The following is a 123,219-nucleotide window of genomic DNA, read 5'->3' on the forward strand; positions in this document are numbered from 1 at the left end:
CATAGCCTATTGGAGGGATGGCTCGTTTCGCACGAGATGAGATGCTATGACCTCTTGTTGTTATCTACGCTACACGAGCTCTGGGTGCTGTGCGCAGCCTGATATACATCCACAAGGTGCCGGCTTTCACGTGCAGCTACTGTAGCTTGTTGCTTGCGCTCGAACCGTCCAAGATGTTCGATGGCGTTGCATGGGCTATGCTGCGTCGACGTTCTTTGCCATGCTTCGCTCCGCTGGCTCGCAGGTTGTGCTGCTGCTAATGCTCCTGCCCAACAGCCCACATGCTGAAATCGATCATCCACAATTCGCCTTGATCGCGGTGGATCGCGTGGGACAGCTGTCCGCCTCGCCCAACAGCTCCCATTTTCTGGCAGGTTTGGATTCATGGGAAGACCTGATCCTTGCTGTGCAATGGGTTTTGTTCATACCATGCCGTAGTAGTGATGGACAACGACCTGAATGGAAGTGCAGGAGGAGGAAGGCAGTGGTCCAGTGAGACTAGTGGACACTGTATCTAAGCAGGCAAAAGTCACTTGATAGGTGTGGCTGGGCTGCGCTGTTGTTTTGCTCACGATGCAGATGTTACATGTGGCTTGGAAGGTCTAGGCGGATTGCCACAGGGTTATCATAGTTGGTAGCATCCGAAGCAGTGCGGCTTAGCAGCCCGGCAAAATTGTGCGCTAAGTGCATATGCCAAGCGTTGCTTTGTTCTTGCTGCTAAGCGACTGGCATACTTTGGCTGCTGATGCAATGAGAAGCTTTCGGGCATGGAATATCAGTCCAACCTCGGGCATCTGCATTCCAGCATCCCAAATGCGGAATACGTGGAACGATAGCCTACAGGTCATTCAATGTCGATACGCAACTTATGGCTGGAGCTATCTTGTAATATGGTCCACCCATTAGAGAAGGAGGCTGAGTCCGATGTTGCCGTGATAGACCTGGTGGCAATCACGCTCTCCACTGTTTGACAACAACGTTGGCGTGCCTCATCCCCTCGTACTGATTGGCCTTGGGGCTTGAAGTCCATCACTGACATACTTCCGCCATAGTGAGTGATCTGCAGTTTTCTGTCACCAATGCGGTGCATATACTGAATTCCTTCCGTCGGACTTGCAACCAGTACTTAAGCGCCGGTCAGTTACTATCGTATCGGAGGTCCCGCTGTGGAAAACGAAAATGATCTTTTAAGGTCGCTGCATTGGAGGAGTGTGCAGCAGTCTTCTGACCTGAACCATACACGCAAATATATGCGCTCCATCCTGCTGGCTACTTTACAAAGCAGACTATTTCTTCGGGTCATCCCTAAAGCCATGGGCAGGGGTGCACGGATAGGTGCCATGCGAACTGTGCGAGCAAGTTCTTGCTTGGACCTTGCTTGCTCGTACTCGTCCTTTACAGCCCCTTGTCATTTCAGTCATGGACTTGGTAGCCGTCTTGCATGCATGCGGGACAAGTTAGCAATGTCTTGGACTCGTACAGTTGAGCTGCGTTGCTCTCAAATTGGCGACCCGTAGGTGGTGGGTTGGCGGGCTGTTTGGCTCTTACCCCGCGCACAAGTAGGTGACCAGATGACTGTCATTTTCATATATCACTTTCGTTCTTGGCCTTGCAGGGAAGATCCAGCGCCACGAAGGACGGTGTGAAGCGCGTATTGCAATCAGTGGGAAGTGCGTAGCAAAGTTCTTTGTACGGCACATCAGGACGCAAAGGCCATTCGATATGCTCGTGGCGCTCAGCGGCAAGCGCCTCCCATTCTTACAGGGACCTTTTAAGACTGTAGCAGCTTAATGATCCCACGTCAATGTGAGGAGCTTGCTCTCGATAGAGTACCTACGAGTTCTCGCTTTCGCTGTGCACTTGCCCAGGGCCCAAGTATACATTTCGTCAGCGATTTCGAGTGAGCGGCAAGCAATCTCAATGATGTGCTTACTCTCTAGGCTTGTTAAAAGCATGCGTCGAACATAAACGCGCAGAAAGGCATCCAGCTGGATACTCGTGATAAGTTGGCCTTTCCGCACTTCGAAAGCCCAGGGAAGAGTGTGATGCTCAATAGCGATTCAATTGGGCTGAGTGACAATACCAGAGCGACTGTCATCCAGGCGAGTGTACATGGACCACCCCGTTTCACGATGTTAGATAAGTTTCATCAGGACCCTCTATTTGGCCTGCTCGACATTGAGAGGCGAGTCATTGGTTAGAAGTGAATAGCTGAGGCGTGGAACTGATAGAAACGTGAGCATTGAGGTTCAATTGGCATTCATTTTGCGAGTGCTGGACGTCTAAAGTCCTGCCAAATTGTCAATGCTCTCATCTCTAGCGGAGGCATCATCACGAGGTTTGAAGTATCTAGTCACAGTCGAAAGTCGAGTTTGTTGCGAAACCACCCACATATTTGCACATAGCTCGTCCAAGTGGAAAATGTGAAGAAAGGAACCCAAGTCCTTTTTGTATTCGGCAATTGAAACCACTTCTTACCAGGCTGTTGATGAGCGTGAGGAGCGAATGTTTCTCGATACGCTAAGCAAAACCATAGATAACGAGGCCCTTGGGGTCCTCAGACGTTTCAAACCACGTCGTTTCTTTGGCTTGGCTTAACGTCGGGGCAAATCTCCGGCAGAACCCTGGACCAATATGGTATTGACCATAGCCATTTTGGACTCGAGGTGAAGGTGGTGTACAAGGGGAAGACCATTGTCTGTGAAGGAATGAGCTCTATCATCAGTTTCTTTCGAGAAGCTACTATGTAGTACAGAATTGCACAAGATTAGAGCACCGTGTAAATACCGAAGCATTAATACCCAAGGGTAGCAGGAGTAGGTGAAACAATAAGAAGAAAATGCAAGAGGAGTCGCACGCGAGCAACGGAACCGAATTACCGCCTGACATTGCAAAAGGCCATCGGAGTCGCATGTGGCCATTTAATTCCTTCAATATACATAGTGCGCGACCCATAGAGAAGAGGTGAGGCCTGCAGTGCCGTTTATGCGCCACTTGGTCAATGTGTCTTTTTGTACTATGCACTTTACTCCTTCTACTCTTGCGTCTTAATATTTCAGTATTCATACAGTCCTTGAATCGCACACAAGAGCATATGTATTCTAGTGCGTATTAATGATTCAGTATTCATACATTACTTGAATCACACGCAAGGCTGCTCGACGGAACTGCCGCATTGAAGATTATCAGTCAAACGTCTTCAAATGTCCACCCCAAATCTAGGGTGCTTCGGGAGCTCAGCCCACTAACTCGAACACTAGCTCACAAAACCTTTGCGCTCCGTATCGTATGCACACTCATTCACTTGACAATAATTTCACCTGTATCGACGTTGCTTCCAAAATGCTCTTCATAGTGAATGAGTCATGAAATGCTGCCCGTCACACCAAGCACATCCTACTGTGACCACCGTACATGGTCCTCTTGCATAGTCAATATTGATATCCATTCTATCTGTTTTGGCTTCTAAACCTTTTGGAGGCTTCCGTGTTTGCAAGTTTAGACAACTTTGTGTGACTGTGAAGAGAGCTAAGATGTGAGATGAAGAGTCCGTCAAATATCTAAAGTACTTGCAACAGGTACTTTGTTTAGATATGTACACGTCTCGTTCCCATTAAGAAGCCAATGTTGAAGTATTGAAAGGCGAACAAATTTGGCAGGTGTTTACTTTCAGCTTATCCTGGGTAAGTGTGCACTACTACATTTCAAGAGGCTATTCCTTATCCATTAGAATACTAATAGACATGTTTTATTTGTGCCTAGGGTTGGTCCACGGTACTGGCGATCTGCACTCGCGGTGAAGGGTATGGATTTTACCTTCAAAGAGAGAGCCGGTTTCGCGGTTCTCTCAAAACACTTCCAAAACCTGGCGAAGTGGTCATCAAGGCAAAGTCTTATGAGTCCGTTAATTACAACTAAGTACTTGCGATCTCGCTTCAGGATATTCAACGAAGGACAAATATGGAAGACTGAAGAGAACTTTGTGCGGGCCAGGCCGTGTGATAAGATCCGCTCAAGTCGATTGTAGAACAGAACGCTTGTAAACACTTTCACGTCTGGAATAAGTGTATATCTCGTACATGGACGTCCCTGAAGTTTACCTTGTCTAGGCGAAGAGGATTGCATATCTACAGCGAACCAAAAGAAGCATGAACCTTCTCAAGCTGCAAATGGTAGCACACGCCACTTGCTGTGATTCCAGATGCGATGTGTCGTAGCGACGCGAAGCCCGCCGTGAGAGAAGCAGAGATAACGGGAACCATGCAAATCGGCAGGACGCTAGGGATTTACATTCGCAACTTGCAAATGCACGACACCCACAAGTGCAGGTGAATCTACAAGGCGGGCCTTCCTAGTTCCAGCTAAGATGACCTGAGGCCTCGCCACTTATCAGGTCAGGTAGGGTCGCGACGCTTTGCAAAGGGACAAGCAAATGGGATTTGATCGTCGTTGTCATAGCTCCCGAAGGCTTCCATCTCTAGTGGTAGACACTGGTGAAGGGCCGCTGGGGTTTGGGGTGAATGTTTCCATGCGACGCAACGCCTTCGATACGGTGCGTGGCATTCAAGTTCCTGGATATCAGAAATGGGACAGTGAGCGAGACATCGATAAGAAGCAACGTCACAACTCACTTGGTGCAGGTGATCTGGAAGACGCTGGAGCCACCTTCACGTGCGATGATTACAGAGCTAGCAAGGAAGAACACTGTAAGGGCGACAAAAATGGTCAGCATAGCGTAGTAAACACTTGGCACAAACTTAAACGCACGCCAGGTCCTGTACCAATGGTCGCCATACTTCGACTTGACGTTAGCTTCATTGCTCTTCCAGTTTTGAAGCCAGCGCTCAATGGTCGCAGAGTAGTGCACGCCGAGGACGTCGCACGAGCGGACCTCGAAGCCTGCAGCTTCGAGCTTGTTGATTACCCAACCAAGACTGCAGCTGGCTATGAAGTGCAAAAGAGGGATTGTCAGTCACATTGTATTGTGAGCAGCGGCATATGACAGACGCACCATCCGCTCCAGGGAAGACCTTTCGAGGCCAAAAAGGGATAATACAAGGTCAGTTAGACGAATACCTTAGTATGACTAGACACCTTTATTAGGTTTGCGGGAAGCCTTACATATTTGTTCACTGAAGTAAGACATTAGGAGTAAATGATCAGCTGTCTAGTTTAACCTAGGCAGGTTAGAGGACAATGACTTACTGAACAGACCCCAGATCAGATCCCAATATCTGCAAGCGTTGAAACGTCAATGGTCAAGCACGAGTAGCAGAGCCGCTCAATACCGCACTCACTGCCAGTTTGGACGGAGACCAGCAACTTGGAAGACGAATGTTCCGTCGTCATCCAAGAGATTGTAGACATCGCCTAGGAACTTGCTGTAGTGACGAATACCGACGTGCTCAGCCATTTCAAGAGAGACAATCTTGTTGTAGTGGCCAGGCTGGACAGGAATGTTTCTGTAATCAAGGCAAAGGATGCGCGCCTTGTCGGAACTGATGCCATTGTTCTTGATCCTGTCATTTCCAAAGGCCGTTTGGTTCTTGGCAAGTGTTACGCCTGTGACATCGCAGCCGAAGTTCTTTGCAGCGAAGGCTGTGAGCGTTCCCCAGCCACAGCCAATGTCCAAGACTCGGTCTGTGGGTTGAAGGGCGAGCTTCGAGCAGACAAGCGCCAGCTTGTTGTCCTGCAGTTCTTCAAGGGACTCGCGCTTGTTGGCATCGGAGATGACTCCAGAGGTGTAAATCATCTGGGGACCGAGGAACCAGCTGTAAAAGTCGTTGCCGCCTAGAAGAGATGAAGTACCTGATGTCAACAAGCTATGGCGTACGGCTCACCGCTGCTCAAAAATACGTACGGTCGTAATGGTCACGGACTTGCTCCTCGTCTTGTTTTGCGGTGTGCATCAAGACATCCGGAATGAGCTTGAAAATGACGTATTTGAAGAGCTCGAGAGTGAAACGCATTTCGGCCCAGTCCCATCGGTACTCCAGAACGTCGAGCATGTCACCTTTGATGTCGATCTTGCCTTCAAAGTATGCATCGTGGAAAACTTGCATAGGGATCTTCTTGCTGCCGAAGTACTGCTGCTTGAGCTTAGGGTCCTTGATGGTAATATAATCCTCGATGGGCCCTGCCAAAGAAAAAATTTCAGGGAGTTGAGTAGGTGATCACTGACACCAGACTCACTTCCAGGAAGCTCGACCTTATTGTTCTTGCGAGGTCCGTAGATACTCATAACGGTCCAGTAACCACAAGCGACAGGAACACCCGTGATAGCGGCCAGAATGAAATAAAGCCACCATGGCACCCAAGAAGGATTGATGAACGGAATGAGGCGCAGGAGAATAGCGGGCGTGACGAAGATGAGGAGTGCTAGGTGAAGGTTTGAGAATGTGCCGTTTCCCTCTGCCGGAAGCGGTGCGTTGGCAATAGCAGGCTACCCACACCATTTCAGAACGAGGAAAAGTTTTCCATCGTTCAGCCATCCGTCATTGATCCCAATCATGCACGGCGTCCGTGGATGGTTGCAGCTTGGCAAGAAGTGGAACTCACGTAAGAAGTCAGGCGGACCTTTCCACCTGGAGCCATTTTGGCGCCGACAGCGGCTCCATTGGGCTCGATCTCGCTCATGGCTACGACGTGCTCCGAACGATGCAGTGAGCAGGAGGTATCGTTTCCGCTGTGCAAGCTCGGTGTAGCAGGAGGGAGGAGCGAGCTTGATGTATTATATCACAAAGAGCGTGCGAAGATTCGCAATCACCACTCGTACAGGTATTAAGTAGTAAATGGCCTGAGGGGGGAGGGGCACAACTTTTTAGCGCGTCCACTCTCTTCACTCCCCTCTACTTGGTCTACATGAATCGTTTTCTTCCCGCGGCTCTAGTTCGCGCGTTCCGCAGCCATATCTCATCTCAATAATGCAAGTGTTGTTATTGGTCCTAAGAAAGTGTTCAAACGCCCCGTAGCTCTGGTACGAGCAACGTGAACCAGTTGGCATCACAAGAAACCATATGAATAAAAATCCATGGACGGATTCATTGCGCGTCTATCATGGATCATTCAAAAGGAAATCGGAAGAAGGCAACCTCCAAAGTCCGACCTCGTCGAGGCGTGGCTGCCCAACGACGTGTGCGGATTACTCGTAGGAGTATTACAAAGGCATGTGGAGCTGAAAGCAAGGAAACGGCTGAGAAATAAGGAATCATTTAGCCTGAGATTACGTTGTGTGGGCGCTTCTGTTAAGTTAACAGGCTTCAGTCTCAGTCGGCCACTATCTAGTTCTTGAAGTACCGGCTCACGCATCAAAGATGGGACGTTCTGAACCGTTGAGCGCGCTTGCACGTTGACTACCGCCGACAGTGTAGCCTGACCAAGAAGCAACAAGTTGTAACATTCAATGCACAGTCATTTCCACCGTCAAGTTCAGTTGATACGGATCTTGAAGTCACCTTCTGAAGAGGGGGCTCCCGGTACATATGCCTGCTGCGGTACGCCTGATTCATCGATTTGCTCGGCCTGCCCGCGATGCAGGTCCGTTCATATTCAGCATCGACCTTGGCGTTCTGGGACTCGGTATACACTGCTCACCGCTTCGATGACCTCGTACATAGCACTCGCTGCTTCTGGCGGAGGGACCTTACCAGCGAGCAAGTCCCTCGCCGGGATGGCTTGGCCGTAGAACTCGCGGTTCGCATCTTTTCTTTCCACAAGGACGACACCTTCGAGACTGATTCCAGCGAAGAGGCCTTTGAGATGAGTCGACAGGCGTGTCAGCTTATCAACCTTGCTGCGTGCCCGCTGAAGTGTCAGCTTAATTCTCACCTTTGCTCCTGCTATAGGAAAACATGGGAGCAGGATGCGCGACTGCTGCTTGCACCGCGCCACCCGTGCCGATTGGGCCAGCGGTAGCGGACAATGACCCTCCAAGTGTCAAGTTTCCTGCCATACCGAAAGAGCGGACAGCATCTTCGCTGTTCATAACAACGACGAAATCAGAAATGTCGGCGCCAATCTACGAGAATGTGAGAAATGGACAAGTAAGTCGCGATAGGGACTTAAAGACGATTGACAGGACCCTGGCCTCACTTGGAAGCCAAAACCCACGCCACCAGTGGCGATACACGATGGCGCTGACCATGTTCCGTCTGGCAGTCTTGCGGTAACGACTCCGCTGCCTGCTTTCCCGGACCAGATGAAACCCTGTAGCGTGCGGGGGGGGAGCTGGTCAATCGTCTGGTAACATGCAGCGATCAATTGCACTCACAGCTTTGATCACGCTGAACACAGCAAGCCCTAGAATGACATCGAGACATCACAGGTTAGCAATGTGTGTAGATTGATCTGCTGAACGAAATTTCCTCAGCCGTGTGACACGCACCTTTTGCCTGTTGCAACACCGCTTTGGGAATGGCGTTGAGGGCAGAGTCAGGGTGCTCCGGGTCGGCTGAAGACATAGCGTTTCGCTCGGATCAGCGGAAGGCCCAGGCTTCAATTAGAAGTAACAAGCTCACCGAGGAAGCTTTGGAGGATTTTGGATGCCTTGTCGCATTCCTTTGGAAGCCTGGTTGAAGCACAGTGGGTTGACTGACATTTAGCACATCGCGGGATGCAATGGTACCTCATGTTCGTGTTCTGAAATCGGCATCGCCCGACTCACGAGAATCCAGCTTGAGCCAATTTGGCCTGCTCACTCAGCTGACGCGAGGTTTGCTGCGCGAATGCAGTGGCCTGCACGCCAGCCTTATGCGCGGCGTCTTTGAATTTGTTGAGATAATTCGACATGACGCCGAGGTGTGTTCGTTTTCGCTCGCTGCAGTGCTTGACTTGGGTGCTCGAATGAGGGCTCCTTGGAAGGCGCTGTAGATCACTACAACTCGCTCCTGACCTTTGCACACCTTCGAGAAAGAGCAAGCAAAGCAGGAAACGGCAGCCGTGACTGTGAAGGCGTGGTCCTGTCTGCCAACATTTATCAATCCACAGACTTTCCTGGTGGTTTGGAGTTTTGCATAAGTGTGCACCCAGGTGGAGACTGGAGACAATGATCGATGAATTGATTGGGTGGACGAACGGACGCTGAGCGCCGCGAGACTGTCTCCCTGTCTCGCGCATCGTGTGCCATATACATATACTATATGCGCACGGCCCAACAGGACCCATTCACCATCAAATCGGTGCAACTGAACGCCGTGAATATGGGGCCAAATGATGCACCTGGTGAAGATCAGGAACTCGTAATATGTATATATAATACGCATCGCAATACGCATGCATTTTGCAAGTTGTTATCCGATGGAAAGCGCTTTTGCCTAGACGGAATTGCCCGATAGCATTCTTCTGGAAAGTGGGAAACCCAGTCCTCAGCGTTCGCTCTCCGCGAACCGCGCCCGCGCAGCGTCTCGGCGCGGCCGGCGCACGCCAAGCTCAAGCTGGGGAACAGCTCCCTGTACGCGACTGCAGACATGAGGCCAACACGAAGGAAAGACGGCCAAAGGCCAAGTGTCGGCTTGCTCTTGCAACAGTTCGAAAGGCCGCTATTCCACGTCGGTATTGTCACTGCGAGTATCGTTCTACTTTTGGTTACAGTGGTCAGCTACGCGCGCTTGCCCCAACGTCTCGGCCTGCGTCAAGAATGTCGCATGAGCTATATGTGGCCCACGTACGCCGACTACACAGATCGATTAGCATCACCGTCGGGCCTCTCTTCGAAGTATCGCCTGCTTCTGTATCGCGAAGGATATTTGGAGCCCAAACCGGATGCCTTTCCTCCTAACGGCAAGCCTGCCCTGTTCATCCCAGGCAACGCCGGGAGTTATGGCCAAATTCGAAGCGTTGCAAGCAGCTCCGCAAAGCAATATTGGGCGCACGACTATGGCCAACAGTCGGATCCATCCGAGGTTCAAATACGGCCAGAGTGGTTCGAGCGCCAAGGTGGCATCGATTGGTGGACAGTAGACTTCAATGAGGAATTCTCAGCTTTCCATGGTGCAACTTTGGCTGAACAGGCGACATTTGTCAACGAAGCTATCATCTTTCTACAGAACACTTATCATCTCTCCAACAACAGCGAGGTTCCAATTCTCGCTCATTCTATGGGCGGTATCGTCGCACGTCTTGCAATCAAAATCCCGAACTTCCATGCGGGAACGATCAGGACGATCGTCACTCTGTCAGCTCCACATGCGTACCCGCCTCTATCTTTTGATGCTGGCGTAATGTCAGTGTATTCCACGATCAACAAGAAACCTTCAGAGAAGACAAGAACAGGGGAGGAAGTCTTGCTTGTCAGCATCGCGGGCGGGAACCTGGACACTCAGGTGGCGTCTGAGTCGTCCTTGCTAGATCTAAGCGATGTCTGGCCCAGAGAAGCGCAGGTATCGGCACTGACCACATCGATCCCAGGTCTATGGTGTAGCGTTGATCACCTTGCCATCATGTGGTGCGATCAATTGCGCTCACTGATTGCACGTGGCTTCCTTTTGAGCGGTCTTCCAGCATATTCTGCTGGAACTGTACAGCAACGGCGAGCAACCTGGCAGCATGCATTGAGGCTTGAAGACCGGCTTGCTTTCACCGACCGAGATGCCACTCCAGCTGCAATCAAAGCTGTGCATCACGACGGTGCTTCAACGTCAACGATAACTCGGACCATCGATCTCTCCGACGCTATGTCTGCTGGCATTGATTTGCTCACGAATGCCCATGCAGCCCCTGCTATACGACTCTGTCAGCCGTCAGATACCCCCTGCACAGAGCTATCAGACGGCACGTGGACTCTCTTCCCACCCTCGCCACATCCACCGACAGAACGCTTCCCCAGTGCCGATGGGTCGTACGAGAAAACTGGTCTGCTCCATGTCCGCGTTCTCCCCGAGACAATACGATCGCACAATGCCTCTAGACTAGAGATCGATCTGCCACTAGACCCTCCTGCATGGCTTCTCCATGGAATCGTTTCTTTGCCGGTGACAGTAGCAGGAAAGCCTGGCCTGCTTTCGACACTTGCAGTTCCCGCACCCAAGACCGCAGAGGTGCAAACCAACTCGTTATCCTCTCAAGACGTGATCCTCCCCGACTTCAAATCCAGCATCATATCCTATCGACTCAGATTTGTCGTGAATGCATGCCAGGCGGGCGGCACCTTCGACTCTCTGGTCCGCATACAAAGTCTCGCAGCAAGGGATCAAGTCTGGGTGCCATCCATGTCGAGTCAGCAGAAGCGCATAACCATCAATTTAATCGGGCGATCGCCATGGATCCCCTCGCCTAGCCAAGTCTCCACCGGCTGGCATATCTCGACTTGGAGCGAACCTCATTGTCCGCAGCCATGGAAGGCAATCGAAGTACAGATCGACTGGGTGGCATCTCTCGCCCAACTGGTAATACGCTATCGCTCGTCCATATTTGTAGTTCCATTTGTCAGTCTGGCGTTCGCTTACTTGGCCGGGGACCATTTTTCACCTTCCGGTAAGCTACTTAGCCGTGAGTACCCCCAATCCAATTTATTCCTGAGCTGACACTGTACAACGCTTATATGTCCTCAGACGCTTTGCTTGCATCTGCATTACGTGCAATTTTGCCATCTGCTTTCTTCACGGCAGCTTCGCTGATCGTGATTGAAGCCTTTAAGCGGTTCTCCGGTCGAAACATGCCGGACAACCTGGGGGCTTCCCTTGATGGTCTAACAACATTTGAAGCATTCTCAGTTATCATCTGGATTGCATCGATCGGGTCAGCATTTGCCTTCTTGGGATCGCTGACTGCCTTGACTCTACGCCGAGTTCTGGCATTGTGCTTGCGGCCGCATGCAAGCAAATATGGCTTGAAACAGCCAAAAAAAGGAACTTTGACGCGAGCGCTCGACATTAACCATGTCCTGCCTTCCATCATTGTTTTGTTTCTCGTTTTCACCATTCTCCCGCATCAGGCCGTCCTCTTGGCTCTTTTCCTGGTTCATCTTTGGACAGCTGCACTGGCTGAGGCAAGGGTACGGCAGCCCGGTAACCAGGCTTCAGCAACGATCCGTCACTGGCGACAATCGCATTTACTTTTGATGGCCTTGTTCTGGTGCCTGCCAATTAAGGCTCCTGTGCTCTTCGTCTGGGTGCGCAATATGCTCAACGGATGGATTGTCTTTCATGGGCTTGAGGGGAGCCCTTCAATCAGCACAGACGATCACGATCCTTTGGGCATGTTACCTCTGCTATGGTTGGTCCAGCTCTTGGCTAGCATGCACCCTCTCCTACCCCCTATGCAAGGCTCTTTTGCGCGCCGTGGCTTGGTGATTTCCCTACTAGCTGCGAGCTTCTTAGCTACACTATTGGGCCTTGCGAGACCCCTCGTGCTCTACAACAACGTCGTTTTTGCCGCCCAGGCCGCCCTTGGCCTGCAGGCCGTCTTTTGGGTACGGACCGAGCCACAAATCAACGACGAACGTGATAGTTTGGACCTAGCGCCGCTGCTTAGTGACCACGTCGTGAGCGTTGAAGATGGACAGCATGGTCCGACGACCACATTCGCAACGTCATCAATACCTCAACAGTTGCTACGACACTTGGGAGAGCAACGCGGTGACCAAGACGACGCCATCTCCAAGCATCTTGATGTTGTTGACGAGTATCTCGGCCGAAGAGCGCTGGCAAGCAAATACCTGGCTTCAGGGTTCCTCGACCTTAGTAAGGCGAAAAGTCAAGGAGGGTTGTTTGGCTCAAGAATCGGAAATGACGGGTGGGACGGTCGTCTCAGAGCGCAAACAATTTGCCAGATTCACTGCAATGGTGCACTGCTGTTGAGGGAGGTAGACGATGACCGGGATAACCTAGAGGAAGATGAAACTTCTGACGGTGACCACAGCGAGCATGCGAGGAAACGTCCGCCAAAGGTTCGACCCAGTCCTTTGTACCAGTTTGGCGGGTTGCCATCACCAGCGCTGCGTCGCGCCCAACACGCATTTCAAGATGCGCTGGAGGCCTTTTTGGGACCCGAAGGCGTTGTCAATGCGGCCCAAAAGTTGTACCAGGCAGATGAGATACTTCAGCGACCACTGTAAGAATGTATTGAACCTTCATTCATGCCTTCCTCCATCGTTTAATTGATCATCGGGAGCGAAGAGTGCAAAGCCTTCTGTAGACTGTGCTTCAATATCTCTTGGGTCCCTGTCCTGCATCGGCGGCCTGCCATGCGAGTCCGAGCCGCCAGGGCCCCGAACATCGGCAGTAATCCTCTGTAGGTTCTCTAATTTTTCCGCATCGACAGTATAGCTGAAGCCATCGGATTCCCTGGAGCCAAGAAAGCGTTTCCGTCAGTCGAGAGCCCACTTGTACCAAAATCTAGCGGATGCACTCACGGTTCTCCCAGCGGTATCCACCAAAGCAGTGGCCGGCGGCCCATGATTTGCTTCCAATTTTCGGAAGGACCAATATCGTACACATTCACTTTTCCTGCTTGTTTCAAAGCCCGCCGCTCCTCTTTCGTCAGGACTTCGTCGCTCTTCCAGCCCGGCAACTGCTCATCCTGCCACTCCCTCGTCAAGGAGGGACGGTTTACCTGACCCCTGTCCGTGCTACGTCGGACAAGGTTTCGCAGTCTATTCTCTAGGCGAGGCCGGCTGGATGTGATTGTGTCGCTTGCATGTATTCGGATTCTTCCGGAACCTTCCATGCTCTCGATAGTGGTGCGGTTCTTGCAGATCAGATATGCGTGGTAGGCCGTGAAAGGGATGACAGCGACGCCGAAGATGAAGCCGATGAACAACACCGCAGCCCAGACGATCGGGGAAGTCTCGAATCCATCCAGCTCAATGTTGACAAATTGGACGAGTGCACGCGCCATCTCTTGAAAGGCGTACACACACAATAACGACGTGTAGAAGAGAAAGAGGAAGAATGCTTTGTGGTTGCGAAGCCCAACGCAGGATGATGCCAGCCAGGGGCAGTGGTGGTCCATTCGGAGTACACAGATGCCACATGTGCTGCAATGGTGTGCACGATCGGGTTTTGGCCCATTGCATTTTGCACACCATCTTGCATCACCCGAAGACTTGACCATCAGGCCTGAGGCTTTTACGCGTCCATGAGCAAGTACTGAGCTGCCACTGACGAGGTCGTCAAGCTGCTGGCGACCGGTTCGTGCGGGTAGCTGCGGCTGCCCTGGTAAGAGTCTGGATATCCCTACCGGCCCAGAGTTGGGTAGGAGAGGAGCGGACACATCGCGGTCGTCGCAACCATCGGGCTCTTCCCATGCCTTGACTTGGACATGGTCGACAGGCTCGGAGCCTGCTGCTGCTTCAGGCCGATTTCTACTAGCGTTGGGGGCCATGTTTGTATTCTGTCCTGATACTGCTAGCCCTTCCACATCGCGGCGTTCAAAGCTCGACCCAGCGTGTCGCTGGCTGCCCAGCGGGGTTCCTGGATTTTTGAAGACCGCAGCAAGGAACGACCAAAATGTCATGCCTGACAGGCCCTGCGTGATGATGAGTTCCAAGAGCCCTTTGAGCCACGCGCCCACGTGCACCATGTTATAAGAGATGGCTAGCGAGAACGTCATTGTTCCCCATGTAAAGAGGATGAGGGCGCAGACCTTAATGTAGAAAGTTGGGGGGGGGAGTTCAGCTGTCGAAAGCTATTATTCGCTTGCAATTCCCAAAGACACTGCTTACAATCGAGAAAGGAAGCCACTTGACAACTCCCCACCCGATGCGGGCTGCTGTGCTTTGATTGCGAGGCATCTTGATTGATTAGAGCGACCGCGCAAGCGTGCCGGATGGGATATGTGTGAACTGGTGAAGAACGAGGGAGGAGGGCGATGAAGCGCCTAGGCGCTTAGAGGTCAACGCCTCTACACGAAGGACCTCATGAGTCTTCCAAGGTTGGACGCTGCACTGCTCTGCCGTTCAGATGCGATGCGTCGCTTGACATGACCTAGCAAGAAGTGCGCCTGATCGCCGACATTGCCCTGACTTTGAGTGTATACAGTGTGTAGCCTGTTCGACTCGCCAGCTTGGATGCGATCGAGTCCGCATCGCTGGTGGCGTGTGATGCTGGGCGGCTTCCGCCTCCCGGGAACCGAGTTCCATGTTTGCGTCCAGATTCTGACATGCGCCCTCTCATATTGGCTCATTTTCACCAATTCTCATTACCAGTCGAAATGGCTTCACCGTCTTCAAATGATATCATCACCCTTTCTTGGGCTGTGCATATTTGGCGTTCAGTGTGACCCTGTTTAGCATTGTGTGTAGCCGATAGAATGGCACTACGGCAAGCGAAGCGACGGAAGATCGCTTTCGAAGGGGAGATTGCTTCTGATGCCGAGACCTCCGCCCTTGCGTTGACCTCAGCGTCGGCTGTAAAGTCTTCGCGATCCAACTTCAGCCCGACAGACTACCTTATACAACATGGCTGGCAAGGGGCAGGGGTGCCGCTCGATGGAAAAAATGGAAAAGGACTCAAGAAGCCACTTGCCTTACCCCAAAAACGGGATGTCAAGGGCCTTGGCAAGAATCGGGATAGAGCAGTGGAATGGTGGGATTGCCTCTTCGAAGTGCGTGTCCTATGCATCGAACCGACGCCGTAAAATGGAAATGAAGGGCATTTTTGCTGAACGAGTTTGTTTATTTTCTTTTCAGGCAAGTGCCAAGACATTGGCTATCGGCCCTACAACTACACCATCGACAGCCCCTTCCAGTGGCATTGCAACGGCTACAATCATCTCTTCAGAAAAGAGCTTATCGCTGCATGCGACAGCCAAGCGCGAAGTTGCTCGACGCCAGCTTATGAGTGGCTTTATTAGAGGAGAAGTCATTGGCGGCTCAGATATTTCAAAAAAGGGCAAGGAAGCGTCGAGTGAGCCAAAGGGCTCAGCATCAATGGCGTTTGAGGTTGTACCGCGCAGCGGTGCGACCGACAAACAGTCCTCATCTGCAAAGGCTGCGAAGAAAGCCGCAAGAGAGCAGCGAAAGGCAGAAAAGGCAGCAAGGAAGTTGGCGCGAGAAGAGAAGCGGCAGCGAAAAGAGTCACGAAGACTTCGGAAGGCCGCAAAGCACGAGGCAGCAGCTGCAACTGTAGCAGATCCCACTACTCTGTGTGGCGTCGATGGCGAAGCACTACCACATTCGCCAACGATATCTCCAACCAACGGCTTCCCAGATTCAGAGAGTTTGAAGGATAAGAAAAAAAAGAACAAGAAACGCGTTGCAAAGGGCGATGGACCTGAAGGCAGTCCTGCCGATGTTGGAAGACGCTCCCTCCTGCCAGATAGTACGCCAAGGAGCAAGAAGACCCGACGAAAGACGGGAGAGGGCCAGGACTGAGGCGAACAATGGAATTGCATGTTGCGCGATGGCTCTTCAACTTAACGCATGTGTATACGGTAGCAGTCGAACAAAGTTAGCACACTGATGTCGCAATCCATTCTCTATCTCATGGACACGGTTGGTTATTGGTTTGCTTGCTTTGCTGCCCTTGCAATGTCGCTGCGGCGTGCCGAGTGCTGAAGAAATGCAAAGTTTGGATTCGCTTCGGCCCACTCCACGACCGTTTCTTCATGTGCCATGTATCGTAGATGGTGTTTTTTTCGGCTGCCTCTGGCCTGTCACGGCAATCATTGTGCATAATCCTAGGCTGGTGTAACAGTCAAAGTACCAATCCCGTTGAAGGAAGCTTGTATAAGTGTATCCACGCTTAACTACAGTCTACTCGAAGCCACCTGAACATCTCGCCCCGCTTTCGGCGCTTCATTTGCAGGTGATGGCGCACTGGCTCGTGGAAGTGTGTCAGCAGTACGGCCAAGTGTGTATGAGCATGTCACATTAACGTAAGCTCGTCAGAGCACCCGCCTGTCGGAGGAATGGAGTACTTGGGTAGATAAAAGTACTGAACTATATGACTAGTTCAACGAAGCGAGTGCGACGACGACGCGTCCATCGTCAAGCTCATGTGTCAAGCTGAGGCATTCAGCGCCAAGGCGAGATGCTGGCGGAGCGCTGAAATTGATCGAATCAAGGCAATGGCACTCTTCCTTCAGACATCATAGGACCAAAATCATTTTGACGTCCCTGTTTGTTTTTAGAGCCGTGCGGAACTCTCGGCACATGGCGAAAGCTGCACCACATGCGGATTGTGGAGACCCTGCAAAAAAAGGGGGGACAAGAATGGCACCAAGCCTGACGCCGCCACAACCGAAACAGAAGAGACACACTCTGGCTAAGTACACCAGTGTCGTGAGGCTGCTTCGCTTCATTTTGAATGCGTTTCTCGAGACACATGTTGACTTCACAGATCGATCGCCCGCTTTCTCGGCCGGCGTATAGCGGACTCTCAGACGAGAGAAGCGACCCGCAGATATCCATTATCTGCTGTGTTGTGTGCATCTGCACCTCTGGGGATTGTGGCCTATTGTGAGCAACCCACTGTCGCAACATTTCAAGAGCTCGGTTGGAGCCACAATGCCACGATCGCGTCAAGGAGAGCCACCAATCCGCCTTATCGGCGCGTAAAGTAGCAAACACCTCGCACATGAGCGACAGGGTGCAGGGTACAATCAATCTCTTTCCCTGCAATCAATGCTACTTGAATCAGATGCCATTGGGTGGGATGGACTGAAACATGACCCACGATTCAATATAAGACCTCTTCCATCAGCACTCTTGCTGGTTGCGAATGCCTTCCACCAACGGCACCCTGAAGATGTCCATGTCAGCAGCACAGCCATAGTTCACTTTCACGGTACATACATGACGGACATCTCTGTCCCGTGGCTGCATTCAATTTGCGGCTGGATTTGGGCAGCTTTGGTGCATGTTCGGACTGCCGCCTACGCAGAGAACGCACATCCGACGGCTCACACCAGCGTAACTTGCTGCTCCTGGTGTGCGCAAGACATCCTGATTCTCCGCTTTGTACTCGTATCGCAAAAAATATGCTTAATTGGTCTAAGTAGATCAGTGTAAGAGGCACGCTATGATACAGAAGGCCGCAATGGCGGTTTTGCATGAGGTAGTCCATCACATCTTTTATCGAACATGCTCATTACAGCCCGGAAGGCCGTTGCACAGTCGTGTCGTACCGCCGGATGAGCTTCGCTTGTTCTCCCTCGCCCTCTGTCTGACTGAACGCGAATCCTCTTGTTCGCCGCATGCGCTGCACAGCGCGAACTTTGCGGATTGCCTTTTGGAATTGATCCATGCGCTGCAAGCGAGAATCCAGAAGGAGAAATGTAAGAAATCTGTAGATAGTGTATTCGACTTTGACAGCACAGGCAGAGGGCTCACTGGTCGGTAGTCTTGCAGGTTGTGTTTCTGCACTTCTTGAATAATGTGGTATGATTTAGGCTGGTATGTGCGTTGCCAATATTTCCAGCAGAAGCTGCCATGTCAAGGGAAGGCATATGAGCGACAGCGCGTCTTCGATCATCATGGCTGGCCAGACACTTACTCTCGGAGCAGGCAAACGACCGGGACCAGGATCAAACAGAACCAGAAGAGCGAAAACCCATACAGGCGAGGTACGATGCCTTGACTGTAAGTGAAAGTGCCGAGTGACAATTAATATCGACGTGTAGAGTGCGGAGCTGCGCTTCTGGCACTGTACTCACTATTCGAGAGAGAGATGAATACGAGGAATGAGAGGGGCGATGATGGCGTAAAGGATGAGGAATACGAGGGTGAAGACAAAGGATCCAGGGATAGCCGCGACGGTGTACTTGGTCCACAGATCCGAGACAAGAGCAGCCTTGCCGAGGACGGTGACGAGTACGCTGCAAAAAAGGGTTGTCCCCCAGATCCACTGATAGCTGTTATAGCCGCCAGCCAACTGTGGGCTACCCCAAAAGGCGGTTGTGACGAAGATATAACACAGCAACGAGTGGTAGAAGGCGTTGAGCGTCCAGCCTGCGAATCGCCGCTTGCTGAAGAAGGTTTGTCGATAGAGTTGCGGATATCGATCGAGCATCCTGGCGCTTAGATATTGATCAAAGATGCCGATCACAAGTGGCGGCAGAACAGTGAATATCACATTGTAGAAGGACAGCGTCCACCCCTCGAACGGGACTTGGCCGGAGAAGCTCGACTGGAAGCTGAACCAGAATTGGGTCATGTACAGCACAATGTTCTGTTTCACAAACGCCGCACACGCACGCACCCAGCGATGCATCCGAGAAGCAGTCAGGCACCATCTCCAATACACACGTCACTTTTCCACTGCTTACCTTGTAGAAGGAGTACAGGATCATCTTGCTGAGGCGAGTATAGCTCCAAGTGCCATGCACGAGCAGTAGCTTACGCAGGTACCTGAACTGACTGATCGCCACGTCGGCTGAGCGCGCAGCTTGCAAACCTTCGACGCCGCTGATACCGACGCCAACATGCGCGGCTTGGATCATGCTCACGTCGTTGGCACCGTCGCCGATCGCGAGCAAGATGGAACGCTGGTGCTTCTTGACGAGCTTGACAACGAGCGCTTTCTGCAGCGGCGAAACGCGGCAGCAGACAACGGCCTTACACATGATGGCGAGCTCGAGGAACATCTTCGACAGGTCCTTCTCTAGCGCAAATTCCAGGCTCTTGCCATCGATGATCAACGCGAGCTCCTCGAATTCACCAGCGCTGCGCTGGCTCTTGACAGCGTGCAGGCGCTTGCTCAAGAAGTCGGCCGTGTCATGCGCATTGTCCTCATTGACAATGACGAGCGTCATCGACTCGGAGATCAGCTTGCACGACAAGCCAATGTTGATGGCTGTCTCTTGCCTGTCACCGGTCAACACCCAGATCTTGATGCCAGCATTTTGCAACGTGTGGATCGTCTCGGGCACGCCCTCTTGCAGCTTGTCCTCGATCGCAGTGGCACCGAGGAGGTACAAGTTCTGCTCGATCACCTCGGCCACTTGGTCTAATGCCTCTCCCCGACCCTGGATTTGCGCAGCGGCTTGGTCGTACATGCGCGACCATTGACGATACTCTTGCTCCGAAATCTCTCGCATTGCAACACAGAGAGTCCGTAGGCCCTCCGTCGCGTAGTCCTAAGGAAATGGGGTACATGCAATGTATGCCAACGTCAGCGTCGCTGAAGGGACGTAAGCGGTAGCAAACTCACCTCCAAATGGACGACAGTCGAGTCGGTGAAAGACTGCTTCTCCGAGAGCCTGGAGATAATAACCGTATCCGCGCCTTTGCAGTAGAGCTTGATTTTCCCATCGGGGCCTCGCACGACAGTAGACATGCGTTTGCGCGTGCTGTTGAACTCGCACACATTGAGGACCTCGTACTCCAGCTCCCTCCCTCGCACATTGACAAAGACCGAGCGGGGCTTCCGCGTGACGAACTGGTAGCCCATGCACTCTGCGCCGGCGACGAGCGCCGCCTCGTCCGGACTGGATGCCTGGAAGACGACCTTGTTGCCCTTGCGTTCGGGAATAACGGTGTGGCAGACGGCGAGTAGGGTGAGAAATTCGTCGATGATGCCACTGCTGCCATCATCCGGCAAGGTGCCGTCCATGATCGCCTTGAGCTCGTGCCACGTGCGCTGCCCGCCTATTTCGCGGCCGTCCGGGCCGACTTCGCCAGTGCCTTGCTTGCTCTCATCGATGACGTCCGTGTACGAGACACCGCCGATGCTGGCCTGTTTAAACTCCATCTCGTTGCGCGTCAACGTGCCGGTCTTGTCGCTGAAAATGTAGTCGATCTGCCCCAGCTCCTCGACTAGGCTTGACGTGCGACAGAGCGCAGGCGTGTCGGTTGGTGCGTAGTACATGTCGAGGTCTGAGTTGATCAGCATAGCCTGCTGGTACTTGATGATCTCCATCATGACAATCAGTGAGATTGGGATGAGGTTGTTGTACGCAATGACAAATGTCAGAGTATCCTCGATGAAAACGCGGCCCTTGGACTTGCTGTCGTTTTGCAGCAAGAGGTACTGCATCTCGTTGGCGAATGCCGTGTTGCGCACGATCGCGCCGATGGCCGATGCGAGCGAAAGCGCAAGGAGGAGGCAGAACAGGAGCAGGATAAGCGTGTTGACGTCCTTCTCGACGGCCGTGCGCTTGACCGGGGTGGCGGTGGCGTTGCGCATCAGCTTGGTCTCGTGCCCGGTGAAGACGACCAAGCCGTAGACCCAAGGAGTATTTCGCAGCTGCGCACCTCGCAGCAGCAGCTGCTCTGGGCTCAGCGGGACCTTGCGCATCGGCGTACCACTGAAGCCGGGAGTGGAGCTGAGCTGAATGTTTAGCGTCGCATCGAACGTGTAAAGGCTGTTATTCGGCTGTTCGGACGTCAAGTTGCCACGCAACGCCGCCGCGGAGGAAGGCGTGGTGAGACGGCTTGTATCCGGGGAGGCCTGCTTGATCTTGAGATTGGTCTCTCCATCCAGATTTGCCGTCTCGACATAGCACAGGCCTTCAGGTTCGGAGCTGCTCAACAGGACCATATCGGCTGGGAAGAACTCGTTGCTCTCGACACGCACAATGTCTCCCACTTGAATGTGTTGCCATTTGCGCAAGTCGAACCCACCTGTCCCGGGTTCGAGCACTTGCGCCAGACGCGAATTCAGCTCGGCATCCGAGTTGTGTCGTTTCATGTCCTCTTTCATCTCCTTAAAAGCGGTTGCGAGCAAGACGAGGGCCAACGGAATGATGGTCGTATACCGATTCGTAGGCGATACGCCGGGGATCTGCTGGATGCAGGCGGTGAAGAGGAAGAACACGTTGGCGTACTTGGAGAATTGTTCTAGGGTCGATTACCAGGAAAGCAAATGGGAACATCAGCGAGATGCGAGCACACACAAGCTTTGCAAGTGCGACCTCTGAGATGGGAACTCACCAATCAGAAACTTGGGAAGAAAGGTGATGATGTTGTACTTGCTCGTGCTGACATAGTTGTCGCTAAACTTCAGCAGATCGTTCGCCGTCTGGTCATTAACCTGAATGACACGTTCCCCTTCTTTGACCTTCAAGTTGGATTGCCTACCCATGGCCCTGTTAAAATCCTCTTGTATCGCGCGCAAGCTCCTGCTCACTCCGTCGAACCTGGAGGAAGCCTTGGTTTTGCGTGCTCGCAATGCGGCAATCCCCTCTTGCTCCTTCTTGCTGCGGCGTTCGACTCCTGTGCCGCTGTCCCTCCCTAGTCCAGGCGCAGCACCGCTTCCACGAGCTCCACCAGACGAGTTGCGCCCGTAGGGCAGGGATTTGTGGTTGTACTCTTCCGACGGGGTGAGTTCATCATCTGCCTCGATGGCCTTGAAGTTGCCGGTCGTAGACGCCTCGTACGCGTCACCAAAGGGCCCTCGGTCATCGTACGGCGCATCTGCGTAGTTGGAAGAGGACATTCCCCCACCAGAAAAAGGTAACCCGCTGTCGATGCTGCCGAGCATTCCGGCGCCTCCACTTTGATAAGGCGGCGTGGCGGCATGCAGCGTCGATGATTTCCCTCGACTGGAAGAAGACACTGCACCGCCATCTGGCACTCCGCCAAAGGACATGTCGTCGCCGCCACCAATGAGATCGATGTCGTCGGCGTCTAGCAGGACATGGCTTTGTGGTGGCCCAGTCCCACCCGATTGGTCAGCTGTGGCAGGGTAGGAGTAGTCCTGAGGGCCGTTGAAGCTCGCAAATGGATCCTGCAAAGCAACTGCCGCTCGCGAAGATTGCGCTGTTCCAGCGGTGGGCCGCGAGAGGATGTCGGCAAATGGATCCATGGAGGTCTGTCGGAAGTTTCGCGTATGTGAAAAGTGCCAAAGGTGGCAGTCTAATCACTTGATTGTTGCAGGCGTCCGCCTCGGCGCATCCACATCGGGACGAGCAGAGCCACACCTCGTTTGAGCTGCCAAATTCGAAGCCGTGCCCGAGGTGTCGAGGGTGCAGAGGGCCGTCTTGCAGCTTGGAGCATCGATCCTTCCTAGCACGATGATGCTGTGAGAGATGCGTATTGTGCAATAGAGGATGCTTGTTTGAGGGATGAGTTCACGCTCTTGACTGTTGAGAGTCAAACGAAACTGCGCTCCAGCGTCTGCAGTCCAGGGCCGTGAGGGGCGCAACCCTACTTTATCCTCAATTGACAATCAAGCTTTTTGGTAATCATAAACGTACGTATGATTTCATTTTGGAAGGCCTACATGCTCCATTTCGTTAAACAGCATTCAGCCAGGATTGGGCAGGTGCATTTACCGCTGGCAGCTCATAACAATACTGAGAAGGGAAGAGGCTGGAGTCCCGGGCACACCATGCCGCCCAAACAGTCGCCGCATAGCCGAAAGGCTAAAGAGCCAGCACAGGAGCACGAGCAGCAGCAGGCACCTGGGCTCAGCCCCGAAGTTGGCCCAGCCGCAGTCGCAGGGCTGGTGTCTTCTGCGGCTCCAAAGCAAAAGGAAGGTGAATACGGTGACAGAGATATGGGCGCTGCAGCCTCCAAAGGTGGCGTCGAGGAAGGCGCTCAGAAGACAGATGGGCAGAGGTCAGAAAAGGCGCCAGCCACCGGTGCTCCGACCAAAGCATCAGTGGATGATCATGATGAGGCGCCAGGCGACAGCGACCAAGAGGTAGATGCGCAGATCACCCGAGTGGAGGACGGTGTGAAAAATACTTCTTCGGAACCGATCTCAGAGAAAGACAAGCTGTCAGATTCAGAATCCATCCCTGCGTACGTCAAGCGGAACGAGCAAGCGGGTGAGAACGAAGCGCACAGAGAGCAAGCTACAGATTCAAAAGCAGGCGAGGCGCTCGAACCGGAAAATGCTCGACAGCAGGATGAAGCGTTACGACCAATGGAATGTGTGCAGGAAGAGACATGGCAAGAGCACAGGGAGGCCGAGACGGCTGGGGATGGTTTTGTACAGCCTCAAGGTGATAAGGAGCTTCTGAGTAAAGCCAGGGAGGAAGATGGCCGCAGACAAGAAAGGGAGCACGAGCATGACGACGACGCAGGGAGACGCAGAAGGGAGCGCAAGCGGCCCAGGTTGATCCTCTCTGCGTTGCCGCGCGACGAGCGAGATGCAGCAGCGGCGGATGCAGAGGGTGCAGGCGACGTGGGCCCATCCACTACCGCCGCGCACGAACACGGCGGTGCGCATGCACCGCCAGAGAAGAAGCGTCGTCGTGGCCCTGGCGGGGCGCTCGGAATGATGTCGCTATTGCAGTCGACGCTGTCGAAAGCGCGCACGGAGGCCGAGACGGCGTCGCGCGACAAGGGTGCCAAGCAGCGCGCGTCGCTCGAGGCGCGTCTGGCCACCAAGCTGGCACGCGAGAATGAACAGATGCGGTCCGCGTCCGAAGAGAAGAGCCAGCTTCGCGCGCTGTTCCGCGTCGCCGAGGACATCGCGGCGGGCGAGGCGGAGCACCGCAGCCTGCGCGCGCAGAAGCGACGGCTGGCGAGTTTTCTCGTGACTAAGAACCCAGCAGCGGCTGCGACAGATTCTTCAGGAAAAAGGGGTCCCGGTCCCCGCGCCGGTGGTGGCAGGAGTCAAAGAGGAGCCGATGTCCGAGCTGCAGGATGGGGAAGAGTAGGTGGTGGGATCACCTCCTCGCCACCGCGGCGCGCCACAGCCCACTGTCTGCCAAACGACATACCCAAGGGCGCAGGCTCTAGCATCAGTGCCGATGTGCCGAGCTCGCTGCCACCCGAGGCGATCACGCAGCCACAGTCTTACTCCTCCACAATCGCCTCGACTTCGTCGGCCCTGCCGCGCCCAGGGTCGATGGCGCACAACGAGCACCACTCGACATACCAGGTGTACTACCTGCCCAAGAAGTTGCTCGCGTGGCAGGAAGACGCGCTGGACGATCAGGAAGATGCGGTGGACGATGCAATCGAGGATGCGGACGACGCTTGGGCCGCGCGACGCAAGAAGCTCGAGGAGGAGCTCAAACAGCTGCTCGAAAAAGTCGGGCCATGGCCCAGCAAGGAGAAGAGCGACGGCGAGCGCCGTGGCGCGTGCGACGATAAGGACGGCATGGTCAAGGAGAACGAGCAGAGTGACAAGAATCAAGGCGACGGCGACGAAGACGAAATCAGCCGGGAGCGAAACCGAAACGATAACAACGATCAGAGGATGCGTGTTGCTCCTTCGTTTTCCTTGTCTCCTTAAGATCCAGAGGGAAGTCATTTGAGCATCGAGAGACAGGCAAACTTCGCTTTCACTCGCACATTGCGAGATGTACTGCAAGTTGCAATTTTTCATTTGCAATGCGATGTGATGCAGGCGGATCTGCCCACTCTCTATGATGATGTCGATGATGAAATGCCGATGATATTGGCTACAGAGCCTGCACTATGATTCGAGCATGCCTTTGACAAGCTCGTACGTTGTGACTGCGGAAGCGTTAGCGGGTGCCGGCCGATGAGGGTCAGCGCGTCAGTTAAGGCATGAGAGCAAGCAGATTGCGCGACACAGGTACGTACAAGTTGCAGCAGCAGCGGGAATGCTGAAACATGGTGCAGGAAAGAAGGTCAGAATGGAGCACAGCCTGGAAGTGGATGCAACACGGCAGAAGCACTCACGCTCTGAGCACTGAAATAGATCGACAGTAGCAGCACAATGCAAGGCGTCAGTTAAGGGGATGAACAATAGGCAAGCCATCCGGCGTGATCACCACCCCTCACGAGTCGGCATCAAGCCCCGGCCGAAAGCAGACGGCCCCTCGTCTCGCGCAATGGTGCGAAAGTAGTGCAGGATGTATGCGCGCGGCAACGGTGCGGTGGATTGCTGCACACGCGACTTGATGACGTCTGGCGCGCAAAGCGTGATGGCACAAAAGGGAAATGGAAACAGGCGGTTGTGTGAGCATTTCAGACGCATCTGCAAAATGAGCATGTGACCCCCAAAAGGAGGGTAGCAGCGGACACGTACCGAGCGGATAACATGCGAGCCAGTTTGCTATCCCGCCCATGCTGCCACTCGCCATGAGCGCCCAGATGGGGAGCGTTTGCTGCGTTTGCGAATATGAGGCTGATGGTGCGTACCCAGCAGGTTCGCGCTCGAGTAGCTGACGCTGCCAGAAAAGCTTGGACGCTGCGAAGGCGCCGTAGAAGCCCGCATAGGCGAGCTGCACGGTGCGGCGCGACGGGGGGAGGCGAAACGTCAGCTATGGTGGTGTCTACAGACGGGTCGAGGAGGGGAGTGAGACGCACGATCTCGCGAAAGAAGGTAATCTGGAAGCCACGCATCACCCCACATGCGAGCCCGTGTTGGTTCCATACTGTGCGAAAAGGCGTCATTGCAATCATTCAGCATTCGGACGTGCTCAGATGGAGCTCAGACGGAATACCCACGGTCTCTCGCGATGACGCTCAGTTTCTGCGTCGCGGCCGTGCCTTCTGCATTTGCAGCGCTGTGCGTATACTGTGTCTGCAGGCGTATCTTGAATAGTTCGACGGGGCTGGCGAGGATGGCGTTGGCGCCTCCTGCGATGGACCCCGCTGCAGCCGTCTGTGCGACGCTGAGCTGCGTGCTGGACGGTGAGATGAGACGCTTCGAAAGCGCAAAGGCTGTAAAAAGCAGGCTGTTCTGCGCGGATATCCCTAGCAACGGAGATGCCATGCCTGTGGGAAGATGATGCGACAAATTGAACATTGGTTAATACAACCACAGGCGTACATACATGGCGCTGGACGGACCTTTAAACAACCCTCTGACGCCTTCGAACCGTATTGTCTGGACCAACACGTCCCAGGTGCCTTTGAATGCACCGCGTGGAGCAGTTTGCATACGCACACGCACCGTGTCGAGCGGCTGTCCGACGATCACCTGCGCTGCACCCGCAGCGCTGCCTGCCAGCAGGTCGGTTAAAGGGAGGCGCAAGGGCGGCCATGTCGAGGGTGACGTCGACGATGACCGAGAGGGCGCAGACGAAGCAGTAAAGGATGGCATCGTCAATATAGTGGCAATAATGCGCTGCCATACGCTATGACAGCGAGCATACTCCAGCGTCCGCGCTAGCTGCTGTCTGTGTAGGCTGATCAAAGGCCATCCATGCTATACAGCTTCCTCACAAGCACCATTGTTCCACAGCCACGGAGACCTGGCGGAGAACCCGGAGGCGATGTCGTGTTCAGCTAGCATCTACACACTACTTAGCGCCAGCCAAGTAGGGTTGTGCTTAGCCTCCACCCCGCGACAAGGTCGCGTATCAACCCCCCCTTCTCCGGCAGCCGACCTTAAAAGAGTCTACGGCCGACCTCCTTTCCTTCATCTTGTCATACCTCGACAAGGCCGCAAAGAGAGACAGCGCTGTGAACGGGGAGTCTCTAGCCGACGCCGCCTTCCATCATTGGTAAATCTGCCATCTCTGTCGCAGGACGACGCATGGTCGTTACCACCCTCTGGGCGCGGCGTGGTGGGTAGTTAGCACCTCCCGCTACATACCTTGGAACGACCCAAGGCTCGACTCAATCCGACTGGTCGGCCCGAACACTTGCTGGCTCTCCTTGGACTGGGTGTAAATAGCTTGCTTCCTGCAGGGAAAGACAACCATGGCCCTTTTTAGAGGCACCAGGCGCTCTCTCGCCAAGGGCAGGGCCATAACCGGGACCACGACATTGACGCTACTCACTGTGTTTCTCCTCACCGCTCTCGCCCTGGTCCCGACCCCAACGGCGGCAGTGCGGCACCATGAATTCAAGACATGCTCCCAGTCCTCCTTCTGCCGACGACTTCGACGGCTGTCGAGCTACGTTGCCTCCTTCTCGTCCGAGAAACAGGGCAACGGCCGCGACTTCCCTTCGCCCTACTCGCTGTCGACGGCGTTGCCGCTATTGCCAGAGCATATGTCGTTCAACATGACTTCCTCCACGCTCAAAGCACGTATATTCAGCGCCCTGTACCCGGACGAAGCGGTGTTCGAGCTGCAGCTACGTGTGCACGCGGATGGCACGGCGCGTGTGCGCGTGGACGACGCACCTGGCATCGAGACGCACAACGGCTGGAAGCGGTACGACGAGGCGCCGCTCTGGACCTTTGAGAATGCACCTGAGCCGGCCGCTTTAGGCACGGTACAGATATCGCAGCCTCGTCCTGGCGTCACGGCGTTGCAGTGGCACGGGATCGCTAACGCAAGCGACAGGCAGGAGCCGCCTACGTTCATGGCCGAGGTGCAGCACGCGCCGTTCAAAGTCACGTTCCTGCGCGACGGCGCGCCGCAGATCGTGCTCAACGACCGCGCACTGCTGCACATGGAGCACTTCCGCCCCAAGCCCGATTCCCTCCCCAGCATTCAACCACCTTCCTCGAACGATGATGAAAAAGGCGAGCAAGGAGAAAGCGACGGCGAGGATGTCAAGCTCGTTATCCAGAACAGCAAGCGCGATGTGCTCCTTTCGCGCGGATACGCTGCAAGTGATGCGGAAAAGTGGAAGGGCTTCGAGGTCGAAGACGAGGGTGAATGGGAGGAGACCTTCTCCGGTCGACTGGACACGAAGCCAAAAGGACCCGAAGCGATCTCGCTGGACATTTCCTTTATTGGCTACTCCAATGTCTACGGCATCCCCGAGCATGCCTCTCCTCTTGCGCTGCGCTCGACGCACGGAAAGGCCGAGGAGGATTACAAGGACCCGTATCGGCTGTTCAACCTGGACGTCTTCGAGTACGAGCACGACAGCCCGATGAGCCTGTATGGCGCGATCCCCGTCATGCATGCGCAAAAGAAGGACGAGGCAGTCAGCGTCTTCTGGCTCAATGCCGCCGAGACATGGATCGACATTCAGCGTGATGTACCCTCCGCCTTCGCGCATGGATCAAAAGGTGCCGGCAAGGCCGGTAGCAGCGACACGCAGACACACTGGATGTCCGAATCCGGCGTGCTCGACCTCCTTGTGTACCTCGAGCCTGCGCCCTCGACAAACCTGGCGCTCTTCACCGCGCACACGGGCCGCACCGCCTTACCGCAGCTCTTTGCGCTCGGCTACCACCAGTGCCGCTGGAACTACCTCTCCACCGCTGACGTCCTCCAGGTCAACGAGCGCTTCGACAAGGAGGACATCCCGATGGACGTCATGTGGCTCGACATCGAGTACAGCAAGGATCACATGTACGGCGTTTGGAATCTGGCAACGTTCCCGACGCCAGAAAAGATGCTTGAAGGGCTTGATGCCGTCGGAAGAAAGGTGAGTCCCGCATAATTGTTTTGCGAGCGCTGTTTGCGCTGGAGGAACTGGACGCTGACTGTTGGCAACCGTTTGCTTCCTGCGTCGCAGCTCGTCATCATCATCGACCCGCACTTGAAGCGCACGAGAGACTATTTCCTCTACGCAGAAGCGCAAGACCACAGCGTCCTGGTACAAAACGGGCCCGTTGCTGCACCAGCTACGCGTGGAGGCGAGGGCGGAGGCACCGGCGAGTACGAGGGCTGGTGCTGGTCAGGCAGCGCTTCGTGGCTGGACATGTTCCACCCGTCCAGTTGGCAGTGGTACAAGGATGTGTATAAGCTGCCAGCCGGCGGTGCAGGCGGCATCCAAGCCAATGCGCGCAACCTGCACATTTGGAACGACATGAACGAGCCGAGCGTGTTCAATGGCCCGGAGATCACGTGCCCCAAGGATGTCGTGCACTACGGCGGCTGGGAGAATCGCGATTTGCACAACATCAACGGCGTGCTCTTCCACAACAACACTGCGCAGGCATTGGTCGAGCGCGAGCTTGCTACTGGCGGCGAACGGCGGCGTCCATTTGTGCTTTCGCGCAGCTTCTGGGCTGGCAGTCAGCGCTTCGGCGCCGTGTGGACCGGCGACAACCTGGGCGACTGGGAGCACCTTGCCATCAGTGTGCCGATGATGTTGTCCGTCAGCCTCGGCGGCATGTCCTTCGTCGGGTCCGACGTGGGCGGGTTCTTTGGCAACCCTTCGCCCGAGATGCTCGTGCGCTGGTACCAGTCGGGTATCTTCATGCCCTTCTTCCGCGCACATGCACACATCGACACGAAGCGCCGAGAACCGTACTTGCTCGACGAGCCGCTGCGCTCGCACGTACGAGATCTCATCAAGCTGCGCTACAAGCATCTCCCGGTGTGGTACACGGCGTTCAAGGAGAGCGCCGCGAGCGGCCTGCCGGTCATTCGCCCACAGTACCTCGTCTTCCCTGGCGACACGAAAGGCTTCGACGTGGACGACCAGTACTACATTGGTGACAGCGGCCTGCTCGTCAAGCCGCCCGTCGAGGAGAAGCAGGAGAACGTGCAGATCTACATTGCAGATGACCAGCCGTACTACCACTACTTCTCGCACGGCGTCTACTACCCTGGCGCCGGCGGCAAGTACATCACCGTCCCAGCGCCGCTGGACGGCACCGCCCCGCTCCTGCACCAAGGAGGCTCCATCTTGCCGATTCGCGAGCGCGAGCGGCGATCTGCAGAGCTGGGCTCGAAAGACCCCATCACGCTCATCGTCGCGCTCGGCAAGCCGGCGAGCAGCGCACAAGGTAAGGCCCAGAGCCAGAACGAGCGTGCTACCGGCGTATTGTACCTTGATGACGGCCAGACGTATGAACACGAGCGCGGGTCGTTCATCTGGCGCCGCTTCAGTTGGCGCACCGACGCGGCTCAGGGGACGCACGTGCTCGCTGCGACGGACGAATCTGTGCGGCGTGGGGCGTCGTCGGCGCCGCACGCGGCAAACGCGTTTGCGCAGGCGATCAAAGACGTGCGCGTGGAGCGCATCGTCGTGCTCGGCCTCGAGAAGGAGCCGCGGTCGATCCGGCTCGTGCGAGGCGGCGGCAGCAACGGCGACGGCGACGCTGCACAGAGGTCGATTCAGTGGAAGTGGTCGCGGGGCGCGACAGCAAGTAGCGGTAAGAAGCTCTCGTCGCTGCTGGGCGACAGCGAAAGCAAGGCGAGCGAGCTGGTCATTAAAGATCCCGGGGCACTCATCACGGAGGACTTTGTCATCGAGCTTCAATGAGCGTGGGTGCGTGGTCACAGACGAAGCATCTGTAGATGTTAATATGGTCGCGCACAGAGTGTCTCGCGCTCTTCGCGAACGAAAGAAGCCAAAAGTGAAACTCCATAAACCTTCAAAAGCATCGGATCGCATGCATCCATTTTTTTCTCGTAGTATTTTTTCGCTTACACGCGCAAGAACGAAAACGGAAGCAGGCGACCATGCCGCTCAGGTTCGCTTCTTCTTGCCGGACGTTTTTGCCTTGTCGATGCCGTCTTGTGAGCCTTTGCGCTTGGTGCCCTTGCCGGTCCTGGAACTATTCCCGGAAGCAGCGAGTTGCTGCTGCTGCGCGCGGCTCGCACCAGCGTGCTCCTGCCCCTGCTCGCTGCCATCAGCATCGGCGTCGGCATCAGCGTCGCTCTGCGACTCTTCGCCGGCGCGCTCGCCCTCCTCGACGCAGACGGGGCAGTGCCACTCGCCGTCTGGGACGCCGTCGAGCGGCGGGTGGAGGCACTGGAGGTGGTAAGGTCCATCGCACTTTTCGCACTCGAGCAGGTCGCCGCGCTGCGCCTGGGCGTCCTCGTCATTACGACCGCAGACCATGCAATCTTGCACGACGGTATCGACTTGTTCGGGGAAGCGCGGGAGGTTCGCATATGCGTCACCCTGGTTGCGCGCGAGGAAGAAGGTGGTGTTCTGCGCAGCAGCGACGTCGAGCAGTGCGATGCCGTCGAGCGGCTCGCAGCGCACCGGCTTGGTCGCGCTACGCGGCTTGTCGGCGCCGAGGCCAAGCTCACCGCTGGAGGCGTTCTGCCCCCAGCAGACGTTCATCGTCGCCTTGTGCGCGCCTTGCAGTTTGGGATCCTCGTCGGAGATGGCGAAGAGCGTGACGCCGCCGAGCGAGGCGCGCTGCACCTTGACGCCCATCATGTCCGGTAGATCTGCGCCGGCGCCGGGCGGCGTGCGCATTGTCAGCAACTGAGTAGGCGGAGCATCTCCCCGGGTGCGCGCGCACAGGGCGGCAGCACTCACACTTGTACGTCATGAACCCCTGGCCGAGCCCGCCGTCGCCAGAGGTCTTCCACTTGCCGGCGAGGTAGAAGGTGCGCTGGCCGTCGATGATGGCGGTGCACGTGGGGCCGGCGATGACATGCGCGGCCCTGAGCTTGACGAGGTCCCTGCGAGCGATGGAATGGTCAGCGCATGGGCATGCTACCTCTCGGAGGTCTGACTCGGGGAAACGATCAAGGGCGATTCTGCAGCTCTCACTTGGCAAACTGGTGAACAAGCGTAGGGACGAGCTGGTCGTGCTGGGTGCCGAGTCCGAGGCGGCCGTAGCCACCAAAGCCCCAGACGAACGGGTAGCCCTCCTCGGTGAGCGCAACAGCGTGCTGCAGGCCAGCGCTGATCTGAGTAACCCTGTGCTCGGCGAGGCCGCCGGCACTGACGAGGAGCGGGCGGGCGTGCAGGGCGTAGGCGGTGCGGTTGCCGGTGGCAATGTGCTCGCCGGTGCGGCCGTTGCCGAGCTGGCCCTTTTCGGCGCTGCCGAACGCGTAGACACACCCGGCGGCGGTCAGCGCGAGCGAAAATGTGGCGCCGGCAGCGACCTGCACGACAGGGTCGCGCGGGCGCATCCATGGTGCGTCGTCGATGAGCGTGAAGACGTCAAGAATGCTCCCACTGCTCCCGGTGCTTGCTCCGTGCCGGCGGTCGGGCAGGAAGGTGGTCTGGCCCGAGGCGCAGCTGCCGGCCGCATAGACGTGGCCGGCGCGCGTAACGAGCAGCGTGTGGTGGCGTCCGCAGGCGGCATCGATGATGGCGCCGCGCGGTCCAGTCGGGAGGGGTGGGCGGAAGTGGCGCGTGCGCGAGAGGCGCACTGGCGCAAAGACGGCGGGGCCACACTGCGCGGCTGCATGCGCTTTGCTGCTGCTGCTGCTATCTGCTGCGTGGGAAGCAGGTGCGACGGGCAGGCCGAGCTGGCCGTGCTCGTTGCGACCGAGGACGTAGGCGTGGCCCTTGGTGGAGAGGAAGACGGCGTGGCAGCTGGCATGCGAGGAGCGTATCTTGGCGATGCGCACGTTGGAGAGCGCGCGAAGAATGTGCGGCGTGGGTAAGTCGGCGGTGGGGATCTGCAGCGGGTTGCTGCTGTTCACGGAGGAGGAGGAGGATGGGGGCGGGCCGGCTGCAGAGGGAGCCTTGGTTGGCTGCTTGCGCCCAAGCATGGGCCAGTCGGTTCCGCCTGCGATGAGCACTGGCAGGAAGACAAAGGGGAGGTGGATGTGAGAGGTGTGTATGCGAGCAAGGGACAGCCCGCTAGCTGTCCCACTATCGGGGCCAGGCTAGAAGCGCGCTGCAGGTACATGCATGAGTGAATGAATCAAAAGTGACTCACCTCGCCCCCAAGTGGGCAGGCCATCATGGTCGACCCACTGCTGCTGGTCGCCGCTGCCGCTACTACTACTACTACTACTGCTGCTGCGGCGGCGGCGAGCTGTTTTGCGCGCGGTCTGCGCAGCGCTCTGACCGCCATTCATCTCTGCTGGCGCCGGGCTGTACACTCTTGCTGACGCGTATATATATACGTATGTAGTCTCTGACAATGCCGTTTGCCCGAGCGAGCGGACGCGTCTCTGCTCCAACTGTCCAAGGCGGCAGCGCGGCTGGGTCTTTTGGCTGTTCTTCGTCTCTCTCTCTCCGCCTCGGGCTACTAGCCAGTTCACATGCGCCGCAGCCTCTTCTATAGTCTGCACACACGGCAGCTCACCGCACCGCCGTCCTGTCGTCGTTCGCGTGTGTGCGTGTGTGTCTTGGTTGGTACATGGCCGTCTGTGTAGATTGCCTGCTGGTGTGGTTGGGTCGTGTGTCTGCCAGACGGGCCTTGCGACACATCACGTGATCTGCACAGTCACGTGATCCGACGCGTGGGCGCGAGCACGCACGCGTGCGTCTGTTGTTGAAGCACGGATCTACAGAGCGAGGGAGAGGAAGGGGATAACAACGAGCGCTCGTGGCGTCTTTCTTTCTTTCTTTCTTTCTTTCTTTCCAACACTCTCCTCCCTCCCTCCAACGTCGCCATCTTCACCTCCATATTCCATCCCTCCATAGCCCACATATATATCCATATCAGGCAGTCACGCAGACAGGCAGACAAGCAGGCAAGCAGACAGGCTCCGCTTCCTTCTTCCACCGCGCGCACGCACTCTCTACAGATCAGTCAATCCCTCCCTGGTGAGCATCCGACATCTTGCCGTCCCTCCCTCCCGCCCCGGCCATAGCGCACTTGCTTACACCTCATCCTCCTCTCACAGCCTGCAAAGCGTGTAGTAGCCACAAGTGGACAGCAGCGCTGCATCTGCTCGCACCAGCTTCGCTGGCCACCGCTCATCCACTTTTCCCGCCCTCCGTCCCCTGGCAGCCATGTCCGACCGAGAAGCGGGCGATCGCGAGACCCGGGCAGAGGCGGCACTGATGCCGCCTCCTTCGCCCGAGCCGACTACCTCGTCCATCCGCGGCGCAAGCACCTCCGGCTGGTCGCCTCTGCGCGTTTCCAACAGGGTTGCCCACCACTACCCGGGCGCCTTGTCGCCCGCATCGACCGCCACCTCGTCGTCGCCCACATCGGCGTCGGCCGCCTCGCCGCAAACGCTCTTCATGGCCGGCAGCACGGCGCCGCCCCCGCCGCCGTCGCTCCTCCGCGCACACGAGATCGAGCAGCAGCGCGGCGCCGCCATCCGTGGGCTCAAGAGCCACAGTCTTGTCAGCAACTCGCCCTTCAAGCAGCAGCAGCAACAGCAGGCAACAACGAGCCCCAACCGCACCCGCGTCGGGCTCGGACTCGGGATCGGCGGCAGCAGCAGCAACAGCACCAGCAGCAGCAACAACACCGTTGGACGCATCCCGCGCGCCAACAGCGGCTTCACCCCGCGCAAGCTCTCCGACAAGCAGCGACACAAGTCGCTCCCCGTGCTCGACACGTCAGCAGCAGCAGCAGCAGCAGCAGGGAGCAGCAGCAGTAGCAGCGGCGGCAGCAGCAGCGATGATAGCGCCGGTACGAGCACCAGTACCGGCGCCGCATACCTTCCCCCGCGCAAGAGCCAGGGGTTCAAGGCGCTCGCAAGCGCGTCGTACGTCTCCAACTCGCCCTTCAAGGCGTCCGTCAGCACGGCGGCGGCAGCAGCAGCAGACACAGACGCCGACGAGCCCCCACCCGTGCCGATGCCCAGGAACGCATGGGCAATGACGGCCAGCTTGGCGTCGCCGACAAAGCTCGACAAGCACCCGCAGCCGCATGTGCACCAGGCACGCTCCGGTGCCGCAGCCATCGCCGCTGCCGCCAACGCGCGCCCCTCGACGCCCGAGAACGGCGCTCCCCAACAGCAGCAGCAGACAACGCCGACGAGTACACCGCGCCGCCGGACCTACCACGCGCAGGCGCACACCTCGCCGACGAAAGACGCACTGCTTGTGACACCGACGCGCTCCAGTGGTGCCGCCACCACCATCACTTCACCCTCATCCCCAACGACGACGGCGAGTTCGCCGGGCCGCAGCAGCACCCGCGGCCGCGGCCTGCTCGTCTCGAACCGGCTGCACGGCCCGCGCGAGGCGTGCAGCTCAGTCTTCTCGTCGCCTGGCGGTGGCATCGGCAGCAGCGACCGCGAGCGCAGAAAGACGGTTACCTTCGACGAGCTGCTCGACGTGCAGGAGTTCGAGAAGGAAAGCTCGCTCGGGTCCGACGTTGGCTCTTGCGCCTCCTCCTCTCCCTCTTCGTTGACGTCGTTCGACGAGCGCGCGTTCGAAGGTTCTGAGCTCGACGTGCAGCAGCAGCAGATGGCGATGGTTGCGCGCCACGGAGAGAGCGCCAGTGCGGACAGCCTCGTGAGCGCCAGCGACGTCGAGAGCGACGCGGACGTCCAGGCATATCCGCACCGTCGTGCCTCCGGCGTCTCGACGGCGTCATCCTCCGTGCAGTCCCAATCTCACGCGCAAGCCCAGCCGCAAGCCCGAGTCCAGCAGATCCACGGCGCCAGCGGACGGCTACACATCGTCAACGGCTCACCGGAGCTCGAGTCATCCTCGTCGGACGACACGTCCTGCTCGGAGGAATCCGGGGACAGTTCTTCGCGCGACTTCAGCGCGCCAAGCACCAACGCCTCGGATAACGAGACCGTTGGCGATGAGAACGAGCACGATGCCGGCACCGACACGCCGGTGACAATGCCGTCCTCCTGCAGCGACACCGACATCGTCCTCGTCCTCGGGGCTGCTGGCGTGCACAACAAGAACCCCAAGGGGGGCGCAGAGGCGCGCGGCAATGTCGACTTTATCGTGCCGCTCGAGAGCTCTTTTGAGTTTCTCGAGCAGATGCGCCTTCCTTCTTCAGCAGCGGCGACGAGAGCGGAGATGGACTTGCATGGCCTGCACCGCGTCGATTCGATGGTCGACGAGCTGTTGAATGAAGACTTGCTCTTTGACCTCTCGCCCGGCAAGAAGCAGGCCAAGAACGCACGCGCGGAGAACCAGCAGCAGCAGCAGCACGGCTATCGCCCACTCCCAACGCCGCCTCCAGCCGCTGCCACTGGCCCAGGTATGACGCCGACGCGCAAGCACTCAGCGTCCAACACGCCGACGCCGACGGGCCGGCCGCGCATCTCGCGCAACACGGTGCTCGAGCGCGTTGCGTCGCAGAAGCAGCAACAGCAACAGCAACAGCAGCAGCAGTCACCTGACCCCGATGCGCACATGCACACCGGTGTCAACGACGAGATGAGTACGGCGCCGATGGCTATTCGTTCCAGTGCGACCGAGGGTTCCATGTCTCCTCGCCCAGCAGTTGCCAGTCCGCAAGCGCGCAAGACGTCCGATCCCGTCGTCGCCGTCGTCAGCGGCGCGAACACGCCTTCGAGAGGCACGCCGGTGCGTGCGCGTGTAGCGGACATCTTTACTCCCGCTGGTGACGTGGAGGAGGAGGAGGCAGCAGCAACAGGGCAGATGCATCGCGAACCCAGCGCTGCGGACATGTACTCGGACGCTGCATCTGCATTTTCGCACTCGCAGCAAAAGCAGCAACAGTCGCTGCGACGTAACTCGGACGCTGTCGTCCATACGTCACCCGTCCCGCCTCCAGAGTCTGTCAGGCGCGACAGCCTGCCGACGGAGACGCAGCGCGTCAGTCCACTTGAGCGCGTCGGCGAGCTGCTCACGACGAGCCGCGCAGCAACAAGCGCAGTAGGCGCGGGTGATTTGTCCGGCCGCGTCTCGCCCTCGCTTCTTGGTCCGCCGCCGCCGCGCGTCACGCCGGCGCAGCAGGCGGACCAGATCATCGCGAGAAGGCGCAGCAAGAATGGCAAGCCTCCTATGCGCAGGCGCAGTCGCTCGACGGGCGATGCGCATGCTTTCCATCGCGACAGTGCGAGTCTCAGCCCGAGTCCAAGTCCCAGTCGCGTTCCAGCAGAAGGTTCTGGCGCGCAGAATTATGGCGAGGAGGCTGAAAGGCACATGGGACAGGTCATCGAGAGCGCACAGCACAGGGTGGAGCACACATTCAAAGCGGCGCTTGATGTAGGTTTCGGAAACGGTATCGAGCGCGAAATCAGCAGGATCTACAAGGAAGGAGATGTGAGTGCACTGCGTATCGGCCGCGCTCTACGCGAAGAGCATTCAGGCTGACATTCGACATCTATGGCAGAAAAAGTACCGGGTCAACGACCGTGGCGTCTTCCAGGGTGTTGACGACAAGATCTCGCATCACGGCCAGGCCGGTGATGTCGACAGCGGAAGAGCCTGGCGCAAACTTCGCAGGCCTAGTGACATGGTGAGAAGCACCTCGCTTGTCGAATCGTGTTCTAAGCCATGCTGACCTGTGCCCCATGCTTTTACAGCACGAGTACGCCAAGGAGATTCGCGAGTTCCGAGACCATGAGAACCCGAAGAAGGCAGCGGGTAAGGTATTTGTCATGGTCGACTCCTTCATTCCGGACAACTTGCCAGTGCCATCTCGGCCCACCAAATTCTACTGCATTCTGGACAACGGCCTGCACATGGTCAAGACCGGCTCTGCGACCTTGCGTCCCAACGGCGAGCCAAGCAGGATCGCGCAAGAGTTCGAGCTAATCCAACACAAAAATCTGGAATTCAGCTTGACGCTTGTCGTTCAGCGCGATGCGCATTTGCAGGATCCATCGGTGCAGGGCAGTCCGCAGAGCCCAAAGAAGGACAAGTTCATGAGCAGATTCTTCTCCAGCCCCAGAAAGGGCTCTCGCAGGGATGCATACGACGACATGGCACCGCCTGGCCGTCCCGAGCCACTGCTAGCATTTATGAACCGCGAGGGCGCTCTTGGCTATGCCTCGATTATCTTCGAAAAGGTTGCTTCGCAATGCCTCGGCAAGTGTGCAGTCTTTGATCTCCCCGTGATTGGCGTCTCCGATCCAGCACCTTCGCTGTCAAGCGCACACTCTTCGCATACTGCGAGGCGCACGGACTTTACGCGCAACATTGTCCGCCCAAGGGGAATGCTACGCCTCAAGATGTTCTACTTGCCGCCCATGCCGTCGGTTCCGCGCAATGCTTTCCCAGAGAATCTCAGCGAGTGCATCAGAGGAATTCACGCCGCACAGACCCGCAGCGACGATGTCAAGCTGGAAGGCGTCCTGACGCAGATGGGCGGTGACTGCACAGTGAGTGGCTTGTGATTGAACTTTTGTGTGCCCTGAAAACTGACTGACGATATGCACTTTACTTTTGGGTCTGTAGACTTGGCGAAGAAGGCCTATCAAGCTTCAAGGGACTGCGCTGATCTGCTACAATGAAATCACCAAGAAGCCGACGGTCAAGATTGACCTGAGCAAGGCCGTCTCGCTGGAGGACATGCAGGATCCGCACACGCCGGCTGTCACTCCTGGCTCGTCGCAGCGCTCTGGCGCGAGTGCCACGCAGGCTCACGCGCGCAATCATTCCGCTGATGAGGAAGAATACGGTGCGCTTTATAACGTCGAGCGATCCTTCCGCATCACTTTCCACGACGGCGAGAAGATCAGCTTCTTTGCAGACACCGATGAGGAGAAAGGGCGCTGGTTGGAGGCTGTGGATGGGACGATCAAGTCACACACGCCAGCTGCGCCGATGTGGGCTCACATTGCGCTGGCGCTGATCAAGAACCATGCCAATGGCGCGGCAGCACGTGGCAAGAGCGCCTCGGCACCGCAGACGCCGGCCAAGAACGGCACGTGCGCAGTTAGCGCCACGCCATCTAGGCGCGTGCCAAGCGGCAGCCGCTCACAACCGGGCAGTCAGCGCCGGGTCCCGCCCACGATGATGGAGGAAGAGTCGAACGCCAACATACCCGATCGCGAAATGAAGACTGCGCCAAAACTTCCAGCTATGTCGTATTCGAGCACTAGGTCAAGTGGCATCCCGCGTCCGCACGTGCATGGCATTCTGGTCAACCCTCACCCTCCTGCCAACGCCACGCCTTCTTCGGCCTCGCATGTGCCACGCCCGGTCTCCACCATGCCTCCGCCCACGCTAACTGGCATTCCACAGCGCTCTCGCCACGTCCATCATGCCAGCATTTGCTGAGTAGGTCCAACCATTTTTTCGCTTTCTTCGTGTCATCCATGGCGAATGCCAAGGATGGCCTGCACCACCTATGGCATTTGCGCCCCGACGAAGGAGCCCTTTTACAAAGCTCCCACTTTTGACATTCTTGTTCCTTGGATCTGAATGAGCAGTTCTTAGCCAACCCGTTAGCAAGAGTTTCAATTGAACAGAACAGTGACCAGTTAAATTTCCGATGTACTATCAATATGTCCGATCAGAATCAACTCTTGTCGTCTGCTGGACAGACGTCATTTGCACATTGTCCTTTCTTACTGTTCATGCCATGTCAGCGGGATAAAGGGCGAGGGTCGTGAGGCAGAACGATGCTCTGCACAAGAGTCCTTCCACGACAAGCGACTGAATGAGACCGGTTTGAAATACATAAGCCAACTATCGGATCAACAGGTAGACATATGTTCCGATCGTGATACCGCTGAGATGCCTGTAGGATCCTGTCAATGCCATAAGCAGGCCGCCAAAAGAGCCGTACACAGTGACTGTGTCAGAATGCCCCTCATCAAACTTGTAGATCTGCAGGCAGGCGGATGTAGCTGCGTTTGTCAGCTTTGTCCTCGCTCTCGTGTACGTAAAGAGAGGAAGACAAGGAAAGGGGAAGACGCACCTTTCCGTACATAACATAGTCAAAGTCGGCACTGATCCCTTCATTTCCAGGCACATCTATCCGCCAGGCTTCCGGCCGTCCTTGTGCCGCACCAGCCCCTCCATCCCCTTGCTGATCCACGTCTTCGTTTCCTGTGCCGCGTTGTAATTGCGTTGCGAGCTGCAATGTGAAATTTGGCCGATTTACCATGGAGTAAATGTCGGTCGCAATGTCGATTGAGAGCTTAATGTCGGACGCTTGCGAGTAAGCTTCGATGCGGGAGACTTGAAAGAGTCGATGCAAGTTTCGTCAGTGCACGGGATTATCCGCAGCAAAGCGTCGAATAAATGTAGAACAAAGAAACAAGGAGACGATCAGTCCAGAATCTCTATACCTAAGAGAAGTGCGCCTTCGGAGGTACAAATGGCAGACCACATACCTCGATCAAACTTCTTTCCATCTGGGTCAATCTTCGAGACGCTGAATTGAGCGTCAAAGATATTGGTGGGATCCGACGCCATGATGATTTGCTTTTCAGTACGGCACTTCCCTTCGATTCGGTTCAGAGACAAATGGGAGCTGTGCTCCTTGCTTCCGTCACGAGCGCGATGAATGACAAGATGGTCACGTAGGAAGACGACGTAAGATTGCGCGTGACAGGCTGAGTTCAATAGGGATAATATATATAACAGAGAAATTGAACCGACGTCTCAAACTTTTCGCCGGCTGATTGGCTCTTCAAAAAAAAGACTCAAGCAAAACCCCTCTTCAGGGTTTGTTACTCACTTTTCCATGACCTGTTTCTTCGCCAGTACAAGTGTTCAAGCAGGTCTTGGCTTGAGTGGGCCCTGTGGACGCAGAGGTAGAAGAGTCGATCCGCTCAAGTAGTCCAGTCATCGGAAGAGACGTTAAACGATGGAAGCGAACGAAAGTGAAAGGGAGGTCAGTGCGGCAACAGCTGCATTCGCGTGCCCTCCCGTTCCTGTTGTGGAAGACAAGGATCCGGCCTCGACAGAGGCAGGGTCACAAGCGCAGGGAGAAGGAGAGACACCGGCGCATCTGCTGCCAGGTGGCTTCCATGCATTCAATCCCGCTTATGGTGATGACTCGACGCCGGTGACCAACTTGCAAAGACCCAAGACGGACGCAGTCATCACCATCAGGGTGATCAAGAGCTTCGAGTATAGGACCATGAAAGCGCTAGTACTCAAAGCAGTCGACCTGACCACAATGACGGTGGGAGAATTGAAGCAGCGATGCCGACAGGGTGAGCCTCTTTTTCAGCCCTATCTCCGCAAAACTTTTCGGCCGGTGGTAAATGAATGCGTGCTTCTGGGCTTTATTGCAGAGATCACGGCCACGCCAGCGTTCAAAGCCTTTAGGTCCTCAGTCAATTCGCTAGGTACGGCTCTTCCTCGTAGAATTCTCTCCGCAAAGTACATTTTGGCTGGCTAACATCGGCATAATGGGATTCCTTCCCTCTACTTGATACAACAGACACTATCAAAGTGTACACTCGTGCGCACGGGTCCAAGACGACGAACCTCATCATCAACCTCGATCACCCGGAATGGATCCTTGACGACAATAGCAAGACGCTGGAGGCCTATGGCTTTGGTGAGCACCGTGATTCTGATCGCGCTTTCCACAACCATCTCAAGACTGACCCGTCCGTCTGGCTCTCCTCGCAGAAAATGAAGCCGAAGCCAGCTTTTTCAACCGCGATGCGTACGAGGCTTTCCTAAAGCATCCGGAGACGAAGTGGGCATGAGCTGATGCGATTCGTTGCTCTCTAACACACCATTCATACGGGCATTTGAGCTTCAGAGTCTTCCAGAGTGGCTCCGCAACTACGGAGAACAGTAATGGCCAAGCAGATAGTGCACGAACCACTCGACTAATCGGCATCTCGGCTAATCAACAGTCATGGGCACCAAACAGGGCATAGTCATGGGGAATGAAGCTGCATGAGTACTGACACGCAGCATTGTAATTTTACGAGTCCATCGAGAAAACCGTAGATGTACAACACATAATTTACTTGTGCATCGCTTGTGCTCGCGATTGGGAATATTAGAGGCTCTGTTCTGTCCTGCTTCCTTCGGCTCGGCGCTTGGGCCTGGTTGAATGTGCATGACAGATTCACCCCCACTTGGAGTGCAGGGCGCTGAGCTGGGCCTGGGACACCTGGATGACGGCGCCGTGGCGCATGCCGGTGGGCTTAAGCGTGGGTTGAGCGAGCGTCCAGGAGTTCTTTGTGATGTCGTCGTTGAAGTACGCCTCGTAGCTGCCTGATCCGCTGTAGTTGTCGAGCCAGAGCCAGGTACGCGAAGGCTTGTTGATGTCCTTGAACGTGGCGGGGCCCTCGCGGACTGCGTCGATGACAAAGTTGTTCGGGTCGATGCGCGTCCACGTGCCAAAGAGGCCGTTGTCGCTGCGTTCCGAATAGACCTTGTTGACCTCCTCGTTCTTGATGAAGCGCACATACTTGCTGCCACCGAGCGGGAGGATCTCCTGGTCGATCACCGGGTAGCTCGGCGCGACCCAGACCTGCGGCGTGGAGAAAGAGCTGAAGTCCGAGGTTCGCGAGTAGTAGATCTTGGTGTTCGAACTGGCGCCAGTGCGCTGCGTGTCGCTGGACGCGTACGTTTTGCTCGCCCAAAAGACAGCGTACGAGTTTGCGCTTGCGTCCCACATGGCCGAAGGCGCCCAAACCATGCCGGCGTTGAAGCTATTCGGCATGACTTGCACCAGACGGTCGGAGGACCAATTGACCAGGTCGGTCGACTCCCAGACATGGATCGAAAGCGAGCCGTTGCGCTGCGAGCGGTTCCAGTCGTTGTTGATGGCCCCGATGTTGAGGTCAGTCTGTGTAACCAAAAGACAGCATCCGGCTGGTGAGCAGGAGCATGATGCATTTTCGTGTCAAAACAGACTCACGCCTATGATCCAGAAGCGGTCCTTGTTCGGGCCGCTGACCAAGTACGGGTCGCGGACGCCCTTGGTCCCCTGGGTCGGAACAAGGATGGGCTTTCCCCCGTTCAAGTCGGTGAACGTCGACTCTGAGCCGGCCTTAGCGACGTGGCCGAAGATCTGCTCCTGGTTGCCCAAGAAGGTGATTGCCAGGTAGCCGGCCGCTCCGTCTTGGCGTTGCTCGAGGCTCACTCCGGAGGACGAGGCCTGTGGCAGGCTGACCGCCGAGGCGGAAAGGACCGCCACAGCGGAGGAGATGAGGGCGGTGAAGAGACGCATCTCGATGGGGCGAGCCGGAGTTGGGTACTAGATGGAGAGGAAGACGTGGAGATGCTGCACAGAAGAGGTGCTGTTGGGGATGAGGTGCGTTTCGAGCAGTGGGTGGAAGGGAGGGGGGGGTTGTCCCTATTTATATCCACAGAGCAACGCTGCCTGTGCATGATGGGGCGACGAGGGAGATGCCGACCAGCATATGTAACCATTGTATCAACTCGACAGACCCCGGGGTGCGCATCAATACATCGCCAACATGTGCATCATCGAGCAGGGCATGTCGAGCGGAGATCTGCTGCGAGCGGGGAGGCGAGCCAGAGCTGAAGCGATCGGAAGTGCAAGCACATGTAAGAACCGCATGCGGGGTATGTATGTATGTACGAGTGCATAGTCTGGGGTGAAGGAGAAATGTATTGGATGTGACAACCAGGCGAAGACCGAACGCACTGCGACCTTTCTTAGCGGATTCAATGGATAGGACGGCATCCGAATATGTATCTAATGGCAATCTTGCTTGTTCTTGCCACTCTCATAATCTCAACACTCCTACCGCATGCGTGCTGCCGCGAGCCGCTGCTGTAAACTCCTTATTTCACCGCACTCGGCAATCTCGACCACATACATATATACATACATAACATACATACATATATATATTCATGCATTTACAGAGGCGGCTCGCGGTCGTTCAGTCGCCGTCAGTCGTGGGCAGGCTGGAGAATTGGAGGATCGCAGCCAGTGGGAGAGTGTTGGATGCCTGTGCGAGCCGTGTGGACTGGGGAGAACGAACATGTCATAGAAGGGATTCAAAGGGTTAAAAGTTGACCAAATTTTGGCAACACCCGCTAATTTGTGACGCATCCAGCCTTCGAGCGTCCATGCACTCTGTCAGAGAAAGCCGGCAAATGGTGATATGTCCGAGAGCAATCCGGTCGGGCACTGGGCTGCAGGAGCATGGGTCCTCCTCATCGCGTCTCGTCCAGTCAGTCGTCAAATGAGATAAATGATCAGACTGTTTAACTCTCCCCCTGCTCATCCCGATCTGACTCATCGCATGCAAACAAATAGGCATCAGATCCAACAGTAACCCTATATACGTCTGTATCACCGATCATCGATCATTGATCATCGCGGGTCTCGTCAGCGCCTCGCCCTCGTCCGCGTTCAGCAGCACCCGAAGCAGTTCCAACCTGAGATGTGCGTCGTACCTTTCTTGGGCGACTTGTTCGTATTATGCAAGGCTCATTGCCAACGAACTAATATTTGCCACATGCCTACGGCACTTTCAGCGCTCACACGCTCTCACATACGCCTCCCGCTCCACCGCCTAACATCCTTCACCTGTTTATGTACATTTATTCATCAAGAATCCCCGATCGGCGTTCTCAAGCGACCCTTCCTTTCTTCCTTCGAACAAAATCAGAGGCACTCCGCCATCTGGGGTCCCGCAACTCGCACACCGTTCGGCGGTGTGTGTGTATAGGCATGACGCCGAGATCGCTGCTTGTTGGTCTGCTGGGGTTGTCCGTCGTCTGAGAGTATCTGTTTTCAGACTTGTATCAGTTTTCCGACCCTCTACACACTGTAGTATATATGAAATACGGAGCCAACAGTGCTTTTTTCCAAACCTTTCACAGGAGGGTTATTTTGACCCTCATCTGACAGGTTGACATGACTCCTCTCAGTTCTCTGCTCTCACACCTGCTTTGGGCTGTGGGGCCATGCGTGAACGGTGAACACAGAAGCCGCGAAGTGCATGCAGGACGCAGGTTGTCTACTGCATTGTCCAGCGTCCAAGAATTAATCTGAGAGCTATGCATGAAAGTATTACGTATCGCCTGTTGAGCGAGGAGCTATTCGTTCACGTTAACGTTTTAGATTCCTTGAAGATGACTTGCAGGAGTTCAACCTTACTTCTGATTACACGTGCCGCCTTCCCTTCCTCCCTATTTCCTCTGTTCATCACAACTTCGCCATCTCGGCCTTCCGCGACCTTCTCTCCTTCGGTATTCGGCTCAAGTCGGAGCCATATGTCGAAGAGATTGTTCGTTTCAGCCCGTGCGAGAGCAGCTGGTCCAGCGATCGGCGGCCAAGGAGGTACTGGGGCGAGGTAATCTCCTTCTGACGAAGCGCTCCGAGCCAGCATATCTTCAACCACCTCTTCGCTCTTTATGCTGTCTGCCATCCCCTCCTGACCGCCTGGAGCCTCTGCCTCGTCGCCGACATTGCTCACACGGGTCTCTGCAGGGCCCAGCGTCCGCACGGGGGGTGCTTGGGGCCGCGATCGCAGCATGTGACTCCGGTCGCTCGCAAAGTTGTCGAGGAAATGACGTGCTGGCACAAGCTTAAAGACAGGTTGCAGGTGCTGGTGGTCCGAGGTTCCTTTTCGGCACGAGGAGGAAGGCGAGGAAGCTGGTTCGGGAACAGATGGGAGCTGAAATGACAGCGAGAGGTAGTCTTCAAGCCCTATCGGTTGTGATTGGCTCTCTGTACCCGTTGATAAAGCAGCTATCTTGCTGCTATGGCAAAGCCAGGAGTCGGGGTCGAAGACCCACGCTTTACTTTGCTTCGAATCTTCTTGCACTTGCCGTACTACGACAAAAACGTGACTGGAAAATGAGCGCCAGTCAGAATGATCCAAGCAGCATCGCGCACATGCATCTTCGTCTCATAAGACCCACTAATCCCATATGACTACACATGGGGAGGAGGTATTTTTGTAAGCTCGGCTACCGTGATTGAAAGGCGAGATCTTGCCAGCGGACTCACCCCACCATCCCTCCTCGACGCTCACCCTGCTCGCCGTCTGATACCACATTGCCACTGACTTGGCTTCGTTCGTCACGATTACCACGAACACTTCCCAGTGAGACAACGGCTCCGCTTGTCCCTGAGTCCATAGGCTGCTACTCTGCAGGTCGTAGACCTGGATTGCTGGAGATCGCCACGGCCATGTTTGTGGGGACGAAAGTGATGCGCCAGGAGTTTGCTTCGCCTCCAAGCCGCAAAGCAGAGAGCTTGCGAGATGGTATGCATTCTCTGCACCGGTCCGATATGCAAAAAGGGAAAAAATGGAGCAACTTCAGTATCGACTCTGAGCGGCGATGGTTTTGGAAGGCGGAAACCGCGCACCCTCGCAGTAGTAGGGCGTGTGCAAAACGGGCTTGGGAAAGCAAGGTGGCAGCGAGTGTCCGGCATTATGCCGCGACTGCGCCCGCCCGTCTTCGTGCATATTGATCACTGATGATAACCCTCGGACGGCGTCAAGTGGGACGCACGCACAATGCAGAGTGAGATTGTGCCAGAAACAGGTACGAAAAAGGGCTGATACAAAAGCCGGTGCAAGGGATAACGAGACGAGACTGCGTGCCGTGTTGGTTGTGTTATTCTCTCAGCCTTTGTGCGTACGTAATTAACATGTGCGACACCAATCACCATTATGGCCATACGGGTCGTGAATTTAGCGTAAGCACTCACACTGGTCCTATCGCGTCACCACTTCCCGAGGTCACTTCCGTCTGCACTATTCACTGTTCACTCTTGCCCATCGCACCTTCGAAGTTGCTTCTTGGAGCTGCCGAAGACATATTTTGCGGGTCTGCGTGCGCTCCGTGTCGGAAAGTGGCGAAGCTGAAATCCTAGCCATCTGTCCATCGCGTGGCGCCATGCACTGGTGAGGCTCTCCGCCTCTCCACGTTGCTCTTGTTCGCTCATAGTTCCATTCTCTCTCTTTCGAATCTTCACAACATGGGTTATCTATGAGTCCAGAGCCCACGCGCATCAGCTTGCATCCCGCGTAGCCTCTAATTCAACGGCAAGGCATGCGGAGCGCCGCTTGTGGATCTTTTCTCGACGCGGACCACGCCAGCAAGTACATTGAGTACGCGTCATTGCCATCATGGCTGCGTCCGACATGGATGCTGGAAGCGATGCTGTGGGCGCCTCTAATCTTGAATGGATCTTGCGCCTGACACGCTCACAGCGGGAGGCAGTCACACATCCCGCCACAGATTCACTTCAAATCCTCGCTGGGCCCGGCTCAGGAAAGACGCGTACCCTGACGTGCCGAGTGGCATGGCTCGTCAATGTCCAGGGTATCCGACCTAAGGACATCATCGTCGTCACCTTCACAAACAAGTCTGCGAAGGAGATGATCGTGCGGCTGCGCCGGATGATTGGAGATGAAAGCACCGATGCGCTGTTCATCGGCACGTTCCACAGCGTCGGCGTCAGACTGCTACGTGCCAATGGAAAACGGATACCCGGACTCGGCTCAAGTCGATTCTCTATTATAGACGAGGATGACGCCATGAGGATGATCAAAGATGCGATTCAAACTAAGATCCGGAAGGATTTCGTGCCAGAAACTTACACGTACCGGCCCCCACCAAAGTTGGTCAAGCAAGACATATCGAGCTGGAAGGCAAAGTTCATTTCGCCTGCCGAGGCGATGGCCGCTGCTGAATGCGCCATAGAGCAGAAAGATCTCAAGCGGATCAAGGCCAGAGTATACGCGGAGTATGAGGCTGAGAAAAGGCGGCTCAATTTATTAGACTTTGATGACTTGATCTCAAAAACTATCGAGTTGCTCCAAGCCGACCCGAGCATTCTGTCCAACGTGAAGCATGGTATGTCTTCTGCGTGGCCGCTGAGGACTGCTTCCGCTCTTCTGATCTTCTTCCATTGTCAATCGCTTAAAAGTCTGCGTGGACGAGTTTCAAGACACGTCCAAATGTCAGTACGAACTCGTCAAGCTTTTCGCTGCATCGTGTCGTGCAATCACCACAGTGGGTGACACAGACCAGGCGATCTACTCCTGGCGAGACGCAGATCGGCGGAACATTGAGCTGATGAGAAAAGACTTTGGCCTGAAGAACAAGGATGCAGAAACTGCTATGGCGGATCCATCTGGAAATGGAGAGGGCAAAAGCAAGGCAAGCGACGATGCCAAGGCGGAAGATATGAGCGTCGAGCTGGAATCTGATCCATCAGGTTCAGGCGGCTGCAGCGTCATCAACCTCCAAGAGAGCTTCCGCTCAACAGCATCGATTCTGAATATGGCGCAGCGAATCATCGAGCAAGATCATACGCGTCCCATCCGTGTCTTGAAACCTGTGCATCCCATGGGGCACGGTGTTACGCTCTTACGTTGTGACTTCGCTGCCGATGAGGCCAGCCGGATAGTCAGCGAGATCAAGCGCCTCATCGCCCAATCCGGCAACATGTTCAATCATGACGACTTTGCGATACTACTACGCACAAACTCGATGTCACGCCATATCGAGTCTGCGCTCAATGCAGCACATATTCCTTACAGAATGGTCGGCAGTATCCGCTTCTTTGAGCGCAAGGAGGTGAAGGATCTCCTGGCGTATCTCCACCTTGCGGATAATCCTCAACACGATGCTGCGTTCACACGGGCAGTCAACGTGCCGAAGCGTGGCATTGGCGACAAGAATCTGCAGCTGATTATTGTAGTCGCAAGGAGCAAGGGTATGACTGCGATGGTGCTTGCAGAGCAGCTCGCAGCCGGACATGTTGAGGATGTTCGCTTCAGGTCTAATGTGATCAACAGATTGCGCGAATTTGTATCGCTCGTGCAACGTGTAAGGAAAATGGCACGCCAGCAAAAACCGGTCTCTTTGATCATCAAGTGGTTGGTGCTTGCATGCGGTTACGACCGCCACATCGCCAACGAAGACAACGGGGATAATAGTAGGAAGATAATCCTCGAGCTTGTCAACTTTGCTGCCGACATGGACGGTATTCAGCCTCTTTCAGCCAGCGCAAGCAAGGAAAGGAGCTTCGCGGGTAGCCAGGTGCTCCAGGCTTCACAAGGCGCAGCATCTTCTCTTTCCTCCAGACGAACTGGTCCACCTCGTAATTTCGAGGATAGCCAGCTATTCCAAGAGGACAGTAGCGAAGATGGCCAGGCGTTCTCTCAGGACAAAAAGTCGCTGGAAGATATGCTCAATGAATGGGCTGGCTCCATGGACTTCGGTAATGATGGTCCTGATGCTGATGAAGAGGAGGAAGTGCTCCAAGGCAAGGCGAACGATTGTGCTTTGGTCTCTTACGGTGATTCGGTTGCGGAGCGAGAGCTGGAAAAGCTGCGAACTTTTTTGAATACCACAAGCATCACTGACACCGGGGCGAACGAGGAGAACACCCCCAAGGTCACGATCTCTACTTGTCATTCTGCTAAAGGGCTCGAATGTGAGTGCTAGCAGAGTCTTACAGTTTAACCAGCCTTCTGCCTAATGCATCTCGCTCCGCAGGGCCTGTTGTCTTTATCGGGGGCTGTGAGAACGGCAGATTTCCGCTAGTCGCCTGCACCACTACTAGCGCGATTTTAGAGGAGCTTCGTCTACTTTACGTGGCGATGACTCGTGCGCAAACAATCCTCTATCTTACGTACTGCACGGTGCGACAAGAAGGAACCTCCGGTAAACCTCTCTCTCTTGAGCTTACGCCCTTCATCGCGGGTAAATCCGCCGCGCCACCGCCAGTTCCCTCGAAGAATACAAATAAACCTGCCCAGCCCGAGTATGAAGAAGATCCGAGCCGTCTCAGAATGGCGAACCTTGAAGGCCTGTTCAAGAGGCTCCCTCCTCGAATTGAGCCTGATCAAGTCAAGGAAATAGCACATGTCATCGAGAGGCAAGCACCCAGCAAAGAAATCGTGATCCTGGCCACCGCCGAACACAAGCAGCATGTCGAAGAAGAGAAGCGAAGGAGAGCCGAACAGCATGCAGCCCGGTATGGCTCATCTGTACCGATTTTCGGGGCATCACAGCCAGTGCCGCAGATCGCGCGCCAACACTGCTCAACCCAGAGCAGCATGCCGTCACGGGCGTCAACAGCTCCACATGTGGTCACGCAGCGATCGGTCGACACCGCAATGTTGCTGCATGGCCTGCCTCCAGGAACAGAGGTCATGATGCGCCGAAAGCCCAACCATGTCAAAGCTGCGCCTACCTTCACAAACGCGGTGCGGTTGCAAGCACGACCTGAAGATCTCATCAGCCTCGTCAGGCCAGACGGAACTGCCCCTCGGCCTGCTGCAAATCTTGCCAGCTTTCAGAGCGATAGCAACAGCAGTGTACGTGAGCTGCTTAGCCTCTTACCCGCGGACGACGCGTCTATGCAACGCCTGCTCACAGAAGCCACACAGAGCGGTGCACGTACAGATGGTAAACGATCTGCAGCCCTGAGGCTCAGCCAAGCTCGCGGGGGGAAGAAGGTGAAGAGTGAACCCCAATGAAAGCAAGTGCAAATGTGGAAATACTATATATATATATATATTGGTCTCGAGCACAGACCGTGGACAATGTTGGATCATTAATGGACTTTGTCGCATGCCTTGCCCAACGTGAACAGTATCTCTTCGTCCTTTTTATCAAAAATTTGACTGAGTCATGGAATCATGAGTTCAACATGTTAGTGTGTATGACCTATTTTTAGTCAACTATTGATTGCCTATATTATTGAATACCTATTGTCAGATGATTTGAGTAATAACCAAGTTGACATGCGACGCAATGTTGGCCCTCGCATCTCACATGAGATCTCGCTATCTCACATCTTAACTACAAATAATTGTATGTTATGCATGATCGGTAGGGAAATGTTCCACACCGACAGAGCAAACTGTGCCAGTGCCGGAATGCAGGACAGTCCGAGGCCGATGAAGTTGAGCGAATTTGAGTCCATCTCCTATTTAGCGGGCATCGGTACAAAATAGCAATCTGGAGATTGTGTAGTTAGTCAGTGGCCAGATGAGTACTCAGTACTCAAAAGTAGTCAGTCGCGTCCAGTCAAGTGTAACCAGTCTGTACAGAAGTGAATAGTGAAGAGGGTCGGGCAACCGGGCTGGCTCAAAGCTGAGCGCTGAGCTTGTACATCGTATCAGTCCTCCAAGCTAGAGATTTTGAACGTGCACTCGTAGCTTGACCAAGTCAGCCTGAAACAATGCAGTGCTTCTCGCTCGCCGCATATTCCAGTTGGACAAGGGGAGTGTGAGGGATATCATTTTCGGCATTCCTCACATCCGCAAAAGACCTTTCAGCGCCACCTTGAGGTGAGAACACTTGGTGCAGGGCGACGTGAGCAACACAGAGCGTATGACTAGCGCTGTTACGTGAAGAGCAAACCTTACAAGGAATTCGACAGCTAGAGGAGCTGCCACCAGACGACGTCCTGCTGACTGAAACGATCATAGCACGCACCGAGGTCAAATGAAACCATTTCTTGTGTTCATGGGATTGAAGCCAGCGGCTTACGACGACTTGCATGAGATTTACTCGTATGAAGTGGCGCATGACCTTGAACTAGCGCGTGTGCTTCCAGGCCGTGCCCGAGTCAAGAATCGAGAGGAGTATAAGGCTCGGATGAAATGATTCCCTCACGGTGAGCTATGATTGCACCTGACAACAATTGACAGCTACCTGCCCATCCTGTTCGAGTGTTACTTACAGACAGTATCATATATATAAATTTGTCTATATCGACAGAATTTAACGTCGAGCCGAGCAATTCGGCAATGCCGAGCCCGTCTCCATCTTTTCAATTTGGCTTCTGGAGCAATACTGTCTTGGTGATAGGTGTCAAGCGACTGAGAAGGAGGCAGCAACCTATGAAACAAGGCTTTTGGAAAGGTTTCGTGCATCGCCCAGCGCAGTTCAACCAGAGCTACATGACCTGGCTCATGAAATGGCAGGATAATCATGTCAAGGTTTTAAGCGCATCTTTGAGCACCTGATTGTGCTCATCGGCTGCTTGCCGATCCAAGATATCCTCGAATATGTGCAAGAGACTTTGGTTGTCCTATTTCATTATCCGATGCTGCATTCCTGGTAATTACCGGCCCAGGAGTTGGCACCATGCGGAAGCGTCTGGACTTTACCCGCGAAGCTTTAAAGCGCTGGCCGATGTCCGTGAGTTGGGCGTGTCCGTCAATTTCTGGCTGTTGCGGATGCAATGTTCTTCCATGCGTTGATATGTCCAGGCGAACTCGGATCCAAGAAACAGAGAATGCTCTCCGAGGCTTCACCTCGGCAACCCCGACTCCAAGTTCGACAAACTACATGCTCCTATTTCCGGGTGCCGATTCCGACCTGATTCGAGCACCCAACTGCCCCGCAACCATCCAAGCGATACGAGGGCGATACAGCCTCACCAACGACTATTCCTCCATGGGTGATGAGAAGCGCGCACTAGGATCCTCCGCTACCAGGTTCATGCATGCTGACCGTCGTGAATCTTCGTCTCCACATCGGAAAATAGCTTTTAACATCTGCTGCACAGCTACTGTACAACATTTCCTCGGCAATCTTTTCACGACAGGTTCGTAATGTTTACGCGGATGGCCGCCGAGAATGGTAACTGTGGGAGAAAATTGAAATACAAGAAGAATACAACACCGATGTGGAGCGGCCATGACCTCATTTTTATGGACCAACAATTAGGAGCAACCACGCACCAGAGTAAGGGAAACTCGCGTCTGATGAAAGCTGCGACTGGGAAGCGGCTGAGGAAGAACCGTTCGATCGTTGTAAACACAATTGTTTACACTTACAAGTCAACTCGCGTTAGCCAGTGCAATTTGGCGCTTGGTCGATGGCTACTAGGTTACAACATGACAGGAGAGCGATGAACGGTAGCTGCCTTCGAAGACGTTGATCTGATCACCTGCTTGTACTTGAACAGGACTGCGAGAAGAATTTCGCGCTTGATTGGAGCGAGCCGGACCCAGACCACGGGCCGGATTGGTAGGAATCCTGATGTACAAGTTTGGAGCCACATGGGGGATATCCATGCCCTTGCAATTTGCGCAACCTCTTCACGGAGCTTCTCGGCCCGCGACTGTCAAGGAGGCGTGCTGAGGCTGAAGCAGCAAAAATACTGGAGGAGATGTGTGGTCGGTGAGGCTCTTGCGTTATGTCCGGATCTGCGCTGCCCATCACTGCTGTTGCTTCTAGGGAGACTCCACGGTGTGTCGGCATTTACACTCGATGAAACGATATGCGGCCAATATTGGGTTGCAGTGTGTCAACTACAGAGAAAGAAGAAGTTTATCGAGTTGGCATTCCCGCAGAGAAATTAATCTGCACAACCCTGGGCGCACGGGGTCTTGGAGCAGCAAAGTGCAACAGCTAAGTCCGATACTTTGGCACGGAATTCAGTGAGGGACAGTACGCCTGAGCCGTCCAAGGTACTATAGCCTAAGCTGCACCCCTCGCATTAGTCGTTTTCTGCGTGGTTTGACTCGACACAAACATAAATATTGGACCAGATTGGCGAGGAGACCTGACAATGGTGAAGACATTTACGCCCTTCCAAAGGTTCCAATGAGGGGGCAGGCCATTAAATCTCAACTTTGAAAACGCTCCAGCCCATTAATCTTCAGGCTCAAGGCACGCATGCTCGAGTGGCTGGTGCAATCGCTTTTTGTCTTCCTGGTTTTGCACTCTTGTTTCTCATCTGAAACCTCAACAACTTAAAAGGGTTGACTGCATGCTCCCTGGGAGTACACATGCTGCTCACATTGATGCATCAACCAGAGAGCCCATTTGCGGCCTCGAGCTAGCAATTCTGAGTCCTGCTCCATGACAGCTTTTTATGCTATACCCGACTTAAGCATCTCAGTTGTTCCGCACTGTTCGGTTTGCCTCACCTTCCAAGTTCCCATGACAAGTAATCCCGGAGACCCCCAGAGTATGACGCAAGGGCCATAATAATATGATGTTAGGGGCCTCATGAGATTCAAATGTTCTCAGATGATAGGTCTTTTTAATGTCTGTCTTGACATGGGCCGGTGCGCAAAGTTAGGCTGGTCCGCCGGGACCGCAGGTCATTTGTCATCAAGAGGTAAGAGCCTAAGACTCATCGCTCATCCTGCCCACCACTCGACAGGATCGCTATTTCTGGAGACGTATCGAAATGACGGGCTTGCAACCGTTTGTCAGCGTTGTGAATCAATGACTCTACTCCGTAGAACGTTGGGCTCTTCGCAGTTGCCGGGACCATTTCAGATGCTCTTATCACCGTCCAAGTTGAATTGTCTCTGTCATCAACAGAAGCGATTCTCTCAATTGCTGCCTGGGCACCTTTCTCACTTTAGATGCTCGTTAAAGTACAAAAGGTTTCTGCATCTATCCTCATATCCCTCTCCCAGTTTACCTTACTACGTTGTGTTGGCTGTGCTCCTTGCTTCTACTGGCTGCTTAGCATCATCCAGACGACCGACAAACGTGTCACCATGGCGCAGCTTCTCAAACTCCTCGCGAAGAGGAATACTGCGGTAGCTTCGAACCCCCCCAATGCAAACATTGCCATCAGTGAGTTTGAGTTCGTCACTGTGGACTTTTTTGGTTCGTCACCGTCAACTCCAGATGTACAGAGGTAATGACGTTTTCCATCCAGGCGAAAATGGTAGTTCTTTCCTTTGGGCCTGGTTCTGCATCTTCATGGTATTCCTGCTCGTGTTCACTGTATGGTCATACACGACACGTCGCGCGGGCCGTCGGGTCTTTCACTGGCTTGCAGTGAGTCGCGATACCCTTTTTAACGGGTGGTAGGATGCATATGCCGAGCTTACCAATATTCACGTCCGCGACAGGTGTTCATCATGATGGTATCCACGCTGAGCTACTTTCTGATGGCGAGCGACCTAGGGTCAACACCCATACACGTCAGATTTAACGACCCGACGAGCTTCACACGGCAGGTGTGGTACGTGCGCTACGTCGATTGGGCACTCACAGTACCGGCTATGATGCTCCTCCTGACTTTGGCCACTGTGCGTATCTCATTTTTCTTCCACTTCTGTGAAGACTCACTGACGCCATTTGTTCCTATATGTACAGGCGCTGCCTGTCTCGGAGATCATCTGGATCATGTTCCTCTCCTTGTTCATGATCATCTGCTGGCTTGTCGGCGCATTGATCCGTTCCAACTACAAGTGGGCACTTTTCATTTTTGCCGTCATCACATACTTCTGGTTGTTTATGCACCTTTGGACGGTTGGAGTCCGAGGCGCCCGGATACTTGGTCGTGAGACCCGCAGTCTCTTCCTCGGCAGCACGATCTACCTGTTCTTCTTCTTTTTCCTCTACCCGATCGCCTGGGGACTGTGAGTGGCAATTTGACACACCTGAAGTGCTCATCTGACACCGTGGTATCTCATCACTGCACGCAGCTCTGAGGGCGGCAACCGTATCACACCCACAGCCGAGGTCGTCTTCTACGTGAGTACCTAGCCTTGTGCCTGTTGCATCACTGCGTCGGTCGGTTGATTAACCCGTCCTGTATGCCTATAGGGCATCCTTGACCTTTTCACCAAGCCCATATGGCTGACCTTCCACATGTGGAGACTCAATCGAATTGACTACGACATTTTCCACCTGGCATCTGGCAAAACGACCTTTGCCGGCGTCGAAGCTCAAGAAGCCCGTGCTCTAGAGAAACAGGCCGAGGGCACTAGTGCCGCAGCTGCTGCCCCTGCAGTTTCGGCTGCTGGCACGGAGGATCACCACGGTCATGCTGCGCACGGCACCTTGGGCCAAGGTCACGGCCACGGTCACAACCAAGGCCACGGCCACAACCAAGGCCACGGTCACAACCAAGACCACGGTCACAACCAAGGCCACGGTCAAAATCTTGGTCAAGGCCATGTCGGCCACAGCGCTCCAGTCTATGCACATGACAGCACTAGCGGACAGGCCACTCAGCACGAGGAAGTCGGGCAGGTAACGGCCTAGCTTGCGAGTCCTCCACAGTCAAACAGGGCATTGCTCCAATTTCTCCATTCCATTTTAAGCTTCTTCGCCTTCGGCCAGCCGGCGCGGTACCTGTCATCCCCTGCCTGGCGATACATGGTCGCTGAGCCCCACATTTTAAGATACATACCATTGAAGCGCTGTACTAGACAAATTGCTACAACCTGCCTCATTGCCAGAGCGATCCGCCTGAGTCTTTCTTGATTGGCCTGTTGCACAATTGTTATTGGATCCTCAGGATTGCGCCACAATTCCTGCATTTTCCTTTGGTCCGGTATATCCGGCACCCTCAGACTGGCATCGAATCGCTCGGGGAGCCCAAACACGTTTCAAGTACACCTTTATGGTCTCATTCCTGTTGACCTGGAGTTCGTCATAGTCATCGTCGCAAGTGTCTTCCCATGCATGTCATTTTGCGCGCTATACAAAGCATTGGACACCATGGCTGACAGGCCGCAGCGCGTTCCAAGGACGCTAGGGTATGCGACGGATTGGCAACATTTTCGGGCTCAACATTCAACGCAGCGCCCTACATGGCACTCCGAGCCTCGTATCCGGCCTATGGTTGGAGACTTGTTTCCCAGTATTATGTTACGGGAACTCCGAATGCCGCCCCACTAGTGGACAATGAAGTGGTGGAAATCAAGGCCAAAATGATAAACGATATACGATGGGATTGTGCTCGGAACCTGGTATGTGGACCAGCCGGATGACCCACAGGCGTGAACTCTGCTGGTCACAAGTTCAGCGTTCGACGTGCGCGTTCTGCACAGGCATCGCGAAGTTGGTGCTTCTGCCATACTTTGGAAAAGTCACCGGGATCGAACTATCGTCATCGATACTCGCCAAGGCCATACGTGAGCCAAACTACCAGTCCTTGGACCCTGCTCTCCGTCCGCCACCACTGCAAGAAGTAGCGCTGGAAGTTTTGCGATTACAGCGAGACAGCCAAACAGGAACCCCAGGAAAATTAGAGTACCTGGAAGACAACGCCTTGACTCTCAAGAATTGTCCGGCTGCACACGGCGCACCTTCCGCCGATGTTCCTGAAGCGGCTCGGGTGGATCTCATCTTTGCATGCCAAGCTGCGCATTGGCTCATACCGTACTCCCAGCTCTTCCCCCTTATCTATATGGTACCTCGTCCGAAAGGCTTGATATTCTTTGTCGGCTACTCGGGGCTCTTCCTGCCCGCCTATCCTTCATTGCCCGTCCACTCATCAGCAACTTCAGTGGCGGCCAACCGTCGCCACACTCTGGCGACGGCGTCGGAGGGTACTGGAGCAGCCGAGACGATCGATTGTGTATCAGGGTTTGAGAGCCATCCCCTTTCCCTAGGAGCGGTGTAGCCACATATCTAACCCGCCGCGGTGGGACGCGAGGACAACGCAACGGAGAGTATTCTCCACTCCTGGCCAGCCAGGGGCGCGCATCGAAAATTGGTGGGCGTCACACGACCAGCTCGGTCTTGACGAGCGGGGAGCGGCAACAAATCTGGCCATGAACTAGAAAGTGGACTGAGACGCATTTGCTGGGTACCGCTCCACGTGGCGCTCGATACACAGCTACACCACCGCTCATCCGGGCGCTGCCGAACGATACGGTGGCGGGACGGCGAACCTGGCTGCTATATTCTTGCAGCGCATCAAGGGAGGCATGCTCGCGTCTGAGCAGACAAACTATGGTAGCAAGGCACAGCTCACCAAGGAGATTGAAATCCACTGGTCGCCGCAGGTCAATGCCATCAAAAAGCGGTAGCTGCGGATCCACGCTGACCTATAGGCACACGAGCAGGGGCGAGGGGTGATACGTGTATCTGGGAGTCATCGCAACGAATTCCTTGAGCATGTGCGATGAACACCAGCGCATTCAAAAGCTTGCTAAATTTCAAAACTTCCATGTACATACACTCTCCACAAGCCCAGGATGTGCTACACCTTACTGTCGGCGTTGGATTCATCGACGTGCGTACCCTCGCTGTCGTGTCCGAAACGGGCTTTATCGCCGATGACGTTCTGGTCCCTGGTTAGCTTGTTATCGCTGAGCATCACGGTGAGGATGATCGGCACCGCGCCGGTGACGATGGCGATGATGAGGCAGACGTGCATAAAGTCGCTCCAAGCGTGGATGATGCCGTCGCGCACGGGAGAGCCAAGCGGATAATTGAGGATGGCGGCGAGCGGCGCAGCAACGATGCTCGTTTTGTCCGCGATAGAGAGCTGCGGGAGGTAGAGCGCGATTTTGGTCGGTAGGACGTGGTTCTGCACGGCACCGACGACGGCACTGCCGACTGCGCCGCCAATCTCGGTGAGCAGCAGGACGAAGGCTGTGACCATGGCAACATCCTGGTGCGGGACGTTGACCTGCGCTGCAACCTGCAGCTGTACGCCGAGGATGCCGCCGCCAAGGCCCTGGAGGATTTGTGGGACGACGACCTGCGCGGTAGAGCTGCCTTGTGTGCGGTAGCAGATCATGAGGCCGATGCCGAGCACGCGGATGCAGGCGCCGGTGACCATCTGCCACTTGTACCGCTTGGTGACGATGGCGACAATGCCGGTGACAATGCCAAAGACCGTCAAGCAAAGCGACTGGGCATTGGAAAAGTAAGTGGCTTCTTTAACAGTAAAGTCGAATGTAATTTGTGCCCAGCTGTATGCGTTGAGCCAAGATGCATAGAAGGAGAGGAAGTCGAAGAAACCGATCAACGTCGGTAGAAGCACTGAAGGCAGTCAAGAAGTTCAATTCAGCCCGCTGTCTTTTCGTAGAAGAGCACTGCGCTCGCTTACCATTCTTGTTGAAGATGTACGTTCGACGGATGATGGGTCGTGGGCTGAAGAAGGCCTCCCAGACAGCGGTGGCGATGAGGCAGCAGCCACCGATGACGAGCATGGCGATGATGTAGCTCGTGCTCCAGCCTTGGGGTGCTCTCGAGTAAAGCTGCAGCGGGAGCAGGATGAGTAGCCAGCCGGTGACGATAAGGAAGAGGCCAATAACATCGACCTCCTTGAACAGGGTCACTGCTCCCGGCGACGCACGCGTGCGGCTCAGCAGGCCGGACCGCTTGGCTGTCCGCTGCGACAGGGCGAGGGTGAGGATGATTGGCGAGCTGACGATGGGGAGGAGGATGCAAAACATGCCTGCGCCCCATCGCCACTTTTGCGAGGTAGGCTCGCTGAAGCTGGCCAGCTGGCCGGTTATTAGCGGCGCGATGGCAAAGTTGACAATGTACGGCCAGCTGACGATGCCAATGGCGAAACCGCGCCAGTCGGCGGGGACCCAGTCGGCGATGACGATCTGCTGCATGATCTGCGTACCAGTGTTGCCAATCGCTTGCAGGACGACACCGCCAAAGACAGCCGCCGTGCTCTGTGACGATGCGATAACGATGAAGCCGAGAACGTAGAAAGCGATGCTGAGCGTGTACGCCTCCGCACGGCCGAATACGTCGGAGAGCTTGGCGACGGGGAGCTTCATGACGCCGATGAGCACCTGCTGAACGACCGACATGGCGGGGTACAGATTGTAATCCGAAAAAAACGTTGCGGCGGCGGTGAGGTAGGCGTATGTTGTGTTGTTATCCAGGCCGTAGACGTAGCTGACGAGCGCGATGCCGAGCCAGGCGACGTACAGCTGCCAGCCGACGACGCGCCGCGCGGCTTCAGCCTTGACAACCCCGAGCTGCGTGGCGTCCGAGTCGGCGCTAGAGGAGGGGTCCTCGGAGAAGGAGCGTCCGTCCTCCTCGCCCCTTTTGGGGAGGTTCGCAGCGTCTGAGGAGCACATCTTGGGGATAGTATCACAAAACGACAGCGAGTCGGATTGCTGGAAGAGTCGTTGGCAGGTGAGAAGAAAAAGATGAAGGCGATCGTGACCTTTATACCGAGTAGCGCTCACAGATGCAGCGAGGAAATTTTTTGTGCGACCAAGATGCTATCATCTGACGAGAGAGGAGCGAGTCGAAAGATCTCTTTCTCTTTTGAAAGAGGGATCTTGTGCAGTTTGAAAGTGGCCAAGAGAGGGTGATTCTATGAGAGTCGGTAGGGGTGATGCGAAAACTGATGGGATGCAAGCCAATCTCGATAGGATCGGTGGGGAGAAGTGCAAGTTCTGATCTGGGCTTCTGGGCGTTTTTGATTTCTTCTGAAAGAGGTCGCCTTGGGTATTTTCGGTCGTCGCGCTCCTCGACCGAGTCGCCGCAAGGGAAAGAAAAACTGGCCCACAGGAGAAGGGAGGACGGCGAAAGCAGAGAGGGGATGATGCCAGCGATAGGCGATCTCTCTGCTTCTGAAGGGGGGCGTACAGCAAAATACAATGGCGTTGACAAGTGTCGCAGAAGAGTCGAGAGAGAGCAGAGATTTGTCGGGCTGGCGGAGCGGTTCGTTGCGATAAACTTTTGAGCTCGAACGCCCTGGAAGCCGCCAAAAGTGAGTCAAAATCTGTGCGCATCGCTTATCAGATCAGCAATCTACCAACTCAATTCCCGTGAAAATAGGAATAATCCGGGGAGTTTGGTGCTGAGGTTGAATGATACTACGTCTTGGCGCTCTGCGTATTGTGCTGGACAAACATCTCTGCTCGTGTGCGCGCCGCGCCGGATGCACTCGACTTGGTACTCAAAGGTAGTAAGTAGTATATACTCGGGATGTGAGGCACGCTCCTGACTGAGGCAGAAGGGGGAGACTGGGAGACGGGTGTCTGATGCCTGATGCTGCAAGATTTGGAGAGGCCACCGGCAGGTTGACAATCACAGGAACATGTCCTCCTGGCGCCAGCGGCTGGCAGTGGTGAGACGACCGCCGATGACCCGGATGCCGGTCTTGTTATGAATGGGACGGGAAAAATGGCAGGTGTAGGGAGTGAGAAACGGTCTGCGGTTATTCCAACTCGCAAATCTTCGAGCTCACGCTCCATCAAAGGGAGGCATTCCGCACGAGGACATGCAAAAGTATACATGTCCATAAGCTTAGAGGGCGAATGGTACTTCTTCGATCAAAGTGGTACTGCAAAAGCTAGCGCTCGCTCCACTACACCGTGTGATATGAATGAGCCCTTCGATGGTTTCATGTGTCTATCATGCTTTGATTTCATTGTATCATCTTGCGTGCTTATGTTCGGTCAGCGTGCTGTCCTCCTTCAGATGCTATTCACTGCGCGCGTGGTAGCACGCCAGCTGCGGTCCCCCGCCCTCGGCGCGCCGGCTGCTGTCGCATTTCCACACATGTTCGACAGCTGCGCTCCCTGCTGGACATGGGCCCAATAGATCAAGGCAATCGCGACTATGAGCAGCGGGCTGTGCTTATCCCTTCCGTGGCCAGATCCTATGCAGCGTGCGCAAGCAAGCGCCGCCAAACTCGTTGATGTACCCAGCAAGACATTCATGTATGTTTACCTCATGCAGCACGCAGCGTCTCCGACAAGAGCTGCGTCGCGTTCGCATTTGCTTTACTCTGCAGCACGCAATCGTCCATGAAGCACGCCGCCAACGCCGCGCCGCAGCCTTACCCTTCGAGGCATGCGCGCCACCACTCTTCCAATCACCTCCCCAAAGGCGCGCCATCAAGTTGCGCACAGCGGAAGCCGATCCCCGCGCTACGATTGTGCTTTCGCTCCTCTTCCCCCTGGTCCATCCGCGAGCACTGTGTGCTCATGCAGGCAGCTCGAACTTTTGGCCTTGCATGACCTTGGTAAAGTAGACTGCGGGGACGTAACACGCAGTCAGCTCTGATCAGAGGTACGCCTGCGGGCTGAGGCCGGAGTAACTGACTGTGGAAAAAGTCGAGGTAGAGCCCCGTTTGCACGAGGCCGGCAATGATGCTGATGGGGTCGACCTTGTTCTCTGTGAAGTAGCGAAAGATCCAGTTGGGGATGTACAGGGCGCGATACGCGCCGAGGGCGAAGAGGTAGTGCGTCGTGATGGTCTCGGCCCCGCCGGTGCGCTGCAGCATGAACAGCTGCGGCAGGATGGCGACGGCCTCGAGGTAGATGCTGAACGCCCACAGTATCTCGATCAGGGTGAATTCAAAGTGGAAAAACAGCGCCAGTACCGCACTGGGACCTATCAGATACGAGAGCTGGATCGTGTCGATCGCCGGGTCGTGCGTCGGTCTGCGCGCGCAACTCAATGTCAGTCTTGCGGGCCATTACTCGAAGAATGCAAGCAATCCTGCTCACCGGAACCTCATCTTCATGAGGTAGAGAATATAGAGACTCGTCCCGATCAAGAAGAGCTTCATGACGACGCGATATGGCGAACGGTCCCCGAAGATGTCCAGGTATCGTGTCAGGAACACGACTGAGTATAGGAGCTGCGTCTTGAATGAAATGCCTGACAATTCGGAAGCGCAGAGCATCAGGATGGTGGTCAGTACAGCCGCCGCTTCGTGGGTGCAAACTAAAAATGACCGAGCAGGCGTGAAGGACGCTGGGCGCGACACGTCGAAAAACGCGCGGCGCACCGCAGTTCCAGACAAGGCGCTTCTGCAATCGACTCCTGCAATCCCTTGAAGGCCCATGGGGGTGCTCCATGCGGTCCCTGTATACATGTGCGACAGATGTGCCTTCCCCCTTTCCCCACCTCTCGTGTCGGTGCGCCGGAGCCGCTGGCGTGGAAGACGCTGTCCCGGAAGAGGCAGGCCGTGGGAGCCGTGCACCATGTCCATCCACACTCCCAGCCCGGTCCTGGCTACTCCTTCCGTCGAGCGCTTGCTCATCTCGAGAGCGAGCCCCTTCGCCTGCCTTCAAAGCCCGCGATCCTCCTGCTACCCCCTCTCTGTGTGTATGTGGACATAGAGGACAATGGATCGATCGTTCCGACGCGCCGATCGCGCGCAAGGGGGAGGGGGGAGAGGTGCGGGCAGCGACGCACCTCTACATGATTTGCTGGTAGTTATCTTGTGGATCAGGATTAATATCGAGGCGAGATGGCTCATATCGCCAAAGAAGCGGAAGATGTTGTGCATGGCGAGTACGATGAAGGTCTTTTCCTTTCTTCTTCTTGTCCTTCCGGGCTGTGCGTTCCGTTGCGAAGCGGTGCGCAGGGGTGAAGTGACAAGTACGCTCTGTGTGTGTGCGTACGAGCAGAAGCATGCATTTGAAGCTGGGGTGAATGCTGCACTAGCTGGGGTATGGATGCAATGCGTAAGAAGGCCCAAATTGCAATTCAGGGTGAACTTCGGATGCTTGCCTGTGACGACGGCTACGACGTGCATGTTGTCTGTCGGTCGCCGCTGCGGCCGACAATTACATGTCGACGCGCTGCTGCTTGTTTGCAGGCGCGGCAAACCTTCCAGCCAGTACAAGACCGGAGAGCGTAAAAATAAAAGGCGCGAGCAGATTGTAGGGTTGCAGCCCCTCGTGCCTCTCACGTCACATGATCAAACGAGCGCAAAGCCACACAAGTTTGCGTTGCCACCTTGCCGGGTTCCGAGTGGCGGGCCCCTGACGTTTTGTCTGACATTCAAATTGCCATGGTAATACTCCCACAGCGCAATTCTGCCGTGTGCCATTGGGCAACGGGGACCTGAGCCTCCCCTCTCAGAAAGTGCGTCTCCGCGGAGTCCCTTAGGTGTCTGAAACAACAGACATACACATGGAAAAGTGTGCTGCGCGTCTCCCTTTCTCTCTCCCCCAGCGCCGCCGTGAGGAAACAGTCTTGGTTGTTTTGCTCAATCCCTCAATCCAGCGGGAGAGCGCTGCGAGATCCGGCGGTCGTCTGATCGGGCAGGCTGCATACGCCATGGATATCGGTTTTCGTGGGTTTGCGTGGAATTGAGCCGAGTAGTCAAAAAAGGAGGGTGAGAGCGAGGGCGCGCTTCCTCGCGACTGGTCTGGCTGACTTGCAAAGGACTAGGACTACGTAGAGTATACCGTCTGGCTGGCCGCCGCCAGCTGACGACTTCATCACAATCAGGCGCCTCGCTTTCTCGCTCGACTACCGCATACTCCAACTCGAACCTACTCTACTCTCTGTATATAACACACTCGCCATTCTGTTTGCGCTGCCCCTCTACTCTCCCTCACCCATAGTGTCCCCTCCCCCCTTTGTATTGTTCGCCCCCGCGACCCCCAGCGGCCGTCCTGCTGCGCCTTCGTACTCGCGTGTGTGCGCTTCCTCCAGCTCAAGCAAGCTCCACATAGCTCCGGCTCGGCACAAAGTGTACAGCTGTGCGTGCACGTACAGCCCGGGGCCTACCTCGTCGGGAAAGGCGTCCATCACCTGAAACAGCAACCCTGCAAGCACCCAAGTATGGCAGCGCCGATGGCCCCTGCGCCAGCCGGCCTGAGGGATGTCGCGCCCAACGCCACGCCCGTATCGGCGCTCGAAGTTGAACGGGCCGCCGTGGGAACAGCGCAGAATCAGCATGCCGTTAACAAGGTTGCAAATCAGCAGCAGCAGCCGCTCGGACTATCGGCCACCCATTACGCCGCCAACACTGCTATCATCGCCACCAATAATAGCGCGGTCGAGCTGCCAGAGAACGACGCAGCGCCACCGCCATTGCCCACCTCCTCTGCCTCTACGTCGTCGTTGTCGGACGAGGCAGCGCCAGAAGCAGAACACTCAGAGCACAATCCCACGCACACCGCCTCGCACTCGGCGCTGCCAATCTCCGATGCGGACTCGGCTGACGAAAAGCGAGGCGCAAACTCCGGCTTGGGCTCGGGTTCTGGCATGCAGGACAAGCGCGACGACGGCGACGAGACGCAGCCAAATAAGGCGAGCCTGCGTGACTTGTTTCGCTTCGCGACCAAGTGGGAGCTGCTTGTCAACTTTGTCGGCCTCATTGCCGCCACCGCCGCTGGCGTCGCGCAGCCCCTGATGACGGTGGTGAGTGCCGTGTGCTCGCTTTGTGTCTCCTCGCGCCCTTGCACGAGCGGCGAAAGGCGTGCAGCGAGCGCTACGCATGGGGTTTGTGCCGCTCACGATTACCACCTCTCCTTTTCTTTTCTTTTCTTTTTCTTTTCTTTTCTTCCCGACCCCGCCCCCTTGCACTCGCTCTTATCCGCCATATTTGTGGTGGCGCGGGCGTGACCGGCGCAGGTGTTTGGAAACCTGACGACCTCCTTCCTGGCCTTTGCAAACGAGTCCGGCGCCGGACCTGCTGCGTACGACGCGGCCAAACGCGAGATACGCCACGCCGTCAACCATGACGCGCTGCTCTTGCTCAGTATCGGCGCGGGTATGATGGTCATGACGTGGATCTACCAGTGCGTCTGCCTCTGCTTCGCTCTTTGGTTGGGACGACACCTTTCTTGGGGGGGTTGAGCTGACGCGCTACTTCGTCTTTCCCTGCCTGCCCTGCCCTGTCCTGCCCTGCTCTACACTCTCAACGCAGAGCATCATGGGTCTACACGGGCGAAGAGGTGACGCGGCGCATCCGCATCGCGTACTTGCGCTCCGTGCTGCGGCAGAACATCGCCTACTTTGATGAGCTCGGCCCTGGCGAGGTCACCACGCGCATCCAGAGTGACATCCAGCTGATCCAAGAAGGCATCTCCGACAAAATACCCATGAGCGTCATGTACATCAGCACCTTTGTCGCAGGTGAGTCCGCCCTGCTAGGTCTCGCCCATGCGACGCGTTGTATTTCGCGCAGCGACTGACACGCACACAATGTACACCAGGCTTCGTCGTCGCCTACGTACGCAATGCACGCCTCGCAGGAGTTATCACCGTTATCGTGCCGCTGATCATTGTGACCGGCGCGGTGATGAACGTGTTCATCACACGCTGGCAGCAGGCGGAGCTCGAGCACATCTCGCGCGCCGCGACGCTCGCCGAGGAGGTGCTGTCCACCGTACGCACTGCCAAGGCGTTCGGCGTCGAGCAGCGCCTCGTTGATCTGTACGATCGCTCCAACGCTGGAGCGACCAGGCTTGGCGTCAAGAAGGCCATCGGCCAGGGGATCGGGCTTGGTATGTTCTTCTTTGTCATCTATTCGGCCTACGCGCTCGCCTTCTTCTATGGCAGCGAGCTCATCGCAAAGGGCGAGCTGCAGTCCGGCGTGGTGATGACATGCATCTTCTCCATCCTCATCGGTGCATTCGGCATGGCGATGCTAGCGCCCAACCTGCAGGCGCTCTCGTACGCTCTTGGCGCCGGCGGGAAGGTGTTCGAGACGATCGACCGCATCCCGCCGATCGATTCTTCGTCCAAGGACGGCCTGCGCCCTAGCACATGCGACGGCGACATTGACCTCGAGCACGTCAGCTTCCGCTACCCCGCGCGCCAGGACATCCCGATCCTACAGGACTACAGCCTGCGCATCCCACGTGGCAAGACCACCGCGCTCGTCGGCGCCAGCGGCAGCGGCAAGAGTACGATCGTCTCGCTCGTCGAGCGCTTCTACGACCCGGACGTGGGCTGCGTCCGTCTCGACGGGCATGACCTGCGCGACCTCAACCTGACCTGGCTGCGCGCGCAGATGGGCTACGTATCCCAGGAGCCTGTGCTGTTCGCATCGACCATCCGCGAGAACATCGAGTACGGCCTGACCAACACCGCATTTGAGAAGCTCGACAAGGAGAAGAAGTTCGAGATGGTCGTCGAAGCCGCCAAGATCGCCAACGCGCACAACTTCATCACGCAGCTCCCCGAGGGCTACGAGACCAATGTTGGCGAGCGTGGCTTCCTCCTGTCCGGTGGCCAGAAGCAGCGCTGCTGCATCGCCCGCGCCGTCGTCAAGAACCCCAAGATCCTCCTCCTGGACGAGGCCACGTCCGCGCTCGACTCCGAGAGTGAGGGCATCGTCCAGGCTGCGCTCGACCGCGCCGCCGAGGGGCGCACCACCATCGTCATTGCGCACAGGCTCTCAACAATCAAGAATGCCGATAATATCGTCGTCATGGGCAAGGGCGTCATCCTCGAGGCCGGCACACATGACAAGCTGCTTAACAATGAGAACGGGCCGTACTTTAACCTGGTCAACGCGCAGCGCATCCGTGCCAAGGCCTCCTCGAAAGACCGCGCACAGCAGGAAGAGGAGCAGCTGCTGCTCAAGCGCCAGAAAAGCATGGCAGAAAACAAGGTGGAGAAGCCCGCCGGCCTGGACCGCACCAAGTCCAACAAGAGCATCTCCAGCCTGATCCTGCGCCAGCAGCGCGGCAGCAACGACCTCGAAGCGCAGAACAAGCCGCAGCCGCCGATGCGCTCCATCTACTACCTCCTCTACCGCCTCGCCCTCGTCAACAAGGAGTACATCTGGTCGCTCTACGTTCCTGGCTTCATCGCTTCAATCGCCGCCGGCTGCGCCTACCCGGCCTTTTCCATCCTCTTCGGGCGCTCGCTGCAGAACTTCTCTGTTTGCCCTGTCCGCGACGACGGGATTCCGTGCCCGGAGCCGTTTCGGAGCCACATGCGGCACGAGGCAAATCTCAACGCTCTCTACTTTTTCGTCGTCGCCATCCTCTCAACAATCGCAGTTGCGATCCAGACGCATAACCTCATGCTCGCCTCGTCCATCCTAATGGAGCGTCTACGCCGCCTCTCACTCAGCGCCTTCCTGCGCGCAGATGTCGCCTTTTTCGACGAAGATGACCACGCGAGCGGCTCGCTCACCTCGAGCCTTGCCGATAACTCCCAAAAGGTTAATGGCCTCGTCGGCGTCACGCTCGGCACCATTATCCAGTCCATCGCCACACTCATTTGCGGCTTCATCATTGCTTTGGCCTATGGGTGGAAGCTCGCCCTCGTCTGCATTGCTTGCGTTCCCGCAACGCTCGTGAGTCCCACGGTTCCTTGCTGTTTCGTCTCATCCAAGCTCTGGATTCGGCTGACGCGGCTCTCTCCCCTGGTCTTCTGCGTCTCAGTCCGCCGGCATCATGCGTTTGCGCTTGGTCGTGTTGAAAGACGCAAAGATTAAGAAGGCGCACGAAAAAGCCGCGCAAAAAGCATGCGAATCAGCCGCAAATATCCGCACTGTCGCAAGTCTGACACGCGAGGATGATAGTCTGCGCGTCTACAGCGAGGAGCTCAAGTGGCCCGCGCGCGTCGTGCGCAAGACTGCGTTCCTGGGCAACATCCTCTTCGCTGTTTCGCAGGGTCTCGCGTTTTGGGTCATCGCCCTGGGCTTCTGGTACGGCTCGCATCTGCTCATCGACGGCGAGCTCTCTTCGGGTGCTTTCTTCACAGTTCTGACCTCGTGAGTTATGGTGAAAGGGTTAAAATGACCACAATGACTGAAGCACTCATCTGTGAAACCCTGCGATGCTTTCAGAGTCGTTTTCGGCTCAATTCAAGCGTGAGCAGTGACATAATACCATGCAGAGATTGCATAGCGCTGACATTCACCTTACTCTTGCAGTGGCAATGTCTTCTCATTCGTCCCGGATATCTCAAATGCCAAGACAGCGGCGAATGACTCTGTCACTCTCATAGACATGCGCCCCGAGATTGACTCTGAATCGACAGAGGGCAAGGTTCTCGACGACATTTCTGGCAATGTGCGGTTTGAGAACGTGCACTTCCGATATCCAACAAGAAGCGCAGTAGCCGTCCTCCGTGGTCTGGATTTGGACATGCGGGCAGGCGGATTCTACGCGCTTGTCGGCGGTTCTGGCTGCGGCAAGTCGACCACGATCCAACTAGTGGAACGCTTCTACGACCCACTCGCAGGCCGCATTTGCATTGACGGCCACGACATCTCTGACCTCAACCTCAAAGCCATGCGTCGGCACATCGCTCTCGTTTCACAAGAACCTACCTTGTACGATGGAACCATCGCTTTTAACCTGAGCTTGGGCGCATTTGAGGACGCGGACAAGGTGACGGAGGCTCAGCTTCGCAAGGCCGCCGCCGAGGCAAATATTCTTCAATTCATCGACTCACTGCCTGGTGGCTTCCAGACCAATGTTGGGGCAAAGGGTGCGCAGCTGTCCGGTGGACAACGACAACGTCTGGCGATTGCGAGAGCACTCGTGAGAGACCCAAAAATTCTTTTACTAGACGAGGCGACTTCAGCGCTCGACTCCGAAAGTGAAAAAGTCGTCCAGGATGCGCTCGACAAGGCTGCGAAAGGACGCACAACAATTGCCATCGCACACCGACTCAGCTCCATATCCAAAGCAGATCAAATATTTGTGCTTAAGGATGGCATCGTGGCAGAAAAGGGCGATCACGCCTCGCTCATGGCTTTGAATGGAATTTACAGCGAGCTCGTCAACCTGCAAGAATTGCAGCGCGAGGCCGCCGAGTAGGACCTCGGCCAGGGCATCACGTTCAGACCTTCCCTGAGATGTATTCTAAATCGCTCGATTAGGACACGGTTACAAGCGTCATCACTACGAGGGAAAGAGTGCTGATCACTGCCCAGCAAACAGTCTAGTGCCTAGGTTGGAAACTCTGAACTCTCGTAGATTCTTGCGACCAACTGACACTGATGTCGGAATGAACGGACTGTTGAGTGTGGTCTGTGTTTTACTCGGCCAATGTCTAGTTAGTCTAATCTCCAGCCGTACTTCTTCCCACCGTGAAGAGCGTCTGGCGAGCGGAATAGACTCGCAGTGAGATGCGCGAATTGCGTTCCCAACAAGCCCCTCGTTTTATTGAATATTGAGTGCAGAGCCGGTGCTGCCAGAGAGTCTGGTCTCCAATCTCGATGCTTTGGTTCACCAGTCCGGATCGACACGAGACTGTGCGATGTTTGCACAATGATAAGGAATTGGACAAATACATCTCTTCGTTCAATACGAAACGTGCAGTTCCAAATTCGTCCGACGCTCTTCAATCTGTTTAAGAGCGCAATACCGTTGCCCAATCATAGAATATGTGCGAGACGCGCGCCGCTAAAGGTGAACTCGAGTTCAAAATATGCCCGGCCCTTGGCTTTGCGTCTCGGCTTGGCGCCAGCATCCTCCGCCTCTGCCGCTTTGGTCGTCGTGAAGAAGGGAGGCCGTACCTCAGCCTGTGTATCAGCTGCTGGCTGGGCCGCATCTCCAGCACACATGCTTGCTTGTGCGGCGACTGCTGCTGCCTTCGAATCTGGCTCGGCAAGAAGACTCCTTGCACGAAGCCTTCGGCGCGGCGTTGAGATCTGAGCTGTGAGGGGCTGCCCTGGAGCATGCTCCTTGACTACTGTCTCCGGACTGTCTTTTTCCAATTTCTCAGGCGTGTCCAAAGCTGGCAGGAAGACACTGAGGCGCGACGGGCTTATGGACAAGGTCGCGCTGGCCACGCTGTCCTTCCGTGTATACCCGCTGCCATCTGCTACTGGCGCATCACGTGGATTGTCTGAGACCTCTCGAGAAGCCGGGCCATCCACGATGATGAACCCATTGTCGACATTGAAATCGCTATGGCCTAGGTAAGGAGCCAGCTCGCTGATGTGCAGCCTGCGACCCTTTCGCGTTCGCTGAGCGGCCATGTCGCCGGCGTCAGCATTGGTGTCCTCGGCTTGAATGTCCGCCTGAGCCGCGTTGCTATTGTCGTCGCGGTCGCAGAGCCCCAGGCTGGCAAGATCCAACTCTAGGGACCTCGCGAGCCACTCACGGAGCGGATCATACCTCGCCACGTCGATTTCCTTGCTCTTCCCTTTCGCTTCCGGTGATATTACCTCTCCGTCCACGAGAGTGTCGTCCCCGGAAGACTCCAGGTCTTGCTCACTGTCTAGGATGGTGAGGTCATGCTCGGGCAGATGGGCAGATGAGTCCTTGCTTTTGGCTTCCGCTCGATCACCGCCGCCTTGGCGACGAGACGAACCGATCTCCTGTGCATGTGAATGCAAGTCGTCCATGGATACGTAGCTTCAAGCCGCCAACAGATGTCAGCCGAAGATAGAAGCAAAAAATGTGAATGCAGCCAAGAACTCACCTAGATTCAATCGAATGACTGCTGACACCAGCATGGCCCGATGATGCACCACCAGGAAACCCGAATATCGCAAAACCAATCAGTATTGCAAGCAGCGCAACGCTTCCAGCTCCTTTGCGCGGGTTTGGCTGAACACTTGCAGAGGTTGACGTCGAAGCCGTTGACGACAAGGATGCAGTGGAGTCTCCCTCAGAGTCCTTGGCTGGATCTCCCCCTCCAGTACTTGCTGCGGGGTTGAGCGCCGCGTTGTGCGGCACGCTCAGCTGCTTCGAACACTTTGCGTCAACAAAGTCCTCTGGCTTCGCAATGTTCGCCCCATCAGTCGATGCGCCTATGGCGGGACTCTGCGCTTGCGACACCTTCGACGCGTTGGCCGTATCAGGAGAAGCCGGGAGCGACACGGTGTGCGAATTCAAACTATGCCCTTCTGTAGCTGATGAGCCTTGTTGCCAGTCCATTGGAACCCGCGGAGAAGGAGGCAAAGGTACGCTGCCGGCAGAAGCGAACCTCATCTCGCTTGCCGCCAGCAGTTTTCGTGTCTCTTCTTCGCGCTTGGTCGCTTCTTGCGCTTGGATCTGTGCAGCTTGAAGCTGAGATCGCAGAAGGGCCAGTTCGCTTTCCACCTTGCGCTTGTAGGCCTGTGCCTCTTTGCTTCCGGTGGGAGTCGCTGGCGCGGCACTGGTCAGAGGCGCAGAGCGCACAGAGCCAAAGATGCGCCTCAGCATCTCCTCGTTGCCAGGCTTACGCTCAGCATTGGCATAAAGCAAAGCGTAGAATGACGAAGGCCCCTCTTCCGTCGGCGCCATGGGTGCTCCCTCCTTGTCTATAATCTGCTGTAGAGAAAGGACAACGTCGGGTGCCTCGCCCGACAAGCGTGATGCAAGCAAGGAGCGTGTATCTGTTTTCCCCGACGTTGGCGTCGCCATCGCCTCCCACATCTTCCAAGCGAGCCTGCAAAGACTCTTGCATTTTGCGTCCAACTCCTCGAATTGCTCGCGCTTACGCTGCCTGCTGAGGAACGCCGCCGCGCGATTCTTGACAAGCCGCGCTTCACGCTTGGTCAAGCCGGACGTGTCTGGATGGATGAAGAGGGACGAGTGCGGCGCAGATGTGTCGATCACGGGGAACGGATTGCCTGCTTCGGTCACCTGCGGTGCAGAGGGCGGCGGACGCTTCGAAGACGGCACATGGCTGGCGGCGGTTGAGTCATCGCCAGTGACGTCTGAAGCCGATGTCCATACTGCATCGTCCGACGTGTCCATCATCTCCCGCTTGACGTTTACCGAGGCTGACGCCTCTGTTGATGAATGCTGCTCAAGCTCATCCGAGGCAACGTTTGCGGAGGAAGACCCCAAAATCCCGTCCTGCAGGCTAGTTGCACGACCTGCAGTGCCCGAACTTGCAGCGTGTTCTTGTACCGCCGCAGTGCCGTTCTTCTGTTTCTTGATTTCCCTTTTCCTGGTACCACCAGAGGACTTTCGGTCGCTCGAAGGAAATGGAACAGCCCTCTCTGCAAAAGCGTCCATGGCTTCAACAGCAACAGCTGGAGAGGCAAGAGTAGCAGGCTTCCTGTCCAACTTTCGTTTCTTGCTCCCGCCTGCTCGCCCTTCGAGTTGTTCACTCTCCTTCTCCTTCCCCTTCTGCTTTCCCTTTGGCGTTCCAACAGCAGGGAGATCAGCGACTTTGGCGCTTGTGGACACAACAACGCTGCTGCCTGCTCCAGCGCTCCCGGCAATTGCCGCTCCAGCTGCTCCATCCTTCTTTGCTTTGCTCGCAGATGCTTTCCTGCTCTTTACTGAAGCAGAAGGCGCAGGCACGTTCGCGACCGCGGACGCGCCTTGCGCGGCGGCACTGGCGGACGATGGCGTGGCAATGGAACCACCAGCAGTGGGTTTGAAGTCGAATTGAAAAGTTGGCAGTGACGTGCCTAAAGGTGTGCGTCGCATAAGATAGTGCTATCTGTCAGAACGAACTCAAATCAAAGGATATTGTTGAACACTGACCAGGAATCAAATGCGGCGGGAAGCCACCTGTAGCGCTAAGCGGGGCGATGGGCAAGTTCAAGCTGGCCAGGTGGGGCGGCAAAGTCATCATCATACCTGCATGCGTATGCGTAACTACTTGACCATGCCCATGCGCTATCGGAGCGCCTGGCGCAGACCCTTGTTGCCCGGAGCCTGACCCCGACCCTGGCGCTGTTGCTCCCAACCCAGGGTGCAGATGCTGCTGGTGCATTTGCTGAAGCTGCTGCAGCTGTACGTTGGAAATAGACTGGCCAAAGACACCGGCACCTGCACCAGAACCAAAGGGAGCTTGGATCGGTATGCAAAGAGAGGGGAAGATAGTTGAGCTTTCGGATTCGTCAACATCTTTGCTGGCGTCGTCTGCGCTCGTTGTCGACGCTGACACAGGGTCTGTGTTAGACGTTGCCAGACGAGTGCTGCTGCTATTGCTATTGTTGCTGTTGCTGGTGCTTACCGCCAACGGTGGACCGCCGGCTGATGACAGTGCAGCAGCAGCCGATGTGCCGGCTAGATCGAGCGCCGAGAGCTGGTGACTGCCACCGCTTATGCTGGTGCCAGTCAGCCCCATGCCCATGTAGCCTGCGCTGCCCATGCCCATGGCTCCAATGCCCATGCTCACGCCCATCGGCATACTCATGTTCGGCCCTAGACCCATGCCCATACCCATACCCATGTCCATGCCCATCGCAGCATCCATGGCGAAGCCGTCATCGACGTGCAGCTGCAGCTGCGACTGCGACGAGGAAGGATGACGCAGCATAGGACTGGCGGTAGCGGAGAGCGCCAGGGGATGGGCATGCGGGAGGAAGGTTGTAGAGCCACTGGATGCTCGACGCAGAAACTCGTGTGGATGCGGTGGGTGGTGCGCGTGCAAAGCTGGCGTGTCGGTCGTGGTAATAGCAGCAGAAATTTCAGCCGAAACCGAGCCCGAGGACGACTTGGCTAGCACGGAATGCGGTGACACGGTAGTTGTTTCTGGGAGTGAGCAGGGCGAGGAGGATGACTCTGAAGTCGAAGTCGATGTTGACGTAGGCGCTGACTGCGTCGAGCTGGATAGTGTCGCACCAGAAGACGATGACGACGAAGCGTCGAGGCCTTGGTCGGGCCCATGGATCTCGTCATCGTCGACGATATCGATGAAGCTCGCAAATGCCTCATCGGCAGAGTTGCTGTCTTCCTCCTCCATTGCCATCATTGACAGTGCCGGCATCGGCGCTGTCACTGAAAGCATGATGTTCCCTTGTGCACAATGCTGGTTCGACGGATCTGGTCTGCACTCGCTGCGGTCTTGGAAAGTTCGAGGATACTACCTGTCCATCTACTTGTCCTTACTAGGTTCGACTCGGCGAGGGGGTGTGCGAGGTTGCTGCTGCCGGTCCGCGAGCTGAAAGATACCACGTACTTCGGTGGTATGCGTTCGAGGCACAGGGGTTGAATTCGCCGTTGTTGTCGGCGGTGCGATCGACGTAGACAACGACGACTGGTCGACACATCGAACAGATGTCGGCAGCCGTATCAGAGCAGCTATGCAGATGGCGACCTGTTCGATATCATGTCAATGTCAAATCAGGCAAGCGCCAGCGATTGGTTGTAGTTCTGCTGTGTGATCGAGGAGGTTCTCTCTTCGTTGCTCGCACCTTGTCGTTCGAGCGATATGGTATGCGTTTCCGTTCTTCCAGCTGCGTTTTCTGTGCTCGCCTCTTCTCTGCACTCTCCGCCCAAGTGGCTCTCGCCAGCCTCGCCTGACGTGAATTTGAGTTGGTGGCCTGAGCGCATCTACCGGAAGCAAGATTCAGGGGATCGGACGCGCAGATTGGGTTTTCACCGGGTTTTTTGCCGGAAGGTGCAGCCGAAGCGGTTGCGTCGGCGATCGCCATGACATCGAGTCGGGACCAGGTCCCCTCCACGCTCTCATTTACGCCAGAAGGGCGACAGGAAGAACAGACATGCTCCTGCAATGAGGCCTAGCGAAGCAGAGACAGGCAGAGAAGAGAAAGGAATGCATAGTACACATATAACACTTTCCCTCGATGCATTTTATGCGAAATTAAACTGGCTCAGTGCATCAAAATTGCGATGACAGCCTCAAAGGTAGGCGACGGCGTCAACTGACTCGAGGTTGCCCTCAAGTGTGAAATCTAATCACTGTCTCAAGACGTGCTGGGATATGAGCAGCATATCTAGGTCTAGGCTTTCTTAGGATATACATCTCGCTCGGATCATCTCGTTACTGTTGGAAGTTCAAATTGGCAACGTCGGTTATACTTTCGCTACGGATGGCTTCGTCTTGTCTAACCTCCAATACCGTGATGGAGTTGTCAACGCTAGCTCTAGCTGGGTCACGAGGAAGGTCGCAGAATGGCCATGCTGCTCGCTTAGTTCGCTGCGCAGACCTCTGATCGGGCAAGCATTGCCGGCCTGCAGTGCTTGCGCTCCGGAGTAGGGGCAACGCTGGAATGATTGAGTGCAACTGCAACTAGCTAGCTGATCCCAGAAGGCGCATCTTGTCCCAGGCAAGATGGTCTAAAATGAAGGGAGTCGCCAAGCTCCGCTAGCTTTGCGGAGAGCTTTACCTCGCCTCCGTAGCCTCCTTCGTCGCAACTTGGACCAGCTATCGTGGATATCGAACAGCAGCGTGGTGGTGCGGGTCATCCGCCCGCCTTCTGCTTTTCCAGCCATGGCCGAGACCATCTTTGGTAATCAGCGCACTACTGCAAGGTGGCGCGGCGCTTTCTTCCACCTCTCTCCTCTTTTCCAGGCGGAGCCGACGGCCCAGGCATGCGGAATCGTAGATGCGAACGCGATGACGCGAAGGGGCATAGGAAGCACAAAAGCTGGCCGTTGGCGATCCAGGTTGATGTAAAGGCCCTGGTGTACAGACTGAGGGCGCAATGATGATGAGAACCCGACACAATTTGCGGCACTGCGCCACTTTCGATGTGTCCCACAGGGCCATCGGCCTCCATTGAGAGCTGGCCAGCCTCGGCAGTTGATTGTGCTCCACAGGACTCGACTCAACTTTTGACTCGGCTCCAGCAATTGAACTGGACGACAGGTAGACATCTTCGGAGTGTTTCCGTAGACTCCGAAACAAAGGGCATAGAGGATCTGCTCGCTGAACTCTGGGCGGTCTTGGGCTTTGCCAGGTGCATACGGAGGAGTGCGGTGGCCGCCCTGCTGCTTCTCTTGCGTCGGCTGGCGACCGAGAGTGCTACGACCTGGCGATGGTTAGAAGATGATCATAAACCGCACCTTGCACACCTTCACGAAACAGAACCGCCAAGGGCAAGGAGGCGTTCAGCATTACATTCCGCTCTGAATCCTTGATGGAAATCTTGGTAGCGCCCGCTACGGCGGCCTGAGGAGCGCAAGTACGTCAATGATTGCGGGTAGATCGGAACGTAGGACAGCTTGTGATTGCCTCATCGCCGACAATTCCATATGGACCCGCAAGAGCTAGGTGAACTAGCTGGTGAGTACTTGAGCATGGCTTGATGGATGAGATGCAAGTTTGGCGGCCCTGCTTGAATATTCGCTGTGGCCTGACTGCTTGGATTGCTCTTCCTCGTCAGCTTGCGGAACGCAAACAACCGCATACAGACAGTCAGCTTAGGGACTACAAGCAAACAAATAGATACGCAGGAGAAGGCAGCATGACCGATCCGTCGCAGACGCTGTCAATTGGCTCAGTACCTGCGCTAGCAACCGACAGCCCCGCCCTTGCGCAAGATGTGGGAGCAGGGACAGCAGGCCAGGATCAGGCCCCCTCAGGCGGAGCAGCGACACCAGCAGTGCAGCTACCCCTGGAATCTTCGGCAGCGGCGAAGGATGCAACACATGGCCATTCCCTTCCAAACAATGCCAGCGATAGCAGCTTTAACATACAGGGCTCTCCTGCCTCTCCGCAGCTGAGCTTCGATGAGTTGGGCAGACCGCTACAGCTGCAGCGAGGAGCGGAAGCAGGATACACGCCGGCCCCAACCCTGACAAGCGAATACAAGGCTCGTGGTTCCTCCTCCATGATGGGTTTGGGCATCAGCTCCCTATTCGCGTCTACTTCAAATCCTGTTGCCGCCGTCATGCCCCCCGGCGCATCATTGCCCACACCAGTACTGTTTCCACTTCGAGGCGACAGCGTCAGCATGCCCTCTCCCTCAGTTTCTCGCGGAACTTTTCCTTCACCGCCAACATTACCAAAGCCTGCAAAGTTGCCCGAGGAAGCAGCTTCGCCGCCCTTGACCACGAGCACCAAATCGGGTTTCCGAGCGCGGCTTTTTTCGCGCTCTAAAGCGTCCTTTTCTGCTACTCCGCCCTCGCTGGCGCCAACGGGAGATAGCGTGCCGTCGCTTCCACTTTCGCCTCCACCTGCTGGCCCGGCGACGAGCATGGGGACTGAGGGAGGAGCAAGTGGAAAAGGCCGACAGGGCACAGAGCAGTTCGAGAACGATCTCGTGTCCTCTATGACTCTGCCGCCCGGATCGGCCACAGCTGGCAAAGTTGGAGGTGTAGAAAGCTTAGAAGAAGTTGGGGAGGCAGGAGAAAGCATCAAGGGGGCTACTGCAGCTGGAGCGGAACCTGGGACAACAGATCGGCTTCGACGAGATATCGGGCAACTCGAGAGCGACCTTGGGTCCTCCATGGCGCCTCCTATTGCTCAGCGACAGGGTGCGCGCGTCAGGCCGCAGCCTATTGATACGTCTGTCCAGATGAAGGAAGGAATAATCAGCGCTACCGGTTCCAGCTCGTCTATGGAGGCTCCGACACCCAGATCACGGGATACTGCTTCGCCGCCTGTTTCGACTTCCGCTGCAGGCGCAGGGAGTTCGTTTCTCGGCTCGGGATTTGCGCGAGGTATGTTCGACGGCTTGCGTCGGGGCGGATCTGCGAGCAAAAAGGAAGGACAGCTCGGCTCCAACGTTGGCAGCAAGGGAAAGAGTAGGGAGCCGGATAGTCCGCTCTCAGCTTCCGTCCTAGGAGCGCCGCTGGCTGTCTTTGGACCCGATGAGCGCTTGCCGCGCAGCAGGGAGGATTCAGGACCGCACGAGATGGGAAGGTCATATTCTACAGCGTACGCGCCTCCGCCACATGCTGTCAATGTCAGATTGGGGTTGCTGGCCTCAGCCGACAACATCATCACGCCTCCGTCAGTCTCCTCACCCCGCTTGGGGCCGCGGCTTCACCAGTCGCAATCTCAGGACCAGTTCAGGCCTCCTCCGCATTTGCGATCAGCCTCAGTAGGTGGTGTAAGCAGCAATGCCCACGATATTATTTCCAAAACATCATCAGCACCCGCGTCAGCAGCATCAGCACCAGGCCCAGCATCCCATTCTGCTTTTGTCAAAGTTGCGACGTACCCAGCGAATCGCTCTTTCCCCAATTCTGGCAGCGTGCTACCTGATTCAGCGTCGAACGACTCAGCGCCCACCGCTCCCGGAACTTATTCTGCTGCTGCTGGAAGAGCAGATGAAGCACGGTATATGCTCATGTCCGCGCCGAAGTCGTTGTCCTTTTTTGGGATTCAGCCCAAAAATGCAGCAGCAAGCGCTCCTGTGGGCGAAAAGGCAGCCGCAGCGGCGGCTTGCGCTGCAGCCACAGCCACAGCCATAGCCGCAAGAAAGAAGGACGCAGCGGGGCCTGGATGGCACCAGGACGAGATAGGCGACGGTGATGAAGGCGGCAATGTTGCTTCATCACTTCCGAGTGGTGCCTCTGAAGCCATCATTTCGAGGCACCAGAGCGTCAGCGGCATGAGTGATGGAACCATGGTCACAGCCTCGACGGGGCCGCACAGCCGGACAGAGAGCTTCAGCGGTCCATCCATTGCAGGAGACATGCGAGAAGGGCAGTTTTCACTGCATGCATTGGCGCCAGGGTCAAAAACCCCCATGCAGGAGTCTTCGTCCGGCTCGGTCGCCTCGCCCTCCTCTTCAGAAGGGCTGCGCTTTGCGACGCCATCAAAGTGGCCTACGGCTTCTTCCACTACGTTCCAGCGCCCAAGCTTGAAGACGCGTGATTCGGAGATCTCCTTACCTGAGTTGACGAAAGTTGGATCGTATTCCGATTCGGGGCACGAGAGCGCCTTTAGCGCCTCTCCGCCGGAAGTGCCCATGCTCCGGAGACTCGGCGCCACGCGTCGCACGTCATTCTTGCCCCCTGCTGCGGAGCTGACTCACAGCAGTAGTGCCGGATGTGGGAATACGCCAATCGGCAGCGCTGGCTCGTTCGGTGCGGGTCTGTCAGGTTCAGCGGCACCTTCGCCTGCTTCGCAGCCGGAATCGGCGCCAGGTACAAGGACTGGCGGCGGACACAAATGGCACAGCAGGATGCTCAGTGCGTCGCAATTAAGTAAACTGAATCCTGGTACGAGGATCCTCGCGGACTTGGAGGCGACACAGCCGGTCGCGCCGAGGGCTTTGGTTCCTGCTGGAAAGAGCAGAAGGGTGATTGTCAGACGAGCGAGCTGGCCTTTTGAATCCAAGGAGGCTGCCAAAAGTAAGGCTAAGAAAGGCGCAAGGCATCGTGAGTTGCTTCATTATTTTTTCCGCTGGGGACCTGCATGATCGGACAGGACCTGTAACGACTTCTTTCCCTGTTTTTTTTCCAGGCCGGCAAAGACGTCCCCCCTCCATTACAATACACACTCAAGGGCGCTATTCGTCCAAACACGATAGGTCTTCCAGCTCACAGTTCCTGACACCATCCAGCTCTCACAATTCAGAAGCGAACGGCTTCTCTTCTTTGACGCCAGCACCGTCTGTGAATGCCAGCCAGTCCTTCCTGTCGTTCTTACGAGGCCCTCGACCCGGTGGGCCACGAGGTGGCTTGCCCATCTCCTCCTCAGAGGCCTCATCTGCAGCAAGTACGCTGCGCATATTGACAAGCAATGGCGCGATGACACGCAAATCAGGGCCCAGGCCGCTCGGTCCTCCGCCGGCGCCGTCGGCATTTTCCCGCAATTCGCAACCACTTGCACCGTCTCTTTCTTCCCCTGGTGCGCTGGATGAGCCGCCCGACTCAGCCAGAACTGTGGCTCCGCAGGGCGGATTCTATACTGTGGCTGCACTGATGGGCAGAGATGAGGGCTTGAAAGACAAATTCTCTGATGTTGGCACTGTGCGACGGCGGCCAGAACCACTTCCAGCCGGATCTTTTCCACCGCCTCGCCCAGGCAGTGCTGGCAACGAGATGTCCACAGCAGATGGAAGGACAATCAGACGGCGCACAAGGGGCGACTCAATGAGCAGCATGATGTCTTCCGAATCTGCACCAATCACTCCTCGGTCCAGCAGTCTTGTTCAGGTGCCGATCGACGGTTCTGTTTCTGGACCAACATTGCCTCGAAGGTCAGACTCCATACGAAGGGTGCTTCTTCCTCGCTGCTCCACTGATTCGCCTACGTCCCCGAGGCTAGTCAGTGCCTGGCAACAGACCTTCACCTCATCAGGGAGCTCGCCTGCCACTCCAGGATCCATCGAGACAGGAGAAGAGCGCCAACTCGAGCATCTCAATGTGGTAGACGGCGAGCAGGAAATGCTCGAGAGCCCCTCGTACGATTCGCCAGTCTCACCTCCGACTCCATCCGAGCAGTCTGAAAAGCCTGCCTTGCCCAAACGAAACCCGTTGCGGCGCTATGCAGGGCCAGCATTGGCGTCGGCCCAGGGTAGCCGCCAAATGGGCCTTGGAGTCGTTTTGCCATCGCCGGCGTCTACCGTCGGCACGCGTTCTGTCAGCAATTATGTTCCGTCTCCCCAGAGACACACGGCTGCAGATCGCCGCGTGTCTTCATCCGATGTCAAGGGCGAGATGGAGTTGCTGAGAGACACGCTCAGGGAAGGAAATCGGTCGCAGACAAGCCTGGCTAGCACGTCAGTCAGCGCCAAGGACAAGGACAAGGACAAGGGGAGAAGATGGAATCCTCTCAAGGACGTCTTTTCAGAAGGCGAAGATTCCGGGCATGGCTTCGCTCGCAGCATGAGATTTAGGACCAAAAAGGCGAGCAGGGCTAAGGATATCAAGCATTTCTTCACCAGCGAAGCATTGCAAAGCGGACACAGCCGGAGCGTCTCGCAAATGTCGACAGCATCAACACCGCAGCCAGAGGATACTTGCCTGGAAGAAAGCAAGGAACAGAAAGAAGCGAGACTCGCGAAAATGGCTGATGATCGGACAAAGGTCATTCGCGAGCTCATCGATACCGAGAAGAGCTATGCAGTCGACTTAGGTATTGTGCGTGACATTTACCTGGCAAGAGCAAAAAGCCGTCTTTTTGCCGTATCTCCGACTTTGACGAGCTCGCCAAGCGCCAGTGCGGTGTCATTCGGAACGCCTTCGATATCCAGCTCCTACTTTGGCTCCCCTCTCACTGGAAGCGGCACTCCGGCGCGCCAGAGATTCGCAAGCTCTTCCAGCAATCGCCTGCCGGCCAAGGCGGCGCCGCAGGAGGGAAGCAGCTTGCTTGCCTCACCATTTCAGCAAAGACCTGGCTCTCCTCCTTCGATCGACTCCAGCGAACTGAGCAATCGGTCATCGTTGTACACAGTACCTTCGGCGATTAGTTCGACCACATCTGAGACTGGGTTCACCATTCCTGGATCACGCCTACCATCGCTAGTTTCTGATACCCTCTCACCCGAGCTCGGGAGCGCCTCAATGCGCAAATCGATCAGCCAGGGCACCATGGGTGCTTCTCAGTCTGGTCCGATCAATGGTCACCATCACGCCGAGGCCCCGAGATCTGGATCCCTTACTTCGCAATTTTCGGGGCTGAAGGATGCTCCCTTCAGCTTATCCGACATCCGCATCATCTTTGCAGGTCTTGAAGCATGTGCCTCTCTCGCTGACGAAATGTCGCAGCGGCTGCAGAATGTTGTGCACAACGGTGACCAAGAGAGCAGCTCTATCGGCGCTCGGCTTGCTTCATTCTTCATCGATGCCGTAAGTTTGGGAGGAATGTTCCGCACGCTACCAGGGTACTGACAAGACCTTGCGTGAGACAGGCGCCAAGAATTACTTCTACTTATAGCGCTTACTGCGCGAGCCATACGGCTTCGATCTCTCGTTTGCAAGAGTTGACAACCACATCTTCCAAAGGCGCAGCATTCATCAAGGAAACCACCCAAGTAGCGAGGCAATACACCAACGCGTGGGATCTTGCCTCTCTCCTCATCAAACCTGTGCAGAGGGTGCTTAAGTACCCGCTGCTTTTGCGACAGATCCTGAAGAGCACAGACCCGCAGGCGGACGACTACAGCGCTCTCGAGCGCGCTCTCGCCGACCTGGAAGCGCTTGCAGAACGCATCAACGAGCAGAAACGCAGGCAGGAGTTCATCGAAGGCGTTGTCAATAGCAAATTCCAAGCCCCTTCTAAGGCGCCTGGTGCTTCCAGCAAATCGTCTAAGAAACTACGACGACAACATGAACAGCTTAAAGCGATAGTCGGGCCGAGAGTCAACAACGATGACATTTTGTCCTTGGTGGGAAGATTACAAAACACGGAGGAGTCGGTTCTGGCGTTTTCACGAGCAGTATCGGACTGGGTCAAGGCGTGCCGGAAAGCGATCGACATTCAGTCTCAACTGATGGAAACGTGGTCTGATCTGCTGGCAAAACTCGGTGAAGAGGAGAGCAATTCTTCCGACCATGTGGAAATTTTCTTGGCTCTCCTGCAGGGCGAGCTATCCACGCACTGGGGACGCTTGGACGACAACGTTCATGGCATCCTCTTGCCTTTCACTGACACGATTATGTCTATGTTCGCGGGGCCAAAGAAGGTCGTAGAGCGTCATCAGCAACATGAAACGGATTACACGCGGTATCAGCAGGTGCTCAGCAAGAATGAGAAGAAGACGCCGGACAAACGTTTGGTGCAAAACGCGAGTGAATACATTGCTCTCCACGTTCAGCTGCTCGAAGAACTGCCGCAGTTCCTCAATGGCGTCAAGGCTTTGGTCGATTGGGCTGTTCTCATGCTCGCCAATATGCAGTTGGATTATTACCAGAAAGTACATTCAGAAGTACAGCGATTCCACATCGCCTTGAAACATGCAGGAACGCAGGAAGTTGTTCGCGCCGATGGGTTCGAAATAGATGAGGCCTTGGAACTCGACCTGGCTCTGCAGCCGCTTCCGGGTACGTCGAACCTGGCAACACCCTGTTCCCCACCTTCACAACATTTGGGTGCTAAGTTTATCTTCCACTCGCCGGGTCGAGAGACAGCTGGAGTGAATACGTCGGACCACGTCCCTCCAGGTTTCACACAGCTGAATTATGGAAGCCATGTCACGATGCAAGGTACAGAAGGTGTCAGCCCAACCGTTGCCGATCGTCTCGCTGCAGACTCGCCATACGTTGACAAGTTGAGTTTGCATAGCGCTGAACAATCTTCCAGTGCACACGGCAGCGCCGCAGGTCAATCGGCCGATGGGGCCGCTCTTAGACCATCGAGTGCAGTGACAGAAGCTAGCGTTAAGGCCGCGGGCAGCAAAAGTGCACCATCTGGTTTTAGGCGTTTAGTCCGTACCATTTCGGTCTCAAGAAAGAGGCTTGAGGCTGCTCCGCATGTCGACCAGATGCCCGAAGTGCCTGCCAAAGATACAGTGCCGTCCAGTCCACCTTTGTTACCGGAGCTTCCCGTGCTAGTCCCACTCCGCAACACGCCACCAGATTCAGCCTCTGCGGCGGCTGCACCCCCCTCCGACGAGCTTGATTCCCATCGCAGACGCCCAGCCAAGCTGTCACTGTCATCAATACCCCTCTTGGGTGGCGAAGACAAGCTCTCCGACTCTATCGTGACGATGGCAACAAACGTTGACGGGCCAGAGCAACTTGATTTCAAGATCTCGCCAGTCTCTCTGCTTCCTTACAAAGCTGGCGAGCTGCTTCAGGTTTTCGCGTCAGTACCCTCACCTGCTGCGCCTTTGGCAACGACTTCTCAAACTCATATCCAGGTCGCGGAGCAGTCTCAGGGATCGTATGTAGCGCCATCCCAAAATGCGGCTGAGCATGTCTTGGCAAGGAATCTGGAAGGGACAGTCGGCTGGGTTGAGCGACGGTGCCTGACCCAAGTTGTATAGTGATCCGCTTGTATAATGTTGTATGCAAAGGATTACATAGTGCGGGCAAATACTGAATTGGGTCGCATGTGCCCCTAGAGAGCTACAGGTGCTCGGGAGAGATTCCCACCGGCAAGCATGTGTGATCTTCGAGAAGCGTCTTATGGAATGAAGTATGCGCAAGCTCTGCAAGGGCCGCTTTTGCTGTCGAGACGTTCATTTGCGCGATTGGCTCGCCGCCGTCCAGATGAGCGTCATTCCAAAATCTGATAGCAAGGGCAAGGTCTCTCGGCGTGCGCGATGGGTACACCACACAATGGACCGGAGCGAGCGGGGTGACTGCTGATACCTGCTGCTTGCGCCAGGACGATAAGCGTTGAGCTGCGTCGATGGCGAAGCGGATGCCTTGTCTTTTAGAACGAGCCTCTGGGCCCACAAGGACAAATATCTCTAGTGGGAGTTCGATGACGTAGACGCCTTCCCTTTGAAGATTTGCCGCTGTGCAACGCACTAAGGGTTGCATCGCAGATCGCGCCGATGTGCCCACTTCCCACGCTCTTGGCATCAAAAGCCGATGCGGGAGCTTGCTGCGATGCGCCTGGAGGCAGCTGGAAGCATAGGGGTGCTCCCTGTCGAAGAATGTCCAGAACATCTCATCCTCTTTGCCCTCTTCTTGTACGGTCGGCGCTGCTGCTGTCAGAGTAGCGGCAAATTTTGCCGCGAGAATGCGCTCGACCTCTAAGCTTCCCTTTCCATGCCATACGCAAACTTCACCGAGAAGACAGGCCACAACGCTGCATGCTGAAGCTAAATTTGAGGTGTGCTGGGAGTTAATAGTGTCAGTGTCAGCATCACGGTGCTATCGTCAATGCGCCTGAGTAGTAGATACTCACAAGGTCGACTTGATCAACATATGCGTCAAAGCCATCGGTGCGCACCGAGTACATCTGCGTGTTGGAAGGATCAAATCTTTGCCGTGGCCCCTGGCGCGTGATGAGATGGCCACCAAGCAGGGTACTTAAACCTTGTGGCTCGAGCCCTGGGCTGCTCTCCGTGACCTTGCAGTTGTAGCGTTTAGCCAGCTCATACAACTTCCGCTCTTCCGCGCTGTCAGTGTCTTTTGCCTGGGCCTTACGACCCCGCCGAACGAAGAGCTGTGTGCTCGCTAAGCCATCTGAGTCCTTGAAACGATGGATAATGCAATGTACCTCAGAATCGTATAGGATCGACGCTTCCGAGGGCTTCAGCGAGGTGGTACTCCCGTCAGGACTTATCAATAGCGTGTCGACAGAAATCGTTCTTTCGGTTGCGACCAAATCAGATGGCCATGTGTCGAAAAGGGAATCGTCGAAAGGAGGAGAGTCCTGGGCCGCCTGTATGGGGAGCAGAATGATGTCGGAAGAAGGCCCAGTGGTGGTGGGTTGAACATTTCCGAGCTCGTCCGGGCTAGCTTTGATTGGGCTTGCAGCGTCCCGAGAAATGATCGTGTCGAATGGACGCTCTTGAACGGCTGCCAGCGTGCTTTCTTTGCTGGCGTACATACTGGAAGGTCGGCTCGCAGTTCGGCGGCGTGGGCGTGGCTGAGCTGAAGGAGAGGCAGTGGTGGGCAGGGTTGTACTTGCACCCCAATTGGCAAGGGCATCCTTTACACTGCGGAATTGAGGCTTCTCGTTGACTCTTTGTTCGCTGTGCTCTCGAGGATGAAGACTGTCGCTAGGGTAGCGCGAGGTGAGGCGTTCCTGCTCCAGTTCCGACGCTGAGTGCGGCACATTATTTTGCACCAAAGCCTCCTCTGTTGCGGCGGCATCATCCGTCGATGTGACCACATCATCCCAAGGGTTCGGTGCGCTCATCGGAAGTGGAGGTCGCTCTAATACTGCACGTGCGCCTTCCACAGTGATCTCGTGCTCCACACGATGCATACGCTCTTCCAGAGTCTCTAGCGTATCACTGCTATAGATGGGAACCTCCCGCACCAGCACCGGTTTGCCTCTGTCGACCTCGGCGATGACCTCGTGCACCATCACTCCTGTCGTCTGAATCTTCCCTTCCTGGAAAGCGCTGAAGGCGCGCTCAATAGCGTGTGCGCCATCAAAAGCACCAGGCTTTGCTGGATGGAGGTTGATGATTGGCACTGGCGCGAATACAGGCGCCGCCTCCAGCGATGGCAAGCTGGTCTTGTGTCCAAGGACCCGCAAGAAATGCTCTGAAACAATATGCATGAACCCCGCCAGCACAATCAGGTCGGGTGGGTTCCCAGCTTCATGATCGAGGATGGTCCGTGCCAATACCTCGTCGTATTGTTCGCGCGTGCCTCCTGGGTTCTTGTTTTGCCACGTCTTCAAGGCCAGCACGTGCGTCGGGATCGGTGGGTTGGAGGTTGCAGCGCGAGTAAGACCAAAAGCGGCCTTGCGATTTGAAATGACGAAGGTGATGTACGCATTCGGCAATGCTGGCGAATCTCCCACCGTTGCATCTATGAGCGCTTGCAAATTGCTCCCTGTTTCCATTTGTAGTGAGTCAGTGAGCGAGCTACTACAGGGACGTGCAAGACAAGGTACACTCACCGCTGCCAGAAACAAGCACAACGACCTTTTTGCCGGAGGTCGAGCGGCGAGGGGCCGCAGGTTTTGCAGGTTCGAGTCGGGAAGGCTGCGCTACGACACTCGCCGCATCCCCCTTCCGAGCCATCTCCCCCTCATGAACAGTCAGCCGCAAACCTTGCTTCTCCAACATCCTGTCTGATGGCTTGACGTGACGGAATGTGTCTTTTTCTGTGTCTGGCAGCTTGGAGACCGTAGGGTTTGAGTCCTCCGGGATCGCTTTATGGAAGGACGTAGGTGCGGCGGTTGCGCTCAATGGCGGCAATCCGTCGGTGATTGAAGCTGTGCTCTTTGCTGGACTCGCACTGCTCTTGACAGGCGATACTGAGCGGCGGACAGGACTAGAAGAACGACCCCCACATGGCCTCGCACCCGTGTCTTTGACGGTCTCAGCCCGAGGTGAGCGCGTCTCCACTTGGTCATCGTACCGTGACTCGAACGTGTGGGTGGAATCCAGTGTGGACGACTGTTGCTTGGCCCTGAAGGCTGATGCATTGGTGGTCGCCGCTGTCTGCGATCCCTGCAGGGGCGTCACGGCAGATGCTCGCACGTCTGCGGCAGCGGTGCAATGTTCTATAACAGGTGGTTCACGCAAAGCCGCGGGCGTGGAAACAGGCGCTGCTTCCGCTTGCACGACAGACGCGTCAGGTACGCTCCTAGCGGCAGTTCGCTTCGGCCCCTTGGCACGACCTTTCGTGAGCGAGGCCAGGGGTTCAGCAGCTGGTACAGCAGTCGATGCCGAAGCCTTCGGCGTGCTCGAGTCGGCAGTATCGTCTGCCTCTGTCGACATAGGCGCATCGATAGGCGCGGCCTCTGTCATGCTTACGCCTTTGGACGAGGAAGTCGCTCGTGCAGCCGCGAACGGAGACACAGCGCCGCCAAGGCCAGGGAGGCGGACGGGGGGGAGATCAGATCTCTCGTTGGAGACGTCTCCTCGCTTGTCCGGTGAGCGCGAGCGCCGTTGTTGGAACGGACGAGCCTCTCCACTTGCACCGCCAAGGGGTATACCAGCTAAGGCTGGAAGTGCAGTTGCAATTTTTCCAGGTGTCCACGCTTTTTTGAGCAGATATTGCTCAGTGGCAGCAGGTGCCGCTTGCGGCAACACTGTGGGTGATGCAAGCGGCATATCCTTCTGAACAGCACCGCCGCCGCCATGGAACCTAGCAGCTGGCCAGCGGTCTTTCAAGCCAGGTGCGTTGACCGGAAGCGCCGGACTGGGCGCGCCTGATACACTGGCAGTAGAAGAGGAAGGAGCGGCAGCACCGCCAGAAGCGGACCCACCCTGGCTTTCCCTCGCTTTCGCCTCCCGTAACCGCTGCCCGACCATTTTTTTAGCGCTGAGGCGGGTCAGACTCGCAGTTGGGGCGCGTTCCACATGGGAAGTCGCAAAAGCAGGAGGGCCATTGGCATTGCTCGAAATGGAAGGCGACGAAGATGGCTTGACAGAAGTTGTAAAGGCAGCACTAGAGCTGTTGCCTGCTTCGGCGCCGCTGTTGGACCGGTTGGCGAGGAGCGCTGCCTTCCATGCCGGGACATCGGTCGCACCTCTGGGCGTCGAGTCGACTTCTAGCGACGATAGAGGTGCTGCAGCTGGAGAAGTAGAAGCGCGGACCGGTGAAAAGCTCTTGAGCAGCATGGTCTCGGTGACTGGGGACCGATCTGGGGGTACAAGGCAGAAGCTTTCTTTGACAGGCGAGCGAGCGGTCTCGCTCGAGCTCCTTGCGCTTGATTCAAAGTTGCCTGGAGAAGTGGCAAGTCTGCCAGATGCAGTTACTCCCGATGTCGGGAAAGAATTGCCTTCCTTTGCTGGGCTAGCTGCAGATACAGTAGAAGGAGAAATGACAGAGTTGCCATGGGCAGGAGACGAGGAAGTACCGTATTTGCCAGGGATGGTCGCAGTGGCAACCGAGAAAGGAAAGTAGCTGCTGTTCTTGCCAGGGCTAGTCGCAAGCAGTGCCAAGTCAGACTTCCCTGGCGACCTGGCTGCAGCACCCAAGCAGGGAGAAGAACCGCCACCAACAACAGAGGAAGACGGGATGCCGCGCTCGCTCCAGCTCATGCCCTGCACCTTGGCCGGGCTACTGGAAGGGTATGGGACCGAGCCCGAGCGACTCGGGCTGGTGCCAAGGGCGGGTGCGGCGTGCGAAGGAGAATTCGAGAAAGAAAGGGAGCCTGAGTTGCGTATGTACGTTGTAGTCGCTGTAGAGGCGAATGTGGGAGAGATGGTGGAGGCGACAGGCGGGACAGCAGCGCGTGGCTTTTCAGGACTCCTGCTCCTCGTCCTGATGCTGGACACGCCAGCACTTGAAGATGTGCCGATTCCACGCGAGCCAAAAGCGGCGCTGCTGTTTGCGACTGTGGTCCAGGGTGAAGCAGTGCCGGGCGGGAGGTGGTCCTTCATGAAGCTGGCGAGCCCAGCACCGGCGGCTTGTCCTGCCATACCCGGCAACGCAATCGGTTTGCCTCGTGAATCCCTCTCACCAGCTCCCACGGCGAGCGCAGCTTCCGGCGGTTGGTTGCAGCCGTCACCGACAAGCTTACCCAGACGAGGGCCAGAGGCTTTGCCGCCGATGAAATTGGCAAGCGACACGGGCCCGGCGCTGGCACATGTTGGGGATGGCGAGACGCCAGCATGTCCCTTGAGCCCGCCTGCGGTCGCTGCAGTGGGGGAGGTGAGTACTGGCGCGGTAACCGAGGAGGAAGAGCGGGGACGGACGTTCGAGCGGTAGGAGAGCGTGCGAGTCATGTTGGGTGACTTGGGTATTGAGTGGGACGGGAAAGCCGGAGGTTCAGAAGCAATGAGTTCGTGTGATGCTACAAGCGAGTCGATGAGGGGAATATCAGCATCTAGATATTTAGTCACTGGTAGCTTGCAAGCAAGAGGTCAAGAGATGCAGTCTACTCACGCGAAAAGGGCCGATTGTCGTATGCCCCTCCTGTCAGCGTGGGACTTAGGATCCCGCTTGCTCGAAAACTTCCGCCGGTCGTGTGCTCTGTAATCCCGGCATTTGGGCTTGGCAAAGGACCTGTGCCGCTGCTGATGCTGTCCCCTCGCGTGAGCGACCTGACCCCGTTGGCGCTGAGTCTGTTCCTCCTGTTCTGCCTCTCTTCACGCGCCCGGCGAACTTCATCCTGGAGCGCGCTAGCCGACTGCGTGCTGTAGCCCGCGGCTGCGGTAGCACGAGCGGCAATCGTGTTGACCCAGTCTGTAAGCTCTGACGGGTCCTGGTCTGGGTCTTGCTGGGAGAGCGGGCGCGGTGATGTTGATGCTGCCATCCTTGCTTGTTTGTGACGCCCTGGCTGAAGCGGCTCTCGTCTTCCTTTCTTCCGTTGCTTGTGCACTTTGAACGGGGGCACGATTAGCACATTGTCTTTCAGCTCGCCGCAAGGCCAAAGCTTGCCTGGTCCAGCTTTCTTCACCCTCCTCTTAGGTGTTGCAGGCAGAAAGAGCGAGTCGAGCTGCTATGTCAAAGCGGAGTTGGGGTGTAGGCAGAGAGAATCTCCCCTTTTTGCCGCAGCGGAGAGAAGAGCGTTGTGTTTTTGATTCCTCTCCGCCAAAACTGAGACCTGGAATAGCCACGGTATCTAGCCTACTGCACACGGATTGTGACCATCCTTCACGTCGATGCATGAATTGATATCCAATGATCCATCGTATCGCTCACGCTTCCAACCGCACACGGCGACAGTACCCTGCATCCTAGATCGCGATCAGACTGCGAGGATATTCGCAAGATGAGCAACGCAGAGGGAGGTGCAAGCGCCAGCGCCAGCGGCAGTGCAAGCGGCGCGTCCCAGCAGCAGCAGCCGCAGCCTTCACAGCCTCCGCCACAGTCTCTTGAGGAGGCAAATCAGCGCTATGGCTCCATAAAGGCGCAGCTCAAGACCAGTTTGGCACGCAAGCGGCAGATGGACAAGGCTTTGATTGACTTGGAGACGCAGATCTATGTATTCGAAGGCTCATATCTCTCCAGCACTGCCGCATCGGGCGGCAACATCGTCAAAGGCTTCGACTCGTACCTCAAGACGACCAACCCAAACTCTGCAAGCATGGCCGCTATTGCAGGCGGAAAAGAGGTGCTGCCCGAAGACAGGATGTTTAGTGCAAGCAGCGCGACGTACGAGCGTAGCTTGGAGCTCAGCATCGGCGCCGGCAGTGGCGGAACTCGCATCGACACCGCAACGCCTCCGCCTCCCGAGTCAGGCAGCAAGGTTGCCGAGGCTCGGGCATCGCCAGCAGGAGAAAAGCCCCACAAGTCGGGTGCGTCAGGCAGCTCTGGAAAACTCAAGCGAAAGCACGATGAAGCTCCCTCGGGCAAGAACCACAAGAAGAAAAAGGCCGAAGACTAAACCCGCTCTCCCTAGGCGCCTGGGTTGTGGCCGCGACGGGCTGCTTGAGGAACTTCGCATGTGGGTATGCTGGTGGTGTTGGCCGTCAGAGCTTGCGTGAGCGCACTCTGCGGTTGCGGAAGAAGACTGATGCGCAGCTGTCTGCCTTGGCGTGCTAAATATGCTAGAAATACAGTGTATACATTCGGACGCTCGATCTACCTGAAGCTCGTGCCGCCAAAGCCAGTGCTAGTCCTCATATCCTCTCTGGACGAGCTACGTCTACTTGGTCCAGGCTCATCTCCCCCTCCCGTGAATCTACCAGGACCGCGCCCAAAGCCGTCTGTATCGAATATTCCCGCGCCTCGATTAGAGCCTGGCCAATAGCTGTCCCCTCCGCCGAAACCCGTCGCGGCTCCCCAGCCTGGACCACCATACGACCTTCCGCCGCGATCCCAATCCCAGCTCGCCTGCCGCCTGCGCTCCCTTTCCCGCGCGGCGGACGCATACAGACTCGCACCAATCCCGCCGAGACCAAGACCAGTCAAGAAGCCGGGGCGCCACCAGCCACCCTCGGCCCCAGGCCCTGTGCCTTCTTGCCCCGGATGGCTTGGTGGATTGTTCTGCTGCTCGTATTTGGTGTAAGGAGGTGGCGGATTCGAGGAATGATGTGACGGTCCGCCGCTACCTCCGCCTCCAGGGAACCATCCTCCACTTCCTCTGCCACCACCGTTGCCCCCAGGTCTTCCACCCCCACTGGCGGCGGATGGACTGAGGAGCCCAGCAGTTGTGAGGAACGAGCGAATGATCATGAAGAGCGCGCCGATGAAGGCGAGCCAAAAGAGCATGGTGACCAATGTATCGAGGCGAGCTACCAACATAACAACCCACGGAGAGGGAGACGACGGGACGTCAGAACATTGTTGCTGAACATGCAGCCTGCCTCGCAAAGGCAGTGGGGAGAATAGGGGTACGCCAGAACCGAACTTGAAAGACGTGACTCACATCGCTCATAGTGCCGACGATTGCCGTCCATGTCTGCGTCCCATGCGGGTAGTAGCGTGTACTCCAGCCCGCAGCTCCCTGTTGTAGCAAAGACATGATCAGGCTTAGCGTAACGGATCTTTCATGTAAGAAGCGTACACACAAAACACGAGCCACTTACCCTTAAGGATGTACGCATCCTGCGGGTTATCCCAGCCCTCGCAGCTGACTTGCACGCGTCCAAGGCGAATTGACGAAGGCATGTCTGCTTGGCATGTCCATTCGGGCCCAACGCCACCACTGCTGCCAATTGCCTGACAAGAGATAACGTCCGGCTGATAGCTGCCGCAGGGTTTGCCACGGCATTTCATCTGCTGAATGGGCCGTGTACGCCGCGAGGTCGTCACCGCGTTGCTGTAGAACGTCAACGCTCTCAAGTTGGATATGTGCATTCTTTCTTGGCTTTTGCTGCTCGTCCCACCGGATGTTCGCCCAGCGACTACGAGGGCAGGTGCAACCCCCAAGAAGAGCGTAAAGAGCATAACTATCGCTAGGATGACCGAAGGACGTTTGAGTCTTGGCTTGAGACCAGTTCCTTGCTGCGCAGGTGCGGCAGATGGAGAAGACGGCCGAAACAATGTTCCTCGGGCGGCTTTCCTGCTTCTTGACCTTTTTGAGATGATCATCTTGCGTGAGCAACTTGACGCCTATAAATTTACGCCTGCAACACGCGTCTAAGGTGACACGGTGACAGCTCGATGAATGTGTCCAGACTCCAGAGGTTGAAGTTCAGCGGAGCAGCTGTGTACCAAACGAAAGCCTTGCACCGCGCGCGTATTAATGCGAAAGTGCTACGGCCGCAGGCAGAGGCTCCCCTTCCCGTCCACAGATGTCCTAGATAGTGTCCAGACAAGGTGTGGTGTATGTCTTTGCATATCTTTCACACATTCCATGTGGCAGGCTGCTACAGATCACCTCCACGGTGTAAAGGCTTTCAAGGTGGACTGATTTGCGGTGCTGTGATGTAATGATTCAGCGGGTATCTCTCGCAACGCCGTGCCAAACGCGCCAAAGAGATACCAGAATCTAGATCCCGACAGGCGGTAACCACGGTAAATAAATCCAATATCCCCTGGGATGTTGGACCTTTCCCCCGGATCTTCCGGGAGAACGCATATATTCGTGTGGCTCGACCTCAGATGAGCTGCACCAAGGTATCAAGTACCATCGAAACGCTCCTAGTTCTCTACGTCCACTGAGCTGCGAGCTCCTCACTGCGTCACGGATATGGAAAATGTTGAATGTAAAAAAGTCGAGTTGCATAACGATGAGAGACTTTGGGCCAGGCAGAGCTGCAGGACATCAAGCGCACGACTGAGAGTAGTTGATCCATTCCACGGCTTCGTCCCGATCCAAGCCGAATCCGATGCTTTACATCTTGCCCTTCATCTCCTCGAAGACCTTCGGAGACACAATCCAAGCCGAGCATCACTTTGAGGACACCGAAAATATTTTGCAAGACAAAAACCTCTGCACTCACCTTCTGCAGCTCCTCCTTCTCAGGCGTCATGGCCGGCCATCCAACGCCAAGCCCCTGCTCCTGGTTCGGCTTGGGGATCATGTGCACGTGAACGTGGTCGACGAGCTGGTGCGCTCCACGCCCATTGTTCTGCAGAATGTTGTATTCGGTCGCGCCCGAGGCGATTGCGAGCTTCTTGGCGATCGGAAGAAGCTCATGCAGGTACTCATCCGGCAGCTCATGCAGTTTGGCTGCATGGTACTTTGGGATCACCAAGGCGTGGCCTTTGGAGAGCGGGCCGATGCTATACATGGCACGTCAGAGGCATTCGGGATTATCAGCATACTTGCAGACGTATACTTTTAAAGGCAAGAAACGACGCACTCGAGGAATGCATAGCTCTTGTCAGTTTCAGAAAGCTTCATCGAAGGGATTTTTCCCGCAATGATCTTGCAGAACAGGCAGTTTTCGTCCGTGTGAGACATCTGCCACGGAGCGAAGCCAAAAAAGGTCGTCAGAGCAGAATTGAAGCCACTGCATCAAAACTAGGTCCAGCCGTGAGCTCACAGTGACAGATGAGACGGAGAAAGGCTGACGCGAGGTGCGAGTGACGGGCAGTGGCGAAGCGGTTCTCTGAAGACTGGCACGAACGAATGCTCCGCTTCTTGGTGCTGATAGCAGCGAAGCGCGCGAGCAAGATCGAAGGGCAGTGTTGAGCTCCAGCTTGAGAAGCGTACTTGGGGGTGAGGTGAATCTCTATACCGCGATGTCGGACGACACCAACTTGGCGCTGAGTGCGAATGCAGACCAAAGACCGAGGGTACCTGTGAACTTTCTGTCGATACGTCGATGCGGCCGTCAAAGGGATGATATCCAGTTGGGCAACTACTGTATCCAAGGTGTCCACAGAAGTGTAAACAACTTTTGGACCGTCATCAAAGTTGGAGTCGTAGTTGAAGTCCGGGCTCCAGCACGAGGATTGCAAAGGATTTCACAGGTGGCTCGGGGCCACCGCTGGGCGGGCGCTGTGGAGTCTTTTTCGAGTCTCAGTGACGATCAGGTGCCCAAGGACGGTCTAAGCGTAATCAGAACTGGGGGGAATCCGGGGCTTTTGCTGCTCCACTGCGTGGGCTTTTGGTAAGTTTCACATGGTGCAGTCTTTTCGGCCGAGGGTTCCGAGTTCCTCATCAGGTAAGAGAATGACTGTGCGAGAAGGTTCCGCAACTGAGAACTCGCTGTGAATAGATCGCAATTCGTGTATGTACCATGTAAGAGAGCTGTACACATGCGCGCTCCTGCGTATGGGTCTAGGTCTAGGTCTGGTCTCCAATTGTCATCTCCAGGGATACGAACAACGAGGCGTAACCCAAGAAACGGCGAGAGTCGAAACAATATTGTCCTTGGTGCTCCAAATAGCCATCATTCAGGCTTACCAGCTGTGACCACGAAATCAGTGTGCGCCGGGGATCGAGCAAGGCAATCAATCTGTTCTAATTTGATCACATCAAAGTCACGCACGCCAAGATCACTCGAAAGGGTCGGATCAAGAAGCTAGCTCACAAGGGTCGACTTCGAACGCATCTCTGACCAACATGTCGAGCTCACGATTACGGAGAATCAACAAGGAGATCGCAGACTGTGCGAATGACAAGACGAGTGGAATCGAAGTCGCGATGGTTGATGGTACGTTCTATGCCTCGTCGCTCATGAAATCTAGTGAAAAGCGCCTGACAATGAACATATCTGCATTATTGAAATTTGCCCCTGTCTCAACAATGCAGACTCCCCTTTCCACCTAGTCGGAACGTTTCCGGGGCCCGAGAACTCACCTTACGAGCGTGGCATGTTTGACGTTGTCAGTTTTGAAAAGGTCGGCCTGCAGCCGAATCGCATGTTCACACGATCATCTCCCATCCTTTTATGGATCTTTCCGTCAGGACATTGTTGTTCCCGAACAGTACCCATTTCAGCCAGTCAAAATGAAATTCATTACAAAGGTGTGTGTACCTCCCTAATACCCACGCTCTCCCGTTCGGCGGGATATACGCTCATTCATTTTTTTCTCCTCGGAAGGTCTACCACCCTAATATCTCCTCTCAAAGCGGTGCCATCTGCCTTGACATCTTGAAAGACCAATGGTCACCGGTGCTGACGCTCAAATCCACGCTACTGTCTCTGCGCTCGCTGCTTTGTTCGCCGGAACCGAACGACCCGCAGGACGCAGAGGTGGCAAAGCACTATAAGCGCGATCGCGAAGACTTCGAGCGGACCGCGCGGTACTGGACGCAGACGTACGCAGACGGGAGTCAAAATGCGCGACCGCCGCCTGCTGCTATTGCAATTGACACGTCAGGACGCACTGGAGGCGGTAAGGAGAACGTGTCGGCGGCAAATGGGAGCGCCACTGGCGCAGGAGGATCGGGCACTCCATCGCAGCATGAGGAGGATGCAATTCTCGAAGCAGGGTTGAAGAAGGAGCATGTGGAGCAATTTGTCGGGATGGGGTTTGATTCGAGCAAAGTGATTGAGGTGTTAAGGCGACTGAATTATCGAGGTGCCAAGTGAGTGTTGGCTTGCATACTTTGGTTTGACATCACAAGAAAGTCACAGTGATACTGACCTCGTTTCTCTAACCTCTATCACATTCGCAGCGTCCGTAACATCTCAGATGATCAAGTGCTGAATGCGCTGCTCGGTTAAGAGGGTTGATCTGCATACATCACGATTCCCACATCCCCATGCAACCCGCATCGTTTTTCGTACTCTATCATATACACGCAAGCCTCCGCAAGCAAGCAATTGCATGCATTCACGCACGGTACCCCATTCGCTAACTAGAACTAGCAGACGCGTCGCTTACGCTTTGATTTCGACACGGCAGCGGTGGAGCTTTGGAACACTCTGACGCTGAGCCTGAGTCTATATACCAGCACGCCCAGGATTCGTGGTCGGGCTTTGGCAATCTGGACCTCAGCATGTCCCTCCCCTTGGCACATGATAACGTTCATCGCGGATTCTTGCGACTTGGTTAAATAACTCTTATTTAGTACTTATGACCCGCAGCTTTGATTTTCTGATCCTCCCTTGATAGTAATGGGGTTTTATTTATTTATTATTTTGCGAAATGTTCTAAATCACTTTTATTCATTGTTTATTAGGCACTGAGCCTGGTCTGTTAGGATAGGATAGGATAGGATAGGGTGGATGCGAGAGATACGGCTGTGAGTGCAAATGTGACCGCAAGCCGGGGTGAGCGGGAAGAGAGGGATGTGAAGATTTTGTTGATTATTTTGACAATGTTAGACTTGAAGATGGTCTACACCCGCTGGGGTTGAATGTAATCGTGAAGACCATCTTCCGGCTTGAGTCCTGGTTGCAAAGGCCTTGAGGTCAGGTCCAGCGTTGCGAGATACCGTGCACATTATAATCAAGCATACCGGTCAAGGATACTTTTGCAACGAGCTAAGCACTTGATAACTTAAATGCCATGTTGCACGGCATAAAGCCTCAAATAGGACAACCGCTCCGGCCGGGTCGTAAGGTTACAGACCGCCGTGGCTTGCACCTAGGCCGCTGCGCTGAGTTGGTAGCATGGCTGACGGTAAGGCGCAAGCACATCACAGACGTAAATCCCCATGACACATAATGCGTAACGCGTAACGCGTGACGCGTGAAGCGTCAGTGATCCTTGATCGCGTGATCCTCGATGCATCGTTGCTGGTGCCATGGCGAAATTACATTGGTACGGTGGTCATCTGCTGAGTGTTCACGCGTTCAAGCTTATATATGCACCAACGACGCGAGTAAGTCGCACTGCCCAAGTATGCCAGGACCTGTATAATCTGTATCCGTATGTACAATAAAGTACAACTTGGGCATCACAGCCTCACAAGTCAGGGCGTGTTGCACTTATCCCGCAGTCTCTGGTTCGAGCGCCTGGACTGATTGTATGTATAAGCAACTCTGGATCAATGGGAGATCTCATATCGTGAGAGAAGCGTAGTGCCATGGGTGCGATAGTGCATGAAAAGAGAGGCACGCGCGTAGAATATCGATTGAACCTTCATAGGACCTGCCTCATTGTGATGTTGTATCATTGCTGATAGTATCGCATTGTTTGAGACCACATCAAGGCTATGAAGAGGAAGACAGGTATCATTCATTGCGGGGGCGACTGCTGATCCACCAATGGTCCGCGCGGCGGTCCTCCTCATTCCCTTTAATTGTCTCTTGTAGGACTATAGGACTATAGATCAGTATCGAATACATGTTTCTAAAGAGAGAGAGAGATAGTACCGCAAGGTCAGTATCAAATATAGAACGAGAGCGGGTGCTCAGTACTATACTTAAGAGCCATCCATAGGGTACATGCCCTCCCCTACTATCCTTTTCCCTCTTTACATCCCCCATCCATCATCCTCGCCTTCACCCAAACCGTACCTACCAAACAAAACTAACTCGTTCAAACACTCCATCACCATGCCGCCCAAGAAGACTGCAGCAGATGCCAAGAAAAAGGGCAGCGCCAGCGCCAGCAGCACGGGCAAGAAACAGAGCGCGTACAACAAGTACATGAAGGACGCCCTCGCCGATATCAAGAAGAAGAACCCCCAATTGGACCACAAGGAGGCGTTCAAGGAAGCCGCCAAACAGTGGAAGCACCACCCTTCGAACCCCAAGAGGCAAGCCTAACCGTTACGAGCGCGTTCCCACAAGGTACGCGTGTGGATTTCGACGCGTCGAGCCATAGAACGCGTCTGTTGACACCCATGCCATCCATCATATGCCCCCCACTCGCCACGACGCGCATAGTGCATCAACGCGTCAACACAACACAACCTCGTACAATAAGCAAATCGACTTTTCCGCAGATGCGACACGCTATTCTCGATGCTGTTTGTCCGTTTTCAACGACGCGAATCGTTGGCAAATTTTTGACGCGCACCCAGCGCACCCACGACGCGCCCGTCACACCTCTTACCAACGCTCGTCAACTAGCCCTTTGTTCCCTCTCACTCCGGGTGCCTCTCCCGCCCTCCTATGTACGACGCGCTCGCAAACATTCTCTTTCGCCTCTGCTCCCTCTTCTACCTTTTTTACTATGTAGCATCAGACCTGGCGTAACGTGATACAATACGACGATGAGAGACAATCTCCTTGCTATGCAGCGCTACCTGTGATACGATGATCTGTTACGCGCCTCGAAGTCCCGCTCTGCGCCGACTAATCACGCATTTATCCGCATGTATGCTATTATATCATTGACGCTCCATAGTTAGACAAAGCATGGGGTACGCCTAGCAAGGAAATTGGCGATCCCCAGCTTGCGTCCTTAACACAAGCCTAGCGTAGACAACAATCAATGCACGCCAGCGCTATCACCAGCCCGAGCGCGCGTACCGGCGCCAGCGACACGCAGCGCGGTTTCCACCTCCTTGCCGGCCGCACTTGTACCAGCCGAGCCATCTGATGTGTAACAATTGCCCTCTTCATCCACGCGGAGCCAATGGCTATCGCTCGAATGCTGTGACGAGCGTGACGGGACGGGTGCGAGGGCATCTGCACTTCCGCCAGCGTTTGCGCTTGCGTCCGCGTTTATTGCATCAGAAGTTGACGCGTCGGGCTTTGCGAACTGGGATGATAGGTGGTCCGCGTCGATGCTCGATCGCGCGCTGGAGAGCCCGACATCGCCTGTGATGCCTTTCGCTGTACCCGCGACATTCGATAAAGACGAACTCGAGGTAGTCTTCCTATGATGCCGCCCTTTACTCTTCTCTGCGCTGCTGCCAAAAGTACTGCTGCTGGTATTGACACTGCGCCTCGAGCTGCCATGATGGTGCAAATGCAGACTCTCACGTTTGGACTTGCTGACGCTCATCGGCAGGGCCTGCAGGTCAAACCCGCTACCTTTGATCAGGTCATGGTAGCCCCGGCGTGCAGGGTCATTCAGACGCTTCTTGAGATGCTTCTGCACCTTTGCTTCCGGGCGCACCACGACGACTGGTACGGGCGAGCGCGAGAGTAGGTCCCGCGAGACGTGTCCTATCGAAAGGGAGCCACCACTGAGCATCTTTTGCAACGCATTGGCTGACTTTCCGCGCGTGCCGATTGTCAGTGAATCGGGGCGATACATGTGGATTAGTCGCATGATCGTCGATGTCGGCCGCCCTGCGATGAACTCGATCACGATGGAGATCTGCCGAGATCGGGGGTCCAACAGAGAGTCAGGAACGCCTCACTATATGAATAAACGATCACCCGTTCGCTCACCCTCCGCCCGAGAATCTCCTCGTTCAGATCGACGACCTGCGCCATGAGCTCATTCGCATCTTCACGCGCCTCATCCTGGTCGATCGTATCAGCCTCGCCTTCCAGCACTCGCAGTGCGACCACTTCGTCGCCGTCTTCGACTAGTGACTCCATGAGCCATTCCAGTGCGCGTTCCCTATCACATATCAAAGACAGCATGGGTCGGATTTAGCATCTCAGCACCGAAAACATGTTTTCTTGCGTATGCCGCTCCCACTCACGAATAAGTATTATTATCCACGGCGCACATGAACGTCCGCGTGTTCTTCGTCCGCACATAGCCTTTGCTTCTGGCCTGTAGCGTGAAGCTGAAGCTCTGGCTTTCCGTCTCCATCGCATCGGGCATCGTGTCAAAGCCGACTTTGCGCTCCCACCCCTTGGGCGGCACGCGACTTGCTACAATGGGCCCGAGATTCGCTGATAGTCCTGCTCCTCCTCCTGTGCCTGTCCGGGAGCCTGAGCCCGAGCCTGACGCTGACGCAGAGGCCATCGAAGTTACTTCGTTTACGCCATCCAGAGTATGGGCAGGGGTTCCAGGCGGTGCAGAGACGGGTGTGTTGGCACTGCCCGTGTTGCTACCTGACGACAGCAGTGACGCAGGGTGGTTCGCCTCCTTGTCTCTATCGTGATGGTGATGATACCCGAGGTGCCAAAAGTGATAATGGTGCAAATGCTGGTGCTTTGGCTTGCGTTCAACGCCGCTGTCACTGCTGCTGCTTGCCATCTTGGCTATCGGAGCAGAAAAAGGCTGCTCATCGAGGCTTGCCCTCCTTTGCGGCTGAGAAGCGGACGCCGATGCCGAGCCCGAAATTGAAGTAGAAGATGGCGAGGGTATAGCGAGGCTCGCTGGTTGGGCAGAGTGTGTATCGGCGGTGGTATCACTAGCAAAGCTCACTTCGGCAGGTGCTCGCTCCTGAATCGGAGTAGGTGGGATGATGGCCTCTACAAACGGCTGCGCTTGTCTCGGCTGCGGCTGATGTAGCTTTTGCTGCTGCAGAAATAAGGCTTGCGTCTCCACTCGAGAGTCCACCTCCGCCGATCCTATTGCTGCAGTTACGGCCGCGGCCAGCTGCTGTGAAAAAAGCGGCGCCGGACTTGAAGGCCGGGAAGTTTCGGGACTAGCAGGATGTCGTTTGCCATTGTCAGCGAGCGAGGCAGAGGAAAGCACCGAAAAGGGGTACGAGGGAGCAGCGGTGGTGCTTCCGAAAGTAAACGTCGTTCTTGCCGAGTCATGCGAATAAGCATGTTTCAGCGCCGGTTTCAGCGGCTTGAGATATGGGTCGGGAGTGTGCGGCCGCGCATGATCTTGTGGTCCCGAATAGATGGAGAGGTTGCTGAAGGACGTGCTCGACGGCACTTGCCGCAGAGCCTGCTCGGGCTGCGTGGGAGAGTCGCTGCCAACCATAGTGATGGAACGGTCCCTTCGCGCGGTGCGAGCTCGAAAGTCGTGCCAATTCTGACTGGTGGCTACTGAGCAGGACTGGATGGTGCTTTTTTCACCCTCATTGAGCAGACATGAGACGACTGCACTCTACGGGAGGTCGGTGAAATATGTGGGGTCCGTCGAAGGCGTCGAGTGCGCTAGCGGCTAAAGGAGAAATCGCCCGGGCATCAAATGCTACCAGGGAACTAGCATGCTGCCCGGGTCTGGTCAACTTCCAACGGCAGATCGCAGATGGCTGGAAGCAATGGGATCGTATCCATCTCACACCAAGGATATCATGGTGTCAGCACCAGCATCGTACACCCACGATCGAAGTCCCCTTTTGTCTGATCGTGGAGGGAGCAGAGAATGGCACAGGAACGCACCATGGACAAAGCAACGACGACTCTTTACAGCCACATTCCCACAATCCTCGTTTGGTACATACAAGTAAATGTACACATACGCTCGTACACAGGACAATCCGATAACTGACTTGTGGCACACGCAGGTTGCAAGAGCGAAGCGGAAGCAGACAGCACGATTATCAGCCGACGCGGAAGATGCTCACAGGAATAGTCTGGTCGCCAGGCCCATCTATTCTGCAGGAACATGCAGCCCTTGCGGGTCTGGTGATTGACTATTCCAAGCGGGTAGTTCCCGAATGAAGCCCCTGCTCACTACGGTCACGAATAATTCCATGTACAAATGTCAATCGACGTGAATGAAATATCGCCTACATTACAGCTGTCGCGACTGCTACTGCGACTAGTACTACGGCCGTTGCTGTTGTTGCTGCTGCCGCTGCTGCTGCTGTTGCTGATGAGCTGCCCGTCGCGCTTGCACTTGTTGCTGAGCGTGGTGCGCGGCTGCGGCTGCAGCCTGCTGTGCAATATGCGCCTGTGCCGCCGGCTTCTCTTCAAGCGACTCGTAGTAGAGCGTAAAGTCTGAGTGGCCGAACGCCGCAGCAATAGAGTGGAGCCATCGGCGTGAGCACCCGCGTATTTGCCAACATCATAACGCCAAGTTCGCCGTGGCCTGCTGTACTCACTCTTCGTAATCTTCTCCCATGGACCAGGGTCGAAGAAGACGTAATTCCCTCGCTCATATTGCGGAGTCTTTTGCGTCGGCTCCGTGTTCTGCTCCTTAGTCAACCACAGGTGCAAGTCCTTATGATACCTCCAATTGCGATTATACCTGGTTTTAAGTATGGATGTTGAGCGCGTCAGCACGTCCGGCACTTGCGTCGGTCCTTACCGAAAGGTGGACATCATCCATCGACTCACAATTCTTGGGCCGCAAGCTCCTGCAGAACATCTCGAGGAGCAGAGTAGAAGACAAAGAAGAGCGTCTCGTCAGAGAAGTTGCCGATCTTGGTCTGTGCTGGTGGTGGCGGCTGGACATTGTAGCAGCTCGGCAGGTGGAAGTCGGGTTCTACCAACGGAGCTCCTACACCTCCCGCCGCCATTGTCGCTGCACCCCCTGCGGCTCCATCTCCTGCGCCTGCGGCAGTCGCAAGCTCCGACCAGGGTGTCAGGAAGGACGCACTGAGCGGCTCGCTGCTGTTCATATTCAGGCCCAGCTTGCTTAGGTCGGCGCCGAGCGCCAGCATTGACAGGTCCGGATCTGGCATCTTGATGATGCTTAACAGGCCCACGAGCCCAAAGCGGTCAGCGGGGGACAGGAGCACCTGCTGTGCGGGCGTCTGTGCAACTTCGCCCGTCGGATTCGAGTTGGTCGGTATATGTTGTTGCTGCTGCTGCTGCTGTTGCGAGGAGAGGTGTTGTACTTGCGCGGCCTGAGCTTGCGCTTGCGCCTGCGCGGCAGCGAGCATAGCTGCTTCGTGTGGCCCGTGCTGAACGCCCGCCTGCGCAGCCCCGACAGCCACCGCCCGCTGCTGCTGCACAGAATCCGGTCCTGTCCCGGCAGCGCCTGCAGAAGCATTTGACGGCATCGGCGAGCTAGCCGCGCCGACGCCATTCAAACCTGTCCCTGAGAGGAGGCTGTTTCCCGCTCCAGCAACGTTTATACCTGGTGGCAGTACCCCACCGGCGGCTAGCCATGCAGCATTGCCTGCCCCAGCGCCAAGTTTGGTCGCGTAGTTCCGCTCAGGTTCCCCGAAGCCTCCCTTTGCAGCATTCAGTGGCTGTTGCTGCTGATCACCTACAGATGGCTGCATACCCCTACCCGCTGTGCCGTTCGTTGTCCCCGGTGCATTCCCGCTCCCGTTCCCACTGCTACCGTTGTTGGATGCCGTGGAGGCGCTGTTCATGGAGCCTAGCAAGTTCTGGCGATGTTGTTCTCGCGCTGCGTGCTGATGTTGCAGCGCAGCTAGCGCGCTCGCCTGCTCTGCTGCCCCATTCGCAACTGCACCTGCTCCTGCACCGCTCGATCCGCTCGATACGCCTCCGCCGGATGCACTGCCACCACTGCTGCCCAGCATGCCAATGCCTGCTCCTGGCGGCAACCCGGGGCCTGCCCCCCCACCTACTGCATTGTTCGAAGAGTTGAGGCCGGTGGTGGCATTGACTCCTGCACTGCTGCTGGCATTGGTGACGCTGCCGAGCGCACCGAGCGCGGGGAAGTCATCAGCACCAAAGCTAGCCTGACCACCTCCGCTGGTGCTGCTCGATCCGCCCCCGCCCCCTCCACCAAGGACAGAGGCGGCGGTTCGGCCTAGTGAGCCAAACATTCCTGCTGCTTGCTGGTAAAATGAGTCGTGTTGCTGTTGAGAGTATGACTGCGGTTGCGCTGGGGCGTGTGCGTTGAGAATGGCTGCGAGCGAAGGTTGCTGCTGTGTCGTAGTCGCGCTCGTGGATGAGTTCGATAAGAGCGGTCCCAGTCGTGGAAAGTCGCCTCGATTCATCACCCTGCCCTTATGCAAGTGCTATCGTGCAGGGCACAAGAGAGGCGCGGCCGAGCCTCCTGTACGAGTCGCCTGAGAAGGGAGCCAGGCGCGCCCACTTAAGACACGACAGACAGAAGGCTGTCTATGTCGAGCACCGTCACAGCAGACAGATGGATAAACGCGTCAGAACACAAGAGTCGATTGGCCAATCTGTAGCGTCAGATGTGATGGAAACACACCGAGATGTGAGAAGTAATCAGTGTCGAGTCTCCACGAGCGAATCCTCCCTCGACGCCTATGCTGTCGGTGAGAGAAGGACTGTTGACACGCGATTCGCCTCGTGTGTCTGACGTCTAGCTTGCAGTTCGTTGCCTCCTATGGATGTACAGCAATACCTGCAGCTCCCATTAAGGACCAAGATGAAGTGAGTTCTCCTTGGTGCATCGCGTGTCGAGAAGCCTTTTACTTGACGTCTGGTTGCTGGAGTGGTGAACTGGAGTGAGTGATGCTAGCGGCGACTGACCGGATTTACACGGAATATGACTGGCGTGGTGCAACGCATGCGGCTGCTTCCAGGGAAGCATTTTGCGGCGCCACGCCGACATGCCGCTCTTGCCACTCTCGGTAACGAATAGTCCATGGAGCTGCTCCTAGCATTTCATAGGACTATTGTTCAGGCTTCCTTGCCTCACCTTCAGTCGCGGATCTCAAACACAGCCAAACACACCATCCTGAGTGCTTTTGAAGCAAACTTCGAGGCCCCAATCGATCAAGAAAGGCAAAAGCCCTCCCCCGTCAAAAAGATATCAGCCGGGAGATCCGCTGTCCCAGCGCCAACAAAATGCCGTCCGGTCCCTCCTCGCGGGAAGAGACGGCCGAAATCTTCAAGCATCTCAAAAATCAGGCAAAGCAGAACAAGGTGAGCCTTTGCTTGATTCATCTCCCCGCCGCCGGATCGCGCCGCAGACGTGCTTAGGCTGTGAACCCCCTATCTCCTGAGGGGTGGACGGAAAGGAAGGCAGCGGGTAGGAAGTCACAGGGTGGATGAGGACGGGTTGGGGGCACCATGACAATATTGCTGCCTGGTCGATCACGCTGCCCATAATGTCTGTTTAGGCTAATGGCGCTTACCCTTGGTCAACGCTCAACCGATGTTTGCTCACCTTTGTCCACTCATGTCGGGCTCCCTTCTGTCTACGCTGTGACCAGGTCTGCTTTGACTGCGGGGCGAAGAACCCGACATGGGCCTCCGCCACATATGCCATCTACATATGCCTTGACTGCTCTTCCGTGCACCGCAACCTCGGCGTGCATATCACTTTTGTTCGCTCCACCAACCTGGACAGCTGGACCTGGGCTCAGCTGCGCTTCATGAAGGTCGGTGGGAACGGCGCTGCGGCCGAGTTTTTCAGCAAACATGGCGGGCAGGGGCTGCTGATGCCGGGCACGGAGGGCAAGGTCAAGTATACCAGCAACACTGCGAGGATGTATAAGGAGGAGCTGAACAAGCTCGCGTTGGCGGATGCTAAGGGGCAGCCGCTCGGCAGCCCGGTCATCTTCCCAGGTATGACATCGGCCGCATCTGGCGCGAATGGCGCAGCATCAGCTGGAAAGGCCAATGCAGGGGATGGCGAAGATGACTTCTTCGATGACTGGGATGATGCCCCCAAGAAGAAAGCTGCAGTGACAGCAGCAGCAGCCGCTCGGCCGGCTGGTCTACCTGGGATCGGCGCTGCCTCTCGCCCACTGGCAACACCAGTAACGACAACGGCAGCAGCTCCTAAGCCCAAGCCAGTCCCAGCAGTACGGCCTGCAGCAGTGTCATCCTCCTCCTCCTCCAATAGTACTACCGCCACAGGTGGCGCCGGCACGCGTCGAACTGGGCTCGGAGCCATCCGAACTGGTGCGACCGGCGCAGGATCCTCCGCTGGCGGTCTTGGCGCAGGGAGCAGCAAGGGCAAGCTCGGGGGTGTGAAGAAGGCTGTCGGTGCCAGCTTCAACTTTGAAGAAGCGCAGAAACGCGCCGAGGAGGCGGAAGCGCGCAAGCGCCAGGAGGAGGCCGAGGCGATCGCTGCGAGTGCCGCGGCTACCGCGTCGGCGAATGCTAGAGCTGGGAATGGGAGTGAGGCGGTGGCAGAAGCCACAGTGGAGGAGATGGCGCGCAAGGCTGTGCAGGCGGCCATCGCCAGCACCGGCTCGCCCGTCAACCCTTCTTTCGCTGCTTCGTTATCGTCGTTAACATCTGCAGCTGCTATGCCGGCGACGCCTACGTCTCCCGCGTCGAGTGGGAAGAAGGTGTCGGCGGAGGAGATCGAGCGACTCGGGATGGGCTTTGGCAAGCTCGGCTTGAAGGCCGAGCGCCTCCGGCTGCAGAACGAATCGGACAAGCATTCCACGAGGCAGCAGGCTGAGGCAGACACCCCCAACTATGCACGCAGCAAGTTCGGCGGTCAGAAAGGTGAGTGATTGAAATGTTTCCTTCCTCGATGCCCACGCTGCCATGGCTGACGAAAACACGCTGCATACCTTTCCCTTCTCTTACGCTAGCCATCTCCTCCGATATGTACTTTGAGCGCGGCGGCTACGACCCCAATGTTTCTTCCGAGGCACAGCAGCGCCTGGCCGGCTTCAGTAACGCGACATCGATCTCGTCGAATCAGTACTTTGGGCGCGAAGAGGAGGAGGACGGCCTGGGTGACGATGACGGCTGGAGCGGGCGCGGCTACGGCGGAAGTCGCAATGGCGGAGGGCTCGTTAATGGCGACTTTACTGAGCTGGAAGCGACAGCGAAGGAGTACTACCAGCGTTTCATGAGCAACCCGGATGTCCAGAACGGCATCGAGAGCTTCCGGAGCGGCGCGCTGAAAGTGAGTGCGGAGCCTGCAGCTTTGGGCTTGTGGCACTCTGTCCGTCCAATGCAACTTTACTGACATTTGAATCGACTTGACTTGCACTTGTGCGCTACAGCTCGCTCAACTGCTCGAGGAGACAGCACGCAATGGCTCCTAGTGGGGTAAGGAGGATTGCGATGCACTGGTAATACGACGTAAGACAAGACGAGCCCAGGTTCTCAAGAGACGCTTTAATCGTCGCACTGTGTCCCTCTTTGTAATCGGATGGAGGAAATTGATATGCTCTGCATGTGTTCGTTACTGTGTTTCGTGTATGCCAATTGCATCATGACGCTGGGTGAGGTCAACAACTTTCGCTCTGACCCCAGACTGACAATGAAGAGTCGAGCCACAGGAAGTGTGGTTAACTGTTGAGGAGAATGCGCTTTTACCGCAGATCCCCGGCAAAAGTCACAAGTGAATTGGTGATCGTGCTTCCTATTTCTCTCATTTTGGCTGTTGGCTTCCTCTAAATATCAGCGATTGAGGGGATTTTACCACCGGCCCCACTTTCGACGGACACGCAACTTTTTCCGTTCTTTTTCTTTACTAGGGCCACGCCCAGCCGCCTGAAGCAAGCAAAAAGGACTTGCCCTCAAAATAACTTGGACTGCACAAGACTGATCTGCTGCCAGGGATGATTTTAGCGCCATGTCCTCGATGATGACCGCATGCATTCACTCGAAAAAAAATCTTTCGCGGACACCATCAATTCCTTGAGGACCACTTCATCACTTCGTTACACGACTATTAGATCTCTCGCACCAGCTTCAACGTCGCTCAGAACGATCCGCCTGAACCCCAGAAGAAGCAGGTATAGAATCCCCCACGCTTCCAACATGGTCTCATCGCCTTACCGCCGGTGTCAAATGGCGCCCACCGCCCGGCGGAGGATCTTGCGAGCTGCAGCAACAGCAGCGGCAGTCGCGCTGGTCGCAGCGACCCTTGCGTCGACAGCGCCAACGTCCACATCAATACATGAAGACTTGGCAGGACGGCAGCAGATCGTAGAAGGACCGGAAATGCAAGCATTGTTCAGGAAGAATAATTCATCTGACCACTCGATAGACCCCCGGAAGCAGTGGAGTAGCATTTTCGGCTGGGTCTCGATCGGTGAGTGCCAGCAATGATGATGAGAGGTGCGTTTGCGAAAGTCAGTTGTGCTGACAATTTCAATTCACCTCGTTTTCCATTACATGAACTTCTACGCCAGCATCATGGGTTATTGTTTACTCTCCGTGCATATTCAATCCCCCTCCTTGTTGCTGATGCGAAGCCTGTCTACACTTCTCTGACACAGCTTATTCCCTCCTTCAGCCAGTTGCACGAGAACTACGTCCTCAAATCGGCCGATGGGCTTAGCATCGAGTTCGTCTGCATCTGGCTGGCTGGAGATGCCTTGAATGGCATTGGCGCGTATCGACAGGGCCTTCTCTGGACCATGGTAAGAACAACGCGCGAAAGGTACTACTACTCTTACATTGAAGCTCATCGGATCCATTCGACCATCCTTTGCGCAGATCATTCTGGCTGCCTACTACTGCCTCTGCGATATTGCCCTCATCGGACAGTTTATCTACTACAGGCGCTACTTCCGAGACGGAAAGCGCATCATCAAGGACTCCCAGCATGCCGCGTCGTTAGACGAGCGCACGCTCCTCCTGCCCACGGCCGCGAACGGTGACCACGAAGAGCATCAGCACCCGGGTAGCAGCGCGATCTCATGTGCGGCAGCAACGCATGAGGAGGCAATGCAGGAGGAAGGTGCGGCGCCATCGACGTGGCAAGGAGAGGCTTTGCGCTACGCACTCGCCCTCGCCCTCGTCATCATATCCGGCGTGCTTGCCTGGTACTTTACAAGCGCCGGCGACAAAAAGCCCAGTTCCGGAGACGACGGCGGGAAAGATGGGCGGCCGGCTAAGGAGTGGAAATGGGATGCACAGGTCTTTGGCTGGGCAAGTGCCTTTCTTTATTGTGAGCCATTTTCGCATGCAGCTCGGTTTCCCGGTACCGTGTCTTACCGAAAGCACCCTTGACTCGGAACGCATACAGTGTCCTCTCGCCTGCCACAGATCGCAAAGAACATGCACACCAAGTGCGAAGGCCTGAGTCTGGCTCTGTTCCTTTTTGCCGTCATGGGCAATTTGACATACGTTGCGGTGAGCTCGGCTCCCCTCTGATTAGGCGAGATTATGGACGCTGATCAAAAGCACTGCCCGTTCGTAGAGCATCATGATCACGTCGACTGACCCGGACTACCTGCTCGAGAATCTATCCTGGCTCGTCGGCTCGCTTGGCACGATATTGCTCGACTTTATCGTCCTTGCGCAGTTCGTTTCCTATGCCCCCGAACGCAAAGCGCGTCGTGAAGACGCTAAGAGGGCGCATGCGTCCGCTAGGGCGGAGAGGGAGAGCCAGGCGCTCGCTGCGCGCAGGGCGAGTACAGCTTCTGCGAATGGTGTCGAGGCGAATGGAGTGTGATGACACCTCATTATCGTCCACGTCCTGTATCCTCCCTTGCGTGCTTCGCCCAAGGCCGCAGCCTCTTTACCAGCATCACCTTCAGCAGCAGGCTCAATGAGCTCGAGTACGCTTGTATGCACTGTACACTACGCATTTTGAGATAATGGCTAACACACGACAAACTAACACAGAGTTTGACAGTCCCTCCAAATTCCATGCGTCGGGTGCCTTGGCATTTTGCCTGTTGCATTCGCTGGGGTTTTCCATGGATTGGCGAGCATGTGGAGTTCCTCGAGTTTCTCCCTTCTCTTCGTTTCACTCGATTCGCGTTTTCGGGAGCGGCTTGGAGCAGCTTTTGCCATGAAGTGTGCGACCGAGAGGAATCAAGCTAGGACTTCGTTTGCGGTCATCTCGTTGTGTTCAGAGTATGAGCTGGTCCATCGACCAGGGTATTTGGAGATACCATGTGTTGTGCTGAGTTTGAGCAAAGTGACACATGCAGATGAAACACGGTCAAAGCCGGTCTCGAGGCTTCGAGATCTGGGCATCTATACTTGACTAGGCGGCCTGGAATGAGATAGTTTATGGGCTGCGTTGGAAAGAGATGTGGCGGTGCAATCCATCAAATCAATCCAAACATTCTCCCAGCCAGGGCCAACGGGCGTATGAATCAAAATGAATGGTTGCCCCTTCAGTGTACTTTAGCTGGGCAGGCACCGCAGACTACAGCTCAAGTGTTTGATTGCGCCGTGAGCCCAGACTCGTAGACGATCGGGGACGCTATAATTGAGGGTGACAGACACTCTTGTGACACTGTGCGGATCCTGTTAAGATTATTGCATCCTGCGGATGAAAGACCACTCTTGTCTAGCTCTTTGACCTCGACCATTCATCTCAAGCTGTGCTCGTTGCGTGCATTTCAACTTTCAATTTTCTGTACGCGGATGTGCGAGTGCCAGATGTGGACGAGCACGCGAGCCGTGCTCTGATGGTCCTGTAGGACCGTGACAAGGTGCTGTCTCAGTGTTTCGATCACTCTGCCTTACGCCATGCGTTCACAGGAATCAAGTCTCCCCAAGCGCTGGACATTCGCCCACTGGGATTCGCTTTGGTCGACTCTCAGACCACGTTCAAAGTGGTATGGCTTGCTGTGCCTTATAAAAAGTTGTACCTCGCAAACGTGGTGCAGTAGCGACGAAAGAGTTTGCGTGTCTTGCATGCATGGAAACTTCACCGGGCGAGTGTGGCAATCCTGGCCGACCAGGCATCCCACGGTAGCCATGTATTTGTCTCAAGTCTTGAATTTGAAGTAGCTCGCAACTAACGACAAACAATCTCAGCCTCCAGGTTGCCATTGTCCTCGCCCATCTACTATCCACTGCCCCGAGACCAGGTTCAAGGCCGATATGGCCGCCCTGGGGGCAGCCTTGGCTCGGCGCCGCTTCACGCGCTGCAGCGTGTGCGAAAATGGAACTGAAGACAAGTATACACAGAGAATGCGACCGGACAGGTGGCAGTGAGGGCTCCTGGGTCTCGAAGGCGACGAGGAGTCGACTGCAGTGGAATAGGCAGCCAACGTCCCGAATGCTCCCGCGTCGGGCGAGAAGCTCTACCACTTCCAGCCAGAAAGCGAAGAGACCAGTGAAACGTCGCTTAGCCACAAAGCAATGTCTGGCTTGCGTCGCGCGCAAATATATCGCCAATGTACCCTCTGCGGCACTGGGGCTCGGCTACCCCTTTGGGACCTGGCTCTCTCCCTTTCAAACAGCCATTAAGCACGCGTCAACGTCTCGCTGACTTTCTGGGTCGTCGCCAGCGCTTTGGCTGAGCGTGCATATCTTGATCTTAAAGAAACTGGCGAACTGATATACTATTCTTTTTGGCAGCCCTTTTCGCTGTCTGCACCTCATACACCAGCATGACGAACCGACTCGGCCGTCGGTGCCGTCCTGCAAACGTCGTACTACTTGCATGCCTTTCACTCCTTTTGTGGATCCTGGCAGCCATTTTCTCCACCGTCTCCCTCTCAACGGTACACGCGGTGGTATACTCCATTCCTCTCGATGTCGAGTAAATGTATTGCGAGTGGACGTTTGCCACTGGCCAGGGCCACTGGAAATTTGCAGCATATTCCGGTCATGTCTTTGTCCTGCCGGCTTACATCTTCTGTGTCACTCTTCTCGCTTCCATCAGACCTTGCATCTCTCGCGCACATGGTGAGCGCCTCCGCGAGCTTCATCGTTGCGTTCGTTGGAGGGCTGCTCGCAACCGATAGGAAATAAGCAGGAGCTTTGAAATCTGCGCCGCTCGTCGGCATGAACACCATGACTGTCAGGTGCTCTGAGACTCTATAAGGCAAGTGGTTGCGGTGGCTTACGGTGCACAGTGACAGGAACGAGAAATCGGAGCCAGGGGAGGAAGTCATTTTCATCGGGCTTCAAGTACCGCCCCTCAAACAATCCGACGGTCCGCCGTTGAACTCGAAACGTGCACTCCCAGAGTCTGCCACAGCAGACTCCAAGTCGCCATCTGTCACCCAGCCATCAAGAGCGCGTTCTCCATCCTCAGGCAAGGGCGCGGACGAATCACACTCGTCTTTGTCTTTCTCAAGAACCCGCTCGCCAACTATCCACGCTGTGGCTCTGCCTGGGCCCCGTCATTTTGACAATGGCGGAAAACCGCACGAAAGCATAGTAGAACCCGGCGAGCGTTCCAAAGATCCGATGGGTGCAAGCACACACCGCCAGTGCGTACTCGCAAGCGTCTCTGGCTTGACTCGTCTATGACATACCATTGTGTTCAGCGCGATCGTGTAGATGCGAACAAGGAGGCACAACAGCGGTCACGTACGCTCTCCGTTTCTACTCCTGCGCAGGGCAGCACGGTGGGCGAGACTGACTTCTGCGGTCGGCCAAAGAGTGGAAAAAGCAGATCGGGCTCGAGGTCATGACCATTAACCGTCGCGCACGGATAACATCCAGCACTTCAGCGCATGTGCTGGAGCGCGCACATCCTACATGGCGCCGGATGCGCCTACGTCTGCCTCTGCATCGATATCTGCAACGGCGCCGATACCGGGGGCTTCTCATGGGATGGGCAACCGTGGACTTCGCGCTCTCTGAGCGAGTCGTCGAAGCCGACGAGCGCTGGCCGTGGACTTGAACCCAGTCCGGGGCTGCCTCTCACGTTGAGCAGCATCACGTTTACGATTGACGAGTGGGGCCATCTTTGGTCGCAATCACACGCGCTGTTCTCCGCCACCTTTTCCGAGGCGAGCAAGCGCGGTCGATCGCGCTCCGCATGAGGCCTCGCCGGCATGTTGCCGCCGCCTCCTCAGACGGTTGGATTCCGTGATTGCAAAGGCGCATAGTCTCTCCACCTAACCCCCACGCATCGCAAGTCCCTATATATTGCCTTGCTGCTCTACAAGCCCAGGCTACACACATACAACGTGCTGACGCGCAGACACGCTAATACCATGCATGTCACATACTACCAGCATGGTACATGCTCCATCTCGCTATTTTTGTATCATACGCTCCGCGTCCATACCTTGTATGGGAATGCATTTTGCATTTCGACGGGATCTCTGGGATCCACTCGCCCGGCTGGGTTGCCAGCACGCACCGCACAGAGGGCCGTGCAGGCGTGAATACGAAAGCCATAAAGAGGTTGCAATTACAGTGGGGTGTGAGGGATGAAGCCAGGCCGCGCCCGGGCGTCTGAGCATGCGCGCGGTCCATTGGGGCATTATAATGGCAAGCGGAAGCCGAGGACGAAGGATGACTGGGGCGACGCCGACGCATATGATCGAAGATCGATTGTCAATCATCAATCTCGCAGACTCTCGGCCTGGTGCAGCTCGTTGGGGCCGTTGTAGGAGAAGCCGACGAACTGCTCCTGCACGGTTGCACTGAGCATGTGGCTGTCGTCGACAACCGAATCCGTGGGTACTTCGCTGGTGAATTCCGGGTCGAAGTTGGACGTGTCGATTGCCGATGCCTGGTTAAAGGAGAAGGGGGGGGGCGAAAGTCGCAAGTTCAGCGCACGCATGGACTCGCTTCGGCTCGCACTGCGTTACAACGCATGGCAGGGATGCACCACATTGCCTTTCCTTTTAGTGTAGCGCATACAAGCATCGCTGAGGAAGCCAGCCGCGACACTCACCACGCTCGGCTTGAATGGCGGGCGGACCTTTTTAGCGAGGAGCATCTTCCAGTCAATGTGCTTGCTGAAGAAGGGGTGCGCCTTGATGACCTCTGCGCCACTCTGTCCACTGCCGAGGCGCTGCGCGGGGTCGCGGTTGAGCAGGAGGGTAAGCAGGCTGCGTGCGTCCGGGCGGACCTCGTCGCCGAAGCGCAGCGGGTCCTGCAGGATCTTACGGTACATCTCATTGACGTCCTCCGAGTAGAACGGCGGGAGGCCCGTCAGCATCTCGTACAGCAGGACACCGAGCGTCCACCAGTCGACCGCCTTCGTATAGCCCTGGCCCAGCAGCAGCTCCGGTGCGAGGTACTCGGGCGTGCCGCAGAAGGCTGGCGTCGCGTCGCAGAGAGGGAACGAAGAGAGGGGAGAGGGTCAGCCCAGGCCGAACACGCGTGCCCGCATGCATGCAGGCACACTCACTGTTCGTCGTTTCGTCAGCGCCCATGTTGAGCTTGCAGAGGCCAAAGTCGCAGAGGGCGATGTGGCCAGTGTAGTCGAGGAGAATGTTCTCAGGCTTGAGGTCGCGATAAATGACGTTGAAGCTGTGGAGGTGCTCGAGCGCACATAGGAGCTCGGCAGCGTAGAACCTGCTACGCTCCTCGTTGAAGCGGCCTTCGCGTTGGAGGTGGTGGAAGAGCTCACCGCCGTTAACGAACGCGAGGACCAGGTACAGCTTCTCGGGCGACTGGAAGCTGAACTTGAGAGGGACGATGAATGGATTGTTGATGCGCGCAAGAACGGTGCGCTCGGCGAGCGTGTGTGTCACCTCGGACCGGCTGACGATGTGTGCCTTGCGGATCGTCTTGAGGGCGTAGATGCGGCTCGTATCCTTCTTGCGTACCTGCATCACCTTCCCAAAGCTGCCCTTGCCGATGACCTTGAGCAACTCGAACGCATCCATGTTCAGGCTCGAGCCCTGCGCGTCGAGCTTCTTGTACGACACCTGGATGCGCACTTGCCCCGTCCCACCACTGCTGACGGCGAACCACTCATCGGCAACGACGGCACCGCCGGCGCTGCGCGAGGCGCTTGCGGACTCAAAGTCCGGTACGAATTTGACGCCGCCCAGGTAGAGATCTGAAACGGACATGACGTCGTCACCCTGCGTGTCCCTCCCATCTGCGCCTGCTGCACCGCTGTTGTTGTTGCTGCTGGCGCCGCCGCCGTCTCCATTCGCTGCGCTGCCCTCTTTCCCACCCGTGCCTGCCGCCGAGCCGTCTACCGCAGCCCGATCTGCGCCTGCTGCCCCTCCTCCCCCGCTAACGCTGGCGCCGCCCGAGCCCCTGACGCCGGAGCGCAAGTAAATCTGCAGGCTGATCTCCGAGTTGCGCGATACATCGAAGTTGGCCTTGTACATCCACGCTGGGCTGGCAAGGTCGCCGCTGACGGCGTCGATGAGCACCTCATTCTTGTCAAATTCGAGCACAATGTACGGTAGCCACCAGTGCTGGCGCCGCTGCATCGACTGTCGGTTGTTTGTTTTTGCTGCTGCTGCTGATGAGGCGCCGTTTGCACTGGCGGGTGAGGGAGACTTGGACTCGAGCGACGAGGCGGCAAACATGCCTGTCAGCGACGCCGGTCCTATTTGCAGGAAGGAAGAACGAATGGGATCAGCTCAGGTGCCAAGGTCTGGTAGATAGAGCTCGCTCTCGTTTTCCTGCGCTGGTTAGCCGACACGCACCCATCCCACCATTCTGCTGGATCGCGCGCTGGATCGCCGGCGGAACGGTTTGACCTGCGCTGAGGCTGAGGCCGCGCGCCTCGACGACGCCAATGGTGAGCAAGCCGCTGCGGTTGATCGGCGCGCCGGTAGAAGATGCAAGCGGGTTGCTGGCGCCGCTCGAGCTGGACGCGCCGCTGCCGCTGCTCCTGGCGCTAGCGCCCGCTGGCGATGAGGCGTCGAGGCCATACTGCTGCTGGCTGGGGTTCGGGTTGCCGGGCGTCGGTGTCGCAGAGCGGTCGAGGTGGACGGCGCTGCTGCTGCCGCCTCCGATGGACGGCGAGCGGCCTGCGAGCGCGCCTTCTTTGAGCTCTGCCAACAAAGGGAGGGGGAGAAGAAATCAGGTCCGCATGGTTGTTTTTTGTCAGTTTCCAGGCAATGGGGGGAGGTGGAGACGACGACGACGATGACTATAGGAGAGGGTAAGGCAGGCCGGGGTTGAGGTCGACTCACTCTTGCCGAGCTTCCAGGACATGGCTGCGTGTCAAACTGTAGGCTACCGCGTGCGCTTTCTTTGGTGCAGAAAGATGTGTGAAGGGGACGGCAACGTGCTCTTGGCTTTGCCTTGCTTCGCTTCCCCTCGTCTTTCCTCGCCTACTTGCCCCTGATTTATATAGCTGCTGGTAAGAGTGGGTACACTAGGCTACGGGCTAGGGATGCCGAGGTGGATACAAATAGCGCAAAGGCTGGCCTGGCCGTGACACTGGCTGTCGCTCGCTGCTGGTGCTGGTGCTGGAGTTGGAGCTGGCCCGACCTTTTTTTCTCTTTTGTACGAGGAATCTGCAGAGATGAGCATCAAGCTGATACATCCAACAACAATGACAAGAAGAAGATATGTGGATTGCACATGCAAGCTTTGACAAGGATGTTGGTCTGTCTATCGGCTTTGTGTGAGCGCGGAGGTTGGTTGGTTGGTTGGTCGGTCGGTCTCTCTCGTTTGCCACACCTTACCTCACATACAAAGGGGAGAGGGCCAAAGGGGCTGGCCGCGTGTGCGGTTTGGGTTAGGGAGCGGACTGGCTAGCGCCCATGCGCGCAGTGTTCCCAGGATGGCAGTGTGCCAGTGGGCTGGGCCCATTGCCCCCACACAGCCCACACTGCCCGCACAGAGTCCAACCCTAATCACTCTGCCGCCGCGAGGCACAGGCCAGTCACTGTGGAGCCACACAGTCGAGACAATGTGTAATCAGCGCGAGAAGAACGATATCCCCCCGTGCGTGGAGACTGGAGACCAGCCAGGCATCTGAATATGTACGTTGCAGAGTTGCTTCCCTTGAGGGCAACCCAACCCCCAGCCTGCCCGTGACCTGCTCTGTATCGTGTACGTATGTGCTATACATTACTTTACCCATCTGTCATTTACAGCGGTTACGTGTGGGCATTGCCATGCGCGACGTGTGGAGTGGATTGCCGCAGCGTGCGATGGAGACGCTGCACAAACAAGAAGGGCCTCTACGAATTGCACTGCACAAAGAAAGCTCCGGACCGTTTGATCCACACACTGTACAGCCCGCGTGATCGCATCAGCTGAGCCGTCTTCTTGATATCCACAAAGCCGCACGGCCTCGGCCTCATGTGTATCCAACCGGACCCAGGAGGGAGCAATGAACCGTCGGACATAAATGCTTCCCAGTGGTTCTACAGTTCATAGGCTCCTGACCAGCCCTGCATGTCAACATCCGCCGCCTTGTATCCTGCCGTCTCGCTTGCCCAGCACCAGACATGGCTGAGCCCAGCAACGGGCACGAATCGCACAGCGACTTTGTGAAAGACGAGCTAGTAGACCCACCTTGCGGGCTGGGGCCACGCCCGCGACTCGTGCGAAAGGAACGCGCGCAGAGATGATCCGCATGGGTAGCCTTGTGCGCTTCCCCGCTGTGCGGCGCATACCTTTCATGTATGCATACATAAGAGCCCTTCCACTATTTCCTGCCGGTGATATGAAGAAGGCCCATCCATCGAGACGTCTGCGGTCTGGGTTTCGCTTGGGAATATGCCTTCATGAATCGCATGTGAACTTGAAAACGACACAACGGAGCTCGAGAAAATGTGCTGTTCAGCCCATGTTTTGTCCAAAAGGGCAGCCACCAAGCCACAAGAATCCCAGGCGCTCAAGAAGACGCAGCTTCTTTCTGCCGCTCTCGTCATACGCCCTCCACAATGGACAGGTAGGCAGTCTCTGGTCGGCTGAATGATTGTGAGGCGCAGGTTGCAGAATGAATCTGCGCGACTGGCTACGTGGGCTAGTCAGTGACACACTCTCTCGTGCTGTGTGTCAGCGCGTGGGGGGGCGGAAGCGAGAGAGAGGATAAGCGAAAAAAGCGGTGTACGAGAGGGAGAGCATGAGGGGAGAGCGCGCAGCGTCGAGCTTTCTTGAACCTTCCACGTCTTCCGATACCTGCACACGTATCCACCCATTTTCCCATCCCCATCGAGTGTCCCTCTCAAGCCAGCCATCCTGCCCACGTCACCTTGACGGACGACACTTGGGGCTGCCCTCGCGATTACAAAAAGGGGAAAGAAGACGCATCGTCGGTCCGAGCGGGAACAGAGCGCAGAGAACGAATCGCCGCCAAAATGAGTGCCGCCATCACCAATGTGAGTTGTGCTCCAGGACCGCTCGCTCGCGAGTCCTGCCCAGGGCGCGTTTTGCTTCTGCTTTCGTGGAGGCGACGTATGTGATGGCTGATGAAAGGCCCCGTGCATGCATGCAGATGGCGCTGATGTTCGGCGCGATGCAGGTGGCCAAGAAGATCCCATTCGACGACAATCCGGAGATTGTGGTGTACGCGCGGCTCGGCTACGTGAGCGCGCAGCTGCTGTGTCTCGGCGTGTTCTACTACTGCTCGATCCGTGTCAAGCGTGCCAACGACCTGACGGTGCTCAAGTACGTCGAGCCGAAGAGCCCGATGAGCCAAGAGCCTGGCGAGCTAGTCACGACGACGCACAAAGACTACGACTTGGCGGACATTAACAAGGCCATGCGCGGCGTCTTTATGGGCATGCTCTTTGTCGGCTTCATGCATCTGTATATGGGCTACACCCAGCCGTACGTCTTTATTTGCTCTTCTGTGACCTTTGCCCCCTGCTGGCGATGCTGACGCCGCACCTCTCTCCGCCTCCCCATCTCCTCACCATCCCCCCCTTTCGCCGCCCTCCCGACAGGCTGGTGATCCAGTCGATCCTGCCGCTGAAGAACGCACTGGAGAGCAAGCAGGCGCAGCTGTGGGTGTGGGGAAAGCCAGCGACGGGCGAGCTGAAGCGGCCGTTCAAGGCGGCGCCAGGCCTATTCGGCATGCAGGGCAGCGCCGGCCCGCAGACCGACAAGGCAGCCATCCGCGAGGCCGAGATCGCCGGTGGCGCAGCGGCCAAGAAGGCCGAGTAGTGTCGAGTCTCCCGCGCCACCCTGCCACTGTTGCCTGCCTACCTACTTTCCTGCTGGGAGGGGCGCTGTGATGCCCAAGTCCTCATTCCAGCCTACAAAGAGCTGCACGGCAAGCAATCAAGCAAGTCAGTGCAAGGAAACAGCGGCACAAAAGCATCCAGCGTCCTGACCTGGATGACCTTTGTGTAGACTATGGAACTGACTGCGCATTGTCTTCTGCTCGGCTGGGGCGATTTTGTGGTTGTGTGATTGCATGTGGCACGCACGGGCTCCTATATCCCGGCGGCCTACGTGTGCACTGCTGCCGTGCATGCCTCTGGTGTGTTCTCTTTGACGATGTCTGTTCTGTTCGACTCGGTTTCGCGCGTTGCCTTGCGTTCTCATGGATTGATCAGCTTGGCGCTCCCTATGACCCCCCCGTTTTCGCTCTTCTCAAGGGTAAGCTGCGCGTAAGGCAAGGGCACCCATGCGGGGGATGGGTGGGCTATGGGGCGCATGGGATGTAGCGCGTCGACGCGGACGCCATGCTCGCGCGCTCGCCTCGTTCACGCGCGGGGCGGATGGATCCAGCGTATCCACGTCAAGTTGCTTCGTGTAACAAAGTGGTCGACGCCAGCCAGCGGGCCTGCGTTGCACTACACTTAAAAAAGTAATGTCCTTTTGGCGATGGCAAAGCTGGCGGACGCGCGCGTGGGAAGGTGAAGTGCCGGCTGCAGCCGGGCGAAGTCGAGGGGGGCGACATGCATGAAAAGAGAGGGGACAATCCCATCCCGTCACATGCATGGCTGCCAAAGCAGACGAACACTGGCATCTTACCCTGCACAGCGCCGCCGCCATGGCCTCCTGCTGGCGTTGCACCCTTTCCCATCTGCGTTGACGCTTGCTCAGCAAAAGCCTCTCGCCCGCAGCGCTACTGCTGACCAATTCCCCATGTTCCGGCGATGCTTATTCCCACTGGTAGGCCGAAGTTGGGCCCGTCTGTTCTGCTTTCCTCAGCAGAACAACGATAGGAAAGGCGCGAATAGGCTCCGCATCCTACAATGTCGGTCGTTACCATATTACGCTCGCTTCCAGCGACACGTATCATCCACAGCATCACCCTACTCTTTACTTCCCTCAGTTTGCACCACGCACCACGCCTTTTAAGAAGAGATGGGTGCTGGGAGTGCAGCACCTCTTCCTCCCGCTCACCCGCCCAACGCCTTGCACAGGCGCTCACGCAAGGTATCACGCACTGCTCGTAGCTACTTTCACCCAGCACGCCAAACCAGGGGAGTCTGCACCGACCTCTTATCACAATCATACGCCAGACTGAACTGAACTACACTCGACTAAACTGGACTTGACGCGAATCGACTTTCTATTTTGGAGAGGGAGAGGGAAAGGGAAGGTGCACGACGCGGTGGGGTGAGCAGCGTAAGTGGCGAGCCCGCTTGGCCCAGACTGACACGCCTCGCGGCCTGCATTCTTTGCAGAGACGTCACACGCACAACCTCACGGTGGCACGAGTCAAAGAAGCAGTGAAGACGTGTCAGATCTCCCGCCTGCACAGCTGTTATTTATCTCTCTTCTGTTCACATCCCTCCTACGTCTGCTCATCCACTGCGAAGAAAAAGCAAAGCCGCAGCTCGTCGCACGGCGTCATGTCAGCCATCACGCACCTGCTGCACCAGCTGCCTGCACGCGCCCTGCAGCGCATCCTTGAGTTCTGCGCCAGCGTGTACGACGCGCATGCATTTTGCCACACGACCAAGCAGCTGCGCCAACGTATCCAGCATGCTGTCTCCTTGCGCGCGCTGGCGCAGCGCTTTGCCCGCGCTCCGCACCTAAGCCCGCTCTTCCCTGGCCGCCTGCTCGACCTGTCCGGCTTTGGCGAGATGCCGTACATTGCCGGAGACGTCGCGTGGGCGTTCAACCTACGCACGAGCGAGCTCCAGCTCTACGACCTCGCCGACAACATCTTCCTCCGCATCGACCTCGCACACATCCTCCCAGAGCTCGAGCTGCTCGTCAACGACTTTACCGGTACCCTCGCCCACTCAGAGAACCACACTTGCTGGGTCCTTGCGCGCGACGACCTCCTCAGCGCTCTGTACGTCCCCGGCAGCCTTCGCGCCGGTGCGCGGCCCGAGACACTCCGCAAGCAGTTTGACCCGCCCATCCAGCACCCTGACGGCCACTCTGCCAGCGTCGTCGTCGCTCCTAGCGGAGAGTACATTGTCGTCGCCGACTGGACTTCGCTCCGCGTCGTCCAGGTTTGCAGGGCTGCCCACAAAGTCAGTGACGAAGAGGTTGGCGAGGCGCGATTTACGCCGCCACCAGCAGCATCCGCAGGGGTTGCACAAAGCGAGCGCAAGCGCGCGCACGCGCACGCCCTCAGCGCTGCGTCCCACGCCAGCCCCTCCTTGCTGGTCATCAACTCACCTGGAGGAGGCCGCCTGGTGCGCCGCAAGCTCATGGTGTTGAAGGAACTGCCCGAGATGAGGCAGCGCATGGCCAAGTTTGAGGAGAGCGAGACGTTCCTCTTCATCCTCAAAGGCGACGAAGCGGACCGCTTCGAAATGGCCTTCTTCCTCGGCAACGGCCAGATGCTCCCGCCGCCCGACTGCGTCCTCAACGAGGGCACCACTGTCCAGGTTGGCGAGCGCGCCGTCCTATGCGAGACGCCCATTACCACTGCCATCGATGAGCCCCAAAAAGCCTCCGCCGCCGCAGCACTGGTCGGCGAGGCGAGCATGGGCACCAGTGCCGCTCCGCCGAGTGAGAAATCCCTGCTGCGCGGCGCCGTCAAGCAGCTTCACATCTGGCAGCTTGTCAGTGGCGAAGCCTTTTTGCTGCCGTTGTACCTCGGCAAATGCGCCGGCGCAACCGCGGCGGCGGCAGGAGGAGCAAGGAGGGCGGTCTTGCAAGCAAATGGTCGGCTCGTGCTCATCCTCGGTGGACCATCGTCCAACACGCTCGTTGCACTCTACCGCACCGACACGGGCGCCGAGGTGCCGCTGCCGGCCGAGCTGAACGAGCAGCGCTCGAGCGTGGTGCACACGACCCGACATGGGATTATCATTTTCAAGCACTTCGACGCTGACTTCTCGATCTACTGCGCCTTTGACCCATGGCAGGGACATGTCGACGAGCTGTGCGTCAGTATCGCTGAGTTTGATGCCGATGCCGCCAGCGACGCCGAGCGCGACTGGTACGATGCGGGCGAGAGCATCTGTTCGCCGTGCAAGGACGCGATGTTGTGGCCAGTACAGGACCCGCAGGGTGTCGGCTGGTCGTGGATCCTCTGCTCGTCAGCGACAGGCGTGCCGAAGCTCACCAAGTTTGAGTCGACACTCGAAGACGCCGCCGACGAGGTCTTTACGCAATTCTGTCTCGCGTGGAGCTTCCCCGGCCTCGTCCTTCTTACCGTGCGCACAGCGCACGATGTCGAAATGGCGCGCCACATCGTCCGGCGCATAGCCGATGCTAGCCCATCGCTATCCGAGGAGAGCGGCGGCAGCGGCGTCGGCTCATCCTACTTTGGCCTCGATGACGACAAGGCCGCCTTCATCACGTATGCTGGCGTCTGGTCGCCCAACACGCCTGTCGACGCTGACGGCGCGCTGCATGGCATTTGGCACCGCCTGCCCAGCACGAGCTGCGCGGAGATCGGCACGCACTGCGTCTCGTACAATGGCCGCTGGATCATCATCGGCGGCGGCGGCGGCAGCGACATGATGATCGTCGATGTCGACGAACTGCGTACCATGGGCGAGCGTCAGTGGTTCACCGACGTGCAGGAGCAGCTGCGCATGCGTGCAGGCTCCAACGCTTCCGCCCATGTCCGGTTCGCGATGTAAAGTCGGCGGCGGAGGCGGCCGCGAGCGTTAACCCTATGACATGATCGCTGGGAAGTGGGAGAAGGCGAAGTACAAAAGCATCGTTCAAGGATATTTTGGGGGCATCTTCGTGACTTGAAGCGTTGCGCACTATCTAAGCACTTCTTGCTGCTGCCGGCGTCGCGCCGCAGGGCCTTGTATTGATATCTTGCGATGATCTGGATTGGGCCGGAGCAGTGATGTAAATCAATCTAATGTGAAGGGCCGTGTCTCGCACGCCGTGTCGTCCGTTGTGCAGTCAGTCGTTTGGCAGGTCCCATCGATGGGTCACCGCCATGAGCGAGACTGCTCCGGTTCTTTCTTTTTCTGCTTACCTTTATTTCTTTCTTTTTGCGTGGCTGCGCGCGCTGAACGATCAAATAAGCAGGTCAGTCACAGCTTGAACAGCAGGAATGCATACTATCGATGATGATCTCATAATTGACGTGTTCATTGTTAACTCGCCGCAAACGTTCACAATCACATTGAAGCTTGCCATGCAACGCTCCCCATAAACATTTCAAGTGGCTCTGTGCTTTCTGCTAGTGCGTTTAGAAACAGCTGAGGGGAGGCTTGCCGCGGTCGTCTTGCGTCCGCGTCCATTTCGCCGCCTTTCACCCTAAGCAGCTCGAGCGTGGGTGATACTGCCGTGTAAGCTCCCATAAGGCTCCTACACAAAACGAGGGCGCTTTTCAGCTCGCTGCACGGAGATCGAAGCAATACGGGGC

General features: G+C 56.2%; 43 protein-coding genes across 43 annotated transcripts in view; 23 read left to right on the top strand and 20 right to left on the bottom strand.

Annotated features, from left to right (window-relative positions):
• Nucleotides 1-4,477: 4,477 nt before the first annotated feature.
• Nucleotides 4,478-6,594, bottom strand: K437DRAFT_223308 (S-adenosyl-L-methionine-dependent methyltransferase; the record flags this gene model as incomplete). Its single annotated transcript, XM_013388241.1, has 10 exons — nt 4,478-4,571; nt 4,632-4,704; nt 4,768-4,944; nt 5,012-5,030; nt 5,122-5,132; nt 5,206-5,234; nt 5,298-5,790; nt 5,861-6,136; nt 6,193-6,442; nt 6,559-6,594. The coding sequence occupies 10 exons, from the start codon at nt 6,592-6,594 to the stop codon at nt 4,478-4,480; spliced, it is 1,458 nt and encodes a 485-aa protein (XP_013243695.1).
• A 485-nt stretch (nt 6,595-7,079) lies between these two features.
• On the bottom strand, nt 7,080-9,052 carry K437DRAFT_255976 (DUF500-domain-containing protein). Its single transcript, XM_013388242.1, has 10 exons — nt 8,663-9,052; nt 8,517-8,566; nt 8,384-8,449; nt 8,270-8,298; nt 8,092-8,205; nt 7,828-8,017; nt 7,594-7,751; nt 7,455-7,521; nt 7,305-7,371; nt 7,080-7,241 (listed from the first exon to the last, which is right to left on the bottom strand). The coding sequence occupies exons 1-10, from the start codon at nt 8,785-8,787 to the stop codon at nt 7,223-7,225; spliced, it is 885 nt and encodes a 294-aa protein (XP_013243696.1). The 5' UTR covers nt 8,788-9,052; the 3' UTR covers nt 7,080-7,222.
• A 218-nt stretch (nt 9,053-9,270) lies between these two features.
• Nucleotides 9,271-13,090, top strand: K437DRAFT_255979 (PGAP1-domain-containing protein). The gene is made up of 2 exons (XM_013388243.1): nt 9,271-11,469; nt 11,547-13,090. The coding sequence occupies exons 1-2, from the start codon at nt 9,465-9,467 to the stop codon at nt 13,049-13,051; spliced, it is 3,510 nt and encodes a 1,169-aa protein (XP_013243697.1). The 5' UTR covers nt 9,271-9,464; the 3' UTR covers nt 13,052-13,090.
• K437DRAFT_102156 (zf-DHHC-domain-containing protein) lies at nt 12,931-14,824 on the bottom strand. Its single transcript, XM_013388244.1, has 3 exons — nt 14,660-14,824; nt 13,349-14,580; nt 12,931-13,280 (listed from the first exon to the last, which is right to left on the bottom strand). The coding sequence occupies exons 1-3, from the start codon at nt 14,726-14,728 to the stop codon at nt 13,067-13,069; spliced, it is 1,515 nt and encodes a 504-aa protein (XP_013243698.1). The 5' UTR covers nt 14,729-14,824; the 3' UTR covers nt 12,931-13,066.
• A 346-nt stretch (nt 14,825-15,170) lies between these two features.
• K437DRAFT_294161 (uncharacterized protein) lies at nt 15,171-16,422 on the top strand. Its single transcript, XM_013388245.1, has 2 exons — nt 15,171-15,540; nt 15,626-16,422. Exons 1-2 carry the CDS (start codon nt 15,247-15,249, stop codon nt 16,307-16,309), a joined length of 978 nt encoding a protein of 325 aa, XP_013243699.1. The 5' UTR covers nt 15,171-15,246; the 3' UTR covers nt 16,310-16,422.
• Nucleotides 16,423-16,839: 417 nt separating this feature from the next.
• K437DRAFT_102175 (uncharacterized protein) lies at nt 16,840-17,604 on the bottom strand. The gene has a single exon (XM_013388246.1). It carries the CDS (start codon nt 17,513-17,515, stop codon nt 16,997-16,999), a length of 519 nt encoding a protein of 172 aa, XP_013243700.1. The 5' UTR covers nt 17,516-17,604; the 3' UTR covers nt 16,840-16,996.
• Nucleotides 17,605-17,923: 319 nt separating this feature from the next.
• Nucleotides 17,924-22,905, bottom strand: K437DRAFT_273765 (phospholipid-translocating P-type ATPase). The gene is made up of 7 exons (XM_013388247.1): nt 21,809-22,905; nt 20,088-21,715; nt 19,204-20,013; nt 18,592-19,106; nt 18,432-18,515; nt 18,269-18,362; nt 17,924-18,185 (listed from the first exon to the last, which is right to left on the bottom strand). The coding sequence occupies exons 1-7, from the start codon at nt 22,680-22,682 to the stop codon at nt 18,027-18,029; spliced, it is 4,164 nt and encodes a 1,387-aa protein (XP_013243701.1). The 5' UTR covers nt 22,683-22,905; the 3' UTR covers nt 17,924-18,026.
• A 222-nt stretch (nt 22,906-23,127) lies between these two features.
• Nucleotides 23,128-25,186, top strand: K437DRAFT_255984 (uncharacterized protein). Its single transcript, XM_013388248.1, has one exon. The coding sequence runs from the start codon at nt 23,208-23,210 to the stop codon at nt 25,065-25,067; it is 1,860 nt and encodes a 619-aa protein (XP_013243702.1). The 5' UTR covers nt 23,128-23,207; the 3' UTR covers nt 25,068-25,186.
• K437DRAFT_255985 (mitochondrial carrier) lies at nt 25,186-27,000 on the bottom strand. The gene is made up of 8 exons (XM_013388249.1): nt 26,597-27,000; nt 26,252-26,521; nt 26,111-26,178; nt 25,830-26,025; nt 25,583-25,708; nt 25,481-25,490; nt 25,382-25,404; nt 25,186-25,291 (listed from the first exon to the last, which is right to left on the bottom strand). Exons 1-8 carry the CDS (start codon nt 26,847-26,849, stop codon nt 25,251-25,253), a joined length of 987 nt encoding a protein of 328 aa, XP_013243703.1. The 5' UTR covers nt 26,850-27,000; the 3' UTR covers nt 25,186-25,250.
• Nucleotides 27,001-27,190: 190 nt separating this feature from the next.
• On the top strand, nt 27,191-31,113 carry K437DRAFT_273768 (glycoside hydrolase family 31 protein). Its single transcript, XM_013388250.1, has 2 exons — nt 27,191-29,080; nt 29,171-31,113. The coding sequence occupies exons 1-2, from the start codon at nt 27,452-27,454 to the stop codon at nt 30,866-30,868; spliced, it is 3,327 nt and encodes a 1,108-aa protein (XP_013243704.1). The 5' UTR covers nt 27,191-27,451; the 3' UTR covers nt 30,869-31,113.
• K437DRAFT_255988 (RCC1/BLIP-II) lies at nt 30,934-33,656 on the bottom strand. Its single transcript, XM_013388251.1, has 4 exons — nt 33,240-33,656; nt 32,117-33,098; nt 31,880-32,025; nt 30,934-31,788 (listed from the first exon to the last, which is right to left on the bottom strand). The coding sequence occupies exons 1-4, from the start codon at nt 33,379-33,381 to the stop codon at nt 31,076-31,078; spliced, it is 1,983 nt and encodes a 660-aa protein (XP_013243705.1). The 5' UTR covers nt 33,382-33,656; the 3' UTR covers nt 30,934-31,075.
• Nucleotides 33,657-33,909: 253 nt separating this feature from the next.
• On the top strand, nt 33,910-39,706 carry K437DRAFT_273770 (uncharacterized protein). Its single transcript, XM_013388252.1, has 5 exons — nt 33,910-34,075; nt 34,156-37,465; nt 37,536-37,661; nt 37,729-38,526; nt 38,603-39,706. Exons 2-5 carry the CDS (start codon nt 34,265-34,267, stop codon nt 39,425-39,427), a joined length of 4,950 nt encoding a protein of 1,649 aa, XP_013243706.1. The 5' UTR covers nt 33,910-34,075; nt 34,156-34,264; the 3' UTR covers nt 39,428-39,706.
• An 86-nt stretch (nt 39,707-39,792) lies between these two features.
• K437DRAFT_255990 (RNA polymerase) lies at nt 39,793-40,678 on the bottom strand. The gene is made up of 3 exons (XM_013388253.1): nt 40,489-40,678; nt 40,071-40,333; nt 39,793-39,979 (listed from the first exon to the last, which is right to left on the bottom strand). The coding sequence occupies exons 1-3, from the start codon at nt 40,568-40,570 to the stop codon at nt 39,839-39,841; spliced, it is 486 nt and encodes a 161-aa protein (XP_013243707.1). The 5' UTR covers nt 40,571-40,678; the 3' UTR covers nt 39,793-39,838.
• Nucleotides 40,679-40,848: 170 nt separating this feature from the next.
• Nucleotides 40,849-42,079, top strand: K437DRAFT_294168 (uncharacterized protein). Its single transcript, XM_013388254.1, has 4 exons — nt 40,849-41,316; nt 41,398-41,451; nt 41,547-41,666; nt 41,741-42,079. Exons 1-4 carry the CDS (start codon nt 40,965-40,967, stop codon nt 41,818-41,820), a joined length of 606 nt encoding a protein of 201 aa, XP_013243708.1. The 5' UTR covers nt 40,849-40,964; the 3' UTR covers nt 41,821-42,079.
• K437DRAFT_102305 (glycoside hydrolase family 43 protein) lies at nt 42,075-43,418 on the bottom strand. Its single transcript, XM_013388255.1, has 2 exons — nt 42,990-43,418; nt 42,075-42,917 (listed from the first exon to the last, which is right to left on the bottom strand). The coding sequence occupies exons 1-2, from the start codon at nt 43,299-43,301 to the stop codon at nt 42,192-42,194; spliced, it is 1,038 nt and encodes a 345-aa protein (XP_013243709.1). The 5' UTR covers nt 43,302-43,418; the 3' UTR covers nt 42,075-42,191.
• Nucleotides 43,419-44,356: 938 nt separating this feature from the next.
• Nucleotides 44,357-44,802, top strand: K437DRAFT_255992 (uncharacterized protein). Its single transcript, XM_013388256.1, has one exon. The coding sequence runs from the start codon at nt 44,566-44,568 to the stop codon at nt 44,776-44,778; it is 213 nt and encodes a 70-aa protein (XP_013243710.1). The 5' UTR covers nt 44,357-44,565; the 3' UTR covers nt 44,779-44,802.
• Nucleotides 44,803-45,156: 354 nt separating this feature from the next.
• On the bottom strand, nt 45,157-46,607 carry K437DRAFT_294169 (uncharacterized protein; the record flags this gene model as incomplete). Its single annotated transcript, XM_013388257.1, has 3 exons — nt 46,428-46,607; nt 46,065-46,334; nt 45,157-45,887 (listed from the first exon to the last, which is right to left on the bottom strand). The coding sequence occupies exons 1-3, from the start codon at nt 46,525-46,527 to the stop codon at nt 45,157-45,159; spliced, it is 1,101 nt and encodes a 366-aa protein (XP_013243711.1). The 5' UTR covers nt 46,528-46,607.
• A 213-nt stretch (nt 46,608-46,820) lies between these two features.
• K437DRAFT_273774 (P-loop containing nucleoside triphosphate hydrolase protein) lies at nt 46,821-50,655 on the top strand. Its single transcript, XM_013388258.1, has 3 exons — nt 46,821-47,923; nt 47,997-49,511; nt 49,574-50,655. The coding sequence occupies exons 1-3, from the start codon at nt 47,194-47,196 to the stop codon at nt 50,557-50,559; spliced, it is 3,231 nt and encodes a 1,076-aa protein (XP_013243712.1). The 5' UTR covers nt 46,821-47,193; the 3' UTR covers nt 50,560-50,655.
• Nucleotides 50,656-54,555: 3,900 nt separating this feature from the next.
• Nucleotides 54,556-56,056, top strand: K437DRAFT_223310 (family A G protein-coupled receptor-like protein; the record flags this gene model as incomplete). Its single annotated transcript, XM_013388259.1, has 6 exons — nt 54,556-54,634; nt 54,720-54,841; nt 54,916-55,095; nt 55,163-55,428; nt 55,495-55,543; nt 55,616-56,056. The coding sequence occupies 6 exons, from the start codon at nt 54,556-54,558 to the stop codon at nt 56,054-56,056; spliced, it is 1,137 nt and encodes a 378-aa protein (XP_013243713.1).
• Nucleotides 56,057-56,599: 543 nt separating this feature from the next.
• K437DRAFT_102494 (uncharacterized protein) lies at nt 56,600-57,713 on the top strand. The gene is made up of 2 exons (XM_013388260.1): nt 56,600-56,766; nt 56,848-57,713. The coding sequence occupies exons 1-2, from the start codon at nt 56,745-56,747 to the stop codon at nt 57,420-57,422; spliced, it is 597 nt and encodes a 198-aa protein (XP_013243714.1). The 5' UTR covers nt 56,600-56,744; the 3' UTR covers nt 57,423-57,713.
• An 89-nt stretch (nt 57,714-57,802) lies between these two features.
• On the bottom strand, nt 57,803-59,984 carry K437DRAFT_102488 (MFS general substrate transporter). The gene is made up of 2 exons (XM_013388261.1): nt 58,860-59,984; nt 57,803-58,792 (listed from the first exon to the last, which is right to left on the bottom strand). Exons 1-2 carry the CDS (start codon nt 59,851-59,853, stop codon nt 58,005-58,007), a joined length of 1,782 nt encoding a protein of 593 aa, XP_013243715.1. The 5' UTR covers nt 59,854-59,984; the 3' UTR covers nt 57,803-58,004.
• A 1,730-nt stretch (nt 59,985-61,714) lies between these two features.
• K437DRAFT_223281 (putative ERD2-ER lumen protein-retaining receptor) lies at nt 61,715-63,029 on the bottom strand (the record flags this gene model as incomplete). Its single annotated transcript, XM_013388262.1, has 4 exons — nt 61,715-61,764; nt 61,835-62,175; nt 62,242-62,395; nt 62,936-63,029. 4 exons carry the CDS (start codon nt 63,027-63,029, stop codon nt 61,715-61,717), a joined length of 639 nt encoding a protein of 212 aa, XP_013243716.1.
• A 600-nt stretch (nt 63,030-63,629) lies between these two features.
• K437DRAFT_256002 (uncharacterized protein) lies at nt 63,630-63,939 on the top strand. The gene has a single exon (XM_013388263.1). The coding sequence runs from the start codon at nt 63,659-63,661 to the stop codon at nt 63,839-63,841; it is 183 nt and encodes a 60-aa protein (XP_013243717.1). The 5' UTR covers nt 63,630-63,658; the 3' UTR covers nt 63,842-63,939.
• Nucleotides 63,940-64,741: 802 nt separating this feature from the next.
• K437DRAFT_223331 (P-loop containing nucleoside triphosphate hydrolase protein) lies at nt 64,742-69,264 on the top strand (the record flags this gene model as incomplete). Its single annotated transcript, XM_013388264.1, has 7 exons — nt 64,742-64,897; nt 65,111-65,277; nt 65,406-65,614; nt 65,695-67,790; nt 67,879-68,210; nt 68,286-68,309; nt 68,373-69,264. 7 exons carry the CDS (start codon nt 64,742-64,744, stop codon nt 69,262-69,264), a joined length of 3,876 nt encoding a protein of 1,291 aa, XP_013243718.1.
• Nucleotides 69,265-69,712: 448 nt separating this feature from the next.
• On the bottom strand, nt 69,713-74,777 carry K437DRAFT_294175 (uncharacterized protein; the record flags this gene model as incomplete). Its single annotated transcript, XM_013388265.1, has 5 exons — nt 69,713-70,809; nt 70,877-72,803; nt 72,976-74,121; nt 74,233-74,440; nt 74,538-74,777. 5 exons carry the CDS (start codon nt 74,775-74,777, stop codon nt 69,825-69,827), a joined length of 4,506 nt encoding a protein of 1,501 aa, XP_013243719.1. The 3' UTR covers nt 69,713-69,824.
• A 1,446-nt stretch (nt 74,778-76,223) lies between these two features.
• K437DRAFT_102664 (uncharacterized protein) lies at nt 76,224-79,625 on the top strand. Its single transcript, XM_013388266.1, has one exon. It carries the CDS (start codon nt 76,395-76,397, stop codon nt 79,458-79,460), a length of 3,066 nt encoding a protein of 1,021 aa, XP_013243720.1. The 5' UTR covers nt 76,224-76,394; the 3' UTR covers nt 79,461-79,625.
• A 202-nt stretch (nt 79,626-79,827) lies between these two features.
• Nucleotides 79,828-83,979, top strand: K437DRAFT_256005 (uncharacterized protein). Its single transcript, XM_013388267.1, has 2 exons — nt 79,828-81,834; nt 81,897-83,979. The coding sequence occupies exons 1-2, from the start codon at nt 80,149-80,151 to the stop codon at nt 83,970-83,972; spliced, it is 3,762 nt and encodes a 1,253-aa protein (XP_013243721.1). The 5' UTR covers nt 79,828-80,148; the 3' UTR covers nt 83,973-83,979.
• K437DRAFT_246229 (uncharacterized protein) lies at nt 83,975-90,030 on the bottom strand. The gene is made up of 4 exons (XM_013388268.1): nt 89,461-90,030; nt 86,519-89,368; nt 84,845-86,451; nt 83,975-84,774 (listed from the first exon to the last, which is right to left on the bottom strand). The coding sequence occupies exons 1-4, from the start codon at nt 89,828-89,830 to the stop codon at nt 84,055-84,057; spliced, it is 5,547 nt and encodes a 1,848-aa protein (XP_013243722.1). The 5' UTR covers nt 89,831-90,030; the 3' UTR covers nt 83,975-84,054.
• A 73-nt stretch (nt 90,031-90,103) lies between these two features.
• K437DRAFT_102632 (NuA4-domain-containing protein) lies at nt 90,104-91,021 on the top strand. The gene has a single exon (XM_013388269.1). It carries the CDS (start codon nt 90,290-90,292, stop codon nt 90,902-90,904), a length of 615 nt encoding a protein of 204 aa, XP_013243723.1. The 5' UTR covers nt 90,104-90,289; the 3' UTR covers nt 90,905-91,021.
• A 54-nt stretch (nt 91,022-91,075) lies between these two features.
• On the bottom strand, nt 91,076-91,965 carry K437DRAFT_256008 (uncharacterized protein). The gene has a single exon (XM_013388270.1). The coding sequence runs from the start codon at nt 91,729-91,731 to the stop codon at nt 91,102-91,104; it is 630 nt and encodes a 209-aa protein (XP_013243724.1). The 5' UTR covers nt 91,732-91,965; the 3' UTR covers nt 91,076-91,101.
• A 75-nt stretch (nt 91,966-92,040) lies between these two features.
• K437DRAFT_211264 (DUF1183-domain-containing protein) lies at nt 92,041-92,322 on the bottom strand (the record flags this gene model as incomplete). Its single annotated transcript, XM_013388271.1, has 1 exon — nt 92,041-92,322. A coding segment is annotated over one exon (282 nt), but the record flags the coding sequence as incomplete, so codon positions are not given.
• Nucleotides 92,323-92,853: 531 nt separating this feature from the next.
• On the bottom strand, nt 92,854-94,055 carry K437DRAFT_102644 (HIT-like protein). Its single transcript, XM_013388272.1, has 3 exons — nt 93,771-94,055; nt 93,408-93,690; nt 92,854-93,328 (listed from the first exon to the last, which is right to left on the bottom strand). The coding sequence occupies exons 1-3, from the start codon at nt 93,869-93,871 to the stop codon at nt 93,299-93,301; spliced, it is 414 nt and encodes a 137-aa protein (XP_013243726.1). The 5' UTR covers nt 93,872-94,055; the 3' UTR covers nt 92,854-93,298.
• Nucleotides 94,056-94,978: 923 nt separating this feature from the next.
• On the top strand, nt 94,979-96,086 carry K437DRAFT_223318 (putative UBC1-E2 ubiquitin-conjugating enzyme; the record flags this gene model as incomplete). Its single annotated transcript, XM_013388273.1, has 6 exons — nt 94,979-95,069; nt 95,168-95,241; nt 95,324-95,383; nt 95,460-95,765; nt 95,829-95,947; nt 96,038-96,086. The coding sequence occupies 6 exons, from the start codon at nt 94,979-94,981 to the stop codon at nt 96,084-96,086; spliced, it is 699 nt and encodes a 232-aa protein (XP_013243727.1).
• Nucleotides 96,087-97,744: 1,658 nt separating this feature from the next.
• Nucleotides 97,745-98,320, top strand: K437DRAFT_256012 (uncharacterized protein). Its single transcript, XM_013388274.1, has 2 exons — nt 97,745-98,102; nt 98,199-98,320. Exon 1 carries the CDS (start codon nt 97,866-97,868, stop codon nt 98,076-98,078), a length of 213 nt encoding a protein of 70 aa, XP_013243728.1. The 5' UTR covers nt 97,745-97,865; the 3' UTR covers nt 98,079-98,102; nt 98,199-98,320.
• A 425-nt stretch (nt 98,321-98,745) lies between these two features.
• Nucleotides 98,746-100,185, bottom strand: K437DRAFT_223350 (uncharacterized protein; the record flags this gene model as incomplete). The annotated part of the gene is made up of 3 exons (XM_013388275.1): nt 98,746-99,582; nt 99,657-99,831; nt 99,917-100,185. 3 exons carry the CDS (start codon nt 100,183-100,185, stop codon nt 98,746-98,748), a joined length of 1,281 nt encoding a protein of 426 aa, XP_013243729.1.
• Nucleotides 100,186-101,892: 1,707 nt separating this feature from the next.
• Nucleotides 101,893-102,952, bottom strand: K437DRAFT_223345 (uncharacterized protein; the record flags this gene model as incomplete). Its single annotated transcript, XM_013388276.1, has 3 exons — nt 101,893-102,065; nt 102,170-102,315; nt 102,405-102,952. The coding sequence occupies 3 exons, from the start codon at nt 102,950-102,952 to the stop codon at nt 101,893-101,895; spliced, it is 867 nt and encodes a 288-aa protein (XP_013243730.1).
• A 1,653-nt stretch (nt 102,953-104,605) lies between these two features.
• On the top strand, nt 104,606-107,113 carry K437DRAFT_256015 (ArfGap-domain-containing protein). The gene is made up of 4 exons (XM_013388277.1): nt 104,606-104,885; nt 105,176-106,424; nt 106,514-106,833; nt 106,934-107,113. The coding sequence occupies exons 1-4, from the start codon at nt 104,808-104,810 to the stop codon at nt 106,973-106,975; spliced, it is 1,689 nt and encodes a 562-aa protein (XP_013243731.1). The 5' UTR covers nt 104,606-104,807; the 3' UTR covers nt 106,976-107,113.
• A 743-nt stretch (nt 107,114-107,856) lies between these two features.
• On the top strand, nt 107,857-109,501 carry K437DRAFT_256017 (uncharacterized protein). The gene is made up of 6 exons (XM_013388278.1): nt 107,857-107,970; nt 108,071-108,095; nt 108,175-108,301; nt 108,378-108,831; nt 108,910-109,016; nt 109,084-109,501. The coding sequence occupies exons 1-6, from the start codon at nt 107,880-107,882 to the stop codon at nt 109,336-109,338; spliced, it is 1,059 nt and encodes a 352-aa protein (XP_013243732.1). The 5' UTR covers nt 107,857-107,879; the 3' UTR covers nt 109,339-109,501.
• A 678-nt stretch (nt 109,502-110,179) lies between these two features.
• On the top strand, nt 110,180-112,224 carry K437DRAFT_102910 (uncharacterized protein). Its single transcript, XM_013388279.1, has 6 exons — nt 110,180-110,594; nt 110,661-110,803; nt 111,207-111,401; nt 111,514-111,536; nt 111,820-112,066; nt 112,124-112,224. Exons 1-6 carry the CDS (start codon nt 110,370-110,372, stop codon nt 112,134-112,136), a joined length of 846 nt encoding a protein of 281 aa, XP_013243733.1. The 5' UTR covers nt 110,180-110,369; the 3' UTR covers nt 112,137-112,224.
• A 927-nt stretch (nt 112,225-113,151) lies between these two features.
• On the bottom strand, nt 113,152-115,721 carry K437DRAFT_278225 (Pkinase-domain-containing protein; the record flags this gene model as incomplete). The annotated part of the gene is made up of 6 exons (XM_013388280.1): nt 113,152-113,322; nt 113,488-113,855; nt 113,947-114,628; nt 114,815-115,040; nt 115,204-115,558; nt 115,700-115,721. 6 exons carry the CDS (start codon nt 115,719-115,721, stop codon nt 113,152-113,154), a joined length of 1,824 nt encoding a protein of 607 aa, XP_013243734.1.
• A 1,911-nt stretch (nt 115,722-117,632) lies between these two features.
• On the top strand, nt 117,633-118,677 carry K437DRAFT_103046 (putative PHO88-involved in phosphate transport). The gene is made up of 3 exons (XM_013388281.1): nt 117,633-117,844; nt 117,961-118,295; nt 118,412-118,677. The coding sequence occupies exons 1-3, from the start codon at nt 117,824-117,826 to the stop codon at nt 118,629-118,631; spliced, it is 576 nt and encodes a 191-aa protein (XP_013243735.1). The 5' UTR covers nt 117,633-117,823; the 3' UTR covers nt 118,632-118,677.
• A 1,353-nt stretch (nt 118,678-120,030) lies between these two features.
• K437DRAFT_103097 (uncharacterized protein) lies at nt 120,031-122,540 on the top strand. Its single transcript, XM_013388282.1, has 2 exons — nt 120,031-120,151; nt 120,242-122,540. The coding sequence occupies exon 2, from the start codon at nt 120,275-120,277 to the stop codon at nt 122,471-122,473; it is 2,199 nt and encodes a 732-aa protein (XP_013243736.1). The 5' UTR covers nt 120,031-120,151; nt 120,242-120,274; the 3' UTR covers nt 122,474-122,540.
• A 623-nt stretch (nt 122,541-123,163) lies between these two features.
• K437DRAFT_103248 (uncharacterized protein) overlaps nt 123,164-123,219 on the top strand; it is a 2,337-nt gene continuing 2,281 nt past the window's right edge. The window contains exon 1 of the mRNA XM_013388283.1: nt 123,164-123,219. This exon is cut by the window's right edge and continues 86 nt beyond it. The gene's annotated coding sequence lies outside the window, so the exon portion shown is untranslated.

This window comes from Tilletiaria anomala (assembly GCF_000711695.1).
Source record: "Tilletiaria anomala UBC 951 chromosome Unknown K437scaffold_32, whole genome shotgun sequence".
Lineage (NCBI taxonomy): Eukaryota > Fungi > Basidiomycota > Exobasidiomycetes > Georgefischeriales > Tilletiariaceae > Tilletiaria > Tilletiaria anomala.

Coding starts and splice junctions, on each gene's coding strand:
- K437DRAFT_255976 (XM_013388242.1), bottom strand. CDS start 8,787: ATGTCGAATTATCTCAACAAATTCAAAGACGCCGCGCATAAGGCTGGC. Junction 8,567..8,662: donor TTGGCTCAAGCTGGATTCTC/GTGAGTCGGGCG, acceptor TGCTTCAACCAG/GCTTCCAAAGGAATGCGACA. Junction 8,450..8,516: donor AATCCTCCAAAGCTTCCTCG/GTGAGCTTGTTA, acceptor CTATGTCTTCAG/CCGACCCGGAGCACCCTGAC.
- K437DRAFT_255979 (XM_013388243.1), top strand. CDS start 9,465: ATGAGGCCAACACGAAGGAAAGACGGCCAAAGGCCAAGTGTCGGCTTG. Junction 11,470..11,546: donor GGACCATTTTTCACCTTCCG/GTAAGCTACTTA, acceptor ATATGTCCTCAG/ACGCTTTGCTTGCATCTGCA.
- K437DRAFT_102156 (XM_013388244.1), bottom strand. CDS start 14,728: ATGCCTCGCAATCAAAGCACAGCAGCCCGCATCGGGTGGGGAGTTGTC. Junction 14,581..14,659: donor AGTGGCTTCCTTTCTCGATT/GTAAGCAGTGTC, acceptor TTCTACATTAAG/GTCTGCGCCCTCATCCTCTT. Junction 13,281..13,348: donor TGGATACCGCTGGGAGAACC/GTGAGTGCATCC, acceptor TCTTGGCTCCAG/GGAATCCGATGGCTTCAGCT.
- K437DRAFT_294161 (XM_013388245.1), top strand. CDS start 15,247: ATGGCACTACGGCAAGCGAAGCGACGGAAGATCGCTTTCGAAGGGGAG. Junction 15,541..15,625: donor GGTGGGATTGCCTCTTCGAA/GTGCGTGTCCTA, acceptor TTTTCTTTTCAG/GCAAGTGCCAAGACATTGGC.
- K437DRAFT_102175 (XM_013388246.1), bottom strand. CDS start 17,515: ATGTGCGAGGTGTTTGCTACTTTACGCGCCGATAAGGCGGATTGGTGG.
- K437DRAFT_273765 (XM_013388247.1), bottom strand. CDS start 22,682: ATGGATCCATTTGCCGACATCCTCTCGCGGCCCACCGCTGGAACAGCG. Junction 20,014..20,087: donor CGACTGTCGTCCATTTGGAG/GTGAGTTTGCTA, acceptor CCATTTCCTTAG/GACTACGCGACGGAGGGCCT. Junction 18,363..18,431: donor GTCGTTTGCCTGCTCCGAGA/GTAAGTGTCTGG, acceptor TTGACATGGCAG/CTTCTGCTGGAAATATTGGC.
- K437DRAFT_255984 (XM_013388248.1), top strand. CDS start 23,208: ATGCCGCCCAAACAGTCGCCGCATAGCCGAAAGGCTAAAGAGCCAGCA.
- K437DRAFT_255985 (XM_013388249.1), bottom strand. CDS start 26,849: ATGCCATCCTTTACTGCTTCGTCTGCGCCCTCTCGGTCATCGTCGACG. Junction 26,522..26,596: donor CGTCAGAGGGTTGTTTAAAG/GTCCGTCCAGCG, acceptor ATCTTCCCACAG/GCATGGCATCTCCGTTGCTA. Junction 25,292..25,381: donor TCCCGCTGCTGCTGCAACTT/GTACGTACCTGT, acceptor ACGCTTCCGCAG/TCACAACGTACGAGCTTGTC.
- K437DRAFT_273768 (XM_013388250.1), top strand. CDS start 27,452: ATGGCCCTTTTTAGAGGCACCAGGCGCTCTCTCGCCAAGGGCAGGGCC. Junction 29,081..29,170: donor TTGATGCCGTCGGAAGAAAG/GTGAGTCCCGCA, acceptor CCTGCGTCGCAG/CTCGTCATCATCATCGACCC.
- K437DRAFT_255988 (XM_013388251.1), bottom strand. CDS start 33,381: ATGAATGGCGGTCAGAGCGCTGCGCAGACCGCGCGCAAAACAGCTCGC. Junction 32,026..32,116: donor CTTGTTCACCAGTTTGCCAA/GTGAGAGCTGCA, acceptor CATCGCTCGCAG/GGACCTCGTCAAGCTCAGGG. Junction 31,789..31,879: donor GGGGTTCATGACGTACAAGT/GTGAGTGCTGCC, acceptor GCGCCGGCGCAG/ATCTACCGGACATGATGGGC.
- K437DRAFT_273770 (XM_013388252.1), top strand. CDS start 34,265: ATGTCCGACCGAGAAGCGGGCGATCGCGAGACCCGGGCAGAGGCGGCA. Junction 37,466..37,535: donor GGATCTACAAGGAAGGAGAT/GTGAGTGCACTG, acceptor CATCTATGGCAG/AAAAAGTACCGGGTCAACGA. Junction 38,527..38,602: donor AGATGGGCGGTGACTGCACA/GTGAGTGGCTTG, acceptor TTGGGTCTGTAG/ACTTGGCGAAGAAGGCCTAT.
- K437DRAFT_255990 (XM_013388253.1), bottom strand. CDS start 40,570: ATGGCGTCGGATCCCACCAATATCTTTGACGCTCAATTCAGCGTCTCG. Junction 40,334..40,488: donor TGGAAAGAAGTTTGATCGAG/GTATGTGGTCTG, acceptor GACTCTTTCAAG/TCTCCCGCATCGAAGCTTAC. Junction 39,980..40,070: donor ACTATGTTATGTACGGAAAG/GTGCGTCTTCCC, acceptor GCCTGCCTGCAG/ATCTACAAGTTTGATGAGGG.
- K437DRAFT_294168 (XM_013388254.1), top strand. CDS start 40,965: ATGGAAGCGAACGAAAGTGAAAGGGAGGTCAGTGCGGCAACAGCTGCA. Junction 41,317..41,397: donor GAAGCAGCGATGCCGACAGG/GTGAGCCTCTTT, acceptor GCTTTATTGCAG/AGATCACGGCCACGCCAGCG. Junction 41,452..41,546: donor GTCCTCAGTCAATTCGCTAG/GTACGGCTCTTC, acceptor TTGATACAACAG/ACACTATCAAAGTGTACACT.
- K437DRAFT_102305 (XM_013388255.1), bottom strand. CDS start 43,301: ATGCGTCTCTTCACCGCCCTCATCTCCTCCGCTGTGGCGGTCCTTTCC. Junction 42,918..42,989: donor ACCGCTTCTGGATCATAGGC/GTGAGTCTGTTT, acceptor TTGGTTACACAG/ACTGACCTCAACATCGGGGC.
- K437DRAFT_255992 (XM_013388256.1), top strand. CDS start 44,566: ATGCCTACGGCACTTTCAGCGCTCACACGCTCTCACATACGCCTCCCG.
- K437DRAFT_273774 (XM_013388258.1), top strand. CDS start 47,194: ATGGCTGCGTCCGACATGGATGCTGGAAGCGATGCTGTGGGCGCCTCT. Junction 47,924..47,996: donor TCTGTCCAACGTGAAGCATG/GTATGTCTTCTG, acceptor ATCGCTTAAAAG/TCTGCGTGGACGAGTTTCAA. Junction 49,512..49,573: donor TTCTGCTAAAGGGCTCGAAT/GTGAGTGCTAGC, acceptor CTCGCTCCGCAG/GGCCTGTTGTCTTTATCGGG.
- K437DRAFT_102494 (XM_013388260.1), top strand. CDS start 56,745: ATGGGATTGTGCTCGGAACCTG. Junction 56,767..56,847: donor GGGATTGTGCTCGGAACCTG/GTATGTGGACCA, acceptor CGTTCTGCACAG/GCATCGCGAAGTTGGTGCTT.
- K437DRAFT_102488 (XM_013388261.1), bottom strand. CDS start 59,853: ATGTGCTCCTCAGACGCTGCGAACCTCCCCAAAAGGGGCGAGGAGGAC. Junction 58,793..58,859: donor GTACATCTTCAACAAGAATG/GTAAGCGAGCGC, acceptor GACTGCCTTCAG/TGCTTCTACCGACGTTGATC.
- K437DRAFT_256002 (XM_013388263.1), top strand. CDS start 63,659: ATGGAAAAGTGTGCTGCGCGTCTCCCTTTCTCTCTCCCCCAGCGCCGC.
- K437DRAFT_102664 (XM_013388266.1), top strand. CDS start 76,395: ATGGATGAGATGCAAGTTTGGCGGCCCTGCTTGAATATTCGCTGTGGC.
- K437DRAFT_256005 (XM_013388267.1), top strand. CDS start 80,149: ATGTCTTCCGAATCTGCACCAATCACTCCTCGGTCCAGCAGTCTTGTT. Junction 81,835..81,896: donor CTTCATTCTTCATCGATGCC/GTAAGTTTGGGA, acceptor TGCGTGAGACAG/GCGCCAAGAATTACTTCTAC.
- K437DRAFT_246229 (XM_013388268.1), bottom strand. CDS start 89,830: ATGGCAGCATCAACATCACCGCGCCCGCTCTCCCAGCAAGACCCAGAC. Junction 86,452..86,518: donor TGTGCTTGTTTCTGGCAGCG/GTGAGTGTACCT, acceptor AAATGGAAACAG/GGAGCAATTTGCAAGCGCTC. Junction 84,775..84,844: donor ATGTTGATCAAGTCGACCTT/GTGAGTATCTAC, acceptor ATTAACTCCCAG/CACACCTCAAATTTAGCTTC.
- K437DRAFT_102632 (XM_013388269.1), top strand. CDS start 90,290: ATGAGCAACGCAGAGGGAGGTGCAAGCGCCAGCGCCAGCGGCAGTGCA.
- K437DRAFT_256008 (XM_013388270.1), bottom strand. CDS start 91,731: ATGCTCTTTTGGCTCGCCTTCATCGGCGCGCTCTTCATGATCATTCGC.
- K437DRAFT_102644 (XM_013388272.1), bottom strand. CDS start 93,871: ATGTCTCACACGGACGAAAACTGCCTGTTCTGCAAGATCATTGCGGGA. Junction 93,691..93,770: donor AAGAGCTATGCATTCCTCGA/GTGCGTCGTTTC, acceptor TGCCATGTATAG/CATCGGCCCGCTCTCCAAAG. Junction 93,329..93,407: donor AGAAGGAGGAGCTGCAGAAG/GTGAGTGCAGAG, acceptor GTGTCTCCGAAG/GTCTTCGAGGAGATGAAGGG.
- K437DRAFT_256012 (XM_013388274.1), top strand. CDS start 97,866: ATGCCGCCCAAGAAGACTGCAGCAGATGCCAAGAAAAAGGGCAGCGCC.
- K437DRAFT_256015 (XM_013388277.1), top strand. CDS start 104,808: ATGCCGTCCGGTCCCTCCTCGCGGGAAGAGACGGCCGAAATCTTCAAG. Junction 104,886..105,175: donor ATCAGGCAAAGCAGAACAAG/GTGAGCCTTTGC, acceptor CGCTGTGACCAG/GTCTGCTTTGACTGCGGGGC. Junction 106,425..106,513: donor CAAGTTCGGCGGTCAGAAAG/GTGAGTGATTGA, acceptor CTCTTACGCTAG/CCATCTCCTCCGATATGTAC.
- K437DRAFT_256017 (XM_013388278.1), top strand. CDS start 107,880: ATGCAAGCATTGTTCAGGAAGAATAATTCATCTGACCACTCGATAGAC. Junction 108,302..108,377: donor AGGGCCTTCTCTGGACCATG/GTAAGAACAACG, acceptor TCCTTTGCGCAG/ATCATTCTGGCTGCCTACTA. Junction 109,017..109,083: donor GCAATTTGACATACGTTGCG/GTGAGCTCGGCT, acceptor GCCCGTTCGTAG/AGCATCATGATCACGTCGAC.
- K437DRAFT_102910 (XM_013388279.1), top strand. CDS start 110,370: ATGCGTTCACAGGAATCAAGTCTCCCCAAGCGCTGGACATTCGCCCAC. Junction 110,595..110,660: donor GGCCGACCAGGCATCCCACG/GTAGCCATGTAT, acceptor AAACAATCTCAG/CCTCCAGGTTGCCATTGTCC. Junction 110,804..111,206: donor GAAAATGGAACTGAAGACAA/GTATACACAGAG, acceptor TCTTTTTGGCAG/CCCTTTTCGCTGTCTGCACC.
- K437DRAFT_103046 (XM_013388281.1), top strand. CDS start 117,824: ATGAGTGCCGCCATCACCAAT. Junction 117,845..117,960: donor TGAGTGCCGCCATCACCAAT/GTGAGTTGTGCT, acceptor GCATGCATGCAG/ATGGCGCTGATGTTCGGCGC. Junction 118,296..118,411: donor TATATGGGCTACACCCAGCC/GTACGTCTTTAT, acceptor CCCTCCCGACAG/GCTGGTGATCCAGTCGATCC.
- K437DRAFT_103097 (XM_013388282.1), top strand. CDS start 120,275: ATGTCAGCCATCACGCACCTGCTGCACCAGCTGCCTGCACGCGCCCTG.